At 37.3% G+C, this 115,361-nt stretch overlaps 1 protein-coding gene across 9 annotated transcripts; it reads right to left on the reverse strand.

The window, feature by feature from the left end:
* Positions 1-23,657: 23,657 nt before the first annotated feature.
* Positions 23,658-114,999, reverse strand: AHI1 (Abelson helper integration site 1). Of its 9 annotated transcripts, none has more exons than XM_065057071.1 (26): positions 114,822-114,999; positions 114,079-114,198; positions 109,348-109,419; positions 108,361-108,482; positions 100,909-101,519; positions 100,190-100,347; positions 98,883-99,096; positions 98,072-98,264; positions 97,293-97,388; positions 95,575-95,760; positions 93,567-93,719; positions 91,278-91,410; positions 90,202-90,325; positions 87,547-87,776; positions 86,039-86,142; positions 85,326-85,444; positions 82,149-82,279; positions 80,721-80,861; positions 78,584-78,786; positions 71,008-71,125; positions 47,588-47,646; positions 43,126-43,191; positions 40,862-41,024; positions 39,270-39,367; positions 29,302-29,381; positions 23,658-24,847 (listed from the first exon to the last, which is right to left on the reverse strand). In XM_065057071.1, exons 3-26 carry the CDS (start codon positions 109,355-109,357, stop codon positions 24,616-24,618), a joined length of 3,744 nt encoding a protein of 1,247 aa, XP_064913143.1. In that variant the 5' UTR covers positions 109,358-109,419; positions 114,079-114,198; positions 114,822-114,999; the 3' UTR covers positions 23,658-24,615. The 9 variants fall into 9 exon arrangements, with proteins under 9 accessions (XP_064913143.1, XP_064913140.1, XP_064913141.1 ...); XM_065057068.1 differs by having other exon boundaries at positions 39,270-39,370; XM_065057069.1 differs by having other exon boundaries at positions 39,270-39,370; positions 114,079-114,163; positions 114,822-114,988.
* Positions 115,000-115,361: the final 362 nt, after the last annotated feature.

Below are 115,361 nucleotides of genomic sequence, written 5' to 3' on the forward strand. Positions count from 1 at the left end.
CCTGCAATATACAATTGTATTTCTACCTCAGCCCTGAGACAGGGTTGATGGCAGAGGACAGAGAAAACCCTTGTTCATAGAAATGTATTTTTTAAAAAAACACACAAAAATGGAAAACAGCATATTAAAAAACAGTTCAGGAAAGAATGATTTTGAGGCATTGATCTGCATCTTGCTTGCTTCCTTGTTCACTAGCATGGGTGGATTCAGCCCAGATGTTGCTCAGGAGCAATGATGGTATTTTGCTTCTGTGGCCAAGGAAAGACACTGGCCACATCTTCCAATCACAGGCTAATGGGCTAATGCCTTAATTCAAACAGAAGTTGTGTTTCCTGGCCAAATACACTTGTTCCCTTTGTTTGCCTTTTATTTTTTTTTAACTTGACTTCAATGTCTCAGCAGTTTCCACTGAAGACCATGGTACCAGCATAAACTTGTTTGTGATTTTTTTTGCTCTCAGTGACTGATACAGGTAAGAAAGTGAAAACAGACCATAGAGGTCCAAATTCTGCCTTCAGCCATGCTTGCAAGCTGGCACTGGTTATGCAGCTCATTGTAAAGGGCTGTAAAATGTATTAACTCTGCCATTATTTTTCCATAAACTATTTGTTATCAGGTTTTTTTGTTTTTTTGTTTTTTTTTTTTACGATGGCTCATGATACATGACATTTCTACAAGGCATTTTTCCAATCCATTTGAGTATCAGAACAATTACTGATTTTTTTTAATGAGTCCCTGCTTCTCAGCATACATCCACATTTACAAGCTCTCTTGACTTACACCTGAGGAAATTTCATTTCATGGGGGAACAACTTTTACTACTTGATTAAATCAAGTAGCTCATGGCTACAGCTCCAAGATGCGCTCTGCACACACATCTGCCAGACAAGCTCTCGCAAACAGCGGAGAAGAAAGTTTCAGGAAGCTCTCCCCAAACAGGTTTCTAGACTAACCATTGAGACCACCTCTGCACCTCCCTGTTCCTGCCGGCCCAGCTGTGGCCCTCCCGATAAAGTCAGCACCCGGAGACTCTTAAAAGGGCGCCTGCAGGTGTGCTTTCCTGCCCGCGTCTATCGCTCCCCACTGCCTCCAGTGCTTCATGAACTCTCTCATCAGCATACATCAGCACAGGGTTTATCTGAAGGGGAAGGGAGGCCATGACTATTTAAGCGATGGGTTTTCGGTATCTGTGTTCCTACCGGCTCAAAGCGGAGACCTCAGAGGCGCCGGTTCAGCCTTCCTGTGCAGATAAAGGTGCCGCTAACCTGCGCTGCTGCCAGGGAAATGGAAAGCTGCACGGGGCTTTGGCTCCTACCTGCCCAAGCCAAGTCTTGCTGCACCTAAGAATAAAGCAGAGAAACAGCCGTGGTTTGCTGCAGCCAAAGGCCTAAAATATCTTCCAGTGAACTAATAAAGACAATACTTAGCTTTTCAGCTCTCCTCATCCTCCTGCCCGCCCCCGCTCTGTCCCCATAGCTGTTTCTGGCTGTTCAGCTCCGTTTCACCAGTGCACACACACCTGATTGGGTCTGACCCAAACCCTGCTGAAAATTGATTGAAAAAAGTCGGTGGGCTCCATGACCTCAGCATGCTCAAGCCCACACTTTGTGAGGATCATTTTCCTGCTCAGGGCTAATGGGCCTCTGCCACTCTAAGTCAGGAGAGGGGCCCCGTGCACTCATGATGGTGCTCCTCTTAAGCCCAGGTTCAGCAATCTGCTTCACTAAAAAGCAAACTTAGATTATATCTCAAGTACCATGCTCTGGTCAGGCTCCATCTGTGCACAAAAGCCTTTCACTGGGGATGATTTTCCCACCAGGAACAGGCAGGATGGGGCACATTATGCTCAGCTTTGGCATCTTCTGAGCAGATTCCCACCTGCCCAGGTCAGGGACAAGTTCTCCTGATTCTCCATGAAGGTCCTGTGGTGGCAACCCAGGAGCAGCAACTCATGGCAAGGTCTCTTGAGCTAATGCCAGCTCAGGGGCACCCTTAGCTTTCTCTAATCAGAGAGGTTAAAGTAATCCTTTCCTTGCCAACCTCTGATTTGTGGCCACATCCTCTAACAGAAAACCCATAACAAATATAAATGCAGTTCGTACAGTGATAAGCTACAGAGCTGATGTGATAGTCACCTCTCCATCACCGCTTTAAAGCACATCACTTCCTAGCCAAGACTTGCATTGCATCCCGTTAGCAAAGCTGTTGTTTGGGTCTCACAAAAAAGCCCCACTGCCACAAGAGAGGAGTCAACCCGACACACACCTGCCCTGTGACTTTGCCACGGGCATCACAAAGCAGTGAAGTGGATTACATGATGATCAAAACAAGTTGCTGGATTTTTTTTTTTCACCCTCCATTATTAAGATGTCACTTTTGAGGTTTGCTATACTGTCTGTCTGACATCCAAAAAAATATCTGTTACCATCCTCTCTGGCAGCTGATCAATGGAGCAACTAGGTTTTTATATGACAATTTGAAAAGATTGAATGTGAAAATTTAAATGATACTTTCCTAACTGTTAGAGTGGTACAAGCTCTTCTTCCTTCCTCTTTATCACCCATAACCGACTTTTTTTCAAAGGATTTCCAGTAACAGAAACCTGCATTTGTCTAGAGCACAGGAAGTTGTCCAGAAGGCTCAATGTCCCAAACATGCTCCTGTACTCTCTTGAAGCTGATGCTGAGGGTGCTACAGCTTCAGCCTTGCTATGACAAAGCGGGTTTTCATACCCTAATTTAAACTTCCCAGTAGAACCAGGCTTTGTGAAAGAAAGAGAGCCCAACTTCTCCAAAGGTAGGTTTGGACTTACCAGATTTCTATTGACTCTTCACACGGGCTGGCAAAGGTCACCCTACTTCTGGAGTAACATTCAGTTATTACAGTGATGAGAGTGTTATGAGAAATTGCATGTAGAATAACACAACCAAGCAGCACAGTGTGCTGCATTTGCAGTTTCCAAGACCTTGAATCTCCAGAGGAAGTTCTAATTCATCAGAGAGATACTGCAAGTCAGCAAACGAGAAACATTGTCTTCCTTGGGAGGTGGTGATTTTCCTTTATATTTACTAATGTTAAATAAGTGCATGCAAATATATCCATGTATCTCTCTCTATATGCATTTGCATGCCTCTATATATACACTTACTTACACTATTAAAATTAAAGGAAGGATATGTTACTGAGGAGGCCCAAATTTCAGCCAGCAATCTGAATTTATCACAGGCTGTATATTGTGTGCTTGGGTCTTTTGGCCACTTTTGGCCACCAAAACATAAATTGTAAAGGAGAGAATTCAGACAAACATCAGACTCCACACTCAGAAAAAGAGAAAACGATCCAAACAAGAGGTTGCTGTGAGAACGTCTTCTGTGATGAGAACTGAAACTGCAAGTCACTGCTTTTCATTGAAAGCAATACAACCAAGAGTCTGAAATCAGTCATGTCCTCCAACTGATGAGTCGTCTGAAATCTGTCACCTTCCAGAACACATGGATCCTGAGATCTCTCAGCTTCCTCATTTTTGATCACAGATTTCTGTAAAAGAGTATTTCATGATTAAAATGAAATTACTACTACTAATAATAAAGACACCAGAGAGAAAAACACACACTGAAGTTGTCTGAGGCATTTTCTTTTCCCCAGTGAACAACGGATCGGTCTTTAAATGTGTGTTGCAAGTGATTTCACACAAAGCCATTTATCTTACAAATTAAGATGTCAGAGGTTTGTCCAGATACACTACAGTTTAGAGTGGACTGGACTTAATTTCACATCCATGTTTTAACCTAGTTCTTCCGTGCCTCATGCAAGAGTTTCCAGCCAAGTCAATGGGAGTAATCATGTGAATAACACATGCAGGTTTCAGCCTGAAAATCCCTACCACCCTCATTTGTGGGTCAAGGTTGGTCTGTTCAGGGAAAAGCACAATGCAGTGCCAACAGTGAATGGCCTTTACATGGTCCATTTCCGAGAGATACAATGATACCACCAAGCCACCAGGACTGTGTGCACGTAATGAAAAGTGACAATGCAGTCATTTGTGAAGGATATAAGACAGCCACGGTAGTTAGGGCAACATTTGCATAATCACATTAACTTTAAGGACCTACTTCAAAATTGACCTAACAATGGCTGTCATTGTTTAAGGCCACAGCTGTCCATGCTGATCAGACAACATGCTTGGTCAACTTGTGTCACAGCCACCCCATCTTCTTCAGGAGGATTTAGAAAGTTTGACTGAAAAAATCATGGGCTCCAGGATACCCTGTGAATGTTTGGCTTCCCATCGTGGTTCAGGTATCTGCAAATCTACAGTTTTCAGGGCTGCACAACAGTTGTATTTTCACTGGGACTGATGAAATTTATCCCACAGTTTTATTTCTCAGAATTGTTCATCAAGGTTGTGTGAAAAAGCACACACAGATTACTTATTAGCTGTTAAGAATATTATGAAACACAGATAATCTGAGCCTTGTTTATTTTAGGCTTGTGCGAGTTACTGCTAAGATTTGAAAAAAAAAATCAGAACTTGTACCCCAGACATGACACTTCAGCCATATGTTCCTTCTAAACGCAGGGAAGAGTGGACCACTACCGTTTTCATCTTCATAGGTGCCTTGCACAATCATCCGCTGCTGCAAAATTGCTGATATTCAGCCAAAAATGTACCTGGCAAATGCTCTTCAGTGGAAAAAATATTTACTTAAATTATCAACACATTTCAGGGTTGTAGACCATATGCAAAGTTCTGATGAAAACCTAGACTCTTCTTAGCTAAGGTTTCTTTTTCTCGTTCTCATTTGGTTTAGAATGGCAGCCTTGTCCACCTAGAAAAACATGTTTATTTTAAGTATTTTCAGGATCCTCAGTCAAGCAAGGTGGTACTGGATCAGCTGCAGGGAACTCAAAGTTTCAGTTAGAGTGTGTCTTCTTTGAATAATACTAACCACAGGTAGGAGAATGACTAGAGCACACACTCTAGATTGGAAAACAAAGAAAGAGAAATATCGAAGAAAAAAAAAGTTGTAGCACAAACGGTTCAGCCCTTTCTGAGAATGAGGTTGAGGAAAACTAGTTTCTCCTTGCCCTGGTAGGCCTAGTTAGCATAGCTGCTAGCATGAGTCCGTGAACTTTAACTGACTTTTTGTTTTGCATTGCATATGCCTGTGATTAAAAATCCATTTAGGCTTCCCGCTATTATTTATTCTTAAACCATGATACCCAGTTAAAATATTTTTACATTACTTCCAATTAAGAAACTCTCCTGCCACCATGCTGCAGATGATGGACTTGAAATTTTATGCAAGAATGTCAAGTGTGACTCTTATTCCTATGAAAAGCCATATAGATTTGACCAAGTCATGCTCTCTAAGCATCCCATTTGGCACAAGAGCACCGGAGGCTCAGTCTGGTTTGGGCTCATTTCCACTCCTTGCTCCCGCTCTGAGAGGACACACCACCCATTTGTGGCTTGGGGGCTGCAGCTGGCCATCGGTGACCTTGCTCATCGCTGCTGGGGCCGGTGCGATGTCACACAGGGTCTGAGCTCAGCTGCTACCCTCCCTAAGGGGGTTCCACTGCCCCTCGCTGAGCCAACATGGGAAGAAGGAGGTTACCTCACATGAATGTGGAGGGTTGCTGAGCAAGGCAAGTGTAAAGGCAAGTTGCATGCAATGAGAACTGCTGGCTAGGAGCCAGATGTAAATGTGTGTGTTAGTGTATGCACACACGTAAATACGTGTAATTAAGATTAGCATTATAATGCATACACAGAAAAGTGGGGAGTAAGAGGAGGGTGAATTAATTGCATGGAGAACCTCAATTCTGACTCCCCTAACTTTGAAGTTCTGTACTCCCAGGCTTTAATGATCTTTTAATTTATACTTTAAATGATAATTTGCCTTTGATTATTCAAAAGATGGGCAACATTTTACACCAACACTTTACATTCAAGTAAAGTAATTGAAAAGATGCAAATGCCTTTAATGAACAGATATGCAGAACATCCTTCTGAGTATAAGCATAGGTAAAGAGAACAAGCATATTAATATAGGCAAAGCTTCAGTAACCACATTGCTATTTATATTTTAGGCACTTAGTTCATCATGAGGATCAGCATTCTTTCCTCATACTCATATCTGAACATATTAAGGCTAATGGAATAGTTCAATAGCATTACAAGAGAACTGTAGATAAAACAAAGATGGGGAGGAGATCTGTGAAACTTCTTCAGAAATGTCTGTGCTGTTTCAGCACAATACTTCAGAAACCCCTATACTTTGGGACTGAAAGAAAATACAGCTTCATATCGCTTAGACTCACATACATTTCCCACACCAAGGAAAGCCTCAGAGGTGAATACTATTGAAAGAAAAAAAAATGCAATGATTGTGCGGTACTGTCTTCTGACAGTCAAAATCAACCTTTGGCAGGGAAAATGTTATAACACCTTCATTTGATCTTATTCTAGGTATCCTAAGAACTATTACTACTACTACTACTACTACTACTACTACTCATACTCTCCAATGTATTTGGCTATTACTGCACATAGTTTTGTTGCAATAAGTTAACTAGATGTTTCATACAAAAAGTCTTGCATAGGATTGAATGGACATTTTTCGGTATGGCAAGGATGACACCAGTACTCCTGCGATTTATCTCTAGAAAAATTCTTAATATTTCACAGGAGAGAGCAAAACACATAGAACACAGAGGTATGAACTAGGGAACCCATTAACAAGCTGAGTACCAAACCCCTGCACACCATCAAACATGTCTGGCACCATCTATCTATCAAGAACATTTCTGCATTCCCACTACAAAACACACACCATTGGGTGTTCTTCCCAGCGTGCCCTCACATACAGGCCCATTCAAAACAGGCTAAATGCAAAGCTTTATCAAGCGAAAGGCTAACAGCTAAACACCATAGCATTTAAGTAAACTGGCCCATCCAGACTCCACACATCTAAAAAAGGAAGTTCTCTTCAGAAAATCACACTTGCCTTTCAGGTTCGGTCCTTTTAAGGAAAAAACCATTTATATAAGTGATCAGCGTTCTCTTTCCTCACTATTTAGTGACAGAGTGTTGCAGTTTTCAGATCCACTGTATTACATAGACTACACCACACATGACTACGTGTGTGTGTGCATTTGGAAAACAATTTGAGATTATGTCAAATATGAGTTCACAACAACATAAAATTGCATATTTACTTACAGCACCTATGATAAAATGTACAGACTGTAAACATTATGTTAAAATCAACCTGCTTGTAAGACAATAATTAGCTATTACTAATACATCTGGATGCAAAATGAGACATAAGAACAGCATTGTAACTGTTTCATGCAACTCTCCAAAACAAAGAGAAATAATGAGTCATTTACTTAATGTGTCAATACTCTGCCAAACATAATATAAAACTTCAGAGTGTGGATAGAAACTGCAGAAATCCATTCAAGCACCATGCAACGTGCAAGTTCTCGTCAGCTATAATGAAAAGTGACTCATTTACAACAGAGTAAGACAAGGTTTATAGGGAGAGCAACACTTTTATTAGACCACCTAAAGCAGCTTACTAGACCAATGGTTGAACTAAGGCAAAAATATAACAGACTTTTATTTTTCTCCATAGCAGCAACAGAATCCCACTTGCACCCTTAAGCAATCACAGCTACAAGAGCATTCATTAATTACATGACACACACGGGACAAAGTGGTGTCCCATGACTACATATGAAACAAGTGGTGCAAAATGAGTCACAACAAGACCTTCCTACACAAACCTAAACGTGGCCTTAACAACACACTTCAGAAAGCCAAAATAGCACAGAATTGTAAGAACACGAAGTCTTGCATAGTATATATAGTAAACCAGGTAAGATCCTTGGACAAAATATTATCCTATTTCACCTTACACAGCAGATGGTGGTACCTGATGCTATAGAGACCTATTTGCAAGCCAGCAAAGTATTTTTGGCAGTGGTGGAGAAGAGGGAAAGCCATTCTTTTGAGGGTATAGAGCGTCCTGATGTAAGATTTTGTTCAGCTTTCTTAATATCAAATGTCATTTCATAGCCAGCTACCCATGTTTTGCACATAAACACACACTGCTTCAAGACAGGTTAGCATTAGAAGGTCATAGGCAGCTCAAAATAAAATTGAAAAAACCCAAATCCAACCCAGCTATCTCTTCCAAAGCCCCCACATACCTCATTGCAATATGCATGGAGGTTATTTTCAGCTGCTGTAACTGGCTGATCTCCATTTAGCAACTTCTGTATTTTTTCCTCTTTTATGGCACTTCGAAGGCGTGGGTTTGTAGAGCAGTGATGTAAAACAAGAATCTGAGAAAATAACCTAAATTAAGCATCTGTTCATTTCATTGAAAAAAAAAGAGGGAAAAAAATCTTTTGCCTCTGACAGTATTTTCAAAGCCCACACAAAGAGTGTAGAGCTCTTCAACATTTCTGTTGGATATTTTGTTTTTTTCCCCCTGCTAAAGGCCCTTTCATGGAGACTGCCATCCCACAAGTTTTATGTTCCACTGACATTTAAATATCTCACTTCTGAATACTGCTATCAAACAATTGCTTATTTCTGTCACAACAGCAGTCAAAAATGCCAAAAATGCCTTAGTGTATGACACAGTGTAACACAATCCCAGAAAGTTCCCATTGTGTCAAGCAGAATTTGCTGTTATGAGATTTATTTAATAGTATTGTATTGTCATGAGAAGAGATCTTGCCCCTTCAAAGAGTCGATGTGCTACCTGCTGCTCCACTATGGGCAATGAAGGTACCTTCCTGGGCAGGTGGGACTATTTATTTGCATTGTACACCAGCACATTATGGCATTATGTTGATAAGGACTCTGAAAGAACTTCTTTGTGAACACATGTTAAGCCATACAGCTTGTGCTCTCAAGCAATCTTTTGCCTTGCATTGGGTTATTGGAAGAGCTACAACAGCTCCGCTGTCGAGGAACTGCACTAATGATATTGCATGGTATGTGTTATATAGTGGTGGCTTGTCTCTTCTGCATATGTTTGCTCAGTTTGGGATCCCTTCCATGCATTCATTGTGTGTTAAAAAAAAAAAAAGAAAGAGGAAAGAAAGAAAGAAGGAATGGAGGGAGGGAGGGGAGAATCTCAAGCTATTTCTTTCGAGTCGAGACCTCCACGTGGTGTATAGGCACACACAGCCTGTTGCCTGTTTTGTGCTCTGCCATGTTATGTGGTAATGCAATAACTTTGATCCCCAGGGAGGTGAGGCAGAAGTTGGTCTTCACCATTATATTTTTTTATAGATAGCAAAGTCCATCCTCCCACCTGCATCCAAAGCACAGAGGCAGCTGGCAGAACAAAGCGCTAGAGGAAAATACTTGACCAGAATCTATCTGAAATTGCCAACATACAGGTGCAGTCTTGTTTTTCATCTCAGTCACAGCAGTCCCTAGTGACTGTCAATGTTTTACTGAGACTAATTAACCCTTTTTTGCCTAGGATAGACCAGAGGAAAAAAAAAAAAGACAAAAAAAAACCCCACCAACCTGCCACCCAAGCTTAAAATGACACGAGTAGAGAAATGAAATAATCATGACTAGTCCTGAACTGTGCCACAAATAAAAAGGTTGCTGCAAAAGTAAAAAACAAACAGCAAAAGTATGAGGAAACTTTGCATCTTGGGATCACTGAGACTGTTCCAAGGTTAGTGTGTTATTTCTAACACCTGAATGAGGTGGTAAAGATAAACAGAGAAATCACCTACTGCTGAAGCACCGCCAACTCCTGAGCGTAAAGGAGCAGTTGTTAAACAAGGAATAGTAAAACTGAACAATAAACTTGGATAAGCACTGTAGACAGGAAGTCAGGAAATATAAACAACTGAAATTAAAGATAAGAATTCGAGGATAGATAAGAATTCCCAAAGCTGCAGTTCATCTGAGCCGTCAACATGAAACATTCCTTTGGATCCTCAAGGAGAAGTGGTGGCCAAGAAGACTTATGACTTCTAACTTTTTTCCTCAAAGAAGCTGGGGGAAATCCAAATGGTGCATGCAAAATGCAGGACTGTTCCCTCTGTCTGGTTGTTCAAGTCCTGAACTACAGGCTTCCATTATTCCCCTGGGGAAACGATCTCACAATCCCAATCTTACGATTTTTCCATTTACATGTAGCCTAAGTTTTGCTTCTCATTTTCATCTCATTCCTACTATTTATACAATGAAAATGTTCATTGTTATTATTTGTGTGTTTCAAACATTTACCTATTTTTCACACCCTCTCTAGCTAAATGGCTGTCATTAACCAGGGTATATTTAGTACTCTGACAGCTTCCATGGAAACCACCAGTGATGGCAGAGCTGTTCCGAATCCCTCCAGCCCTCCAGGGTCAGGCCCACCACAGCCAGAGAGGGAAAGGTCCTTAACTCTTGACACAGTCACCTGATACCCGAACATGGTCCTCTCAAATCACACTGGTCTCTTTTTCCTCCTCCAACCACATGATGAGCACATGTCTAACTTTGCTAGCAGAGTTTCTTCCCTTGTGGAAAGTATGTTTGGTCAAGGTTATTTTTTTCCGCCACCATCAGTTTTTCCATAGCAACTTGAATTAGACCTGCCAACACGTCTAATTTGCCATAAAAAGTAATATATTGACAGCTTCCTATCCACCAACAAAAGCCAAGTAATGGCAGGACAAAAGGGCCAAAGAGGCAGTCAACATCTGGGCTTGTTTCCACCCTCATTCTTTGGTGTGACTAGGTTAGGAGGAGAGACAGAAGTACAAATCAAAAATAAGGGAGATGCTCACTGCCTTGCTCTGCTTTTCTGCCAAGCTTTCCGCTTTCATGATTTCAGTGCCTCAGTTTCCAGGGTGAAGAGTTTGAAAGGACACTTTGTGGCTGCTCTCTGGTTGTGACAAAACCAAACTCAGATCTGCCAGAGCCTCAGTAGCTGTAAATAAGGCAGTTTTGGTAAACAGTGAATAATGCATAGGTCTGGGATGAAAAGGACAAAGCAGGCTGCAAGAGGGGGAAATGCTCAGTCGTATTGGTACAGCAGGAGTTCAACTCTGATGCTGAGCCCTACCTGATTCACTTCAAACAAGATAGTTCAAAAGACCTCACCAGCCTGGAGATGGGGATTCCTGAGCTGCAGTTGCATTCCTGGACCTCAGTGAAACCGCCCACTCCGCTGCTTGGGAGCAGTGTCAAGGAAAGCAATGCCTCCAGACCCAAGAGGTGGAAGCCTGCCATGGGGCTGGAGCTGCTGGAACACTGGGACGTGATGCAATGCTTTGGCAATCATCGGCCGTGCTGCAGTTAGGCTTGCAAGGCTGTGCCAGTTGTGCCTTCCACATCCTTTGCTTTGAAGGATGCCACGCACAGACTCGGTGAAAGGGAAAACATTTCCCTTGCCAAGACATCTCAACAGCAAGCCTTGGACAATTAGTGGCCATAAAAAAAGAAAATACAGTTGGAAGGCATCTCAAGAGGTCATCATTTCCTTTTGCTTTCAGGCAGCATAAAGCCTAAGACACATTCCTGCAACAGATTTGTTTAACTTCTTCTTGAATGTCTTCATTGGTGGAGACGCCCAGTTCCTTCAGGCCTCTCTGTTCTTAACGTGATGCTTTCTCAAAGTCTTACCTGTCTTCCTTACTGCAACACTAGCCCAATCCTTCTCTTTCAATCAGCAAAACACATGGAGAATATTTTGTTATTTTACCTCTTTATAGCAGTGTTAATAGTGTTAATAAACAATCATCCTCTGATGAAATGGAATAAGATTTAGAAATATCAGTCATTAGGAACCTTCAGCTAAAAGGCAATAACTGGATTCACAGTGTTAAATTGCAATTCCATGGCAAATGGAATTCTAGGCTTGCAAAACTACTCTCTCCCATTCATAAATCATATCACTTTGCATATATTTGAATGGTCAAACATCTATTTAGTCCCTGGAATGATTTGTTCTTTCATTAATGGAGACTAGATGAAAGCCACAGATAACAGCTCATAGTGATTGAACATAAAGTAAAACTCCTTTATTGTACAGGATCTGCAGCCTGAGCACCATGGCAATAATCTAATGATGCCAAAACTTGGATGCCCTTCAAATGCTTCAGAACAATAGGTGCTGTCAACATGACCTACACGAGGTACCAGCAACTGAGAAGCCAGAGTCTGAAGCTGCACTTTCCCTCTGCAGCACCTTCCCGTGGGCAGCACCTTAGGGCAGCACCTCGGGGGCAGCCAGGAAATGCTGTGCATGCAGAAAGCTGGACAAGGGGCCAGCGCCACTCAGGCCCAGACGATTTGTGCTCCTCTTTCCTATCCTGACCCTCTAAATTCCAGCTGCTACCAGAGCCACTGCTAAAACTCTCCTAGAGGTGAACCAGGGACCTTTTTAGGGTATACGAGAGCAGTTAAGCCCAGCAGCTCGCACTGACCAGCGGGACTTGCCCAGCAATGAAACATGCAGATATTTATGCCTGCAGGACTTCCACATTTTAAAGTTAACAGGGCCTCAGCCTGTGTAAGGAGTGTGGGGTGGAAGTTATCCCCAAAGCTGCTCCAGCACTTGGGAGCAGACAGTAGAGGAAGGAGCCTTCTTAGGGCCAAGTGTGCATCACACTGTGGACAATAAAATGTGTTGATTGAGTGCATTCAGTTGTACATCAGCAGCCCGTTCAGAAGAAATGTCCAGCTTCCATTGTTTGCCACCAAAATCCAAATTATTTTAACGGCTGGTGAGATTATTCAATTTATATGCCATATAATTCATAGATTATATGTGTAGCATATATTATTTATATTATCTGTGTATATATATATTATATATATGTTATCTGTGTAGCATAAAACTAAATGTGGCTGGAGTTAACACCTTTTACATGCAGGCAAAAAGGGATTCTCAGACTAATACTTCAAGCAGACCTGGTGCTTTCAGAGGGATGTGGGAATGGGAAAGGGTGTGGAAAATAACCCAACCAAAATATGATGTAGTTACTTCCTCACTATTTCCTTCCTCTGCACCAAATGGTTACATTTGCTGACTACATTATTGCCTGAACAGAAATTGTATTAATTCTGAGTTGTGGAGAAAGATTCCTGCATTTAGAAAAAATGAGATCATTACAAACCATTCACCGAGATCACAAAAGAAGAAAAATGGACATGAGAAAAGACCAAGTTCTTCAACAATAAGACATTTCCAATCGGACAGTGGCATTTATTTTAGTTTAGACATATTGCTCAGTGAATTAATGAACTGAAGGTGCATAGGTCAGGACCCACCAGGAAAACTCTCCTCTCCTATCACAGTATTGGGCTGCATATTTTTCAAAAGCCTGAGTGGTTACAGCCTTTATTAGTCCTGTTTCAATCGAAAGATACTTCCACTCCTTAATGAGGGTGTGCTTACAATTGAGATGAACACTGGAATTGCAGCATGACCCCCTGATCTCTTGATATGGCATTATTATCTCATGCACTGTAAAATAAGCATGGTCTCCTCAGCTACTGCTTAACACATTTCTGTTTTGTTGTCAAATCAGCACACCACCCAATCTGCCAGGCAGGCATTCCTGCCTGTGGAGGACAGCAACTTGAGTCCTTTCCTTGCCAACTTATCCTGCATTTATCTTCTCTCTCTGTTTTGATGGTAATTATCACTTATGAATGCAAGAAACCTGAGGGAAAAAAGTAAGCTCTTTTTTCCTTGCCATGGAACATACTTCAAGGCTTCAAGTTTTTCTGGCTAGACTCCCATCCCAGAGTTTTTGAGCTCCAGTGGGTCTTGCTCTACAGCCTATTATAGCTGCCAGGGGAGAGTGTGTTGTAATAAGTAAGTTACACTCTTCAACTACAGCTGCATAATAACAAAGTCCTCCTTCAGTCTCATGTCTGATACTGCCAGCCCAAAAAGACAATCAAAACTGCTTAGCTAAGCCATAAGACTGGAAAACATGAGTTTACAAAAGTATATTAAAAAAAAACAAAACAAACAACAACTCAAAACTTAGTCCCATCATAAATATGGATTGTTTGCTGACCACTTACTGAGACATATAGGTACATGACAGCTGAACTTTAAAGCTTCTGTTAGACAGGGGCTTGAGGACTGCACATTGTCAGGGCAGTCTTACACAGATTAGCTCTCAGGATGTCCGCAGGAGAAATATTAGTATCTCCAGCTAAAGACAGAGAAATGGAGGTGGGGGTTCAGTTTACCCAAGGCCATGCCATAAATCATCAGAAGAGCACCATTAAAACTGAATAGCCTCAGGCTCATGAGTTCTGGAGAAAGATTCAGGGTCAGGATTTTTGCTCAAGTTAGAGATTTATTACAGGGAGATAATGAATAAAACACTTCTTTCACTGTCATTTTTTTTCTCAAAGAACAGTTGTTAAGCACCAACACTCATCTAGTCCATCTTACAGATGCTATTTTAGAGGAAGAAAAAGGCAACTAATAATAGTACATATAACACAGAGAAAGAAAATACACGGCCATCTAACTTACAAGGCCTCAGAAATACTTCTTTTTGCTGTCATACTGCTGTCAGATAAAACTGAGCTTGTTCACAAGAGAGAAAAAAAAAGTATACATGCTTCGTAATGAAATCACACGAACATAGTTCATACCAAACAGGGCTGTCTCACCTGTTGCTTTCTGTAAAACCCTACACACAGCTAAGCACTCCTATTGTGTCTCTCATCCCTTACCTTCTTTCTGCTCTAACAAATCCAATTCCTTGAACATCTCTCATAGGTTTCTTGTCACCCCTACTGCTGTTCCTCAGACCCTCTTCAGTTTGCCTGCAGGCTTTAGTACATGGTGCCCAAAACTAGTGCAAAGTATTCCTGCGGAAGCTTCACCAGCACACCTTGGAAAGAAAGAGTCATATTTTGATCTTACAAATTTCATTCCTGCTTATATCAACCCTCAGATGACATTTTTTTCAAACAGACATAATGTGTTGTTGATTGATTTAGTCTGCATTTGAACCTATCACCTTTAACATTTTTCTGCAATAAAACTGAAAAGGCATTTTGTATTTTTGCCTTTGGTTCCTTCTTTCTCTACTTAACACAAATTGTACTGGCTGCTCTTTTACTGATTTCCACCATGACTTCCATTTTCAAAAATAATTTTTAATTCTGATCACATCCTGCAAAGAGGCTGCAAACTCCTGGTGTCACAGACAAGTTTCATAAATACTACTACATCGGCCAACTCATCAATGGAAACAGTGAATAGAAGTGTCAGAGAAGTGACCTCAGGGACTTCACTTGCAATATCTCCCTGGTATGATAACTAAACTTGGGTAACTTTTATTTTTCTTTAACACAGTTTTTCTTTTTAAATTAGTTATGCATCAGCTCCTTATGATAGTTTCATATAAGCCATATTTCCCTCCTTTGTTTATAAAAAATATCATACAGCATCAAAAGTCTTACTGAAATAAAAATATGTCACACATTATGCAGCCTTATTCACACAGACCAGTTACACTGCCAAAGAAGCAAATTCATTAGAGTATTCAACATCAGTGTTTTTCATATAAAGATTGTCCTAAAAATCGGTCTTTAAAGAAGCACAGAAGTTTGATGTGAAAAACTGTTAACATTGTCAACATTTCCTGTGACAATGTAATTTATATGTTTTTCAAAATGATTGTAAATTCACTGCTTATATTTTTTAGCAAATATAGATAAAACACAACAGGCTACTGAATTAAGTCATGGAGTATTTAGACAACAGTTTCAGATTAAAGTTAATTGATCTGATTTCAGTAAAAGTCACAAAATCAGCTGTAAATTAAACCCAACAAAATGGAAACAAATAATAATTTCAACATATTTTCACAAATCGCTTTCTTGGTTTTCAGACAGTCCTAAGATTCCAGATCAGAGTTTTAAATTTAATTTCCCAAAGCATTTCCAAATGCTTTTCATCCCAGAGCGGATACTTTAGCACCCTAGGACAGAAGCAGCAAAAAACAGTTCTACTCACACCTTCCTAGTAAAAGAAAGTGACAATGATAGTAGTGGCAAATAACCAGCCAACCAACCTAAAGAAAAAAGCAACCTTCAAAAGGGCCGGTAGAAAAGCAGGCAGCTATATCAATATTTGCACAAATTTGTCCAGGAGTGAATAAGTTCTTTGAGTTACAGGAGGCACGAGTGCATGGAGAAGTGAGTCATGCAGGGATGGATGGCAGGGTGTCCGTCAGAGAGATAAGCGATGTTTGATGGCCGGGCATCTGGCACGCTGCCACCCATCCCATCACTCCATTTCAGTTTTATAGAGGAAGGTGGAGGTCAGGGGGGAACAGAGGGCAGCTGAGAGGGAGAACAAGGGTGGCACCACAAATTGCGTGTCCTTCCAAGAGTCCTTAATCTTGTGTGACATTTGCCATGGTTTACAAATCTGTGTACAGCAGGGCCTGTTTTCCATGCTGCTGCCCCATGCAGTGACGAGGTTACCAGTGAGCTGCTCTTGAGCTTCTCCAGTGATTTTCCACAGGTTCAAACGACAAGTAAATTCTCTTTTTCTTTTTCTTTCTCATTAAACTCCTACTCAACTCACAGGATTCAACCTGACCCTGCAAGATGTAGTCATGCCAAGAAACTCCAAGTTGCAAAGGAAGTCTGCAAGTCAGGTTAACCACTGTTCAGCTACAGTTTCAGGCACAAATACATGCACCTTCAAATTTGGAAGCTGTGCTGATCCATGTCAGGTCCTAAAAACCAGGTATCTAAACTTTGCAGATTCCAGCTCTAGGAAAAGATGGCAGCGTTCCAGAAAAAGATACCAACAGTTCAAATGAATTAGGAACCGGTTTCTTCAATGATACAGAGATAAGTTTCCAATAGGTATTACCACAAATTCAAAAAAGGAACAAAACCAGAAAAAAATATATATATACCCCAAAACATTCACAGATGTTACAGCGCTGCTCTGAGCGTGGGAAACTGGTGGAGTTCAAATGATTCAGTGAAGCGACCTCAGCCTACAAAAAGACCAACGCTTGTCAGTGTTTGACCGGTGTGCCAACCCCAATGTGCTAAACTAGTCACTCTTTCCTCTCCATACAAAACTCGTTCTTCGAATAGGCAACCTGAGGTAAACATTAGGTTTATCCTCTTTGATGACAGATCTGGTCAGTACATTTAGGCTGAAAGGGATTTGAGTCTTACAGCTTTCTTCTAGTTTTTTGTGGCTCAGGAGAAATCGTTGTTGGTAGTGGTATGATCTGATTGTCAGCATTACTAGTCCTGTATTGCCTTCTGTTTCACTGGCATGAAAAAATAGCAGTGAAAAATAAGTTTTGTCAAAAATATTAGCCCTCCTGATGCAGCAAACTGAATCAAGCTGTTGCTAGATGATAGCACAAACCAATCAGGAAATTGTACCTTAGACCATGTCTACAAGAGTCTCTGTCCTTCCACACAGAACCTGACCAACAACCAGCACCTGGGAATTATCAGACATCTTTTTTCCCTATGAATTCAGGCTACTTAGTGACCTTAACTGGAGGCAGCCAAGTCTGTACCCCTTGACCTATGAACTTGATGTCAAAAGTGTTGCCTCAAGTCTCAGCAAGACCCACATGTCCAAGTTTCCAAATATGACTTGAAAACTTATACCATTTTGTTTTCCAAGAGTTTAAAGGGCAAAATGCCAGAGATGTTGAACTCAAAGGGCTGCCATTGGGGTTTCTTCCGCTTTCAAAGAGAAAACCTAACCCTGACTGAAAGAACAGCAAGCAAAAAGCAGTTGTAGCCACTGCTTCAACCAAGCGTGCGGAAAATAGCTTTGTCTAGAGCTTCCAGCCTCCTTCCCTGTGCTGGCTGGGTGCTCCTCCTCTTAGATGTGAGCGCATTCTGCTACCTACTGACCTTCCCCTGGGGCAGCCCACCTGGGTCACACCCAAGCATTTGGATTTCGGCAACAAATTAGGAGCTTCAGGGTCTAAATCAGGAGTCCTGACTCCAGGACGTTTCCTTGGGTGAACAGGACCTGCAAGACCATACCCTTCATTGGGCAGCAGACCAGCAGAAGGCCATGTGTTGCCCCACACATTCTAGCCGCCTGCACAGGTCCATGCTGCATTACTGAGGAAATCCATCCTGAGGTATTTATTGTGCTATAGCATTCTACCTTGGTTAAGAGAAAAGTCACTTTCAGTCACCCCCAGTTGTAACTCGCACCCAATCAGCTCCGGTCATGCTGCTGGTGAAGCAGGAGGGATGGCAGGAGCCCTCGGCCACACTGTGGAGCACATTTATTGCCTCTTCTGCCCTTTCCCTGATGCCACTTTCTCATTATGACATTATACCAAATCACAGTGGGGATTAACCGCCCCCGTATAAGCTTATTATAGGCTTATGCAGGCTGCTAGAGCTTGGCTTTAGATGACATTTATTTTAATGAGCCTGGGGCTGATGTCACTACTATGCTCATGACTCTATAACCCCATTAAGCGCCAAAATTAATGCCAAACATAAAATGAAGTTGCTTTACACAGCGTCTATACAAAGGTGTAAAAATCCTGATGACATACATCGAAAAAAATGGCTGATGATGCAAGTGCAAAATAAAAATGTCAAAGTGGAACTAAGGAGACAATTACAGTCCACAATAATAAACCACTGGCAAGTGAGTAACACTTGGTGATGATATGATAACTACTTGCATTTACTCTGCACCACTCACCTGCAGCAATGGATACACAAAGGCTTAATTGTGCACGTTAAAAGATGCAGTGCAAGAAAGGAAGCAAACCAACCTATCCTACTTATCAAAATTTTTGAGGGAAAAAAGAGGATTTTTCTTCAAATTATACAGTTGTCCAGTGTCGAATTGGCTATATTTAGCTCTGCATTAATAGCAGAGTATTCAAGATGGAAGCTATCCCCAGAAGAAGACGAAATCTGGTATTTCTACATTTTAACTGAGAGCCGAGGCAATGAATTTAGGATAAGGAGTTGAATGCAGGGAGGACCTGTTCTAGTCACCTTTGTAAGAACTAAACAGTAAGAGATGCTAAAAAATTGTTTTGCAAGAAATTTGTGTTAATTCCCTTTAAAACTCACAGACAATTTGATTGAGACTCTCTCACTACTGTTAAACAAAACCAAGTGTCTTTAACATGGGCAGAGAAACAAAAATATGGACTGATCAAGAAGAAAGTTAAACTGGCACTAAGTGTCTCAGCTCCACTTATTAATTTCATCACCAAGACACATGGCCGGGGGCCTGCACTGACTCACAAAATGTGTGAAAAGAGGTTCCTCAGTTTAACATGTCCATGGAACTTCATTAACTCTCCTTCTGACTCTCAGAAGAGTAGGAGCTAAGCCAACAGATTCTGCAGCAATTTCCTTTCCAGCCAGTACCTCTGCCTGCACTGACTTTGCCATGGACACTGCATGATGTTGGTGAATGTGAGTCTGGGAAAAATTTAGACATTCAGAGAAATAATGGTAATACTGGGCTCTCTGTCTTTTGTTGTTGTTGTTGTTCTTCCCTTTTTCCCTGTTCCAGCTATACCTGCATTTTATTTGACTGGAGTTTTCAAACAGCTATATCACAACAGTCTGTCGCAAGTGTATTGGGTGTTTCAGTTTGCCAGACCTGTCATAATAAATTAATTACAGGATGTTGCAGAAATGGCTGAGTTCCAGCAGCATCTTGCACAGTTTAATATAGCCCTATTTCCCCATTTCGATGTATTTGTGGTTAGATAAATCCTCAGAAAATTTACAGCTGCTACACACTAGTTTATTATACTCCTTGTCTGTGCGGGCGATATGAGTGCAACAAAAATTTGATGTCTGCTCAGAGCATAGATTTTACTGATATTGCTTTACCGGTGTGGAAACATTTTTCCGCTAAAAGTGGCATCTGCAGTTTTTGCCGAGTATTTGCATCTGAGCATTAGATGAGGCTTGTAAACTTGCTTGCCACAGCCAAACATAGAGCAAACTCATTTGGCCTGACACAGTCCTCCCAAAAAATCAGGTGGCTGGAGTTTTAGATGAAACGCAGAGCTATCATTTTCATTTAGGAGTGCAAGCTAGAAAACATTTTTCCAGTCTTCAGAGTTAGTGTACACTAATGTAAAAACTACAGCCATGGTGTTGCTACTGAAAGCCTAACTCTTGCTGACTGCTGGTGCTTTGAACAGCTGGCGGGACCGGGACCCTTGGTACACACGCCACTGCTGGACAACAGACGCTTCTGAAGGGGAAGGCAGCAAGCAACCGGCATACACAGACTGAACAAAGGACAAAACTCTCGCCAAAAGCACCGTGAGTAGAACAGATCTGCATGCAAGAAAAGGATCACACAATATTTAATGTTCAAAACAGCAGCTAGATGCCTGGTGTGAAATTCTCATCTCTACTCCAGCTGTTTGGTGCCAGATGAAGAGGTTGGACTGGACTGAATCAAGGCAGAGGTGCAAATTACAACAGACAACCACTGTAAAGGTGCCCTCTGAAGACCTGTGCCAGAAATTATGGAACTAAAGCTTCACCCAGCCCACCAGCACTGCAAGCCATTGACGATACGAACCTTTCTGGACTGTAGCTGAGTTAGGACAGTGCTGAGTTATGAGTTAGTGGAGAGACACAGGAGAATATTCCTTGCGGTTTCTAAGAGTTCATTCAAAAAAAGCTCCTGTAAATTGCACAAAACTTAAAAGTATTAAAAACTGAAGTGGTTAAATATCTTCATTTCTAAAGTCTAAAAAACAAGACTGAAGCCACCAAAGCTCTGCTATAACACGCCTTCTGTCTATCTTCTGTTCCTTCTTCTTCAGTTCCAATTTCTAATTGCCACATTCTTGCACATCTCCCCTAGACAGTAGTTTTCTTCTCAAGTTGCTTATTTCCCTCTCTCAGACCTCCTCTTGTTTCTATTCCTTACATGCAGCAGTTTTGTTCCTAATGCACATATTTTACACTTCAAGCGTTAAAACTCCTTGAACTAACATAATATACTTTTAGAAGTGCAGGTGTACCTCCATAAATTAATTTGTCCAAAACATTCTGGACAGTCACTGGACAGAATGCTAAGGGAAAAACCCCACAGTACAAACTTGTACATGAATCTTGCCAGCCTTCCTTCACTACTCAGAAAACAGGCCTATCCCCTCCCAGTTTCCACATCCATAAAATAGGTTGCACTGCGTACATACTAATGTCATATGTGCTAGAAAACGATCATTAAAAAACCCCACCGCTCTTTGTGTTTACCAAACAAGTGTTTTTGCTCTAGTCTGTTCCCGCCTTAAATGAAGTATTTCCTATTCACCTTAGTAATTAGAGCAGAAGGATGTAGTGAATGAAGTGCCTCATTATCAAGTTTGTATCCACGGTCTCTGCAGAATGGCTACCATGTCGTCTATTTTTCATAGCTGTCTGCTTCTGCTTGTAATGGGCCATTGTCAACCCTAAATGATCCTGACATTCAATTCTCCACCAGACAATCGGGTCCAGCCGGCAGATTTAGTTCACTAGTCAACAGAGACTTTCAGTTGTCATGTTCCTCTGTGTTCTCATTACCCAGTGTTTGACTGTGATCCATCCCCTACTGCCTTCTGAATTAAGTGATGCTACAAATACTCTTATTGTATTTTATGATGTCTGTTCCTCTAACTATTTTAAGGAAAAAACTAAATGCAATCTGATGGCTATTGGGAAACACAGGAAAAATGTGCCATCCATTCTTTTCTGTTTTGTCGATTTACGCACTGTTCTTGATGTCTCTGCCACATCATAAAAATGTAATAGGAACTGTGTGTTGCAACCATACACACAAAAAGCTAAAAACACCAGAACAATGAAAGACCTACTATGCTGTTATCACTGGGCAGTTATAAATATATTTATCCTTTTTTAAACAAGGTTTTATCTACTTTGTTCCACCAATGAACTTGTATCACCCTTTAAAAACTTCTCAAATAGACTTTTATAACTCTTGTATTTTAATTCATGGCTCAGAGACTAATTTTGCAGAGCACTCATGTTAGGAGAGAGAAAATTTTCAGTAGGCAACCTGAATCCTTTCCAGAATCATTTTCTTCCACTGGAATTTAAGTGCTTTAAATAGTTGGACAATTTTCAGCAAATACAAACAACAATCATTTTAAAGGGATTTTCAGATATATGTGGGCTGCATTAACACAGAAACAAGCAGCATTAAGTTTAATTTTAAAACTTCTTTTTTAAACAGTTACTCTCATTCAAGCTGTTTAAAAGTTTTATCCTTTCATCTAAGTTTAAAATCCCAACAGCAACGTCTGAAGAATCTACTAACACTGAAGAGAAAAGCAGTTTTTTCTTAAAATGAATGTATATCAGCCATGTTTCTGAACAAAAGATAAAAAGTGTCTTTGCCATTACGCCATGTTGATAATTTGTTAAAGATTTTAGACTTAAGGTTCTAGTTTTAATACTGAAAGATCACATAGGCTTCTTTTTTAAGTTTAGATCTTTTTGTTCATTTTCTGTTAAGTGAATGCAGAAAGCTCTAGTACCACAGTGACATGGTATAAAGGAATAGAAGCCTCTAACCAACCGTGTGGTAGGGAGGAAAAAAAATGTAAAAACAAACCAAGAGCTACTGCAATTACAAGAAAACATTATGAAAAGTTTATTTTCAACTCCCTGCATTTTCATGTTTGGCTCTTATCTGATTCCTTCTGCTTAATTGTTATTTGGAACTGTGCCTTGGAAGACACTACTGCTGCCTCTCCTCTCAATTTGGAAAGTGTGGCAAAGCAGCTCTATTCAGCTTCAGAGCAGTGAACATAATTGGAGCCCTAGTTCGCAAGCATGAAAGGAGGTGCTGTGCCTTTGATTAGAACCACCATCTCTCTCTGGTGTTTATCTGAAGTGTTATTTCTGTCTTCAGTGTCCACAATGCCAAATTAACATTTCACAATGCTTTCCAATGAGCTCCCAGATCTTGGCTACTGCTCAGCTCTCCCTGACGTGAAGCCTGATGTCACGCTCTGCCCTTGTTTTAAATGTCATCCAGGACATTTTGAAAAACGTTAAGATGTTGATATTTTTCTCTTTCATGAGATCTTTAAATCCCACACGTCACACAGAATGATGAGTTACAATATATTTTAGGAGCCTCACTAGAATCAGGCAGCCGGAGGACCAAGATGATTTCACACCACCTCTGACAGGGGAAAGAGACATTTATAAGTTTACAGAACACAAATGTCCCACTTAGGGGAGAACTCCACAAATACTCTAGGCAAAGCAAAGCTGGAACTGCTAGCAAAGAACAATTACCAGTGTGGCCAAAGAAGAGTATTTGTTGCCATGCTTTACTCAAAAGAAACAAGTTTACAGATTTCTCTGGTTTTAAAACGTGCAGGAAAGACACTACAATATATAGCAACTAGTTCTCTGCATCTGGGTGCATTTCACACATCAGTGCCCAACATTGTTATTCTCACTTCTTTTTTTAATGGAATCAAGTGCCCTGTCTACTAAATAAGGGCTTTCTAATTTTATGTTATTTATTGCTTCACAGGGGGAGGAGGAAGAATTTCCTAGCAGAGTAAAAATAAACTGGACATCATCAGCCAGAAAAAATACCAACACTAACTGATAGAAAGTGTTTCCTTTAATATAAAACATAAATTATTTAGCACTGTAGATTAATTAGTGAAGTCATTAGTTAAAGTTCACAAGATAATACTTATGTATAAAATAGATTAATAACACAAGTGCATAAGGACTACAAGTAAAAGAAACAGCACAGCTGGATATAAAATATTTAATTCAGACAAAAGAAAGTATATTTGGCAAGACCGCTGCCAAAGCAGCCAGGAGCTCTGACAAAACCTTTATTATGCACAGAAAGCCTCATGTGAAAAATATAACTGCTTGGAATTTGCAGCACTTATTTATGTTGGTAAGCATGAGAAGTCCCACTGAAGACAGTGCAGTTGCATAGGTAGTTACTCAACAATTCACTTCAGAGCTGCAACGTGCGGTCCAGGTGAACATTTAATGTCAAGAAAATATTTTCAAAAGCTTGTGTTTTCAGGTACGCTGTAATGTCAGCGTCCCTTTGGAATTTTATCAGTCTTAACACTCTTCTATTTTACTCATAACACATTTCAAAAGGCTAATTAAATAACGTATGTAGTGATTTGGCTTGTTTTGGTCTAGATCACACTTTGTAACTTGATTCTTTGATCCTAATGGATTGATCTACAGTCTACAAAAACACCTGTTTAGCCCAAGTTAAGGTGTATTCAGATATGAAATTGGTGAACATTGTATTTGTCAGTGGGCTTCTCATGAAATATGAAAGTTGATTTCAGATTTTAGCAGTCCAGTGAGGAGCTGAACATTCAAGTTCTGTTGATTTCATGGAACACAGGGCAAAAGTCTTCTAAAACAAGTTTAAATCACTAGTAACTCACAACTGGCAACTTTTTTTGCATATTTAAGCATCTTAACCTCTTTGTTTCTTGTTAATCCTTGTAGTAAGATCATAATTCCAGCCTTCAACGTGCATACTGAACATCACACCAGTATTCAGAATTAAATTGTGACTATACATCATAGCATTCAGGCTCAAAGGCAATATTTGTCTTTCCATTTGTGCTTAATTTTGAGACTCTCACTGCTGCCTTCTTCTTCTTCTTAAATTCCACACCATGGGCTGTAGGTTCATTTTCAACACCATTAGCTGTTATTGATGATACAGGAGTATTGAGACCCACTAAGTTGTGCTGATTTTCTATCTCATTCTTCTGTATGCTTTTCTTCTTTTTCTTTGCACCTCTGGAGCAAGGTGGATATAAAAAGAGTAAAAGAAACACAAAGTTAGCTCAAATTTAGAGCTTTTTCCATCTACAGTTGATGTATTAGAGCAATTGTCTGCCTGTCCCCCTTGAGTACAATGCTGAAACAGCTACAAAAACTACTGTTCCACAGCAGAACAAAGACCAAAAAAAACATGAAGACAAAATAGGAGGCCACTCTACTAGTCTACTTTTCAATGTATCATAGCATTGCTTTGAAAAAACTGCTCATGATCTTAAAAATCAGCTAGTCTTAATCAACAGATGTAATTAGAAAATATAAATTACCAGTCTCTTCCTCTCATAGAAGCCATTGCACATTTTTTTTCTTTCCTAAGCTTAAACACCAAAATGTTTGCAATTAAAAGAGAGAATCCTGGTTTATTTATTCAAAAAGAACAAGACAGGCAGGCAAAGTGCCTAAGATTAGTTTTTTCCATTTTAATTTACCTGAACTATGACAGATTTATAGAATCAGAAATCACTTCAATATCTACTCATGCTTATCAGACTTTACACAACGCCAAAAGCATCAGTCCAGCTTCTGTATCTTTCCCAGTTTGTGCCTTTAACAGGGAATTACTTACAGATGATCCCAGGGATTACACAGATGTTACGCCACTTCTACCATGAATTCCCACTCTTGACAGAAATTGTAACTTAATTTCACTATAAATACATAGTAATACTTTGACTGTAGCCTTTCAAGGGCAGGTACTGTCTTTGTTCAAGATTTGTATTGTGCCTAGCAAAAAGAGGTCTTGGTTTGCAACCAGAACTGTTACGCTGAATGCTGCTGAAACACATAAGCAAGTGGAAGAATCAAGATTAAGGAATCTAATGAGATGTGTGCAGTGTCCCCAAAGAAGGTGCTACAAGAGCACTACTGTTTGTGATATTGTCCTAATGTAATCATATTTTATGGATGAAAATGTTTACACACCAGCCATGCTAATGGACTGATATCTGCCTATAGCTCCATTTTTTTAAGCTAAATTGTGCATTCATGAACATGTGAATTGCTGCAGCTCTAATACTGGAACATCCTGAAGGAAAACACGTTGTGGGTTAAGACCCTCTGTGCTAGAATTCCTGGAGCAATTTGAGAAGTACTGCTGTATGAGGAAACCAGGGTACAAAATCACAATTAATCAGTAATATAAGAAACAATCTACTACACTGAGTGTTCAGCTGGGTCTGATGCATAATCACTTGTAAATTTATGCAGAGAGCACTACCTAGTGTAGCTCAACAAAACTGTACAATGGGAACATATCTTAGGAGATAATGTCTGTACTGACAAACAATATCTAACCATAAATAGTCAAAAGGTGAGGCTACTATGCAGATTTTAGCATAAAGCTACTCCAATTTAGAGAATTAATTTTCATATATCTATTATTTGAAAATCAGATGTGATGATGTATCAAATCTTTGAGATACTTAAAAACCTTACTTCAATCAGCATCTATTTTGTGACATTTCTCTATTTCTTCTACAGACTGCAGAAGATAGGTTAACTACTTGGCTAAGATAAAATCTACTAACACCTTGGATAAAATGTGTTTTCCTATTGCAAAACCATATTATCCATTCACAGTTTCTGAAAGACAGACATGTCATAAGGGCTTGCTATTCTCTTTCTTTTACAGAAGGTTTTGTGGCCATAACGAATACTGTTCTAATAGGCAAAACAGCAAAAATTCATTTGGAGGCTCAAAGAAAGGTGTAGTGAGTTGTACAGGTGCTAACAGTCTCACTTCTGCATAGTGGAAGTATGTACTTGGCAATCACATCTCACTTGATTTTTATGAAGTTTATTCACTGTATAATTCCTAATATATATTAGCACGGATAATAAATGTACTTTCACAGAAAATGGGAAGATAACAAATGTTTTAGGTGGATTAACTATTTAAGTACAGGTTGGACTGGACCTGAAGTCATCTTGGTATTGAATTTAGATGCTGAAATAGAAAACTTTTCCAGTTAAGATCACAACACTTATAGGCATGACATTCTTAAGGTCATTTCAAGACACAACAACTGCAGTGAACAAGAAAACTACAGCTCTGCCACAGCCCCTGCAGGTCGTGATCTCAGGTACAAAGAAGTGGGAGCTTTCATGAAAAATATGCAGCTGCATTTCTGAGATGGTTTATTATCTAATCTGTACTATATAGATAATATAATCTAGTTTTACCTCCCTTGCCATGGGCAGGGACTCCTTCCATTAGACCAGGTTGCTCAAAGCCCCATCCAAACTGACCCTGAACACTTCCAGGGATGGGGCATCCACAGCTTCTCTGGGCAGCCTGTTCCAGTGTCTCACCACCCTCATGGTGAAGAATTTCTTCCTCACATCTAATCTAAATCTACCCTCTTTCAGTTTAAAGCCCTTACCCCTTGTTCTACATGCCCTTATAAAAAGTCTGTCTCCAGCTTTCTTGGAACCTCCTTTAGGTCCTGGAAGGCTGCTATAAGGTCTCCCTGGAGCCCTCTCTTCTCCAAGCTGAACAACTCCAACTCCCTCAGCCTGTCTTCGGAGGAGAGGTGCTCCAGCCCTCTGATCATCTTCATGGCTCTCCTCTGGACCCACTCCAACAGTTCCATGTCCTTCTTATGCTGGGGGCCCTAGAGCTGAACACAGCACTCCAGATGAAGTCTCACCAGAGTGGAGTAGAGGGAGTGACTCACTTCCCTTGACCTGCTGATCACGCTTCTTTTGATCCAGCCCAGGATACGGTTCACTTTCTGGGCTGCAAGTGCACATTGTCAAGTCATGTCGAGCTTCTCATCAACCAACACCCCCAAAGTCCTTCTCCTCAGGGCTGCTCTCAATCCATTCTCTGCCCAGCCCGTATTTGTGCTTGGGATTAGCCTGACCCATGTGCAGGACCTTGCACTTGGCCTTCCTGAACTTCATGAGGTTCACACAGTCCCACCTCTCCAGCCTGTCAAGGTCCTTCTGGATGGCATCCCTTCCATCCAGAGTGTTGACAGCACCACACAGCTTGGTGTTGTCAGCAAACTTGCTGAGGGTGCACTCAGTCCCACTGTCCATGTCACTGACAATGATATTAAACAGCACCAGTTCCAATACTGAACCCCGAGGAACACCACTCATCTACCGGGCTTCACTTGGACATCACACGGTTGACCACAACTCTTTGCATGTGACCATCCAACCAATTGCTTATCGACCGAGCGGTCCATCTACCAAACCCATGTCTCTCCAGTTCAGAGACAACGATGTTCATTATGTTTTAGTTCGTGGAAGAACTTGCAAAGTACATACTTTCAGATTCACTTCAACGTGACCTCTTCTCAGTACAGCCTTAGTTTCCATTAAAAAGAGTATTTCCTATTTGGTAAGACTCAAAATTCTTGAATTCGATTAGATAATTTGTGATTCCACGTTTTAAATCAGTGGTCCCACACTCTCCAGTGGACATCCTGGCAAGGTCACTCAAAATAATTGTTTCCCGAAGTTCTACTAATGAAGTTGAGTCATACCAAATTTTTCATACTGGCTTCTAACAGACTGTATCAACCGTCGCAGTAACTGTGCTTTTAAGGCATTTCCTTCCTTAATGTACATCCTATCAGAATAGTTATGGCCAAAATTCAACACTGAATTCTGTCAGTGTGTAGTTATCTCACCATACAAGAGGGTTAAACTTTCCACTCACAATTTATTTTAAAATCTAGACAGGGCTGGAGATAGAAAATTAAGATTTAAAGATAAGTTAAAATTAGATAAGTTTCTGTATCTACACTGTATATGCACAGATTACTTATACAGGGAGGGAACCGGTCTGAAAAACAATGAGTGAAATAACTTTGCTTAGATGACAAACACCTGTAATGGCAAACACAGGAGGTATTTTCAGATGTATTTTTTTAAATATAAATGGTTGCAATAGCTGAAGATATTGTGGAATTTCTTGTTCAAAATGTTGAGACCTTATCTGCTTACAGCTTTCACAAAACAAACATACAGTTTTCAAAAATTCAAGTGTCACAATCAAAGATGCTGGCTTGCATCTTCCTAGTATGTGACAACCTTTTGCAATTTATATTAATTATATTTAGAAGGTGCAAAAACAGTTTGGAGTTTGTAGCAATAAAGCCTAATACATAATTAACAGATGCCACAGGGCAATCCCAAAGCCCTGAGTTTTGATTCTCATGTACATTATAGTCCTTGCTTTTTTGGAGGGAGAGAGTGTGTCTGTATATATGTACACACACACATATGCATAAACTGTTAATTCCTTCACATTTTAGGTGTGAAGCACATTTTGAACAATTATCCTAAAGCAAACTTCTTGTTTTGCTTGCTAAAAAAACATAAACCTCCCAATATTTCTCACAGTTTTCTAACAGCAGTTGTAGAAATAACACTTCAAGTTGTAAGTATTTCTTGCTTACTGTGTTGCAGGTGAGTCTCTATCTGTGACACGCTCTGAGCTAAATTTTAGGTCCCCTGACTTACTGATGACTGGTGACATCTGTAAAAGAAAAAAAAAAAAAAAGCAGGAAGGTAAAACGAAGACAGACAAAGGGGCCAACACATGTACATAGAAAACCCACCAGTTTCCTGAATAAGGAGAGAATATACCTCGTTTGAAAAAGAATGTCTATCAGCCATAAAATGTTAACTTCTATGTGGTTACAAACAAGGAAACAGTATCCTGCTTTAAAAAAAAAGGCTACTTGCAAATAAAAAACAGTTTTCAGGTATGTGTAGAAACAAGAGGTTATGAATCTGCTCAAAGTAAGCTTAAAATACACAGTCTGTAAAGAACTAAGTTATTTCTGCTAGTGCATAAGTAAAGAGAGAATGCTAAAAAGCCATCTTATTGCATACTTTTGACAAGAGAAACTTGTCTATTTTTTAACCCTGCAAAACCAGTTCAAATCACTCCAGGTTACTTCATAATTCAGGGGTAAAACAAATCAACCAAACCTGGAAGAGTTTAAGTTCCTTAATTTCCAATGTAATTAGTGGGTATCTATGCAACTCACTCTGTGTATAAACAAACCTCTTCTAACAAGTCTCCATACTTACTGCAAGAATTCCTGTAAGGAAATGTGAGTGCCCTTCTTGAGTTTACTATTTTCGGGGACAGATTATTTTCTCTACCTGTTCACAAACACCTGGAAGCCAGCACAACTGATAGGCCTTATGTCTCACTCGAAATTTGCTCGTCTGGAACCAGGTATACACTACACATCCAGCCAGGAACCTCAGGCCTCCAGAGCACCACAGCCAAGGAGAAAAGCTGTGGAAAGGAGGGCAGCACATTGTAGGTTCAGGCCTGGTATTGCAATGCTGTCAGTGAAAAGCTGTTGTGGATCTGTAGTTCAGGTTGATGGGACAGCTATGTTCTGTGTCTGTTCGTTACGGCATGCATGAAAGAAAAAGAGAAGTTATATCCTGGCACATGTTGTGAATTTGAGGACCAATTCCTATGAAGGCCTTGAAAAGCTGGAGAAAAAGTACATTTCAGGATACCGGAGCCCTAGGCCAGAGAAAGGAGGGAGAGATTAGATCTGGTACTTTCCAAAAAACTACGTGGTTTTTTTTTTTTTTTTTTCGGGGAGTAAAGAGAAGAATGGGCTTGAAACTAACTCAACCCTCAAAACTTGGCCCCCGTTTACAGCTTTTTTAAGACTGTTGGTTGCATTTAGGATTCACAGCCAGCCTAAATTAAAACCTACTACATTGTTTCTGAATTTCTCAAATATCCTTGGTATTAAAAAGAACAGCCCACATAGTTCTGCCAAGCACAGAGGTACTCATCTGCTTGTAAATAAGACGTTTAATGTTCTGCTATCAGCCTGAATAGCTCCATAAACAGCTAGTTACTGACATTACTGGCTCTAAAATCCCAGTTAAAAATGTGCAATATTAGGGAGGGAGTATCTATCATTCAACAGCTCGGGTGTGCCTAACAACAATACAACATCTAAAATTGTAATCGCAAAGCCAACAAGAGCTTTCTGGAAGCAACAGAGAATAAAAACATTACAGTTCTTGACCCTCTAGTCTGCCAATTGTTCATTGCATTTTGTGTGACCTCACAGGCAAGGTGTGCCAACGCTTCCTCCATATTTCCCTTATATACAGAGAACAGAAGGTTGCTTCACAGCAGCTCTTTTTATCGCTTCAGCATTAGTTTCAGTATTTAAAAATGGAATTAAAATACTTTGTTTCCAGACACTAAACTTAGTGATCTCAGATTTCAAAGCCCCAATGAATTAAAACTAACATTCCCCTGTCAAGTACTATTGTCCAGTTTTAATTTAGGGTAAAGTGAAGCACAGATGGAAATTTTCTTGGCACACACACAAATGAAGACCATATTGGAACTAGAACCTGCTCGTCCCAAACCTGAGTTTTAGGTCTTGAACAGTTTAATTACTTTCTTAATCTCTAAATGGGATTAATTAGAAAACATTTAGTCAGTATTAGTAGTAGAATGAAATTTGAACATTTTTGTCTGCATCTCGCTCCCTAGTATTATTTTATTTGTTGAATATCATTCTTCTGCTGACTTAGAAGAAACAGAATCAAGTTTCCATTGATTTACTGAATTCATCCACACACACTGCCCAAAACAACCATGTTCAAACATTGGTCATTAGGATTTGTCTGCTGAAATAACACAGATTGCTGGATTAGTTTAGACAAAAGTCAGTCTATTAGAATATACTAATGTAGTATTGGCAGGGCTAGGAAGAAAAAATCATCTGCTTCACAGTGAAGACAAAATACTTGTTAATACAGTAATAAACTTGAGACTATGTCAATGGTAAAAGTAAACACAAAAAAAGGAAATATAATGCCACTGAGATGAAAATACAAGGGTGTGTTGTAAAGGGAATGACTCTAAGTAGTTAATACTTCCTTCAGCATTCAGCATTGCGGTTCCTTGACATATACAATCATGAATTTGCTTGCAGTCAAAACAAAACCTTTTTCTGAAAATCCTAAGTGAATTATGTTAAATTAGGTTTTTTTTTACTCTCCTTTTTGAGTAAACGTAACAGAATCTTGACATTGCACTAATACGATAATCAAATATGGACTTTTCCCAAACACAGTTTGGTAGAATTCCTTTAAGTGCCACTACTGAAAACTGACTTGTCTTATAAAAAACAGACTAAGTTTTTGAATCCCTACAGATATCAAAACACATGAAATTATCCTGGTTTTACAGTTGGAAGATTAAAGTATCCATTAAATTATGCTGCCTAACTGAAGGTTCTTATGATCTGTATTAAAAAAATCACTTATCACATAGGCTTTCATATATTCAAGCACAGCATTTCAGTACGAGTACCAAGGAAAGAAAAGCACACAATCAGAGACTATCTTGGAATAGCTGAGTTCACCTGAACACAGTACAAAATATGAGCTCCTTTGTATAGCGCCACTAATAGTGGCATATTCAATCTTGTTGCCATATTCTAGTTATCTACCCTTTGAAAGATATAGCCCACCAAAAGGAGAGGAGAACATCAGTTCATATCAACTGCAGAAGCTTAGATTATCTGAAGATTCTTTTGCTTTGTTTACTATTATAAAAGTAAAAAGAAAAAAAAAGTAAGAAAAAAAAAAGTCTAAAAGTCTTGCTTGCTTTATAGCTCATTTGGTCTCAATTTTCAGATACTTAATATTGTCTCAGTGTTGCCAGATAAGAAGCAACCGAGGCAAAACAATTAAAGGGTAAATACACAAAAGCATTTCAGTTCCTGACCCCTGCTATAGCATCCACAATAGTGAGTCAAGCACTAAGCAATCCCTGTGCAACTTGTGGAAACAATCATACCTATCAGAACACACTTAAAAGCAAAACCTGAAGCAGAGGGTGTCTGAGGGAAATACCAGGGCCAAAGTCAAATCCCAAATCTACATCTTTGGTAGTGCTTTCCTCTAGGCTGTGCAGGGATGTTTCTAAGACTGATGGTTTGCAGAAGTACTCCGATAGACTAGGGTAGATGGACAGAATGGAGTGTTCAGACAAACTATATATGTGACTCAAGCCATGAAAGCAAATTCATTTGCTCTATAATCTACTCTGCACAGGGGAGCTCTCCCACAGAAGCTGTTTCTACAGAACTTGATTTAATTAAAGATTTGCTGGATCACAGATGGCAAGAACAAACATGTCTCTGTGTCTTTTCAGACCAGCCCTTAGGAAGTTAAACTCAGGATTACACATTTGTATTTTGTTTTCTACTACACAGTCCATGGATAAAAGATGTCTAGCAATGTACTTAACTCCCCAGAATCACGTTGATGTCTCCTGTCAAAACTGTTCTAATGAGGCAAGTTTGAAGAAATGCTGATACCACACCCCACACATCACTGTCTTTCATGTTATTCTGTACCCCTCCACACATTTCCCCATTAAATGAATAACTAGCAGGGAGCTTTGCTAGTGGAAGTGCATATATTTCTGTTGCCATGACCTTCCTATTTAAAACTACATCAATGTATAATTGCTCTTTTCCCCTCTATTGTGTTTAAGTTTAAAGAACAAACTTATCTAAATAAGATTTACCATATTGTAACCCTTATGTCTATCAGTATTAGCTGTGAGAATGTAGCAGAATCATGGCTCTCTATACAACAGAGACATTGGCACAAATTTTTGTCTTTCCCGTTGAAAAACAGCTAAACCACTGTACTGTTTAGGACTAAGCCAACACTCACTATTTTCTCCACAATGCATGACAAAGCCACAGGCAGAGAGGACTCTGCCTTGTCTAGTCTGAAACTGCAAAATCCTGGGCCTGTCCAGGGATAGGAGAGACTGGCAGAAAACCTGGTGAGCCTTAGTCATGGCTCAACACTAACAAATACAACGTCTCAGAAGTCAAATCAACTAGATGACTATTTGAGGGGCAGCAAAAGAAAGAGGAGCAGCGCAGACAAGGTACTTCAGACTGAAGCGCTATGGTTTACAACAGCTGTTTTCAGTCTTGAAGTCTTCGCCTCTGGGAAGTTATGTGTGGTTACACCTTTGCATTAAAATTTGCATAAAAATAGTTCAATCCGGTTCAGAAAGAGGCTATGAGGACCCAAGGAGAAAACAATGGGGACAGAGAAGTTAACTTGCTTCTGAGAGCTATCTTAATCTAGATGTCCCTCAATAGCGTTTTTGGTTCTGATAGACCAGTTCAGGGCTCAGCCTGATTCTTCCTATCTTTAAACAGACTAATCACTCACAGCAAATTACTATGGATGTCACTTAATCTTTTTTCCCAATAGATATTTATTTGCTCGTAAACCAGATACTTTTTCTTTCAGTGACTCAAATACTACTACAGACACAGGTGCCAACATTTTTTGAGACAGAACACATTAGGAACCACAGAGGTGGTTTTGGAGTTGAAAAAGAATTGCTGCCAGCTTGCAAATAAAACAGCACCACACATGCTTAAGAGAGCAATTAAACTTGAACAGTACGAACTGCATTTTGAAGGGAAAACAGAATATCTAAAAACAGGAAACTACAGAACTAAAAAAGGTGAAATATGTTAATGTTGGGTAATATTTAAGGAAAATGGTGTATTCTTCATAGATGATACTATAGTAAAATTGCCTTCAGAAGAAGGATTTATTCAAGAACAGAGTAATTACTATTTCAAAAGTAGGATTTGCAAAGATGTCTATTTTATAATGCCTACTCACTCACTGAGCTGTTCTCCAGTAACCTGAAAAAGGCACCATTTAAGGAGATGATAGAAACAGCACAAACCAGAAAATGAAAGTTGATGAAACTAATAGAAACATTTCTAGCCAGTATTTTTGGAAATATTTTTGAGCAAGTTTTCCATGGGTTTTAAATTTTTAGATTTAATAAATAAATTTTGAATCCACAAAAACACTGACATCGAAAGAGCTCAAGCCCAGGGGAAAAGCATCAATTGCTTGGCAGGTTAGTTTCAGACACACTAGAATAAGTACTCAGAAAGTCTGGCAACAGCCTATTCTAGGAGAAGAAGAGCGAGAACATTAATTATATATGTGAACAGTGATAATCCCAAATTTTGTTTAAATATACACAGAATCAAGTTTTGATGATCTCTGTGCTGATTATCCAAATTGTGCAATAATACTGTAGTTCTTTTCATGCTTATGACCATTATTTTACATCTTCACATCATTTTTCAAAGATAAATATACTAGAAAGAATATTTTCTTACTCTTTCAATGGACATTTTAAAGATTGTTTTGTTTTTGTCTGTCACTACTTCTCACTAGTTCCTACAAAATGTAGAATTGAGCACTTAACATTCTGTATCCAATCCCATTAGATGAATTTTATATAGAGAGCGGTAGGCCATCTTAAATGATAAAACATATTTAGAAGATTTTACAGACTGTAGAACATTTCTGGCCAAAAAAACCAACCAAACAACACAACAGACACTACTGACTTTGAAATGTCTCTGATTTGCCAAAATGTTGCAAAACCCAAATTCTGGTTTCTAACAGAATCCTATCTGAATTCCTGTCTTTTCTGCCTTCGGCTTAAGGAACCTGAAAACAGCACATTCGCTGGAGCAGCCAGTTGACCAGTCCATCTCTATTTCTTGGGATTCTTCATCAGTGCAGTGAGAACTTCACTCCATGAAATTTCTATTGGCCGTTTACATGTATGTTGTAATTAAAGATGATTATGACTTAATTTTGTGGCTCAGGAGTTAAGTAACTCTTAAGGCAGGAAAACAAGGTTTGCATAAAATTATTATGTTATGAATGCAAAGCTGATGGGAGAAAGAATTTTGAAAGCAGGTTCTTTGAAGTACAATTTTTTTGTATTATTTGCAAAGATTAATATCGGATCTTGAATATTACACCCTCTTCTAATGTTAATGTGTCCATTTTATCATCAGAAAATCCTGATGATTAGCTAGATATGCATATATAACATCTGCAGTTGGAAAACTTTTTAATCTGGTGTTCTCAATAATGAAAACAATAGTAGTATTCTACATTTTAAGTGGCCTATTTAGTCTGATATGGCAGCAAAATCTCACAAATAGCTGCTATTATGATTTTCACATTAACTGGTGTTTTTGCAGTTTTAACAGTGCTAAATAATTAAGTATTCCCCCCAAAAAAACCCAGAAAGAACAGATTATACAGTAAACCTGGATATAACGACATATTTGGGAAAACATGCTTGTGGCCAAAAACCAAACACAACCAAAAAATTCAGTTCTATTTTCCTGTTTGTGGTATCAGCTTAAGCAACAACTTAATTAATTATTCAACAAATATTTTTGGATTTTTTTTTTAATAAGTCATTTTCTGTCAAAGCAAAAGAAAAATCCAAGGGCATTATAAAATAATGATTTTTCATATTTCCCATGTAAAATAAATTGGCATTTGCTTTCATCAGCTCTAATACTAGAAAAAAATGAATGGAATAGGTAGAAAAGTTGCTGTGTCACTGCTGCAACACAGGAACTGCCATAACCGATCAGCCCCCTCAGTGGTCGTCTTAGCAATTTTGTCTCAGAAGTGTCTGGCATTGCCCAAAGCCAAAGTGCTGTAGAACTTTCCTTCATTATGACAAACAGCTGAATGACAGTTTTTTTTCTTCTATGCAGCACTCTGCAGCTTTTGTACAACCATTACACTTCAAGGAATTGCAAGTCTTACACAGAGATTTGATTAATCTTACGATCTTCTTGGTGATTTATACAGTGTTTATGCAACTAGAAATTAGGGAAAAAAAAAAAAAGTCAGCCATGTTTTTATTTTCCAGTCATTGAGCTGCTTTGAGAATCTCAGCCATTACCTCAGCCTAAAATGTGTTATTAAAAAAAAAATCCCTGAGTGTATAAGTTTAATGTGTCTTGTAACAGTTTGGTTCACTAGGATAACTAAGCATGGAATAAGCATAGATTTCCTTCTACCAGTATTGGATATGTTCCATTCTAGCTTAACGTTCCCTCATCTTGTTTAACAGCAGAAGGGAAAGAAAAAAAAAAAAACAAATAAGAAGAAAAAACAGTGCATCCAATTAATCTCTCTACATCATATACTATTCTATACACTCCCTTCACTGGCCATTCTTTGCATTATGTCTTTTGAATATTGGTATGTACTACATAGACTACTACAAAATTATTAAATATGTAGTCAATTTAATTCAAAATACCAGTAGAATAAAAGTAAACAATATTTTGATGAAATATTACTAAAACTGTGTTACTAAAAAGTGCTACTAGTAATACAAAAATTATAGTTAGAAAAAATACGTCAACCATAGACACTTCAGAAAGTATAAGCAGTCAAAACTGATCAAATGCTGCTTCTCACAAAGCTGAATAGTAAGTACTGGTTGTAAATGTTAGTAACATTAGTCAGTGCACATAGAAGTATTTTGATCTAGTAAATCAACTGGATTCCTTCTAGATTAACACAGAAAAAAAAAATATGGATAAAAATGACCAAGTCTATAATGACAATAAATATCTCAGCACTTCTTCCTCTTCTGGTCTGGGTATAAGTAAAAACTGAGTGAATACAGCAACATATTCCCTCTGGGATACTTTCCTTTTCTCCAGTAATGCAGACATGCTTTCCAGTTGTAATTTTTGTTGTTGTAATGTAATGTTGTAATTTTTCCTATATATGTCCCAGTCTGCCTGGAAGCAATGTACCCTTGTCATTCTTGGACAATTGTGTGGCTATGAGTTTCTCAGCCACAAAGATGTAGAAGGTGTTTCAGATTAATTATTACTGCTAGGTGTAGTGATTAATTCTGTTTTTAAAGTATAGTTAGAAACAAAACACTTAGTAATTCAATGTATAGTGGTTGGCTTCAACAAGACAGCTGGCTTCAACAAGACTGCCAAATGAGTAATCTGTACTCAATTATTTATTTAATGCTACCTATCTCTATTCACCTATTCAAAACAAAAGCTAAACAAAAACATTAATAGAAGTAGCTTTGAGTGTTTTAACCTCGAACATTGCCATATATATATTATGCAAAGACTAGATAACTAATGTGAAATAAAAAAACTCATAACTAAGAAACAGCATACATTTTGAGTCTTGCAAATCAGACACAAAATATTAGATTCAAAGATTCAATTCTAGAAAAGTATATGGAAAAGTCAAGTCATTTGAAAGAAATCTGAACAAAAGTCATTTTTAAAGTAGTTATGTTACTACCATTTGACTAAATGAATAGCTGTGGAAAGCACACTTAAGAAGGATACAGACATTTTGGAATAAAAAAAGATCTTAAATTCTAAGAGCTATTGAACTCATTTCTATTACTTTTTTGCTTTAAAAGTATCCCATGTTTTAAGACAATCATCAGTTGTACTTCACAGAAGGGGAACATAAGCTACACAAAGTTTCTAATCTCTGTTTGTCTGGAGAAGTGAGAGTCATTTGTCCTGCTTTGCACATAGCAGGATCTCTAAAAATCGAGGCGGGGGGTGGGGGGGAAAATCAAACCCCTGTTTTTTTCCTTTGACTAAAAACTGGCTGCTCTTTCTTTGGTCTTCTGTACATACTGTATTCTGACTGCTAACTAAAATCACAGGAGTGCTTCTGCATATGATATACTATGTGATATGTAAACAACAGCACAATGCCATATGCATTTGGAACCCAATATAAGTGTACTGTGAGAGTGGAGAGATATTATAGTCAAGACAAAGGCCTTTCTATCCTTTGCTCCTCCAAACTATGAAGTCTCTGTAGTCCATCCTCCTGAGCAATTTAAAGGATGGCAACAGTCATTCACATCAGGGAACCATCAGCAGCTTTTAAAACAGAAACATACATTAACAAGTAAGCATGTTTAGATGCAGCATGTCCTAGTCTGGTAATAAGGCTTTATGATCACACAGTATACCTTTAGTTAGGGTACTATTACAACAGATCAAAAAACTCTCGAGAGAAAAGCATTACAGTTTTTTTCCTAAGCAGGCAGATAGTGAACTTTCATGGCAAAAATTGTGAAGAATGTGTGGGCAGTGCGTATTCCAAGAATGACAGTCAAGTGATGGAAAGAATGTCAGGTTTTGGCAAATCCATGTAGTGTTTTCAACCACTATTTACATCAGGTGTTGGTGAGAGATACTTCTGTCAACCTTGGAGTCAAAGGGAGATTTGCCACTCATTGCAATGATGCAAGTTTAGGCAGAATATTTAATTGGCATGTGTTAGAACAGCTGGTTCCACATGAGACAAATGTTAGACATCTGCTGAAAATCTACCTGCTTGCCTAGAATGAGGTCTACACATAAAAATTTTTTCTAAAAAGAATTGAAAATTAATACAGTCTACCTGGTCCACAAAGGACATACTCCACCATGACTTACAGAATCCTTCCTTCTCAAATTATTACCTTAGGTAGTGTTGGAGAACCTTCTTCTGCTTCTCTTAGTCCTTCAGGTAGGAGAGGAGCAGCATCTGGTACTAATCCTGAAGGTTGTTCTTCATATTCTTCTGAAAACAGGATCAATCATTCACCATTTTGAGAGCCATGAAAGAATTATGAAAGTATCTATTTTACGTGAACAACTATGACATTACTATCTAGCCAACAACAGGATGTGAACTGAAAGAGGTGAAAAATGTTAGAAGCCAAACTTTGTGTGAGAATTTATCAAAATTTGCCCATTTACTTTTATTTGTATCAGTAAGCTTACACTTAAATGTAATTTATATAGGTAATTATATAAAAGAAAAACAATCAAACATTTACATAACTAAGAACAAAGTCCATACTAACACCAATACAGCTGATACTTAACATATGTATCATATGCATTTCTTTTGATTAATTAATAAGAGGGTCATTAACTCAAATAACAAATTATATACCAGCATGTTGGTTTTTTTGGTTTTGCTTTTTTTTTTTTTTCCCCTCACACTTGTACAACATCTCCCCCATTTTTTTATTATTATTTTTTTTTAAGAACAACAGGCCATCACTGAAAACTCTTCCTGCAGACTGCTCTCTGGCTTATTTTGCAAGGAAGAAACGAAGGGGAAAATGCACAGGATGTGCAAGGGGAGTACAAACAGGCTGTGCAGTAGTTAAGCTGACTTTAATGACCATCATCAGGTTAGGACAGTGTTATGTCCAAGTATTTTTAGGAAATAGGCATAAATACTAGGCTTCACTTGAAAGACAGAGGGAGGAACTAGAAAATGGGGGAAAACATCTTGAGAAACACTGGGTTAAAAGATTTCTAAACACCGGTATAACTGATAGAATGATAGTTCAGGAAGGCAAATGAATTTCTTGTAGCATGCGCCCACACACTATATCCATGAGCTGAATACTAACAACTGTCAGGACACTGAGCATCTTTAGACCAGTTGAGTCAGGAGACTTTGTTCAGATTATTTGTTCAGATTAATTTGTTCAGATTAATTTAGGTTTGTCTGTATTAGTTTAAGCAAAACTGCTTTAACAACAAGGACCTGGTAGCAAGTTCAATGCCCAGATATGAGATTTAACCATTACTGTTCTTTTAAAACTTCATACTGAAATCCACTTATTTGGGAACTAGCATTGTCCATTAGAGTACAGGGAAATTCAAGCATTTTTACAAAAGTAACTGGTTAGATCTCACAGAGATCTATCTGTGAAATGCTTTAATGTGTCTTAAAACACTGTCAAGGTACGGCATGAACAAGGTGACTATATGCAAGAAGAGATGAGGAATCAATCCAGTTTACTGATATTTAAGCCAGTACTATATAAGCTGGAATGTTTAACTAAATGCCAACACCTTCCTAACTCATATATGTCAGCTTGCTACGTGGTTAGCTAACTTCATAATTTCTGCATCACAATAACTCATCATTATGCCATCTGTGTGCTACATAAATTCCTATCTTCAGAGCAATAAGCAGAACAGCATGGTAAAATCTTGGTCCATCAGTTAAAGCCACACCGGTATACCAGGAAGACAGCAGTAAACTTACTTTCACCAGCCACATAATTAGCTGGAAAATAACCTTGCTGTCCATTTGCTAGGCTGCCAAACCACCAGTTATCATTATCTTTGTATAACACTTGGATAATGTCACTGCGATGGATGGTTAGCTCATCTGATCGATGCGCTGTGTAGTCATAAAGAGCCACTACCTAAAAGAGAGATAAGAGCACCACAGCTTTATCACAACCATGCCACAGAGAAAAAAGCGCAACATTCACTTCCTCTTGCAGAAAAGCAGCTGAAACCAAAGCTGCACTTTGGTAAAAGCTGAGGCCGTCTCAAGTTTTGCTAATGGGATCAGGGGTGGTGGGAAAGCAGCAGGAGAGGCAAGATAAAGGACTGTGGGATTGTAGAAATGGTTAAGAACATTCAATTCTCTAAGATTAGCTTCAAAACAGCAGCTGTTAGTTTTATAAGCAATTTACTTGTGAAGCAAAAGGAAAAAAAAAGCCACTTCATACATTCTCTTTCTCAGAATTGTTACACCACCTTCAGATCCCATTCTGTGTGTGCTCATGAAGCATATGTGTTCGAATAAATACTTCAACAGTATGACAGTTTTACTGAAGGAAAAATTTAGTTCAAAAATGTCACTGCAAAGTTTTGCTTTGATCACTTCACTCTTTTTTTTTTTTTTTTTAGAAATAAGGATTTGCATATACAATTTTATAAATATCGGCCAAAAATATGTTTATATTCCATTTCATATAATAAATCTCTTGCCTAGGAAATACGGTGCATCTATACTTTTCTAGAAAAAAATACTAATAGTGGTCAGCATGACATTTACTACATGAAGCCTGCTTTCTACCCCGAATATGAAAATATCGAGTATAATTTTTTACCTTTTTCACATGCCCTGTGAACAAAAATCTGTCCTGATTAATTCAGAACAGAAAAGACTGAAAAGAAAATGAGTGAAATGAAAGAATAAGGGAATTGCTCATTTCCCTCTTAAGTGAAAGGCAAAATTATGACCTATTTTACACAAAGAACACTCTTTCCTTCCATATAATCTTCACTTCAGATTCCTCCACAATACTGAAAGTAAAGAGGTCAGAAACGGGGTATAATAGAAGTGATATGAGGTTATAGGAGACTGAAGGAGAGAGCAAAGTTACTATGAAGATAAGGATTTGGAGAAAACACTTTGTTTTATTACCCATGCATGCCTTTAAATCCCAAAACTGCTGAACAGTGCTTTTTATATTTGTATTTCTATTTTGAGTAAGATAACCTATGAGTTATGCATGTAAAAATATAGCCAAGGTAGCTTGTATTTTCATACTTCTATGTCATCAATTAAACAGATTAAATCAGTTATGAATGTGAAAAGATGGAAATGAGTCTACCATTGCAAATCCAATGTGGTATAGACAGAAAATTTATATAAATATGCATTCAGTAAACCTAAAGTATCAACCTTTATCATAACTCTCCTCTCTGCATTAGTAAAGCTAGTACAGTAATTACAGGTGATGCTGACACTACAGAAGTATGAACTTCAGAATAGAATAGAACCAACTAAAACTAAAGAGCACCATAGATAAACAGTAGAGAAGAGGAAGCTTGCATGATCATGGCCAGTAAGGGGTGTTCTAGCAGTGCTCACTTCAGTTAAATGGCAATGGTTTCCTAAGAGATAGCACTATGGAAAAAAAAATTAAAAAAAAAAAAATAAAAAGAAAGTAATGTAGCTACTTGCTTGGCAGCATGAAGAACAATGAAAGGCAATGTCTTTTGTAAAGATAGTTCTAGAGTAAATGTTTTGGGTTTGGAAAAAATTACAAAAATTTAGTAACATGGAAACAGTCAACAAACAGTTCAAACCAATCAAGTAAGTTCCACTGTCTGTCACTCAGAAATTAAAAAATTGAAATACCAATGTGTCCTGCAATACAAATGCACCTCAGGACCAAAGAAGAATGTAAACCACTCACAATTATGCCAAAAGCAATGGAGTTTCTTCTGGTGAGACATTCAGACATGAGTTAAAATTCTGTCTGGGTCCAAGTTCAAGGAAAAAAAAAAATCTCTATTTCTCAAAATTCTAAAAAAGATTTTTCAAGAGTGATATAAAACCAGGTGTAACGTGGTTATGGTGTTTATGAACATGTTTGCAAGAATTCCAAAATCTAGGGTAGCAAAAAAAAAATCCTTAGGATCATGCTAAAACATAATGTGCTTTCAAAAGCACAGATACAGTGTAACAGGTATACAAGATACTGCAAAACATTATGTAATACTTACTGTCTCTTGCCCGACTGGAAAACTGCTTCCTCCTTTCACTCCCAGTGCAGTCAGGCAGTCATCACTCTAAAAAAATAAATTATTTTAAAACCTTTACACAAAGTACTTTGATAAACTGTAATTTTGAGTATTTTCATGTCTACTGTAAAACAGTAAGAATCATCTGTAATAAAATACTTTTTTAAAAATTAAAAAGCAGAAGTGATGTTAAGCAACGCTGGGTAACACTGGCTATGTAGGCAAAGAGATATTAAGTTTTTCAAGTATGTACACTACACTAAAGATAACATGGGGGAAGACAGAGGATTGATGACTAAGCAGTCTTAAGCCTGTTTGCATTGCAAACACTACAGTAGATGTTGAAGAAGCTGTTGCGGTGAAGTTTACCTCTGAGCCATTACACAAAAGATGCCACTTGCATATAATGGAGAATTTCATGTTGGTCTTAATGACCAATACTTTCCATTTAATTCTAATTGTTCTATCTGTTCTTCAGACTTCCAACAAAGTCAGAGGACTAGCAGGTATATAATGCAATAATTATGATGTGCCTGTACCTACAAAATTTGATTTTTCTCAAACAACAGAATGCTATGGTTGAAAGAAGATTTTAAACAGAAAAAATATGAAAATTAGCACAGCAGCAACAAATTAGAACAAAGGAGGAGATGGAAGTCCTTTACTGGTGTTACTTAATTTTTTTCAATGGCCTGTTTTCACAAAGGGGAAAACCAATTTCCCCTAGATTTTGTGTGCATCAAAGGATACAAACTACAATGCAGAATAGAAATATTGCACAGGAATTAAAATACAAGAGTCAAATGCGAGCTTTGTGAGGTAAACAACATTTCCACTCATAACAGACTGTACCACATTATAAACAAAATTTAAATTTGAGAATTTCTATCCAACATATGTCACCTTTTTTGTATTTCACAGCCTCTCTTTTAACTGTCTTTCGCGTAAACTTCTTTCTTTCTTTTGCTTTTTTAGAACACATATTTAAGATGTATTGCTCCTCTTATTTTCTAGTTTTTTTGTTTGTTTGTTTGTTTGTTTTTTTATTAGGGTGATCCAAGGAGTATCATTACTGCAATCCTCAGCAGAATGAATGGCATTCTCTAGAACAGAGACTTTTACCCTTAACGTTGTTTCCCTAACTTGGCTAGGCTTATCCCGTATGAGAAAAAAAAAAATCACTGACTGTCCTGAACACAGAGGTTCCATCCTGTCCCCAGATTGTTTTGGCATTGCTAAAGTAGTTAGAGACACACGTAGCAGATAGAGATGAATACAGCATGAAAGAGAACAGTTGCACTCAGTTCCTATCACCTACCACAACTTCTAAGCCTACCACCTAAAAAGTTCTGAGTAATTATGTACATACATAGAGGGAGGGGAAAAAAAAAGTAACTGTCTGATTTGATAAACAAATTTTGAACAAAGACTGGCGGAGCAGCAGTTCAGGGTGCGTGGCTTGTTCAGTGGTCTATTGGTAGTTTGCACAGCCTTACAGGTTTCAGCTAATTCTCATTTTCTATTCTCAAGGTTAAGAGAACTGTGCAGGCAATGTGCTTAGCCTGTGGGATGGGAGTGCCTCCTGTTGCTCAAAAATGATTCATCAGAATTATTAGCCATATTATGTAGATATCTAGTTCAAGGACTCATGTTGCTCCATTATTGTGTCTCAATCTGTCTCTCTCTCTTTTTAATAAAGTATTTATGTGCTCTCAAACACTCAACGTAAGAAGAGCCTGAAGAGGGTGAGCGGTTTGGAAATAACAAGCTAAAATCCATGAATCATGCTAAGACCATGTTGAATGTTCTCAGATGCTGCACAATCCAAAGAGTTTCCTCTTAAAGAGATACTCCGAGTACACCCGAGGCTGCGTTACGCACACCAGACCTCCGGCAGGACAGAGGAACCACTAGGGCTACCCACCTACCACAAGTGCAGCTACTACAAGGCAGCAGAGCTGCCCCTGGGGTCCCATGCCATGTCTTGAGTAGTGCAAACTGCCAGGTGTCCTGCAGGTAACACCCGGCAAAAACTACTGGCCTTTCAGTTTAGACACATCATTTTTTTATATCATGTCACAAGATTAAGTCACATTTTCAGGACTCCATAAAAGTGATAAACATCTTGAAGCATATGAATACATCATTCTTAATACAATATTCATGTCTCCTTTTTTTAATGGTAACTAGTTAATCCTTTTCTTGTGTTGGAATAGACATGAGGCTATAGTTATGTTGTAAGAAGTTGGTCTTTTAGGGAGGCAGTCCATCTGTGAGAAACAGGAGGAAAACGCTTGCTGGGAAAGTGTGCCGTGTCACACTGACTGTAGTTGAACAACGCTGGTAGGAGCTTTCACCATAAGGAACATTCTCAGACAAAGATAAATAGATCCAGCAGTTGATGCAGAGTTCTAGACACTGGCTATCCACAGCTAACCCACTTAGACAGCCTTGATATTTCTACCACAAGAGCAAACAAAGAATGTTTTAAGATGCTAACACAGAAGAGAGCACTGCAGGTAAGAGTGAACTGATAAATAAGGTGCTGTATGTATGAAGTGTCACCAATTCCTGATACCAGCAGTAACTAAAAACTTTATGGCTTCTTTCTAATTGAGCAGTTTCAGTGATTAATGGAGTGTTAATGGAGTTTTTACTCTTATTCATGCAGATCTGTAACAGCCAAAAGGATCTGGGCATTAGATAGCATTCTTTCCCTTAGGAGAAGCAGCAGTGTGTAAGAACAAGGGATATGTTATTACTGCCTTTTCCATAAAAATTTCAGCATTTCATTTCTACTACTGAACAAATATATTTCAAATACCACAATATCAAAAATTAAAGAAAAAAAATGGAAAAATGTAAAGTCTACCGCTGTTTTTATATGCTTCTTCCTTATATGCAAACACATTTTTCATTGTAACAGAATAAACATGCAGATTAAGTGTCACTTTCAATTAGTCATCAACTCTTAATAACTACACATGGAAAATAAGATTTTTCTAAGACTGATTTTAGGTAGACACTACACACGCTGAGGTGAACCCCAACATGTGTGCATCCAGGGCCAAAGCCACCCTCCCTTTTTTTTCCATTAGAATGACAGACTGACGCGAAGAAGGACAAACATCTATTTCCGGGATGCTGCCCAGTGCCACTGCTTCTCTCCACACCACCTCCCTATACCTGCCTTCTGCCAGAGGGAAGAAAAATTGTGGGCGTTTCTTGTGCAAATCCTCCAGTAAAACACAGGGAATGAGTGTTAAAACTTCTCTTGTCTGCTCAGTGAATCTGTGCCTTAGTTTGCAACTGAGATCATCACCTTTTTTTGTTTAAAGGAGACAAAATAAGAAATTAACTTAGAGTGCTCAAAAAAGCATGACTGGCTTAGAAGTGAGATAGTATTTAAAACATTTAAAAATTTCACAGAATCAATCTGAGCTTTTACAGTTGCTCCATTGTTTTCCTTTTTCCTTACAAACCCAAGGGTTAGAAATTTACTTTATGCTCTTCTTCCCTAAGAATGTCATGCAATCTATTTACCCCAGTAACTGAAGTTTTAAATGAAACACTAAATAAACTGAGATGTAATATAAACTAATTAAATATTGTTAGCAATGTCGTATTTCTGTTCTTGTTCTCTGGTCCAATTAATTGTCACCACACTCATAGCTCAGGACACATAACTGTACAAATTTAGTCTATGGGAAACAGAGGATAAACAGCTAAATTAAAATGATTCTAAAAGTATTAATTGCTAAGAATAATGTACTCTTCTTTCATCTTAATTAAACTGTCTGTAGACACTGTAAAGTTACTTCCTCAGGCTTCAGATGACTACAATCCTTATTTGATTACAGTTCTTCAATATTTAATGAGCATGGGAATCTATAATCTGCCTAGAGGAAAAAACCAAAACTGTGCCAGGCTGCACTTTATTGAAACCTACGATGTACAAACAGAAAACACAAATGCAAACACAGCTGCTGCAGTAAAGCCTACACGGATAAAAAAGAAACAAAAAAAGGGAAAAAAGATCAATTCAGAAGCATGTGAAATATACCCGCTCCTGAAATTATTCAAAACCTCTTCAACTATTTTGTCATTTGTAAATATGCTACTTTCTTGATATAACTTACTCAGTTTACCCGCACTTACAACATATATATTACTGCATTTATAAACAGAAAAAAAAAACCCAAAACCTTCAGATAGCTGATATTTGGTGTTTTTCAAAACAATTGAACCTGTAAATATTTATAGAGCTTGCTGTGATGGAGAACATTAAAATCCTGATTGAACAATTTATACTTCATTTGAAGACACCTCTTTTGTGAATAAAGACAGGATTAAAAGAAACTGTCTCTACAATGAGAACTTGTGAATAATGACATTTTATATTTAAACATCAATTTAAAAAAAATGCAAAGACAGAAATCCTTACCGTCTCTAGTCTACCCAATAGTGTTCGGCTAAGAGGATTTCCTACTGGGCTGAAACACCCTGTGAAAAGAAAAGGCTGTGAATTTTCTGCTTGTTATCCTTTTCCATCGAATAAACCATTTTATTTTAAAATCATTATGTTAGCAGGATGTTTGACAAAATTCTAATGAAAAGCAGCAGCATCTTTCAGTCACAACTATGCATCCTTCAGTCAGGAACAGTTGGAGGGTTTATTTAACTAACAGACCTGACACAAGGTTAACTAATCCAATATTTCCATTCAAATGATTTGGAGAAATAGCTCGAGCTATGTCCACATGCCACCTCGTGCTCAAAGCTGACACTATTATCTAGGCTGTATTGCTTTTCTCTTCATTGAATTTCTGAGTAATGCATACAAAGTTTTCCAACAGACATGATCACAAAAACTCTCAAAGGAATTACTTCCTTATTTTATCTGAAAGAATAACTATGCCTATTCAGTAGTTCCCTTTGATCATCTGAGTTCCTATCACAACACATCTTGCTGTTTATTTTATTCACTCTCTACATAGTGCATTTGAACAAGTACTTGTAAATTCTTTTCTTTTCAATCTATTATGTTAACTACTAAGCTTGGGAAAATCCTTTCATCATCTATGGATTTATCTTTTTGTTACTGGTCTCCTCAGCTGTACACTTAAGAAAACATCTTAAACAAGAAAAGATTCAAAAATCTGAAAACTGTTGAACACGACAGTGAAAAATGCTCCTGCTTCGTTGAAGAACGGCTTCTTAAGTCTAGAGATGCCAGACAACACCAAGTTAAGCTCACTGGATTTTCTCTGTGAGACACTAGATTTGAAATAAGTTTTGTTTTCAAAAGGGAATAAGTTCTGAAAACTCATTTTCATTTGCCACTCCAAAAGCCTACTCTTGAGGAGTCCAGTATCTGAATAAAGAGGACTATTCAGATTCAGATCCCCATGTACTGGCACAGCTCCACAAGGAAGCTTGCACAATTCCACCTACAGGATACCTTCTAAAGCTTAGTGGTTTAGACTTTCACAGGAGATTTACTCATAAATGTTTAATCACTAAGATATTTAGATATTCATAAATATAAGTAAAAGAGCAAGCTCAAACAATCACACTTAAACCATGTTCCTGTAGATGTGCATGTGAATAATTTTATGTTTGTGAGAAATCTTAAAGAAGTGCAATGACTGATTTCTCAGTTTTGTGTACGAATTAAAACTTTTGTGATCTTGATAATTGCAAAAAAGCTTGTAAAATTCTGAAATACTTCATTTTGAAAGGCTTACTTTGATTTTTATTACTTTTTCCATCTATTTCCGAAGAGGAAAGAGATGAGACTAGAAACCATTTCCTGAATTCAACCCATACTCAAAGATGGTAGACCTGTAGTTTACCTTTCATTAAAATAAGGTATTTGCTAAAACATTTGTTCAGCACTAACACTAAAAGTCAGTGTGGATATTATTCCTATTAATGTTATCTAATTACTCATACCATCATAAAATGAGCTGCTACATGTATGATACTACATATGGATACGTTAATGCATACAAGCGTCATATCAACTCTGAATAAAAAAAATCCAAACTCAAAACCAATAAAATTATTAAAAAAAATTTTCTTTAGACAGTTAAGTACACTACTGCAGCATCTTCAATTTGAGCATTGCAGTGTTGTGCCAGTTCACACAAACCCCTAAGATAAAAGCTGTACAAATTACATGGTTAAAACAATCGCTTGTTTGGAAAAATCTTCAAACTTTAATTAAAAAAAAAAATAAAAAAAAATCCACCTGTACTTTTATCAGTACTATCATTGACTTCCTTGTTCCCCTAAGGAAAAGATTACCTTCGAGTACTTTTGGACTGTGTGTTTACGCACACAGTTTACGTCCCAGTGCAATCTCTATATTCAACTGGTGACAAGAAGAAAACTTTATGGTTAGACTGATATCCCCAAAGAAGCCTTAATAAAGGACAGTGCAGACCTGTTCTGCTACAAGTACAGCAAAAAGGCAGATGTGTCACTCAAAGATACAGGGAGTGCTGTACTGAATTCCAGCAGCCGACACTGGTTTGTGACTTCGTGATTTCTGTGATTAGAGCCTTCTTCCAAAACAACCAGGACATTCTTATGACTTTGCTTGAGGTGTAAACACTAAAAAGACCACAGCACACTCGGGTCCAAATATTCTACTTGCCACAGAACCAAAGCTATTTGTTCATGTTGATCATGCCTATGGGTTAGACCAAACTATAACAGTAGTGTTACCCATTAGTTGCTTTCTGTTATCAAGCACACTAAAAAGAAAATTAAAAAAGAAACTGTTCAAATCTTCCTCATTCACAAAACAAGGTCCAGTCAGCATGAAAGGGTATATCCATCCCTTCTTTCTCAAATGATGCAGCAGATTTTTAAAGCAATTTTATACAGCTACTGGCTTGACATGGTTTCATGCTTGATGAAGCACATAAATGATACCAAGTAGGCGTGACGAACAGCCTCAGCAGCGCTTGCTTTGGTTATCTCTGATCCAGGCCATACAAACTTTCCAGCTGTTATAGTGAGGTATTGAAACCAAGGTCAGGATTGCAGAAGGACATCTCCACTTCATGCAAAAAATGAAGCTTACAGGACAGCATAACCTGTTGGGACTCTCAATTAGCCTGAGCTTATATAAAGGTCATTAAATCCCTTGTAAGGTCAAACCTGAAAAAAACCCGCAATGCCTAGGTTAATCTAGACTGTCTTATCTCAAGGATGGTTCAGAATCAGTAAAGGAGAAGCATTTTTTACCGATTCAGAGGGTCTACTTGAACTCTTCAACAATCTTCTTCCACAAGAGCACTTGCTGTCTTCATCTTCAAAACTCTGTATGTCATGAGAAGCTTATCTTCCCTATGAAAGCATGAACATTTGGAACTACTGTATCCCTGTTACTCTGCATTGATTCTTCGGTAATCTCCTCTATATGGAATTTCACATTAAAAGAATAAGTTGTTTCTAGAAGAACCTACTGCGAATGTCTAAATGTGATGTCTCAAACCGAGAGATTTTATTGTTTCTTTTCAAATTATCAGAATTTTCACATGGACACAATTTAACAGCAGGACAACTCTTCTTTTTGGCCCACATTATCCTCTTGCTATGATTGTTTTGTGAATCCAAGTATATGTTGATTTAGGTAAATGCCTGCCAAATAAGTGGTACCTTCTGAAAATCAGTGTAGTTGTCTGCCTTGAGTGGGAGCCTGAAACTGTATTAGTTTCCTGAACCATTTGAACAATGAACTCAAAGTCTGTCCTTCACTCCCCTGAGTCACTTCTGGCAATATATTCTCTGCCAGCATAATTGCAACTAAAGAGAAAAGAAGACAGAAACAAAGTGGTTGTCCTCCTGTCCAAACGCATGTCTGTACTACCAAGTCCCAGTTTTATTGCGTGCTCTCCCTGAAAAACTACCCTCTGTTAGGCACACTAATGTGAATTGATCAAAACCTAAATAGTTGGGCTGAAACACACAGGAAGCACATGATTTCACTTCCAAACAGATTAGACTTATACAGAAATTTGTATGAGAATGGCAATAATGCCCCAATAGCACTTGTAATAACCAGGAACATTTCCTATTAAATAACAGCATCTTTAGCTATTATATTTGTTTTAAATTAATAGCAAAAGAGCCAGAACAGGATAAAAAGTCATTCTAGGGAGTCACATAATTCCACTATTATCCTACTGGGGTGCCTATAATCACCTAATATTAAATGTTTGTGTGACAATTCTATTAATAGAGACTGAGTGAACACTTGTTACAGAATTTATGTTTTAATTAACTTCTCAAAAAGAAGGATTTTCTCCCTTTGTTGAATGCTCTTGAAAGTTCTTTGTTTCTCTAAGATGTTTGATTCTCTAAGAATTCCAGTCTCATGGACTTTACAGTTAATGAAATAAACCAAAAGTTTATCCTGGAAAATCCTCAGAAAATCACAGAACACCAACAAAAAGAAAAATAAGAAAATTGGAAAAAAGTTAATATTCAGACATTTCTGTGATGAGCCCCTCTAAAGCATACAGAGAAAAACAAAACAAACCAAAAAACAAATGAAAACATACAAAAAACCAAAACCGAACCAATCAACAACAAAAAACGCCCAAAAACCAACCAAACAAACCAAACACAAAAAAACAACTAACCTATTCCAGTCCACATTATTATATTTTAAATTGAGTTTTACTTTGAGTTTATACTAATTATCAATGTCTAAAAAAACCCCACAAACAAATCTGGAAAGACACGAAAATAAACTATACCTCTAGGAAATGGTATTTATTGCAGACCTTCTTATAATTTGTATTGTGGCCTCTTGCAACATGGCCTAGTTAAAACACACCCAAATAAACAACACACACTGAGAAAAAAAAGTCAATGCTGATATGAGAAGAATATGTGTATATCAGGCTCAGTCCTTTTCCTACTCATTTTCTGTGGCTTTAAAACTGTTTCCAGCAAACAGAGTTATGTTTTCAGCACAGTCACCTATTCAAAAGTATGACCTTTGTGACCAAAAGATGTTTTAGCATGCAGTATAATAAATACTTTAGGCTTCAAAGGGAGGTTTTGAGTTTGTTTTTTTTTAACAAAAAGCTTTCAGAGCAGTATTGCTGAATTCTTTCTGTAATTTTATTTTTCAAGCTAGGAATAGTGTAAATGAAAGAAGACAATTTTGTAATGATCTAAATATATATTAATCTTCCCTCAAAGGCTTTATCCTCTCAACAATTATTCTCTAATAGATCAAACAGAATCCATTAAATAAAGAGATTGTTTATATATTGGATAAGAACCTGCTTTCCTTTACTTGAACACAGGATCACAAATACTTTCAAAACCCACCACAAACTTTTTCAGATACAGTTCACAAAATTAAAGGAATGGATGCACCCACTAACACATCTCTGCCTTTTTGTTTTACCAACATCCAATGCTGTTGGCGAAAACACACTTCAAATTCTCCTCTACATAACTTAGTCTAGCACCTATGATTTTGAATGTATTCTAAACTGAACAAGAGAATGGATAGGACCTAAGTGAGTCAAAAACTGTCTCACGTTTAATTTGTACCATAGTTTCTAAAACTACTTTGGAACATATTTGGCTGAAGGTAGGGCAAGAAAACAACATTCAAAAGAAGTTCAAAGCAAGACACAGAACAGAGCATTTTTAGTATTCTTTCTAAAATACCATTCTTTTTGTAACTAATACAATGCCAAAGGAAATGGTTTATTCTCTTGAGACCCCACATCTTGGGAGCCACTTAAAATGTATATTCTCAAAATGGATGGTTCTCACATGCCATGTTTAAGTTTATATACAAAAGTGCCACGATGGCATCACTAGGCAATGCAAAGGACTTCTACAAACACCCAGAAGATTGTTGCAGTGTTTTCTGCACTGATAAAAGCCTACTCAACACCCGGTGAGCCCATGCTGTTACTAACCCACTCCTTGTCTTTTCCTCACTTTTTTTTTTTTTTTTCCTTTTATCAGAGCATCTGGGAAAGACTGAACTGTCTTCTCTATGTCTTTTTCATTTTCTAAGTGGGGTTCCAATTTGTCAGTCTAACCTATCCACATAAAACCAAACCACAAAATTTCTAGGACAAATAAAATCCCTCTCTGTTTACTGTCCTACTTTTTCTAAGTTATATAGAGAAACTTTTGTTGATTTATTTTACCACTTGGACATGAGAGCTGTTTTCATGCTATATACACTGAAAAAAATGAGAGGGAGAGAAGCCTTAGCTCTACTGCTGCCCGATGTCACTCCTCCAGTTAGTGGAAAGATCAATCTAGATAGCAGTTACAAAAACACTTAAAACACTCTCATCCCCACCTCCTTTCCCCCTTTCCTCTCAATTAAGCCAAACCAGAGCTAAGTTGATAGGTGGAAAAGCATAACTACTTTTTGTTTCCCTTCCACATCCCCATTAATACAATGAAATCTTGCAAATAAACAGAATTAAAAAAACTTGGGGACTTATGTCAACACATCAGGCTGTGGTTGCTGTTCAAAATACTATACTATACAGAAAAATCTGCACAGTCGGACAAGTTTTTAATAAAGTATGCAATTTCTACCTTTTAAACCAATTGTTTACTAAATGGTGATACTAAAACCAGTTACCTAGAAAAGTAACTCTAGGGAGTTACAAAATTCCATACCACACAGTTCCACACATATTGCTGCAGCTTCTTTCACACTGCCATGTGGTTTTCCAGCACCCCAACTCCAGGCGTTAGAAGAACAACTGGTCTACATGTGCTTAATCACAGGAACTTCCTTATCCAAGGACTGGTGCAGTTACCTCTAGGTGCTGCATCTGGTTCTCCCTGATTCCCCAGCCCAAATGATCACGTACACCCTTTACAGCAAAGCTAAGCGAACACTGGAGCAAGGCTTGAGTTCACACCTGTAGATCCACAAGGAGATACTTTCACTGTAACATCAACTAATTCCAATTCTTACATAAGAGACCTCAGAATGAGATGGCACTAACACAAAAAACCCACTATGCTTCTGGCAGTGCCATATCCCACAACCCAGTTATATCAACCATCAGAATGCACAGAGATATTTATTCAGGGTAAGGCATCAATTTGATTCTTGGTTCAAGGTGTACAAGGGCACAAATGTATTTGCTCTGAGTCTTAGAAGAGTCCTCCAGGAGGACCTATGGAAATAGCCTGCCACTGGTTTGAGGAGAACATTGTTTCATACGAGTGCATTTATCCTGTACTTAGGCACAATGAACAGGCAGAATTTGGCCCCTGTTTACAAAAGGTATAGTGCAGTAAAAACTATTGCATCACAAAAACAATTAAAAAAATCCAACTTTTTAATTAGAGATTAAAATCAAATACATTTAGCAGCGTACACACCCACCTAATTATTTCTGAGTAATCTTATCAAATCATCATCTTACATTTTTCTCGCAAATGTTAAGTTTCTACAGAAGCGTATATAAACAATGCAAGTAGTAGCACGTGTCCCGAGCATTCTTTTGAAGTAAAGAACATTTATTGAATTCATGCTAATCGGGAACGTGCTAATTTATGACAACCTTTAATGTTACATCATAATGGCATTAGATACAACTGAAAATGAGACATGGTTATAGTATCCAGTTGATTCTTTCTACAATTCAGAGAACACGAAGTCACTCTACAGCAAACATCACTAAGCTTGCACAGATATCATCAGAATTCTGAAATCAGATTGGCAATATTATTTACAAGTTTGACATAGCAGATAAAAACAGATGTAAGGAAAATACAGACTATGACGCATACTTTGTATTAATAAGTTATTCTTCTTCTAGTGCAGCAGATATCCTGAGAAAGTCATTATTAGTTTTGCTAAGCTCGCCAGGACTACTTAAAAGCGAACAAATGAAACTGAATTTGAAAATGAACTTGTTTTGTATTATGTTCAACAAACTTTGTGGTGTTGCCCTATTGAAAAACTGAAAGAGCTGTGGGTGCCCAACACTGATGCAACAACCTTTGCTTTTGGGTTTGGTAATATTTTTGCTTCTGCATTAACTTATGTGTAACACAATAAAATAATTTAACTCTGTAACTCAAAATAAAGTATCTACTAACCTCAGGAGGTCTAGTCACATCTTAAAAAAACATATTTGACTAGGGATAAAAGACAAAGAATGAGACTTATGCAAGGAAGGAAAACAAAGTAATTTTCTTTGCATAGTTCCTCCCACATTAAGCAATGGCTAGTTACCCACAGTGACTTAAACCAAATTAGCCTGTTGCTTTATAAATGGAAAGCTGTAAATAAGAAAATATGCTTACAATACCACACTTTCCAAAATCAGCCATTAACATTTTTGCAATGCAAAGTATTTTCAGCTAAGGAAAAAATAGCTAGTTACTGCATGAACTATTGAGTTTCTATATTACTCAGCAACTTCACAATTTCAAATCAAATCTTGACCAAAAAAAAAAAAATCTTGTAACTCTTTGAAAAACATATGTAGCATTTTCTTAACATCTGCATTGAAGGAAAAATAGTATCAGTAGCATCGTATTTACTATATTGAAAAAAATATGCCAGCTTCATATTTCATGTCTTTATCATGACCAGAATAGCCACTAGTTTGTACCCAGCCTACTTTTTAAATCTAATTAGCAGTTTCAGCCAGTACTGAATACTAATTTTGAGAAAATTTTACCAGATAATTCCATGACATTGCCATACAATTCATATTTTATTAAACCTGGGATGTTTGGAATGATGGTGTTTGTCTTCCCAAGTAACCATTACACATGATGGAGCCCGGCTTGCCTGGAGATGCTGAACACCTGCCTGCCAATGGGAAGTGGTCAATGAATGCTTTGTTTTGCTTTGCTTGTGTGTGCAGCTTTCGCTTTACCTGTGAAACTGTCTATCCCAAGTCACAATTTTTTTCACTTTTACTCTTCCAGTTCTCTCTGGCTGCATGGTGCTTAGTTACTGGCTGGGGTTAAACCATGACAGTATCTTATTTGTACAGGAATTTAACAAACAAGAATATTTGCACAACAAGTCTAAAGATGCAAACAAAAATATTAATGCAAATTAAATTCAGAATGAATACAGAAATACTATTTGACTAAGTATTTTCTATAGTACCATGAAATACAATTTGATTCAGTACATAATACAACAAGAGATTTTTTAATATCACACAGGTATGGCCAAACTGATAAAAACTGCTATTTTTTAACATATAAGCTTAATTACATCGCCCATCCTCTCTGGTTTAACTAAGAGCAGCAGCTAAAACCACTACTGACTATGCCCATATGACATGTCGAATAATCCAAAATCCATACGAAAGCAGCAACTGCAAACTTTTCATACTCATCAGTACGAGAAAGGCATTATTGAGGTCTGAATATTCAAGGACAGGAAATTCTTCTCCATAGCTTATTATGAAAGTAACCCATTTTTATACAGCATGCATTGTGAAAGATACCCGCATTTAAAATGGACGGCTACACAAACATTTGTTTCTTCAGAAGGAACAAACAACATTACAAAACACAGAAAACTGTCTAGAAACACTCCATAAATTTAGAACTCTCAAAGGGCACTCCTTACCAGCCTTGTTCACATGAAAGCACACACTTTTAAAATATTCCTAGATGGTTTTTGCACATTTGCATGATCAAAATTATTAACTCAAGAACTGGTGATACAGACAACCCTGAACACACCTTGTTCTCTTTGCAGGATTCCTGGAACTTACCCTGAAAATTATTTGTTTTGGTAAAAAAAGCTGGCTTGCAGGAAGATTTTTAATTCAAACCAGAAATTCAATTGCTGAAGATCCTTCACACATATGAATAGACCAAAAAAGATGGAAATGCCCTTTATGCTCTTTAGCACATGGAATAAAACTTTTCAATAAATTACTGTTATCAAGGTATGCATGATGTGGTATATTATAGATGCTATTAGGTGGGCACTGCACTCCAAATTTTCCCCATAGCAGTAGCACAATTATCTTTCTTCTCCTGCTGGTTCTGCTTTTTATACAAAAGTATCCAAATCTGAAGCAAATATAATTGGGCTGAACATATTGTTAAGTTGAACTACTGGACATAAAAGGTGAAAAGTTACCACTAATTAATAATATATAATTCAAACCACAAGTTCTGAATATACTTCTAAAATGAAAAACTCCAAGAGTGTGACTCTGAGTCCTTAAAGGAGGTAAATACCAACTCAGTTTTAGCTTGTACCTGGTTTATAAGAGAGAAGTTCCTGAACTAGCAACGTGCACCACACAGAAGTTATCAAGAGCTCTGTTACAACACATTCTCCTGAACCAATAGAGGAGTTCACAGACCTCACTGATACCACTGATATCTCTGAATTGAGACAGCTTAAAAAAAACTTCAAGGGTAAGCCCATCCTTTTTTAATAGTGAGGTGAAGTCTCTTTAAATATGGTTATCCATAAACGAAACTTCAAGGGTGCACGGAGTAGGAAAACAGAGCCTATTTATGATCTTCACCTGAAAATAGTAGAAAATAGTAGAAAATACTATACTTACGAAGTGAATCTTAGCAGCTACAGTCCTTGCTAGAAAAAAAAAAAAAGGCTAGGGAAATAGTTTATGCTCTGCTAGTGGATAGTGACAACCAGAAGTTTGGTGAAAGAATTCTCAAATCATTTTTGGCTACTAGGCAATTTATCACACCAATAGATGCTCTTCGTACATTATTAATTAAGCTCCAATTTTTAATGTGTTAGTCTTTATCATATTAGCCGTTACAGTCTGCTTCCTTTGACCAGTCAGGCCCTGAATGGATTCTAGAAAGACTTTTATCAATGTATGTCACTGCAACACCATTCAACTAATCTGGAAAAAAAACAACCGATGAGGCACCAGAAGCTAGAGCAGACAGCCAAAGTGGAGACAGCGACCCTCTATTCAGAACAGAAGATATTGACAGGATAGAAAAAGAGGATGTGATATCTATAAGTATATGGGGATGTGATATGCTGGAATCAATCTTCAGATGAGATACAGAGTTTCAAATACTATTGGTTATACAGTCTGAGTAAGAATCTTCTGCAGAAGGAATACCCAGCACACCAGAGCAAAGCCTGGGGTCAAGTGAGCAGGAAAGACTGAAGAGTTTTTTTGAATTTTCTTGTGCCATTCAGATCTTTTTTCTCTCACTGAGAAAGTAAAAACTGAAGAAACTGAGCCCTAACGGTGAGGGGAAAAATGAGGATGGAACCTCTGTAATCTGTTCCTTCACTGGAGTGTGCCATAAGGTCACAGAAACCACCCAAATGCAGGTTTCCAGTAGTAGAGTTTTAAGGCAATTCTACCATCCCATTTGAAGCTGACGAGCAATGCGTTACTGTTGCTTACAACCTTCAGTGAGCAAGAAAGCAAGCTAATAGTGAGGAGGCAGGCTCCAGTGAATCTCTTATTTCATCTGGATCAAAGCAGCACATCAACACACACTGGAGGTGGGATAGGTCAGAGCCACGTGGAAGAGCTCAATTTTGCTCCATTAAGGGCTGTTTGGAGCTGCTCTTGATACAGATCCATAAAGAAAATCCCCTTGGGGATGGGTGATTGAGCCACAACTGCTGCAGGATGGGCTCAAGTCCTGGGAGAGGATCTGTGCCCTTACAGCCGAGAAGGCCAATGGTGTCCTGGGGTGCATGAGGAAGAATGTGACCAGCAGGTCGAGGGAGGTTATCCTCCTCCTCTGCTCTGAATACGAGGAGAAACAACTTAACTTTGAGGGTGCCAGAGCCCTGGAACAGGCTGCCCAGAGAGGTTGTGGAGTTTGCTTCTCTGGAGACATTCAAAACCCACCTGGACACATTCCTTTGCGATCTGCTCTGGTGAACCTGCTTTAGCAGGTGGGTTGGACTAGATAATCTCCAGAGGTCCTTTCCAACCCCAACCATTCTGTAATTCTGCATGTAATTGAGGCCAACTCTGTAAATAACACCGAGTCACTAGGCTGTGTGACAATAGCAACCTGTAAGTTGAGACCTCCATTTCTCTGTATGTGCCTTCTGCTTGCTTAATCCTTTCCTAAGCCACCATCCTCTACCATTAGTTTCTACAGGACCAACATGATCAGTATCAAGCTACATTGGTACCACAGACTATGGCGGTGCATAATATGGATCAAAAATCAACTTAAAAGGTGGTGTATTAGTAGAATGAATCATGTGAGGGAAGCTTGCTCTTACTGAACTTGGTTCTTCAGCAATGAGGGTAACAAGAGTTGCATATCAATCTATGAAAGTTTGGTTAATTCATACAGATAAAAATCTATCTACAAAATTAGCAAAGGCATTTTAATATAGTTGAAAAAATATGTATGTATACCAAAAGAGGATGGATAATTTATCTTAAAAGTACGGACTTTTTTTCTTTTTCTTTTTCTTTTTTTTTTTTTTTTAATGTACCCTGGTTTTGCTGACTTGTCAAAACCAGGAATAAAGTCAAAGGACCTGGGTCTCCTCTTGGGAGAGGAAGAGGAAGATGCCTCCCTCCTGTGCACCATGGCTGCTACTGGGTCTTCAGCACAGCCCTCCCAGCTCCTCTGGAAATGACAGGAACAGAAGTATTGGAGCAGTACAAGGAGGGAGCAACTTCCTCATTTTATTCACTCACACTTATTGCTGCACAGGAACCACCCTTGTCGACCTGAACTTTCTGCTGGACAGTGAATCGATATTTGACTGCACAGCCCATGGGCAGAACTCTTTCCACCTCTGAAACCAGCTAGAACTGCATTTAAGCAGCATGTTGTCAACACTTGCTGCCTTGTGGCTCAATTGCTCTAAAATTACAGACAAGCTCCATTTGAAAGTAAAGACAAGCTCAGACTGAAAACAGTTAACAGGACCTCTCTACTTAGGAATTAATTAGACTTGGTTGTTTTAGGATCCACATAATTGAGAAAGTAAGGGCACACTCAGGCCAAATCACTTTTGGCAGAGTCTTTCCACAGTACTACGTCACACCCTGATTTTGCAATCTATATCCACTCCTGCCAAACAGAGTAATGCTTCATTTAATCCCCACCCTTGTATAATTTGGCTGAGAGTACTTCCTTTAGCCTGAAGGCACAGCAGTAATTACCCTACCATACACCAATTTCACGTAAATATAAATGGTGTTCTTTTGATAAAGTTTTTGGAATCTTCAAAGATTGCTGTTATTGTGTTCTGTATCTAGTGTAATTTTTAGTGAAATATTTTAATTAACTTGCCTAGAAGAAACATGAAAAAGGACATATAATAAAGGAACATATGTATCTTTGATCTCAGTATAAACAATTCTAGCAAGTTTAACTAGAAAATGCAAACTCTTCTGACATTTATAACATCTTATCAATCAGATAGAGGAAGCTGGATAACCAACCTTTTAAAACAGAAGAACTAGATTGTCATTAATGTTAATGGTTTTGTCTCCATGTCTTTACTATATTGTTGGAACATTTTTGTGGTTAGACGAATCTATTTATGCACTTTTTGTTTTCAAACTAAAAAATAATTTTTACTATGCATTTTATAAATAAACACTCAGGTCTTCTACCTTAAAAGAAGGTCCTGTATTTGTGCCTTGAGCCAAAATTTTGACATTGGCAACAGATGCTGATGGCACAGTAGGGCACAGAGCTCTAAGGAAGTTCTTTCCCCTGCAGAATCGCCTGAGCTGCCTGTGGGCTACAGTGAGGGCATGGCTGTGTCCTGATACTCTCAACTTTTATTTACTGCCAAAGTCAGCTGCAAGGTGGAACATGCCAGAGATGGCTCTAGTGATGGAGCAGAAGGAATAGAGTCAGGGAAGTACATGCAAAGGTTGGCTGCTGGTGACAACCAAGCCTTCATAAACTATTTGCACTGAGGAAACTGAGACACAGTTTCTTCAAAATGTAAATGCTATAGCAAAATAGCGTATAAAAGAACCAGAAAGGCATGAAAAAAAAATCTTGTGATGGATGTTTCTATTGTTCTAAAAGAAAACTGTGAGAAAAATATTTAAAGTTGTATTTTTCAGTTCTCCCATTCTGCTATGAGCAAATAATAATACCACTAGTAATAAAAGTTTTATTTTCTTTCTTCCTCCTCTCTTACACTTTTTCCCTAAGTAAAAGTGAAAGATACAAATATCTTAAAATGAATGATCATTTTCCCCAGGGGAGTTCCCAATCAAATCAGCACACAGACATATATAAAAAGCATTTTAGATCTAATGTTCTTCTGCTTTAGTAAAAATATTTTAACCTAATTTTAGTGCAGTTAAGTCAGTTCACACTTGCTGAAGATCTGATCTGTTTTGTTTAGCTGGTACTTTACTCAGTTCCTTTTCCCTCTTCTGAAAAGTAAGGAGAAAAATCTAGTAATTGGATCTAAAACTTAATCTGTTATAATAATTTCTCTGTGATTATGCAGTGTTTTATAGTTAAAGCAAAGCCTTGTAATGAATGTAAACATATTATCTTTGGTTAATAGGAAAAAACCCCACACAGTATGACATACTCAAAAACTAGGGACTAAAATAAGCCAAGTTTGTCCATTTTAAAAGTGCTATTTTTCTGTACTTTCTCATAAAAGTTTTCAAGCGTTATTGTTATCCAAACTGCAGTGTGTGGGGATGTTTAAGTAATTCAGTTTCCAAAAGAAGGAAAACTGATCCAATCAAAGAGTTGTAATAGAAGCAATTGAGTTCTACAAGTAACAGCAAAATGTGAGAATTCTTCAAAGTTGCAATTAGAGACTTGTTATAATGACAAAAAGCAATTCATATGTCTACATTTAGGAATGCAAAAGAAAACTATAGGCAAAATTCTCCGTTCTTTTGGAAAACTGTCCCATTAGAATTAAATGAAAAGGCCACATTTCAAAAAAATTCCATGCCCATAAAATTGTTAGAAGAATTCTCTTGAAAGTTTTTAAAAGCTTATATTTCTGAAAAATGTGACAGGAAGGATCAATTCTTCAAATACATGACAGAGCAGGAAAACAGCAGATTGTATTAAAACACAAAAACATAACTGAGAAGTGAGAGGCAACTACTGGGCACATATTTTTTTCATCTTAATGCACATTCACCCTTTTCAAACACATGACATAATCTACTACGAGCAGACTTTAGCTTGCAGGAAGCTAACCATTCTGCAAACATTTCTTCTTATGTATTCTTAGACCACTTTCTATTTTGGCAGCACCTCTACAGGACATACTAATAGTGTTCTGTATTTCTATACATTTTAAGACTTGAAGACAACTAGTGGCACACTACTAATCAAAGATATTTGCTCCACTGGACTGTCTGATCACATTGAGGCCATTAAGACCATCCTGTGGTGAACAGGAAACTTGCATTTCTCCCTCTGCAGTAGTAAGGATAAACAGGGAAAGATAAACATATTGGACCACCAGGGGGAAAAAAAATACCAAAAGCCTTTTGTGCAGGCCTCAATGTCACTTCATTATTTTCTTAATCAATATCACAGAAAAAAGCCCAGTAGAGTCACTGATACTAATGATAATGACAGACCATCTTTGTGAGATTATTAACCATTCCTACTTCCCTTTTGTATGCATTTTCTTATATAAAAGTAATGAAAATTAGCTTTCGTCATCACCTATTCCTCCAAGCAGCTTGCATTACACTCTAACTACTTTCAACTAATGGCCTGGATACTGGACCACTTTTAGGTGTGTATTTGGTACTCTTCACCACAATATGCCCCTGCTCCAGTTTTAAGATGTGAGGCTAAAAAGAAGTATCTCAAAATGACTTAGATATTATGGCAAATTGCTACACCATTTCCATAGCTCTGATCTGTGCAGCCCTGCAGGCTTAATTGCTTTCCCCATCACAGCAAATCTAAATGAAGCTGTTGGGTGAGCTAATGAGGCAACACACATTACAGTTGAATAGGGGATGGAATCTTCAAATACCCAGATCCTTTCAAGACAAAATCGAGAGTTCTGTTCTTACGTTTATATTCTCCACAAGAAGTCTCTGACACACACTTGAGCTATTTCTCTTTAAAAAAATGAATAGGAAGAAATTTCACTCCCACTTTAAAATCTGATAAAATACAGTATTTACAGCAATATGTTAGGATAAAAAAAAAAAAAAGGAAAAAGGTACGTATTCAGTGATCTGTGTGCAATTCAATTTGCCTGCATGGATTGGATCCCAGTAAACAGATTTCTACAACTGGCGCTCCTACTGGCACTCCCACTAAACAAAAATGGTCCCCTAAGGTCAGCATTATCTAACTTCAGCACAGCAGCGTGGGAAAGCCAGCAGTGCTGCTGGCTGTACCACTTGCTTTCTCTTAGTCATCTTCTGTCTGTCAATCCATATTCTCAGTCCTCTTTGAAAATGCCACCAAACTGTATCCAAACATGGCCAGAGATATACTACAAATGTTGTATTTAACATTACACTTGGGCTACGTAGTACACAAACATGCAATTTTGAATTAATATAGACTTTGCCAACTTTTTAAATATCTCTTCAGGATATCTGGTTACTGTTTATTCTCAAATTTGAAAACTAACCTATTCTAATAGGAAAATGTAATTCCATTTTTCATGTGATACATTTTCAATGGTAGTTTGCATGAGTTTTTCCTCCCCTAACAATTTCTTAGTAAGAGATGAAAAGGCCACATTGAACTCCTTCTACACACATTCTTTCTTGAGTGGCACAAAATTATGTCAGAAGCAAGACAAATACCCCCCCAGACAAACAGATAAAAACATTAAAGTCCTCCAGGACTGTGGTATTACTGAAGACAGATATTAGACAGTTGGGGAGAAAATATGAAATACTGAAAAAAAATTTATCAGTGATACCCATGTACATATGAGGGTGTAACTTTTGACAGTGTTTCTGCAGTATTCTCTGCAAAAATGTGAATTTTGCTGCTTGATGTACCTCCTTTTTCAGCTTCTAAAAAAAAACAAGAATCAAAATAGTATTTTAAGAGCATTTAGCAGATATATAAATATTTTTCATGTCTTTGATGTAGTAACCTATTTCACTGTTTGCTTAAGACTGAAAAAAGAAGTTTTAAATAGCTATCAAATATAACAGAGGACTTAAATGTAAAATCAATTTTGTTAATATCTTCAGAGAGCAAGGAAAAAGTGCTTTGAAGCTTTCCCTTTAGACAGATAGGTGGAAAACACCTTTGACTGTCAGTTGTGTTAATGGAGAGAAAATTTCTAATTGTTCTCAACCCTGCCAAAGCGTTGTGTGTTTTGTTTTTGAGATTTTTTTTTAAAGATACAAGAACCATCACGTTTCTAGCACATACGTAATTAATTTTCAAGAGCAAGTTTAATTATAATAACTGGTCTTATTGAAGTCAAAATTTTAGTGGAAAGATCTGTGCAGTATTTACAGCCGAGCTTCAATTTCCCACATAGTTAACAATTAGGGTCACTGCTAATTACAATTACTTGAAACCTAAAACTTATTTTAGAAAACATGCCCTGAACACAGTGGGAGTTACTGAAGAGTCACTGTTGAACAGAGCCTAAAAAAGCAGACTGTTCCTTTTATGGAATGCCACGGATCTGCAAAACAGTGTCTGAGAGTATAAAAAGGTGATTTCACTGTCCAAAGATGTTCACAATCTTAAGGAGGGAAGGCAGAAAAAACCAGAGTGGATTTCAGTGTCTCAGGGAATGGGTAACTGAAAGCTGGAGCTTTTGCTACTTCCTTACTTGTTTAAAAAATAACAACTAGGAAATGGGTTATCCTGGAAGAAAGTACGAAGATGAGAACACAACAAGGAAAAGCTAGGAATGTCTAAGACAAGGTCCTGGATGATGCTACAGTGCAGTGCTGCAGAACAGCACTGCAGAATGGGTATGAAAAAACTAGCACTGAAATATAAGCACAAGCAGAGCTATACAGCACAAGGAAGGTCAATCCTCAATTCTGACTATCAAAGGCAGGTCCTAGACAAATTTTCTTGTTACAAAAATAATAAAAAAAGTTCAGCAAGCTTAAACATCACATACTTTTTTAGAGACAGATTTCCTAAAGTGTACTTGGTACATTTAGTACAACAACCAAGTAAGAATAATCTGTTATATATACAACATGGCAAAATTTGAGTAGAGTGAAAAATAGGGCCAGCTGTAAGACTTCATGAATCTAAGTTACAAATGTAAAACTCAAAGTAGTTGACTTTCTCTAAAGACACACATCTAGAAAACCTTCCAAATGATTGAAATAGTTCTCTGCACAAATGCAGCTTTACTGAGGCAGACATAAAAAACCCCTGATTTGGCAGCATGAGTAACATGCTTAATGAAAAATTCTGACTGACAGCTTATCAGGATGAACACTAAGAAAATCTAAATTCTGTGCCTTCCTCTCAAATTTGACACAATCTTTGTGAGAAGGTAGACAAGACATTTTCTTAAATTTAAATTAATTTTGTTAAATTTTAAGAAATCTTGCTAATGACGTGTTTTGTACTTAAAGTGTAAGAAACAAGTTCATACATGTTCTTGTATCTGCTTTGTGGTACCTACTTCGTTAATTACTATTTGTCAAAACTCATTACTTTTTCCTAGTAATCCTAACCATACTCTTGACAAAACTTCAGATGTCTCTCTCACACAGCATTCTATAGCATTAATGGAAAAGCAGTAGATGTTGTTAACCTTGAATTTAGCAAGACTTTCAACACTGCCTCCCAAAAGATTCTCATAGACAACCTGATGGAGTATGGACTGTGCAGGCGGGCAGCGCAGCAGACTGAAAACTGGCTGAGATGCAGGGATCGAAGGTTTGTAACCATTTGCATGGAATCTAACTGGAGACCAGTCACTAGTGGTGCACTTCAGGGGTCGACACTGGGGTCCATACTGTTTAACGTCTCCATTAATGACCTGGATGACGGGACTGAGTGTACCCTCAGCAAGCTTGCAGGTGATGAAAAACTGGGAGCAGTGGCTGACACACCAGAGGGATGTGCTGCCATTCAGAGGGATCTTGACAGGCTGCAGAAATGGGTCACCAAGAACCTCACAAAGTTCAACTAAAAGGACATGCAAAGTCCTGCATTTGGGAGGAATAATCTCACACACCAATGCAGACTGAAATACACAAAATACCATTTAAACGTAAGAAAAAACCCCCTTTACTGTGAAAATGGTTAAACATTGTGATGCACCGTCCAGGGATGTTGTGGAGCCTCCACCCTTCCAGATACTCAAAACCCAACTGGACGTGGTCCTGAGCACCCTGCTCTAGGTGAACCTGCTTTGAGCAGGAGGGTTGGGCTATATGGTTTCCAGAGGTGCCTTCCCATGACAATGATACCGTGATATTGACTTTACTCATCTCACATAAAGAACATTCTGTGCTTGTGAACGGCACTGAAGCCTTCTATTTGATGATTAAACAACAAATTATTTGATTTAGAACAAAGTTAAGATATCTAAGCATCACATGTAAAACTCAAGATCACAGACAAAAAAACCCAAAACTGAGCAAAATCTTTAAGGAAACAAGGAAGGATCTGATATTAGTTTACAATTAGAAGTTGCAGCAGCTGAGCATGCAGAAAACCAATCTCTAGCAGATTGTTTAACTCTATGTGGAGTCACTTCATAAAGATAACAGTTCAGCTTTTTAAAAAATTAATTAAATAGTCAGAAAGAGGTGCTCAGTCAAGACTCTAAAACATTATAGAACAAAGAGAAGACTGAAATAAGAAGCATCTTTGCTATCACACTATGAAAATTCAGGGACATATGAACTCAAATGGTTTCCAAGTAACTCAAGTTAGCTTTCACAAAATAGTGTTGCTGAGGGAAGTGGCTATATTAGAATGATAAATGGCAATGAAACATGTTTTCAGTGTTTCATGAATTTTTCCTTCAAATGGAATATTTATATGTGTATGTTTCTTACTGTTTGACTGGAGTGTTGTGAGAACCTGTGGACACAGGCTCTTTAGGAAGGACTGATAGAAAAGACAAGAATGGAGAGTGCTGTAGCGAAGGGAGAAGAGGCTCAAATGTGTAGAGCTATGGAGCAGGTGACAAGTTCTTCAAGAGCCTATGGGTCAGAATTGGAAGAGATGTCAAAAATATGGGCATTATGGGGGGCACCTGCTAAAGTCTGCCTGATCAAGAAGAGGAAGTGGATAAAGCCTTCTTTAAACAGAGTGAGAAGTCTCACCATCACAGATCCTGAATCTCATGGAGGTTTTTATTCACCTCAATATCTGCTAGAAAGACAAAAACACAGGCTACAAGCCATTCAGACTTCTAGAATGCACTGGGGACAACTTTTTGATACAGATGCTGGACAGGCTGACTAATGGGGCTGCACCCCTGAGCATGCTAATAATGAATAAGGCAAGACTGGTTGAAGACAAAGGCAGCCCTGCCTCAGTGACCATGAGATAAGTGATCTTGAGGGAAGTGAGGAAGGTAAATAGCAGAATATGGACTGGGGCTTCATGAAAGCCTACATACATGTGAAAGTATGTACTTGAAGAAAAGCCAAAACATGTTATGTTTGTGAGTATACTGCTAAAATCAACAGGCATGTTTAAAATGCATAGTAGTGAATATTACTTTTTTTTTTTTTTTAAGTATTACAAAATTACTTTGAGCTATTTCTGCAAACATATCTGGATACAAGAAGATCTAAAAGTTTGAAAGGATCTGCAGTATTACTGCAGATAGCTACTGCCCATAAATTACAAACAGGGACAACCCATTTTTCTACAGTTTCTACCTAAATAATTAAATCATCTTGTTAAAAGGAGAAAGTGCTACATGTATCCAGCCTACTAGACTGTCCATATCACAAGACATCATCTACAACCTTATCAAGTTAATACAGCACACACATACACCAGTTACATAGTTAAAAAGATTGCTAACAGAGCTTTACACATGCTGCCTGTAGCGACTGTAATGGATTTTGTAATGCATTTTGTTTTAAGAAGCATTAAATACACGGCAAAATGTGACAGGAAAGTGTGAAATTGAGAAGACTGAATAACTAACAACATAACCCTCAAGAATATGTAACCATCTGCTGGACAAAAATGAAGTATTACAGACAGTTGTTAACAATGCAACATCCCAATAACATAAGTACAGAAAAACATATATATTGTGTATATGAAACCAACACAGAAAAGAAAGGTTTTGTGCTTCCAGCACAATCCATAAAACAACAGATCTGTTTAAGTACAGATTTTCTATTACTCAAAAGTAAAATTAAACTGGCAGTTAGGAGCTATGAAGACAAGTACCTATCTTCACACTTTAAAAGCAATGGGTGAAGTTGAAATAACTGAGTAAATCTTTCTCACTCTATCACAGCAGAACAATTTGGAGGCCCTCAAAATGACAAATATAATTTAGGATTTTAAAATATTTTCTTACAGGCAAACCTATTTCAGTTGTGGTCCACTAGTATTTTTATGGTCTTTTTCCCCTAAAGTTCTTTTTTTTCATTGCTTTCATTGACTGTTGAAAGACCATTAAAATGTATCTCTTTTCTACTATGCTTCCCTTGCATAAATAACATCCCCTACCTGTAGGCTGCCTTCAAATATTAGTTTTGGACACAGCTACATTGGGAGCACACACAAACAGCTACAACATATTTTATGTTTGTTCATACTATTCAAGAAGTCTCCATCAACATACTTATCTGTGCTTCCGCATGAAGTAAAACTCAAGGCAACAAAATGTGCTTGTTTGAGCACTCTTAAGTATAGACACTAAAAAAAAAAACTTACAGTATGTATTCATGTTCTTTAAAGGGTTAGTCCACTTATTTTAAATATCCACAATATGTAAGACAGCAAATATATTCTGCTGTTTCTGTAAGATTTACACACTATGGAAACAATACGCATCTGTTGTGCAATAGATTAATATCGTTACGGCTCTGAGCTCTTTTGTTAAGGTAGAAAATGGAAATGCAGAAGTTAATTGGTGTATGGCCATCTGCATTGTGAATTAGTAACTAAGAGTGATTCTGAGACTAGTGGTCAATCTTTTAATCCATGCTAAGGAACTTTTCCACTGCTGCTCAGAAAAAGTAATCATAACTTGATTTGTGAAGAAAATTGTCTGCCTTTAGGAGATAATTCTATATAATTATAAAGACTATTCCTATCTTTATTATCTTCATTTTAAATCTCTATTCCCTGTTTTTAGTTCCAACATATATTCCACCCTCCTCTGGACTTATTTTTACTCTTGTCAAAGACAGAAAACAAAACCACTTCAAAACTAAGGTTCCAATTTTCTTTCTTATTTTACAGGTACCCAAAAAAAAAAAAAAAAAAAAAAAGGCTGTGAAATTATCAATTTTATTATTAAATATTGTGATTATCAATGCAACATATTTTTAGCAAAGTAAGTATCACAAAAATGCATCATTTCATTGCTTACCTTCTTATCAATACCATAGAATAGTTGTGGTTGGAAAAAACCTTTAAGATTATCAAGCTCAACCATTAACCTAACACTGCCAAGTATGACTAAACTATGCCCCCACTATGCACCACATCTATGCGTCTTTTAAACACCTCCAGAGATTTTGACTCCACCACCTCCCTGGGCAGCCTGTTCCAATGCCTGACAACCCTTTCCATGAAGAGATGTTTCCTAATATCCAATCTAAACCTCCCTTGGTGCAACTTGAGGCCATTTTGTCTTGTCCTATCACTTGTTATCTGGGAGAAGAGACCAACACCCTCCTTGCTACAACCTCCTGTCAGGTAGTTGCAGAGAGCGATAAGGTCTCCCCTTGGCCTCTTTTTCTCCAGGCTAAACAGCCCCAGTTCCCTCAACTGCTCCTCATAAGACTTCTTCCCCAGACCACTCACCAGCCTCATTGTCTTCCTCCACACTCTCTCCAGCACCTCAGTGTCTTTCTTGTAGTCAGTGGTTCAACACTGAACATAGTATTAAAGGTAGGGCCTCACCAGTGCTGAGTACAGTGGGACAATCACTGCCCTGGTCCTGCTGGCCACACTATTCCTGATAGAAGCCAGGATGCTGTTGGCCTTTTTGGCCACCTGGGCACACTGCTGCCTCATGTTCAGCTGGCTGCTGACCAGCACCCCCAGGTCCTTTTCCTCTGGGCAGCTTTCCAGTCACTCTTCCCAAGCCTGTAGCGTTGCCTGCAGTTGTTGTGACCCAAGTGCAAGACTTGGCACTTGGCCTGGTTGAACCTCATACAATTGCCCTTGGCCCATCAATCCAGGTGGTCCATAACCCTCTGTAGAGCCTTCCTATGCTTAAGCAGATCAACACTCCGACTTGCTGTCACCTGCAAACTTACTGAGTGTGCACTCAATCCCTTCATCCAGATCACTGATAAAGAGATTAAAGAGGACTGGCCCCAATACTGAGCACTGGGAAACACCACTTGTGACCAACAATGAACTGGATTTAATTCCATTCACAACAGCTCTCTGAGCCTGGCCATACAGCCAGTTTTTTGCCCATCAAAGAGTACACCTGTCCAATTCCATACTGTTCTAGGAACTTACAGCACTAATAAATCATAGAATCATTTTGGTTGGAAGAGACTCTTAAGATAATCAAGTCCAATCATAAGGGTACAGCTTAAAGAGAAAATGTATGATGGAGGAATATATATCAGTATTGTACTGTATCACACTGAATGATATGAACAATACCACATTTAACAGCCAGGACACTCTCTGAAAGAGTTGCACAGCAAAACTTAAAAAGGCAGGAAAAAATCCTCACGGAAGTTATTACCTACAGAGAGAGAAGAAATTAAGAAAGAAACTTACCACTTTTAGTAGCGAAAGAATACAGAGGATTTAGTGGACTGCTCAGAGTGCCTGTAAGACTTAGCTTGGAGTGTGGTGGCAGCGATGATGGTGCAGGAAGTGAGAGATTTGAGCTTGCCTGTAATAGGAAAGACAAATCAGAAAGTGAAGTGTAATTTCCTGGGTTACTTACTGATGCAACAGCTAGAAAAGAAATATTTACTTATTGTAAATAAGTATCAAAATCCAGGAGAAAAATAGGATCCAAGTCAATGATAAATAACAATTGAAATGATGGAGTTCTTTTGTATGTTTGTTTTTTAGAATATTTGGAGATAACAGACTTGGAAAAATTATTGACACACCGAATAAAATGAATTGCATGTTTACATGTGGACAAAAACTCTCAAGCAGTACTGTATCAACTGGCATTTCATTGCATCATCATGTATTAAAAAAAAAAAAAAAAAAAAAAGAAAAAGAAGACATTTATATATGGTTATAAACTTGTAAATGGAAAATAAGTTCCCATTTTTGAGTACTCAAACTACATATACAAAGATTACTCAATATTAGAATGAGAGTGAGGGAAAAAAAAGAAAGGTAAACCAGTCCTAACAAGAAACCCCTTTCTGCACATCAGTAAGGCATACTTAGACTAAAAGAACAGGCACTTGCTTTAGGTAAACTACACAGTTTACCTAAACTGCAGTCCCAATTTGCATAGAAACAAAGATAATGTAGTTAAAATTTGGTTTGCTATGGAGTTTCTTCACATACATGCAGCTATCACAAAGCAAAAACCTTTCCCAAACTTTACTCATTATCTATACATTATTCAATATGGCCTATATAAGAATATATATTTTAAGAATCTTACGCTTTTAATGTGAGCCAGTTGAGAATTTTACTGTTTCTTAAACATATTTTCACTGGCTGACTTGATAACACAGCCAAAGAGGAAAGAAAATAGGCCTTAAATAAAATATTTGTAACTTTCTTCAACAAAATAGATTCATATGCTAAAATTTTTGAGAGTTATTTACATTAAATCCCCATAATTATTGACCCTATCAAAAGTAAAGCCTATTTCACAATATAGAATGAATGAATATGGTCACTGAATCCAACTAAAAGCCCACACCCTGTGGATCACTCCCTTTGGCCTCTGTAAACTCTACATCAGACCTTTAAACTTTAGTCGTGGTTCAAAACAGAACAATGACAATTTTTAAATTTTCTATTAATAACTACTACCTTGTATATTCAGTTTAAAGAAAGGAGGCAGCTAAAACGAAGTGAATCAGTGGCTTATTTCCAGAAGTGATATAAATTATAACACTACCATTTCTGTCATTTAATTAATAACAAATAGTTGAACAGCTTTCACTAATGCAGAATATTTGGGCATTGTCAGGTGTACTGGGATGCAGGTAATACAGCACTAAAAATGTGTGTTGAGTAATCTGACTGGGCCATAGAGGATATCTGCTGTCATCTCTGTGTTGCTATACTAGAGCTTCATCTCAATGTATCTGGTTTTTCTGTAGCAATACAGATTTCATTCTATTGAAATAAGTTTATAATAAAAATTGTCTTTTACTAGTTAAGCACTCCCTCAGCAACTGCACGCAATTGTAAAGACTGTACTCCAAAACTGACCAGAAAGACGAGCAAGATAGAAAATCATATCAACCACTGAATATGATAGAAAAGCATTAAACCAACTAGATTTTACTGCAGTGCATAAATTTAACAGAACGTTAGCAAACAGTGGTTCTGAAATATACACAGAATGAACAGGCCTGTTTTTCTGAGCAACAGCGAAAACAATCTGCTTTTCTTGCATTTACATACACAAGTAAGTTTTATCAATATAGTTTTCTCCGACACACACAAATACCATGGAAAGCCATTAGCTTATGTGTTTACATGAGCACAGAAAAACACGCTGTTCTGCAAACATGTTGAGATCACCTTCCCAGTGTTCAATCTCCTTTTCTCCTTTTTCTGCAGTAACACAACTGGGAAGATCTCCCGCTGTATTAGTTTCTTGCTGAGTGCACACTACACCATCAGCGATACAAAGGTATGTTTTCCAGCCAAGTATTGATATGAAACTTTCTGGACTTCTCTTTCAAAAAGCTGTTTTCAGATACTACCAGGGAATTAAGACAGGTTGGATGGATCCGCCTTTGGAAATCAAACTAAACACAGCAAAGCAAACCACTCAAAACTAGCACTTAAAAGACCTATTGTGGTTCATCCTGGGGGGAAAATATCAGGAGAAACTTGCATTGGTTGTGGTACTTTAATGAATTATAGAAGAGATATGGAACTCTGTATGTAAATTATTTCTGTACAGCATTTAATTCAGTTCTTTATTTTCCTGCTCTATTACCCAAATACTCTCATTATAAATGCCAAATAGCATACTTTGAAATCATATGCAATCAACACATACATTAGAAGACTGAAAATACACTCCTGAAGATTTTTAAAAATCAGCCTTTTAAAAATCCAAAATAAGTTCTATCTGACAACTACTCCTTCCTCTTCAAGTCCAAGATAAAAAACATTTTTATAAAAGTGATACAAAAAAGAAAGTTTTAAATTTAAGCAGTCTTATAGGAGGGATTGATTCCTGCCCTTAATGGCAATGAAACTCAGCACAGGTGAGGCATAAAAGACAGGCCATCCAAAGTAAATGCAAAAAATCAGTGGGTTTATGACTTTTCTGCCACTAGCTCTTAAGGATTATTTAAATCTCTAAAAGGCCTAAAGAGAAAAAAAACCCACAACATTGAAGCAGAAGAAGGAACCACTCAGCTAATAAATGTGGACTAATGATTCAGCAGAACTATTTCCAGGTGAACTGCATTGTGCTATGAAGAATAATTAACTTTCCTAACACAGACAGACATAAGACTACCTATAGAACAGAGTGAAGCAATCAGGTTTTTTTGAAATGCACGCTGTGGGAAGACATTGCTTAATGCCTTTACAACAACGAGTAAAGTTGGCTAAGATAGCCAACCATCAATCTACTTATTTTTCACAACAGGCTCCGCTTGCTTCATGCACAAACCACAGCTTTATCAAAGACTAAGTTTACTATTATCCTGAATTGAGTAAAACTGAGTTGTAACATTCATGTAGTCTTTATAATGAAAAAGGGCACCTACATATTTTCCCTCAAGTTTAAATAAAGCTGATTTGCATTTTTTTGTGTGTTAGGGTAGCTTTATGCAAATTATGCAAATACACAATTTCAGTGGAACTAGTTTTCACGTTAAAAGTGAATCGCATGAGACAAAAACCAGAATACTGCAAGGCTTGACAAGCTGACAATAACAATTTATCTTTTTTTCCTGAGAATGCAACTTTATGACCTTTGTAACCAATATAATTGACATTTCCATATATACTTGCAAGTCCAATTGAGTTGGCCAGCTCTACCCTACCTCTTATTTTTTTTAGTTTTAGGTTTCCCTTTTGAAACTTTAGTCTCTAGGACACTGTTTTTAAAGATGGTTTAAACAGGTTATTACACCATGATTCCTAAGAATGTAAAAATTGACAACTGAATTAGAAATAAAACCAATACATAAATACTGCTATTTTCCTCAGTGGAAGAAAATATATCGGCAATAATGCTTAAAGTAGGAGTACAGGAGTACAGTACCACAGCTTTAAAATTTGCAATGTCAGTTTCAATCAAGTTTAGTGTTAGAAGGGCTCAAGCAAAGGCTTGACAGTCCATAGACAAAATTTTGTATTGCAGACACAATCAAGTAAAAAAGCTATTCCAGCCTGCAGAGACATTGCAGCATCACCTTGTTGTTGGCTGTAAACATTCAAAGAATTGGTAATGTTTTAACAAGAACCTTCAGTGTTTTATATATAATGAAGATTTCATCTTCAGGTAGAAGTTGTAGTAAGTTATTAGAGAATTCTTTTCTTCCAGAGCTGCCCTAAAACCCAGAAGCCAAGAATAGTATTTCGGAATCTGCCAAAACCAAGATTATCTGGAGGACAGATTCCTACAAGACTGACAATGATAGCATAAAAAATACACACTGCTCTGGCATCCAGTTCTGCTGCTAGGTCTTTGTTGAAGACAAAACGAGAAGGTTCCAGCTTCTTCCACTTCATGGTTTAGATAGTATTGTCTATGCGTTCACTAAAAAGGCTGGATTTTTTTTTTTTTTTTTTTTTTGAAAAGCAGTGGCTTTAAATTCTATTCTGTTTTCACACAACAAGATATATTTTGAATCTCAACTAAATTCTGAAAGGAGATCTTCTGGAAGGACTAGACAGTATAGTATTTGATGTATACTATACCAAACATCATATATGAACATACTTTATAGTCATACAGCTTAATGATGGAAGTTGAGTACATTTGATGCAATCCAAGGTATAAGGTGCTGGATTCTCTCACAGTACCTGCTCCCTTAAAGAATTCAGGCATATTAGTTAATGCACTCACAGGACAAAAAGATTTCAAGCAGTTTTAAGTAGTTCTGTACATGGGAAAAAATACTTTTACATTCTATTTGTCTAATACTGAACTTAAAACCCTCTGAGTATCAGAAGTTTGGTGACCACTTTGATAGCCTTTTAATAACATTCTTCAGATATACATTCCAAAGTAAAGACTGGAAAAGCCAAACATCCTTTTAATTAATTTAGACGTATTCGCATATTAAGCAATGAAGCAGCCAACATATAATTGACTCCAGGACTAGTATGACAGAGTACATATAGATGCTATCCTTAAGCACTACAAAGGTTTCTTCTCGTCCTTCAAATTACAGCATGAAAATTTTGACATCTAAAAATCACGATTTCAGAGCTAGGATGTTATACCTGTAAAAGAAGCCCTTCTCCCTATATCTGCATAATCACATAATCTACATATATCACCCTCCTGTTAGGCAAAGTTATAAACAGGTATTTTAATTGCTGAATGGAAGAGAAGTTTTAAATAAAAAAAAAGTAACAGTGAATGAAAAGCACTTATGACTTCTTTCAGTGAGTAGAGACAGGTTAAGTGTTTTCCTATCAAAAACTTCCGTGAATAGAAACATAACATTAGCATTAGTTCCTTGAGGCAGAGATAATTGCTGCCAAGGCTCACTATACTCTAATTGCCTGGTAAAGTAGCCAATTCTGCATTCTGGTTTCATAGAGAAATTAATATTTACCTTTTGTAACAAAATGTCTGAGCTTTTCCTGCTAAAGCTTTAGCCCAGTAGTCTACTCTTGGTTCTAATTACACATTTTCTGGGCTAACAAGAATGGTAAAGTTGCAGAGGAGAAGAAAAGAAACTTCCTCTATCATTCACTGAGGTTCCTGTTTAAGTAGCAAAGAAGAAAAAAAAAAAAAAGAAAAGTAAAAAAGAAAAAACATTGGTTCTAAAGTGACCTGATAAGGAAGCACTGGCCACAACACAAAAATCCAAGCTCATACAACATCAGAATATTCTCTCTCTACCTTAAATCAAGTTTTAATGTATTCTTATTACGTTTTCAAACCATATATCTAATTCGTAGACCTCAAAACTTTGCATTTATGAGTTAATTTTATATCCATTAATTACCACTGTTAAGTTCACACACACTGAACCCAGAGACCCCATGTTGGCAGATCTGCTGTTCAGAGGTTCCAGCACTTTTGTCTCATAAAATATGGCCACAGGCATGACCTCAGGCCAGGTTTACTGTCTACAAGGTATGCTGCCAACATGCTCGTCCCAACATGGTAATCCCTACATGTCTGTGACAAGGCATTGACATGCAAACCTGACCCAAAGACCAATTAACAGCCTACGTAGTTTCCAGTTCCCTTTTATTTTTTCCCGTCAGATGAATACATACAAGATAACACCTGCCTTCTCATTTGGAATGTCATATTCCAAACCTATCACAGGGCAGCCTGCCACCCTGTGTGTGGCTTAATAAAGACTCCTTTCTCTGTTTTCACTTCTCTGTACTCAGACATATTAGCACATTCTCACATATGCGGTTGAGTAACAACCTCTATGAGGCTTACTTTGACAAACACTTTAGCAAAGCATTTATGAGAGTATGCATTATAACAAGCCCTCCAATAAAGCCTGCACCTACATATCTACAGCATTTTTTCACATGAAAAATGGATTTGTGTGCATCCAAAACTGCATTTCCCAATTACAATTTAGTAGAAATTTTAAGTTTTAGTGTTGATATATCGTAGTCTGAGGCTGTCCAGAATCTCTGATAATGCAGGTAGGCAATACTGTACCCATTTGCAAGGAACGACCCTATCTCTGCTTGCAAAGGAGATATCACCATATCATGATATCCTGACTCTCATGCTGGATCACTGAAAAGACAAATATCAAGAGTCTTTTCAATGAAAAGAAATCTATTCCAAATGTCTCAGTGGTTCATAAAGTCCTACAAGGTAACACTCTCCGTTTTTTATAATCATCACTGTCTGTGACAGACATCAGACTGCATGGGCTCTTTCAAACACCATACTGTACTGTTTGGAAATGCCCACAGTCAGAAGACCCAGATGATGTCTCAACTTTGCTTCAGACATCTCTCTCTTCTCCTTCTTAGTTCCCAGTCTCCTTGCTTTTGCCATTGTTACACTCAGTCCCTTTGGTAAGGTGATGGGCAGTGCAGGACAGCAAGATTAGTGTGGAGTGGTGAGCTCTTTTTGCTTCTCTTTGTTTCTTACCCCTTTCAACTGCTTTAGTGCATGTCTTCACCAGCCAAAATCCCCTCAGGGATCACACCTGTCCAGCGTGGGTTCCTCATGGGTTTCAGTCCTTTCAGAGATATACTTCTTCCTGTGTTTTCTTCAGCATGTCCTCAGACATCTCCTCCAGTCTCTCCCTTCAGGCCTACTCCATTTTCTCTCCCTGTACCTCCATTTGTGCATCACTGTCTTCTGAATCACCTTTGTGCCTCCTTATGTCTTCTCTTCTTTCATGCCTCATCACATCCCTCCTCCTGTATTCTCCTGTATTGTGCCTCCTGACATGTTTTCCTTTGGCTTTCCTCCTCTGCCCTGGTGTCTCTCGTCCCTAGTAGCTACCAACATTTCTTAAATATGTTTTCACAGAGGATCTATATGCTCTTCAGTTTTGGTTCCAATTTCAGTTGTGCACTTGCTCAATATTGTTCTCTGTGGAACTTGCTGGAAATGGCTGTGCCCAGCACAGGGCAGCCCATGATGATCTCCCATACAGGTAAGCCCTGTAGCCTTCCCCTGCCCTTTATGCCACAAACAATTCTAAAGGTGAATAGAGAAGAAGGAAAAAAAAAAAATGCTCAGCCATAATGATCTATGGAGTAGATCATATGAATGGCAATGAGCATTGACAGAAAACATCCTTTGTTATAAATACATGATTTTATGCAATTAATCTCTTTTAAAGAGCTACTTATAGGTGCATTAATATTTGTGAGAGCTATACTAATTTCTGAGGAACAAATCCCAAGGCTACATATATACCTTTTGTTACACATACCAGCCCCAGAATATGAACTTTGACTGCGGAGACCATATACTTCTAGAAATCAATTAAATTTGACTTACCATAACAGAATCAAGTTTTTGTTTCACCTTCTGCATTCTCATTGATGCTCTTGCAACGTTGACAAACTGATCTGCTGGAGACATCAGTGCACTTTGTTGTATAGGAATTTCAGAAAAACTACTACAGAGCTGTGGCCCTCTTGGTGCAGCTGTGGAAAGTGATGAACTGAGATCTTTTACGAGTTCAGCTTCCTGTTGTGCAACTGTAGAAATAACAAATATTAATGTGTCAGGTGAAGCCTCACTTTGCCACAGAGAAAAAGTAATTGGTCACTGTCATTTCATCAGACATGTCTTCAGTGAAACACCATCAGAATCTGTACTAATAGTGCTACAGGGAAAACTTGAAAATGCCACGAAATTTTCCCCGAACTACCCCACTTCCCCCTAACTCTTACTGATCATGTCTCCCTTCTGTTACCTGTGCTTGGTAACCTCTCACACAGAACTGGTATTTTTGTATTTCTTACAAACAGTAGTGTCCTCCATAAAGAAATATTAGGAGGGTGAGGGGGAAGAGAAAGGAATGTTTCCAAAGGCAAAGAAAGTTATATAGCTTGCACCGAGTTCAAGTCAGCTATTTTATTAATACTAGGTATATTTCACATTTTTTCCAGCCTAGTTCAAGTAAAATTTCTGAAGTTGCTAGACACAGGCACAGGAGGCATTCTAAGGAGGTAGCCTGCTCTAGAATAGAATACTTTTGATTAAAGTTGCGCTGTCACTTAAAAAAAATGTTTGACCTTTGCAATTTTTTGTACTGTGGTCTCAAGCAAACAAAGGCTAAAGGAATTCTTCATGAAAGTTTTGTCTAGGGTACTCATAAAACTGTGAGTGTATGTAAAATATGTACTGTTGGGGTTTTAAAAACTGTGTCAGTGACTAAAATTAGTATTACTATATGATTAACTCTTTCAGCACTACGGCAGTAAGACTATCTTCTGAAAGCCAAGTGGGGGTGTTCAACCAAAAAAGGAACAAAAAGTCAGTAACACACAATGTAGAAAAGACAACAACCCATGCAAAATGTTATAATCACCAGTGACTTAGTTAAGCACACAGATGATAAAAATAACTACCAGTGTGATATCTGTGTGATGTCCAAATACACACGTTTATGTTAAACTATCCTATTAGCTGCTGAATAGTGAAAAAAATTTCCATTGCTCTCTAGAATGAGAAATTGAAGTTTAGCACTGAATATTGATTGTGAAGTCATTCCACTTTATTTTCCTGTAAAAGTCAACAAGTTCAACAAATAAATAACCTAAACTGTGAGATTTGATATGAGTACCCTCGTTAGTACGTTACTTAAAAAGCAAATGTCTGAAGACAGGATTAGCTTTATAAATCTATATTCACTGCAAATGTAATTCAAACAAAAATCTGTTACAGATATGTATAATTCATATTATCTAATGTCTAGATCCAACATGACACCTGAAACTTTGTCTTTAAGTGAAACAACGGCACTGCTGAAGCTAACCACAAAAACACAACATCAGAAAAGCCTGCAAAAGACGGTCAAAATTGTATTTTGTAAATTAAAAATGCAAAGCTGGCATTTATCACTATATTCTCTTTAGTATAACATGGGGAATAAACGTATATCTTCCATAATCATACTACAGACATAACACCTGTTTATTAAAACAATTATTCTCTTTCATATTAATTAATTTCTATATAGCTCCTTAATACGATTTCATAACATAGTCAGCACAAAATAATGAGATTTATATTAAGCTATTCATTAATTTTCAGAACAGTAATATTTTCTGACTCTATAATCCAACTTGCTACTGAAAAAATGGCTTTTAATATTTATATGACACTGTCTATGCATGATAAAGTGCTGTAAGAATCACACAGGATGACGTACAATAGCACATTTAAACTCGAGGTCGCAAGGGTCCTTTGGTGATTGGTGAGGCCAAAGACGCTGTTCAAAGCAGGGTCACCTAGAGCAGGTTGCTCAGGGTCATGTCCAGTTGGGTTTTGGTATCTCCCAGGGTAAAGATGTGTATTATCATCAAATGACTGCTTTCTTTTTCCCTTAAAAGAAGTACAACTACTAGCAAATAATTTATAAATATAAATTATTTAGAGGTGTGTATTAAGAAAATCTGTACTGTACCTTTATAATCATAAATGTATACAAGTATTGGCTGGTTTTGTCCAAAGGCACAAAATGACACCATGTGTTCATGTGGATGAAAGGCAACATCACGAAGTGCAGATGTGAAGGACAGTTCAGAATATATGGCCACCTGATCCCCTACAGAAGTGAAATACATTCATTAATACCATGGAAATATATTTGATACAGCAAAATAACAATTGGTTGAAGATTGTATTACTACAGTGCAGTGACTGCCACTGTAAATAAATACTTTTCAATACGGAAATTGATTGAAAAATAATATTTGGTGTAAGACAAAAAGATATTCCGTGCTTTTGAGTTATTGAATAAGTCAGAAAAGTTAGGGCTGTTGCAACAGCTGCAGGAAACCCCAGAGAATGCATCAGGTCAGCTGAGTTCTCTTGTTCCGATAATCAAGTTCTGGAATGGTGGCGTTCCACAGTATTATATAATACTGACAACAGGAGTGAAGGGTGAGCACAAAATTATAAAAAAAAAAAATAAAATCAGCTCTTCAGCTGACGGCATTATGAATGCAAGTGCAGTGTGTAAGAAAGAGCCAAAGCCCAATTAAAACATACTACTATTAAAAGTAACATTTCTCCTTCCTTTTATTCTTGTTTCAAGTTTTCAGAAAAATTATGTAGTGGCAAAGATGTAAGCTAATATAGGTGGAAACATAGAAAGAAACTCAAAACAGAACTGTTGGTTAGCTGCCTGTTTAAAAATATTCACATTTTCCTTTTCAGAAATTATTTAGATCATAATTTAATGCAGAACATAACGTCACCAAAACCAAAAAGTGTATTCTGCTGCATTCTGCTGTTATTTTTATCCCTGTTACCGTACTGTACAATGAAGATGACAAACTCTTTATCTTATATTTGCTTAACACTTTTCCATGTTTGGTTGGTTAGTTGGTTGGTTTTTGTTGGGTTTGGGGTTTTTTATGTTTGTTGGTTTGGTTTTGGGTTTTTTGTTTGTTTGTGGGGTTTTTTTGACAGCTACTTTGAAACTACTCGGTTTTGGGAATAATTCACAAAGAAACCTTATATTCCAAAGTCCAAAAATATTCAGAGGCTCTGATCACAAAACAACAGATCTGACTGAAAACATTTTTGTGCATTCCATTTTAAGACCCTCATCCACATGTGAAGAATTGTAGTACAGAAAATGCTGAACTTAAGGTGCTCTATTCCTGCTGGTTATTACAAATGCTACCTCTGCCTATTAATTTCCTCTAAAGAATTAAATCTTACAGATTAATAATAGCTATTTAAAAGATGGAGCTAAGGTTTCAGGATTTATTATAAGAACATCTTAGTGAAGTTTCATTCTGTATCAAAAGTGTTTCAATATAGTTTACAAAACCATTTCCCCCTCAGTCTTGACAAGCTGGCTTAACACCATAATATCAGTTACCTGTTTCTGGATTCCAAACATAAGCCTTTCCATCTTCACTTCCAGAAAATAGGAAAGTACCACATGGTGTTAAGGTGCTGTGAATCTTTTCTCTGTAATTCGTGGCACCTATGTATTTCTTTGTAGCTAAGCTAAAGATAAAGAATAGTTTACAAATGTAGCAGATACTTTCAGAACAGACAACCATTCAGCAACCTTTGAAATTTTTATGTGTCAGTCCCCCTCTCTGTTCCTCAGAAAAATCACTACACCTTGCATCCCAAATAGATATGCAAACATTCACCTTTTGAAGAGTGCAGTTTTTACCCTTTCTTTTCCCTGGCTTTCATGATGCACCTGAAATTACAGATGAAAATGTACATCTTTGCCTTTCAGTAGAAAATTGAAATACTCAGATCTAGAGAATGGATATAGATGTAGTAATTTATGTTTTCTTGATCCTGGACTTTGGAAAAAAAAAAAAAAAAAAAAAGGCATTATTGCTCCAAGCTCTGACAAAGTTTTTCAATACACTTCCTGAGCTTGATTACATTCCAGTAGTGCTTAAATTTATCCAGCTCCCTTTAGCTCTCCAGACATATGCCTCCTTGGCCAGAAAACCAGCAGTAGAACCAATAAATTTCAGACACCAATGTTGATTTACTGTTAACATTAAAATTTTTAATATTATTGTGCTACTGATTATTTTTTCTGATTATTTTACTGATTATTTTTGCAATGAAACTTTACTGGTCAGAATAGTAAAAATGGCCTACTAATAAACTACTGTCAGGCATCAAGTAAGAGATAACCTGCAACAGGATTCAAAGAAGCAAAAGCCAGCTTCTAAGTGGCTATGTCAAACATGAGGTACAACTTAGAAAGATATGAAAGTTCAAAATGGAGACTAATACAGCAGTAATACTATGATGCAGGATTTAGGGCAAGAAGAATGGCAATAGGCCACGACAGCTCTCAAAGACAGTAATTTTTAAAACGTGTTACTGCAGAAACAATGGAATTATGCTGGGAGAAGTACAATGCAGTTAATATGACAGGAAAACTATTTTTTAAAACATTCTGAATAAATATACCTTACGTGCAATTCTACTCGGCTTTAGTGATTACAGTGCAAGGCCATATTAGCGCAAATAGAAGTTTTAGTTGTGTGAATAAGAAAGATAGTATCTCTGAGATGTCATGTGGAAGAGCTCTGCAAGATGTAAAACTGACCTGTATATGAAACCCTAAGGAGAGCTCTGAACCAAACTCAAATCTCTGATCACATACCTGAGTGACAGGACAACAGCATTATCCAAAAAGATCAAAAAAGCAAGTTGAAAGAGGAAAGTTAAGAACAACTATCTGTCAGTCAAAGTGAATTGTGTTGATCTGTGACCTCCACCCCCTCTTTTCTCATGTAAGGAATGAACAGCTAATGCTGACGTGCAAAATTATCACTGCAGGGTATCTGACCCTGTGGTTTATTGATAGGCTTAAGCCCATGTAACTGTGGGCTGCACTCAAAGCAGTAGTCCCTGCTGCTGTCCCCTCCACCCTTATTTTCCCAGGCTCTCCCTCATTTCTTTAGTGTTTGGGCAGCTATCAGATGAGTTAGATCAGATAGCTGATTAAAATGAAAATTAATCATTTGTATTTGTAGGTTGATTTTAGTTGGATCAGTTCACTGATCTGACTTACCCTGCATTGAAAGATCTCTAGAGCTGATAAAAAGGAAATGCTAGGAATACATGGCCAAAGGTGTGGGGGATAGGAGGAGATGGTGTGTCCTATGGATAAACTGGCTTAATAAATGTGAAACCGCACACCATATTAACCCTTTCTTAGACATTAATATGCATGCCCATTTTTCTCTCTTAAACTAAAACTCTGCACTTTTTAGGAATGCTAGTGATGGAAGGTCACTATATGCTTCCCTACAGGTTTCCTCTATCAATCCATCAATTTCATGCTTCGATTGACTGGAGAGTTTAGTCTTCTAGCACAATCATTATAATTTATCATTTACAGTAAAAGACGAAGAGCGCACTATAAAACTAGAAAGTCTTTAGTTCAAATAGCCAACCCAATTTATTATTTAAGAATAAGATTTCCTGAGAGTGTGCATATATATCTATACATATATCTATATATATATATGTACAAAATACGTAGTAGTTTCTCATACTATGAGAGCATAAAGGTATTTCTCCCAGGTAATTTCATGTAGAACACCAGGGACCTTTGATTTTCTGCATGGCAAGGTAAGAAAAGGAACCCATGAAATTAAGGAAAAATCATTTAGACGTGCCTTCCTAGAAGAGAATATTCAGGTGCATCTTATTGAAACTGACAGGAATAAGACTCTTCTCAGTTTCACCAGTGAAAGGACAAGAGGGAATGGGCACAAATTGAAATATAGGAAAATCTGTCTAAAATTAAGAAAAAAAATTTCGTTTACTTTGAGAGTGAATCAACTTTTGAACATGTTGCTCACAGAAGTTGTAGACTCTCCATCCTTTGAGGTTTTCAAAACCCAACTGGACAAAGTCCTGAGTAACATGCTGTCCTGCTTTGATTATTGGGGTTGGACTAGACTCTCTTCAGCCTCAATGACTCAAGTGATTCTGTGATCCCCTTATTTTTTGTTGTAGTTTATTATTAAAGAATCATGTTCACGACTATTGAAAATGAGAAAATCATCAAAAACTAAGTTATAAACATCTCACTGCCAGCTTAATATACCATAATAGGTACATTATTGCATATTTCAGTATTTATAGTGACAATCTTCATTCCATTTTATCATCAAAATACTTCTCCCAAGGTTTTAAAAACAAGAAAGTAACACACAAAGGAATGTTACAAGTTCAAAGCTATTTTCAAGTCCAGATTGCATTTTTAAAAGTGAATGCAATATTTAGGGGATAAGCGTCTCTCTCCTTCATGCCACCTTAAGCTCCCAAGTATTCTAGTGAATTTTGGATATTCTAAAAGACTTACTCAATATCACACAAAAGGTCTGCAATATAGCAGTGTTTTGAAACCATTTCCTAACTCTAATATTGCTATCCTTGATTATTAGGACATCTTTCTTCTCCACAACTATACATTTGATAGTTTTATAGAACTCTATTTCCCCAAGTAAACTTTAAAACAAAAAGGAAACACACACCTGGCACCAAAAAATCTACTTACATTCTGAGATCCATGATTCTGAGGTTACTGTCTTTGGCATGGATTAATAAACGCCTTCCATTTGGATGCACCTCCAAATGATTTATTGGTATTCCATTAATATCATTTTCTTTTATTTCCTACAAAAAGAAAGAAAACAAAGTAAAAAAAAATATAACTTTGTATTTTAAAATTCATGTTTTTATGTATTATTATTCATTTTTCTCTTGCATTACTCTTTTTCCACCCACTTCATTCTATGCTATTAAGGGAAAAGTATGTTCCTATATTAAGGCATTACATCCTAGGCAATCAGCTTTTCACAACCACAGGGCAGATTCTACTGTGAGTCTGAACTTCTGAAACACAGTTGATGACAGAAATGCTGACTGAACATTAGGCCTCTGAGGTATGAACAAAGGTGATTTGTAAAGCCTGTGCTCTATCTTATTGTTGTCTCTAGAGAACAAAACTAATGCATTAACATTTATCTGTTAATAAAATGCTATTAAACCTCAAGTATTTTCATGTTTTATATACAAAAAAATGAAGCTGCAAAACAATTCAAAAATTTTAAATCAGCAAATTACAGTATTTTCTATCAGCTCTTTTGTGCTGTTATTTAAAGAAAATACACCTTTTCAGTTAAACAAAAGTTGATATATAAAAAAAATGAACTAGGTTTGGAACAGTTCACACAGAAATTACAATGCTAGTTTAAGGAACCTGTGTACCTTATTAATCCTCCAGTGTTGAAACAGGTGTTGAGAACTTCCTTTGACAGATGTATCCCAAACTATTATCAGTCCTGAACTATCCCCTGAGAACATGTGGAGCCCTGTGAAATAATATCTTATAAGCAGAAGAAAACCACACAAAACAACAAATACAGAAAAGGATGTATGAACAAGATGCAACTTTTTTCTCTTATTTTTGTAAATAGATGAACACCAATTCTTTCCTCTCTTTTGCTACGATATACTCATTGCAAATACATCTTGCTCATACTGCATGACATAAGTTGATACCATAAATTCAGATTCAGCACAAAAGTCAGATACTGGGGTGCTGAATTTTTTTTTTTTTTCCATTTACTCATATTCTAGAACCTGCAAAAAATGAGCATTTATAGCTCAATTAGTTTCACATGAAATCCTAATGCTTACCTACCTATACATTCTCTGAGAGCACCTTCAACAAGGAACAAATACTGTTTTCCAACAGTTCTTAAATTAAGCACAAATACTTACTCTTTATAAAAATGCAACTCTTACCTCTTTGTAGTACCTACTCCAGTGAGTACCTCCAAATAATTACTAATGATGTCACTAATACCAGAAAAAGTCGAACACTTCCAAGTATTTTATTCACCCATCTTTAACTCTTCCTACCTTCCACTAGTACATCTCAGTACATCTCTCACTCTCAGCTGTTAATCTATCAGCTACCATAACTCACAATGGTCAAATCTCTGTCCTTTTCTCCCAGTTTTCCATATGCTCTGTCAATGTTGAAAAGTTCATCACCTTCCCGCTACTTCAGTCTAGCATTAAAATTCTCACAATCTAACTACTGCTACCTTGTTTTCTTTATCTTCATAATGGGTTGATAACTTTGAATGACAACATGGTGGAGCTGGTTTTGCTACTGTTCTGAGCATGCAATCTCCTGTTCTTAAGTTCTGTTCTGGGAGTTCTCTAGAAGTTTGTTTCAGATTTCCTGCTTCTGGTTTCCAGTTAATACAGAATTTTCCCACCTCAAAGAATTCTAGCCAAACCTGCCTTATTTCCACCTTACCTCTCTACACTAAACACTAGGCTTTCCATCTGCATCTTAATGCATTTGTCTCTTCTGAACAGTAGCATCTGGGCTTTATGTTCTGCTAATTTTTGCTGCAATATGTGCAAAATATTAGCTAGCTAATAAATGCTAGTTATAGGGACAATGAAAACTAAAATGTGACCAAAATCTGCCCAGTCATCATTGCCTGATCACTACACACTTGTTTGCCTGCCCTTTCTACACTTAGCTTTTCTGATTACTCTCAATTTTTACCAGGGACTATGTGTCCCTTTGTGTTTATCCAAACAAGGCATCATACTAACATTCATTACAAACACAGCTACAACTATTCTATCATAGCATTTCCCACTGCTTCTATGAAGTGGAGCAAACTAGTAACACTCAAGTTGGTTTTCAACTGAACAGAGGACTATTTGAAAAGGTAATTCTAAGTACATACCTTCTTCATCAAAACAAAGTGTGTTGATGAAACTTTTGTGACCATCAAGTTCCTGCAGCAGTTGCCCATGGATTTCTTTCACATTTGCATTCCAGATTCTAATCACTGAGTCATAACATCCTGTCACAACCAAGGAGTCAGCAATTGGGTGGTACTTTGCAGTATAAACAAATGAAGGATGAGGAAAAACTCTCACTGCAGATGCCGCCTGCATTTCTATTTTCCACATTCTAAAAGGAAAGGATGTTAGGATATCTACCATGTAAAGCAATCACATACACAGGTATAACTGATGCAATATTTTGTGCCAGTGGGTTCTGGAGGCAAATGCTTGCAAATCTTAACACCACCTGTTTATGCTACCAGTTTATTCTACCTGTATTTAACACTTTAATATGGTACTTTCTAAAAAGAAATAAAATGCATTTACTACTTCACATAGCACTCTGTCTTCAAAGTAAATCCATGAGTACTTACTCATTCAGTGGATATTTTGCACAGTTTAAAATACATTTAATGAATTCCATGGAATGGATCGGTTTCTGTCTTTCAGGAGTTATAAACAAATACTTAAGACCTTCTGGGGTATCACTTTCTTAAAAAAACAGAACAGAAAACCCACAAAGGACCATTTAAATAAATAAATAAAGCCCCAAAAAGTTTTAGAAGAGCAATTACCTACCACACAGTGATTGTGATCTCAAGGATGCTTTCTTCACATAATTTCAGTTCTTACTATTCATCTATTTCCTATCCTTCACCACCCATAGCTGTAAGATCATATTTTTCTTAGGAAGTGTTTTTTGTTTGATGCTATACATTTTATTATTGAGTCCATAAAGAAGGAAATAGTACCTGGATCATGAAATACAGGTGGGTCGCACAGTTCAGAGTGCTCAGTTTAGTTGTTTGAATGCCACCCTTCCAGGTGGGATGGCTAATTCTGGTGGCTGCTGAAGAATTCTAAGCTTACTCTTAGGTGAGTTCATTACAAACTTGCAATCCCTTAGAGCAGGGATGTCAAACTCATTTTCACCAGGGGCCACATCAACCTTGTGGTTGCCTTCAAAGGGCTGTAATTTTAGGACTGTATAAATGTAGGAGTAGTTAAAAAAAGAAAAAAAAAGCAAAAGAGTTCGACACCCTTGCCTTAGAGTACAGCAATTAACTTGCAACTTAATGTGAACAGGTCACAAGGAGTCTACCTCTCATAATTTTATAATTGTTTTGCTCTAACCACATAAAAGTTACTTCATTCCTTACAAATAATGTGGGACTAAAGCTTGGGAAGGCTCAAGAGTAACGTATAAAAATATACATATAAAGAAGGATTCACATAATTTCTCTTCCTGTTGCCTTAGAACTCAGTCTGAGAGACAATCCGGGTAATCAGCTGATCGTGTCTTTAAAGCAATGGGGTGCCTTTTAGTTCTCATCCTCCAATTCTACCATGTTTCAATGGCAAAATGCTCCCAATATGAAAGGGGAAAAGAAGAAATTCCTTGCATAAACTGAGACTTTTTAAGGAACTTAAGGCAAGGGTTAATAAATACAGGAACTTACAATTCCTGCAGTGACTACACACAGTACACAGAAAAGGAGGCAGGCCACTACAGTTTCAGCTTGCTGCCACAAACTCAAGAATTGAGGAACAGCTGGGCCTTCTTATAGCTAACATAAATTAGTGAAATTACTTCTATATATCTATAAGAAAAAAAAAATCTTATTTAATCTGCTTCCAGATAAAAAAAAAATAATCACATAGGGTAAGCTCTCAAAATACTTTTTTTATACCTACATACAAGGAGGAAAAAAAAAAAAAAAAAGTAAAACAGTTCCACACGTACAATATATCATGTAACAATACCTCTGGCATTTTAATTATGCAAGTGCCTGTAGCACTACTGGGTTGCATAACAGAAACAACAGATAGGGATCTGAAGAGCTAAAAAAAAATAAAAAAAGCTTTATGAAAACCTATGAAGTTGCTTACAATAAAATTGTGCAGTGTCACAGTCACATTTTCATGTTTTTCTACAGTTTTAAGGGTTTTGTTTTTAAACATTGAACAGAGCAGTATTTTAACATTGTGCTGAAGGACACTTTTTAGTTGTAGGGGAAAATGTGTACACATTTGGTCTTGAAAATAATATTACTAAATTTCATTTACAACAACTTGAGTTGAATTATTTAATTAAGTTTCCAAAACCTAAAAAAATTACACATATACGTGCAGTGTGGCCAATTTATACACATAACTTGAACCTTAAATTTTCAATTTTCTGCCTCATGCTCAAATTTGCAAGTTTAACACTGCATTCATAATAAGACAATTTCTCCAAGGACATAATATTCCAACTGTCTCTGTGACTTCTTGAAATGGTAAGCCTTTTGGGCTTTTGCTGCACTATAGATTTAGACGCTACAGTTTTTGGAAAAGTCTTGGTCTCAAATACACATGTAAGAAGCCAATATAGAAAATATGGAATAAGCGATTAGCTCCATCAGAATTTTTATAATATTATATAGTAAGTCACACTGCAATCAAATCTTTAATAAAAAAAATTATAGCACTGTTTGTAGTAAAACATGAAATTGGACCACTTTCTTTCGTGCTTCTGATGCTATCTGCTAGAAAATCATCATCATACTGACCTGACAGTGCCATCAGATGATGCAGTAAGAAGGTATTGATTGTCTCTTGACCAACAAAGATCATACACTATATTAAGGTGACCATAAAACTTTCTCAGGAACCGTCCAGAAGGAATTTCATACACTAGTGAAGTTTAAATAGAAAAATAAAAACTTTGTAAGTATTTACAATCAACTCTATGCAGCTACTAGTGCAAAGTTTAGTCTAATCTTAGGCTGAGTTTCTGCTAGTGTAAGTCAACTCATTTTCTTTATCTTCCCAGTTTCAGAGAACAAGATAAAACCATTGATAAATCTGCATGGACAGCATGCATATACTTCCATCTAGTGGTTCATGGATGTCACAAATATCTTAACCCTTAAGAAACAGCCTACTTGCTTTAAATTATGATAACTAGGTTAGGACTTCTTTTTTGGACAGCTATCTGACCAATCTTTGAAGTAGATTAACACAGAGATAATTTTCTGGGACCCTGTAATAAGGAAATCCACACTTACTGTTCCTTGCATTTAAATATTTATTTTGTGTACACTTAAAATACTGTTCTCTTGAAACCTCAAAATTCTTATGCAGGGCTTAAGAACTATGCAGTTGAGCCTACTGTGAGGAAGCAGCCCCAGCTCTGCATAATAAGGAATATTTGTAGTTCCAGCTGAACTGGACCATGAAAGACAGCTGCCTTCAGCAGTCTGTTTGGACTTGGCTGTATTCAAGGTATCTAACTTTCAGGACAGGTTAGGAGGCTAGAAAAGTTATTTGACTTAAAAACTTATTTTCAGAAAATATGTTCCTTCTGCAAACTGATTTGGTATATCCATTAGACCTCTGCGCAGAAATACTGTGATTTCATACTACTAAATTGTTTATACATTACCATGTATGACAAGCCAGTTCCAGCCCTATTAACACAGAAATACCATCTTCCTCAATGCTCTTTAACGCACAGAACAAGTTACAAAACACAGTTACAAAACAAACCCTCTAATAAACCACAATTTATAAATACATCTTTTGCCCTTTAACTGCAAACTATATGAGTCAGAAGAAAAAAACCTGAAACATATTTTAAACTTACAAACAATGGGATAGTCGTTTCTTCCTGCACATGCTGCTGCCAGTGTTTTCCCATCATGAGAGAAACGAATACAGAAACAGCCCAGATCTCCACCTCGCAGTGAAAACAGATGCTTGTTGGGTATGCGGCAAGCCTAGCTTTTCAGGTAAAAATTGGGATTACACAGTTATGAATATTAACTACCCAGTGCTTAAAAAAAATTCTTAGTTCTTGTCACGCATAAATTTTAAAAAGCTATTAACATCTTAAGGGAATTTAAAATAAAAATTCAGGCTTATAAACAGACATTCCTGCTGCATAACTTAGGCCACATCTAGTTTGTGTATTTTATGTCTCATTATTACAGACAACTAGAAAGTTTCAAAAACTGAAGAAAATTTAAAACTGAAATAATTTCTTTAATCTTAAGAAGTGCTTAATCATGACCTCCATCAATAATATAAGCTGTAGAGTTGGACTGCAAGTCAAGCTTGTTTAAGGAGTTTAAGCACAACTTTTAGTACCTTAATGATTGCAGTGTGAACTCAGAAGTCTAGCTACAGGTACTCAAACATTTGGTCTACCAAATCACCTTAAGCATTCCTCCCCTGTGTTTCAAAGTCCTGATTTTTTTTAAACATAACTGGAGATATGATATTTCAAAAAATTGCACAAGCATTATAGTCCCCTCCTTCTCCAAAAGTATTTCTTCTTTTTCACCCAAGGGCTTTTTCTCCAGAACTAAATTCCAAGTTTAAGGGGAATTAAAATATCCAGGTAGTTATTTGATTATTTAACCTAACCCTGATTTACCTTTATGAACAAAAAATGAGTATGAACAGATTCATATGCATTTAAAAGTATATAGATTTACTTATGAAATAACTGAATATAGACTGTTCAGAATACAGTTAAAGACATCTTGTTAGAAACTATATATGGAATTAAGCCTTCTTACGCTTTTTAACCTCCCTGAAATAAAACATTAAAATGTTGAATCAATAATTCAACTCAAAACAAACTTATTTTATTCACAGGTCAAGTAGCTACAATTCACATATAAAACTAATTTCATATTTAATTCATATATAAAATAATTCAAAATTCTATAGAACATTTTTGAAAAATAACATTATCTATCTATATTGATAGAGACAGATACAAATATATTGTGATTCTTTAAAAATATAATTCAGCTTGAAAGGTAAAACAATATTTGAATGTATAAAAAGGAAATAATAATTTTGAGCAATTATTAATTTTCAAACAAGCATATCTGGTTTAATATTCTTTGGCCAACAGATATGCCACATCATGCTAACCTCACTGAAACTTTTTTCACAAAACAGCACATCACAAAATACATCATTGTTGCTACTAAAGCTCTTCAATATGTACATGGACTAGTCCAAGAATAAATGAGCGGCCAAATTTTATTTGTATGATGGCATGCAAATATTCTTAAGATCATATTCCTCTTGGTTTTGACTACACACTTATTTTCAGAATGGCAACTTTCTGAAAAGTAACAAACATTAACATACCAAAAATGGCAGGATACCTAAAAGGTGTATGTAAGAAAATTTCCATTGTAAAAACAGATTCATATGTTCTTTACTGTTCTATTACTATTAGCAAAAATTACTGGGACATAAAATAAGTCCACGTATATTTAAGTGTTCTTTTTGAATGTATCAGTGCAAGGATTACAGTATGTAATCAAAATTAAAAGCAACATTCTTTGTTAACAGATCTTATGTTATTTAAATTTTTATAGAACCATGAACTCATGCTAATGCCATTCTACAGAAAAACATGAAATTGCATGGACATTCTAGATATACTCGCAAAAATATTCCCTTTTTATGATTGTTAATTTCCATTAGCTACAGGGATCTAGGAGCTAGGATGAAGTCCGCAAGAACCTTCTTAATAAGGTTCTTGAATGAAAAAGTTCCTTCAGTTCTGTTATACAGTAAAAACAACTTTAACTAAGGAAAATAAAAACAAACAAAACACAAAACAACAGCAAAAAAAAAGAATCAAGATAAATCTGAGAACATGTTTGTTTAGTGTCTTACTTCCACTAGCTGAATAGCCCTAACTTTTTCAAATTCCTGGAGAATTCTGGAGATAAACTACCCAACTGTTCTGGGAAAAAATGGTTAAATCAACCATATTTGGTAAGACACTAAGCATCTTCTACTATTTCTTAGATTTCCTTATGTTTTGTATTTAGTTTAATGGGTTTTTTTTAAACTTTCTCTAATGAACGATTTACTTCCTAATACTTATTATAAAATACTTCACCTGTCCGGGCAATCTTGTCCATTTAAATGGCTCCTTTTTCTCCTCTGGAAGAAGTTCGCAAGATTTTTTAGATTCTTCTCTCTCGAGCTCACCCAGTGTTGCACTACCTTGTTCCTGCTGAACAGCTATCATGGAGCGGAAAGAAGGAGCAACCTTAAGGGAAAACAAAACTAAGCATCAGGAAAAATATTTTAAAAATCAAAATCAATATTTTTAAAGATCAAAAAGCACTTTTAACTTCAAAGGCTTTGCATTTTTACATCTGAAAAATAAAGAGATTTGAAAAAGTTTAATACAAGAAAACTGACTAGCAAAAATTGCTTTTAAATTAACCAGCGAGACAGAAAATAAGCTGAGTTTCCAAAGTTGTATCATTTGGATGGTATGAAAGATTCTTCAAATAATCAATACTTCTCTATTCTTATTAACTACCCAGGTCACTGAAAATGAGTATCACTCTACTACCTGGTAAAAGTGTTGCACTAACAAAAAATCATTTCAGCGTGTTTCAGTGACATAAACCTACCATCTTCAAATCAAGATACTGCTTCAGCAATGAAATCCATTCATAATACCAAAATATATTATCAGTGTTGTGTATTGAATATACTATGTTCAAGAGTTGCAAAGGAAAAAGGAGGACTGATCACATTTGTGACTTTAATTGTAAGTAAAGCATATATAATTTCTAAACTTCTGTTTTCTTCCAGGCTGACAGTCACCAGGTATCCATTTCAGGGTCATTAACTCTCTAGGTTCCTCCAACTAAAAAAATGGAGGTTGGACAACTACTATGCAAGTAGAAACCATTTAAGAGCTTAAATCAGTCGCTCACATGTAGATGCCTACTTCCATGCAAGATGCTCTGTTTTATCTGAGACATCCACTTGCATAACTACCAGTTCATGTAGGAGGTATGGGAGATGTGGGCCCTTTTGCAGAAGACTAGGCAGGATCTGTAACACATCTTAAAGAGAAGCAGAAGTACACGCACAGAAAACTGTATCATGCCATGGCTCATATCAGGAGTTCAATCCCAGCTTTGAAAAATCTGGTATTTATCAGAACTTGAATGAAATAATATCAGTAGCTAATGGATCCAAGTCAAGCATAGCTCTGAAAGCCTGAACAAATTCATCACATCACTTGAGCTTCATAGAGGCCTGTAAAGTAGGGACAGATGCCACAAAAACATTCAAACCATGGAGAAGATGGCCCTGGAACCTTTCCAGAAAGATGAAGCACAGCCACTCAAGCAAAGCATGCAGAATTCCTAACCACCTCAGCAGCTGCCTGAGCAAGAGATGCCATTCCTCTGCAGATGTCATTCCAGTATACAGATTTTTAAAAATGTCCCAAAAACATATGAAATAATCCCACCAATTAGCTTTGTTTTAGACCACATCTCACCAGGCTTCCACAGATCACCCTTGATCGTATCAACAGTGATCAGAAGACTTATGACAATTGTAAATACATACGGAAAGCTATGTAGTGGAACAATATCGTACTCGCACTGTAGAACAATAAAAACTGTATTTATCTTGAATGCACATCTCAGCACCTACCACTGTACGCCTGGCTTTAAAAGTTTTCATCTGAGAAAAAAATACAGGTCATCATAGCTTGAGGGTGCAGGGAATCAGAGTTCCATCTTCTCTCACTTACAGAATTTATACACCTGCATGAGCCCCGTGACTTAAAATGGTATTTCTCCCAATGAGAAGGAATATCAATATTCAATAAAATTTTCTGACTCTCAGTGGCAAAATATGCAGTTGAATATGGGAAATTACACCTATTTTCACAGATATTAAGGGTTGAGTTTGGAACACATACCTTAAGATGCAAAGTTCTTTATTGTAGCTAGTTATATACTAGCTATTTCATATACTGCATATAAGTATAGCTTTTATATACACACATACAAACACACACACTTTAGCTAGTTACTAGTTCTTACAGAAAAGTCTGTATATTTGTACATACATTTATATATCGAACTTACATGATCTGGTAGTTTTATGCCTCTTACAGTTACATATAAAGTTGATGGGTAACGATTTCTAGGACATTTTGCCCACCAGTCATAAATCTCAACAGTATTTGACTGTGACTTGGTCCTTGGAGGTGGGTAATATAATTGCAGACGGAGTTTTCCATCAACATTTAGAACTCCATTTGCACCTACAAGCTGGAAGGGTGATTAAAAACAAGAAAAAATATCTTATGTTAACACAAAAGTAATAAAAATCATTGATGTTTTCTAGTATCTTAAAAAACTACAGCATAAACTCTGAAGTGCCTTTCCCATTGGGTAAACATACTATCCCTAGAAGTGGTAATGAAGTAAGCATGTAATAAACACCTCCAGGAATTAATCACTAAGATTAAAGCTTAGATGGCAGCTTAGTTTTGAATCATGCTTCATAAACACAACAGTAATATCCCGTATGCGGGAAGACCTCTGCAGTACCACCTTTTAAAAAATTATTATTATTATTATTACTACTACTACTTCTTCTTCTTGCTGGATTCGCCCAAATCTCAAAGGACTGTCAGTCCTCTTCCAAATATGCCCCCTTTAAATGCTGCAGCAAAGGGTGTTGGTAAGGTTTTGACACAGAAGATACAGCAAAGCAACAACCTTTTCAATTTCAAGGCGAAACAAAGTTCTTTCTATTGAGCTAAAAAACAAGGTAGAAATTAGTGCTTGTATTTTTCATTCTGTGTGTACCTACTGCCATTAATATTTACCACTGTTTATTTGGACATTTCTACTTTGACTGATACAGACGAAAGGATAATGCAGACAGATGCAGCAGGAATGAAGAACAGGCCACAATTTTATTTGCATATATGAGCTGGAAAGTCACCCTTCCTTTGTTCAGGAATAGGCTGTGCTGAATGCCTGGATGCACAGCTCATGCCAGCTATACACCAGACATGGGACAGCAGACGTCCCATTCCTGTAGATTAATCTTGGGAAGAGCTGAAAAGAAACTTAGCATGGAATCATATGAAGGTCCCTCTCCCTTCCCCCAAACTTGCAGTCCATTATTCTCTCCTGTATTTCTCACGTTGTGGACTGATCAATGGCTGTCAAGATGTAATATCCACAGCAGTAGGTGTATACGAACAATGCTCAGGCAAATTAAAACATGTAATACCTTGTCAGCTCTCAAAGGCCAAATTGGCACATTCAAGTCTCTCCTTAAAGGGTAAAAAGGCACATGACATGCTGGCTAAATTACCTGTATCTCATTGGTGAAGCATTTCAAACTCTGCAACTAAAAATGACAGGCATGTTATAATTAGGCTGGAGGTCTTTTCAAAGACCAAAAATGCCACTAGAATACAGAAGAGCTGAGGTACAGAACTTAGTGGATTTTTCATTTTCTTTGCAGAAACAATATAATGAACATATAAAACCCTCAAAGAAAATCTCCTTTCATAACTATGAACAAAAGAAGTTCTTACACATTGTATACCTTCACAAAAACCACATGTTCTTTAATGCAAGTTTGTTACTGTGAATTTTATGGGGCAAAGGAAGAGGGAAAGGAGAGAACAGTCAAGCAAGCAAGGATTTGCTTTTTCTGTATCTGTTGCTTGAAAACATTAAAAAATGTTTTCCTGCTTTTCAGAATTGGGGGTTTTAAAATAACCAAATAAAAAGATTTTTAAATTTTGTTTCTTCATTTTAATATTTAATATTTACAATACCTTTAGAAATGCCCAACAGATTTTTCGGAAACCACGTTCCTGAACCTGTACATCAGAGTTGGCTTTCACTTCATCCATACTTAGAAAATCAAGGATCTGAAAGTATTGGTAGGAATATAAATACATCTCTAATGGAATATGAGAAAATACGCTAGATGTGATTTGCTAAGTTAATGCTACAGAATCTTTCTTCACAGATATTGAATACTTAAGCTCAAAATCATGTTGAATGCGTATCTTACAATTTTTTCTTTAAACAAAATTGTATTGGAGGACAAACATAATTACTTCGTGAAGAATGGGAGAAGCAGATGTCTAAAATGTTAATGGAAAACAATGTAATAGCTTGATCACTGGTACAAGCAAAAAGAAGTGTTGCTGCAAGCAGGAAAAGCCAATCTTTGAGTTTCTGATACTTATTTCCAGATTTCAAGAATGTGGAAAAGGAAAAAGTTATATTTTTTATACATGGTACAATCTCTCCTGATCTGCAATGGTCTTATCAGCCTTTCCCAGAAGTTTGATAGTTGATTTAACAAGAAAGCTTTGTACTCCTTACTATGATCAAAACATGGGATTTTTGATATAATAATGTTTACTAGTACTAGCAATCATCAATGCCACTTTTTGGTATCTCCACTTAATTCTGTATCTTAAGGCTAGGCAATTAATCAAATATAACTGAAATAAAACACCTGAATCAGTCAAATATATAAGGTTGAAGAAACAAACAGAAATTCATAACATTAATAAATTTTATGCAAAATATTTAACCTTACCTCAAAAAACAGGATTACCCGAGGGCTTTCTTCAGTATTTTCAATAAAATAGCTAAAGCGCTCATTAAATATGACTTGCTCCTCCCACTCTGGAACTGTTGATTTAGACAGTCTGAAGTCATATGGTTGTGTCATAATAGGAAGAATGTGCTCTATTTGTTCTTGCTCATAATAAGATGAAACTTTCCTCTCACTGAAAATTTCCAAATGGTTAAAATTGTTATAGTGCCTTAAATACACCTCAAACAAAACAGTATTTTCAATTACTGAAAGCAAATCCTAACGATCAAAGTATAATAATGATCATGGTAGAGTCTACTGATGAAACACTTAAAATTTGATTTTCGGGAAAATTATGCATAATGACAGTGGAAACAACTAACTGAAGTGATTAGAAATATGAAAACCTAAACTTCATTTTTGGATTTTAAAAGGTTTGGGTTTTTTTATAAAAAAGGCAGATGCTATTTATGCCGCAAGAGTTTTGCTTACTTATTCTAATCTTGGCTTTTACATATTTTTGAGAGTTAGGAACTTTTTTCTCTGCAAAGAATACAGAATGAACTGTGCTGTAAATACGGTGGCCTCAAAACAATACAGCAGTGCAAAGTGTTTAAAAGTGCCAAAAAGAAAAGCAAAATACCACCATAGTTGACTACAGGTGTATACACGCATTATGATAGATGTACTGATGTGTAACCTCACAAGCTTAAAATTCAGCATTATTTTCATTTTCAGATTAAATTTTCTAGGGAAGAATCTATGTGTTTATTGTAATCACTGAGAAAAGAAACAATTTATCAAAAGTCACCTATGATCCTTCTTGACATACAAGCCAGTTATCTGATCAACAACATGGATTTTAACCATGGGATGAGATACCAGGAGATCAGTTTTAAGTCGATCAGACCGATGGATATAAACTCCCAACACAAGATCATCCTCAAAACCAAATTTAGACTGAGTGAAAATTTCCGAATTCTTCATTTCCTCATCATTTTCTGCAGCAACTTCAGTGTTTTCTTCTGGAAATGGGAATAAAATAAACAGAGGTTACTATGTTCCACTAGTGACAATTTAAAGCAGTAAAAATGCTCAGTATTTTCTTAGTAATCAATAGTAAAGTGATAATACTTAATGTGTTGTGTAAGTAATAGGTTAAAATAATAAAATTTGAAGCATTTTAAACATGTATGAACATACATATAGATATATATCAATATAACCTATTCATCTTAACAAATATTTTTATTTAAAATCAGAGTTCTTCCTCTTGATTGACATAGGTCCTTCTGTGCCACAATGGCATAAAATCCATTACAGTTCAATATCCTCATCTACAGCCTATAGTAGCTTTTGTTTGGTTGTTTTTTTAAGGAAAGTGTAAAAAACAAGATAAGAAGAAACTGATGCTTTCTCCATATGCATTTTCTCTGAATGTACTGAACATTGTTTTCAGAACTTTACAAGTTACAGTGAGACCACCATACTTGATATCAAAAGACATACTCTTCCGCAATTTGTGTGACCTCCATTTCTAAATTAATTTCTTATTTTGGCCTCCAAATAATTATCTGCTTTGACTATGGATTGCATGAAAAACTATTCCTTATGTTTGAATTCAGCATGAGGCTAAAACAGTGACGATACTTCATTGATAGCATAAAATAAATAAAAATTATAAAATTATAAAAAATACAATTATGTATCTAAGTAATACACTGTAAAGGTGGTATATATAATATTGTTCTATCGTGCTTTAAAAAACCCACTTTTAAACTATTTCTCAATTCTGAAACTATTTACACTAAATGAATTCTCAAGATTTTACAGGGTGTTTCAAAAGGTGGACACAACTTCCACTACGACACAATTACACCTTTTGAAATACCCTGTAGATTGATACATCAAATTAACTTCCTTACAAATAAGTGTCAGAATTGGAAAATAGCATTAAGTAACTAAAATGTAAGTTACTTCAGCTCAATAATTTCTGTGTTACTACTATGGACAAATATTGCTATAGCAGCACAAAAAAAAACCAAACCCAAAACAAAACAAAACAAACTTGGATAAGGCATCAAAGCAGCATGCAATTCTAACATTTTGTTGGCAGACCTTTTCTGGTTTTCTTTTTAACCTTCTTTGCTTTAGGTTTCCGTTTTTCCACACTTTCCTCCAGTTTCTGTCCTTCTGATGTAAATACTCTTTCCAATGACTGATTTTCATTGCCACCCTCTGCTGGATGATGCTGTAGCTCAGAAAGGGACATTGCACTGCAAGGTAATGGATTATCATCAGCAATTGCATTCTACTGCATATCTGGATGCAATTGCTCATTACCATTACTAATCCACTTGAAATTGCCTCTTTAGTTCTGCAGTTCATCATGTGTGCATCTAGAAAATGCAACACACCCCTCCAGCATTAGTGTCTTGTCTTTATTATTCCTCTCCCTTTCTCTTACTCCTAATTTCCAGCTGATTGAATAACCATTCATATGAATAGGGCTAAGCTAATACTGTTCTGCTGGATTGGGTCCATTAGTCATCATTAATATAACATGCACAAAATTATCTTAATTAAGTTCCACAGAAAATAAATATCTGCTAGTAACAGGATTTTTTTTTAAAAAAAGTTAAACAGAATCTGTGAGTTAAATATTAATTGCGACAGCATTTTGAAAAGAGTATTTAGTAATATTTTTTCATAACAGAGTCACCCAGTTCACCACTTAGAAAATATGAACAGTTTATCAGAAAGCTTCTACGTATCTTAAAAGAAAATGAAACATTTTGCTTAAGATTGACAGACGCACAGTATGTTTACCATGGTACCTTGTTTCAGCTTCATTTAAAACTGTTATTTCTTTCTTCTTTTTCTTCTTTTTGCCCACTTCATTGTTCAGTACAACTTCATGGCTTTGAACACTGGAAGTAAATTCAGACATCTGTTCTTTAAGTTTTGTTCTTATTTTCTTTTTAATTGCATTTGCCTCATCCTCAGCCACATGCAACTGATAGGCTCGAATTAGCTCTTCTTCCTCTTCTAATTCAGTCACATTTCTCGCTTCAGTCAAGGAATTTTTCATCTTTCTGTCACCTTCTTGATGAAGTACATCTGTTTCTGATTTACTTTTTGTTTTCTTCTTCGGAAAATCATTAATTTTTTTCTCAAAACTCTCCAATTTAGCCTCATGTAAATTTTCCTCCTCATTAAATTGTTCTTGTAAAAATGATTGCTTTTTCTTCTTGTTAGACTTTGGTTGCTTGTTCTCCTCTCCACTAACAATATCATTGTTTATTTTTTCTGCAATTGAGGCTTTCTCTCTCACTTTATTTTTTGTAAATCGGGGACTCTCTTCTTCAGGATTATATGTGTTGTTTATAATGGCTTCATCATTCACACTTTCTTTAGCTAGATCAATATTACTTCTAAAGGTGTCAAGCTATAAATGAAAAAAACATAAAACATACTTGTACTAAAAATTACGTTCTAAGGATACACATAGCACTTCATGTTATTTCTTCAGCAACATCACACGAAATAAAACTAAATCAAAGATCTAGTTATTTTCTTGTTTAAAATTAAGAAGTGACAGACTGAAAGGCAATAGAACATTCACACTGAAAAAAAAACTCAAACCACTTTGTGTTTGGGCACTTCATCTCCAATTTTGTTTCAGTATTTTTTAAATGACTTTTATGTGTGTCTGGTAAAAAAAGAAAACAGCAAATCTACTCCACAAGCAGATGCCAATTGCTGTAGACTATGGAAGACTTGAAGATTATATGCAGCACAAAACTGAATATTTTCATCCATTTTAAATGCAAGTTAGAGACAGGCTTCAGGCTCAGTTGTTAGCAGTCTCTTTTACTGAAAGTTGTTTGCCAAAGTTCGACAATTAAATTATATTAAAAAGTGCTAAAACTGAAAAACAGATTTCCATTAAGACTTTTTTTTAATAGAAAATTGAACAAACAAACAAACCAACCAAACCCAACACATTATTCTTAGTGGAATGACAAGAGCTGATCTAAAGACCAGTCTAGTAAAAACAGCTAAGATAAATTTCAGCTAATGCTTTTGTCTGTGCACTCCTCCTGCCAATTTTTGGTGGTTTTAGAAAACATATTGTAAACTTCCCTCCCTCCTTCAGGTTTCTATTCCTGGTTACTAAAAGTTACAATGCCCCATCCCTGCAAACATTCAAGGCCAGGCTGGACAGGGCTCTGAGCAGCCTGATCTAGCTGAAGATGTCCCTGCTCATTGCAGGGGATTGGACTAGATTACCTTTGAAGGTTCCTTCCAACTCAAACCATTCTATGATTCTGTCATAACTCCAAACAACACTGCATGTAACTAAGGCCTAATTCTGTAACAAGCTCAACACACAGATCTCTGTTTCTTTAGCTTAGAGGAGGCTGAGGGGTGTCATCATGAATGTTTACAAATATATAAAGGGTGAGTGTCACAAGGATGGAGCCAGGCTCTTCTCGGTGACAACCAACAGTAGGACAAGGGACAATGGGTTCAAACTGGAGCACAAGAGGTTCCACTTAAATTTGAGAAGAAATTTCTTCTCGGTAAGGGTAACGGAACACTGGAATAGGCTGCCCAGGGGGCTGCAGAGTCTCCTACTCTGGAGACATTCAAAACCTGCCTGGACACCTTCCTGTGTAACCTCATCTAGGTGTTCCTGCTCCAGCAAGGAGACTGGACTTGATGATCTTTCGAGGTCCCTTCCAATCCCTAACATTCTGTGATTCTGTAATGGAACTTCTATAAATTCTCTGAGGTTCATTTACTCTGTTGTCTCACATAAAACCTTCTGGAGTCTCCACATGAATCATTAGAAAGTATGTTAAACACAAAGAAAGCAAATAAAAATAAGTTGGAAAAAATATAAGTATCTGCATACAACCTTTATTTTGCCGAGACCATTGTCCTCCCTCAATAAATACAGTTATCATCCTTTCTAGCTCAGACACTTCTCCCAGTTACAGAATCATGTTTGCCTCAAATGTACAAGCCCATTAGAACTAAAAATCAGAGAATGAAGTTGCAATGGCAAGCATGCTTTGGAGGATGGATCCTGACTTAAAAATGCCCACCTGCAAGAATAATATTCCATGACTAGAAAGAAGAGGGGGAGGAGGGGGGCAGAAATCAAGATATTTTATTATTTTACAAGAAAACTGTCAAATAAAAGCAGTGTGACAAGAAGAATACACAAAGTTTAACACAGAAATAAAAGCTGATGCCTGAAACTAGAGACAAAGCTTCAAATGCACTGACTGACTAATGCTACATATTCAATAACACTGTCCTAATAATGTATGAGTTTAAAAAGAAAGCATCTAGAATTTCATGCAAGTATACTTATCTAATACATCAGAGAAATCTGAAACCATTCATGTATTTTTCCAGTAGAAATCTTTATTTTTAGCATTCTGTGCCTAAAAATAGTTTAAACTATCTCAAAATCAAATAATGAAGAAACCTGTCCTTGTACCTTCATCTTTTACTTGCTTAAATAGATATCCTCTTTATTCATAATTCAATGTTTTAAGAGAATGTGGAAGAATTCATATAAATAACTTGAATTACAGAACAGAGTAAGTGGAATAAAAAAATAAAGCAACAAGCTTTGTATAAACTAATAATAATAATAATAATAATAACGATAATAATAATAATGCTTTCTAATGTATTGTCCACTTCCTTATCTGCATTTCTGTGAATAGGTTTAACTGCAGAGTGTAATGAATGGAGGCTAAAACACACTTGCAATTAAGAACTGACAGTGATCAATAGTGACCAATCAATAAGTCATACTGATTTTTGCCTTTGATAGAACATTAATCTATTAAGCCCAAGAAGTAGAATAATTTGAGAAATCCTAAACAAAAAGCCCTCATCTTTCACTTGTTCAAGAGTTCCTAAAATAACCCTGATATTCAAGAATCATTTCCTAAAAGAAACCCAGCTGTTGCAAAACCATACTTGAAATATTTACTAGAAGCTGTTATTTGTTATGCCCACAAACAAAAACACACATCCGTAAATACATGCCATGAATATTAGCAGCACACAGTCACTTAACTATAGCAAATTTACTCGGAAGAAAAAAAAAATACAGAATATCCTCAAAATGAAAAAAAAACACAATCTCAAACTACAGCAAATTCCGAGAACATTAGTAGATACTTCAGGAAGCATAAAGCTGCTTCAGCAGTTCAAACACAAATTCCTCAGATATATAGCCTGTATGATCTTAATTCAAGACACTTTTTCCACATGTTGTAGTTACACGGTGTCATTAAACAGACAGGAAAGATAAAGCAAAAGCCAAGAGGTTCATAAAAGCCATCCGATTAGTTCTCAGGCAGAGGCAGGGATACCGGTATAGATTCTCTGTCTGAAATACAGGACTGAGAGAGATCAACTAAGGGCAATCGTCTCTATATAAACACACTTGAACTCAGGTAGAAAAAGCAGTTAGGCTGGAAAAGCAGCTCAGAGGATAGGCTTGTCCCTGGAGCAACTCCAGAGGGTTACTGACCTGAACCTGACCTCCTCAGCTTAAAGCACTGAACAACTGAGGCAGCTTTTTTCCAGAATAGCTCTGCTGCCACATTGTGACACCAGGGCAGAGGAAGAACTTCCCTAAGAACAGACCCACTTGCATCACTGGCTTGACAGGAGCAAGAGATGGGCAGCAGCCAAGATGTACGCAAGTGGGCTAACACAAGGCTCATACCACAACAAGCCAACCCCAGGGCACATCACTTGCCATTTATGTTCCAGAGCTGACAGCAGGGACAACGCCTCATCATCTTACACCTTTTGAAAAAGGCTTCTCAAATATGCATGAGTGGAACCTGGAAACACATGGAGTGATTTTGCTCAGGGTATCTGGCAACTCAGATAACCAGCTTTACAGAGGCACCTGAGCTTCCTCCCATACTACAGACACACCTTGAAAAATAAAGAATGCACATTGCCAGCATACCGAAGAGCTGATACGCACTGGCTGTAAAAGACCATTTACTTACAACTGAATTGGTAATGAACATACTTGTGATGGTGGCTAGTTGGGTGGGACATTTAGGAAAATGTTAAAGCACTAGGGAACCAATTTTACCACCATTGGTCATATAAAACTGCAAAATGTAAATGCTCAAACCCAGAAGAACTTTATTAACAGACAGCATGGGCTTGGAGAAGTTTCACCAAATTTTAACAGAAAACATTGAGAAAATGTGTAGGTCAAGTATAAAATCAACTATTAACAGTTCTGCTATTATAAATGTAAGAAACAAAGGGCTAAAAAACAGTGGAAATCTCAACAATAATTCAGTGCCTGTCAGCTTATGGGAAAAAAATAGGCTATGAAAAAGAGCCTGGGAAAATTCTACAACCTAAAAGCTCCACAGGTTGTGTTTTACATCTACAACAGAAGCTGAAGTACTGAATTAGTCAGAAAAAAACTGTAAAACATCCATCTTACCCAAAAGAATACGAGAATTTTGAAGCCTGGAGAGAGACTCCTATTACCTGCACCCTCACAAAACTGTGGACTCCAACCTATCTTCCAGGGCCTTATGAAGAAATAGAAGGAACAGACTCAGTGAAGTAGGAAGTAAAAAGCCTCAAATGGATAAATCTGTTGCAGTCCTACCTTGAATACAAAACCTTAGTTACCAACACGTGCCCATCCCAATATCACAAGCTGGTCGGACTACAGTCTAGGGAAGAGATTCTTGCCTCCATAAAGGTACCTTGCTCTTCCACTGACGTTTTCTTAAGTTACTCATCCTCTTTTCTACCATGAAATTTAGATTGAACCAAACAAACTCAATCATTTTCATGCTGACTTTAGACAGATCAATCTACATGGGAAAAATAATCTAGACATCACCAGGTCTGAGACTTGCATTATTCTAGCAACTTATAATAGGAGGCACAACTGATAAAAAACAACAACAACAAATAGTGAGTGTTAGCCCTGGAAGTGGTATTAGCAAATTCACTGTGTTCCAATTGCTTGTTTTTTATAGCCATGCCTACAGGCCTCATACCCACTGCACCTGTGGCTATTGAACAACAAAGCAGACCTTTCACTGGCCATAGCTGACATATATCTCCATCTCCATTGCAAGCCCCTCATTCCTGTCAGGTGTGACTTCAAACTCATCCTGCCCTAGTGCCATCATCAGCCTTTCCCCACTTAGGCTGCTTCCCTTTTCTCCAAGTAGACAGGCATCTCCTTCTGTCATTTAAAAACACAGCAACCTCCTGCAGCTGCAGAACTCAGGTTTCAAAGAAACGGTGGACTACGATGGAAAAGCTTTTATTAAACTAAGAAAGACTAGATTCAGTAAAGACACAAGAAAGAAGCAGAGTGGAAAATTTCCAGTGGACATATGCCCTCAACCATGATCTGTTTCTGATCAAACCTGGGAGAACATCCAGGGCAAATGCATGACACAAACACAACATCACTGATAAATTTCACATTATTTCAAAATACGTGAAACTCTGTACAGTTAAATTATATAAAGTGAAGAAAACTGGAACAAAACCAGGTGCCCTCCTCAATCTATCACCTCTTCCCCTCCCACACACTTTCATTTCTTATGAAGAAATAACTGGTTATTTGCTGAAGCTTTTACAGAAATTCCTACTTGAATGCAACCAGCATGGAAAATACCAACCTGAGCTTTGGCAGCTTTGCCACGCTTTAAGGAAATATTCAAAATGGTCAATATTAGGTTTCAATACACGTTATCCTCAAGTTCTTATTTTTTTAGTGCTTTGATTGATAAAAACCTATTGCTCCAACAAAACCACAGAGTTAGGCTTCCACACTGATCCTAAAAATGCTATTTAATTTGTGTGTATACCACTGACTTTGGATTCAGTTCACTGTGATTTTAAGTGTTTCTAGGTAACTCCAAAACACTAGTGGTTTACATCAGAGACTTCTGGAATGGAAATAAATTTTAAAATCAAAATAAGCTTAAAATATTCATGACTCGTATGTAGTTCATACGAACATACAATTATGTGCTCAAAATACTTATACTTACAAAGTACAGTTTTAAAAACTCATATTTCATCAAAAAGTAAAACTAACCAAGGCAGAATCTAGTCTTGTATTTACACATATGGCAACAAAAAAAAAGGCAAACAAACATCCTCTAACTCTCTATGCTGTATTTTAGACATCACGCTGATTCTTTGTACAGACTATTAACTCAGGAATTCAAGGAAGAAAAAAAAAAAAAGAAAAAAATTACACAAAAATAAATTTCAAATTGTCAATCTAAAGACAAAATTATGTTTCAGCAATACGAAGTGTAATATAACTATTGCAAATATACTTATATTTAATAATATAAGTATATATAATATAATATTTTATATTTAATAAACACAAGTAAAATTCTGATACTATATAAAATGCCACTCCTTTGTCTTAAATTAGTATTAAAGAATGAACATTCATCTCCAGTATCTGGTATGGATGAAATTGTAAGAAAAAAGACTGGAAATATAAAACCTAACAGGAAGAAAATAAAAAAAACCAGAACATTTGTCTATTAAACAAATTGCTTTCTTTTGAAATTCCAAACATTATAAGTCAATAATCAGTATAAATAGGACTTATATATCCTTCTGCTCAGGAAAAAAGCTACAATATGAAGTTATGGCTCAGGGGAATCTCTGAGGATCTTTTCATGAGATATGCCACAAACAAAAATGTCATCTAACAATATCTGGGTGACAGAATCATTCCTAATCTGCAAGTCACAAGCTAAGGCCAAAATTATTATCTCTAATATTATTATAAATTCTCAGCAGTTCTCAGTTCACAGATGTATTACACAGATGTAGTACTCTCAAAATTAAATACTTGTGCAGCCATAATTCTACTATTCTGTCACTGAAACTCCCACTGAAGTCAATAATGAATTTTAAAATATTAAAACTTTTCTGAAAAATGTGAATGGAAAAAAAAAAAAAAAAAGAACCTGCAAGTACTACTTTCTTTTGCAAGTATTATATTCTACATAATTTTGGTATACCTCCAAATTACAAGGATGCATTGCTGGTACACAAACAACAAATTAAAGCCACATCAAAAACAAAGGATATGTGCAGAAATATACATTACACTTTATTTTTTTTAATGCTTACATCTCCTTTCTACAATACATTTTCCTGATCTTTTTTCCATTAAGGAAGGCAACCGACCAAAGCTTGCATATGTTCAAACTCACCACAATATTCTCTTGAGAGTGGAACTTCTTTTTCTTTGATTTCTTTGTGTCTGTTAGGCCAGCATGACGTCTGAAGATTTCCTCAAAGCGGACTCTGGTTTTTGCCTTTGCCTCACTTTCAACTGCAAAAAGAAATCTAGAGTATGATTCATTAGCTCAATAATCACCTTTGCTAAAAAAAGTGCATAATCATTCTTTAAAATTGCAAAGGACAAGAATTATTCTATCAGGGAAAGTTTACCAAGAAACTCAGTTACTATTCAGTTTGGAATTTCCACTGACAACACAAGCCACACAAGGATAACTCAGCAACATTGTACAAACACACCAGGCTATTACTTGCTGCTGAAGTTGGCACCATCTACTCTGTTCTCTGAAGAAAGCACATTTTGAAGAGCACACCCATCAGGATCAGCACAAGACTGGGGCTGGCCCAAGCAGAGGACAGATTACTGTCCTCACTGTTTATGAACAGCAGCACACTGATAATAGAGGTGACACACTGTCTCCAGGAGAAGCAGTAGCTCTGGGTTCTCACCGGGTCTGGAACCATGAGACAGATCTGTAAGAGGCAGTAGCATGCACGGATCTGAAATCAGCTGGAGCTGAAAGCCCCTGCCTTTCTGTGAATCACGATACTGCCCTCAGCAGGATTTCAACACTTGAAGCAGTAGTTGTTCTAGCCTCCCTGAGGTAATGCTTAATTTGTAGCTAAAGAACTAAAAATGCAATCTGGCTAACCACTGAAAAAGTCTGTTGAATTCTCAGTGACAACATATTTCCCATTGTAATTACAATTTTTCAAAAGCCCCCAAATTTAAAATACAAAAAATTAAAAACCTCACACTTTGAAAATCAGCTATAAACATGGACTCAAAGTGAAGCCAATACAGTATTAAAAATGTATAGACAGAAGTAGCTCCTACCATTTGCATCTAGTTCTGACTATAAAATCTGTATTGGAAATCAAACACAAAGTATTCTTACCTGCTGGCATTTTCAGCCCTCAGTTAGAAATGGCTCAACAAACCAGCTGCTTCTTCCTCAGAATTCACCATTCTATTTAAAGTAATTAACAACTTTCATTAACATAGCTGGTCTGTAGGTTTTAAGCTAACAATTCAATGCATGCTAGTTATTATAAAAGATGAGTATAGGTATTTTAGGAAATATTTATTTCTAGACTATTTGGCTAAATCAGAAGTTCACTGCCATCAAATCTCAGCATCTGATACTTGTTATTTGAAAGAAAATAAAAACCAGCACTACTGCAGTTTAATTAACTGTATGTCTGGGCAACAGCCAAATACTTCAAGTACTGTAGCCCTCCAGTCTTCTAAAAAACCCTACACTTTATTTAAATAATAATGACCCACAAAACCCTTTATATTGAAGCCTTTCTAATCAGGTTCCTATCCTGACAGCATCATCCCACGTAGTAAGTGACAGGACAAGAGGAAATGGCCTCACGTTGTGCCAGGGAAGGTTTAGATGGGATATTAGGAAAAAATATTTACGGAAAGCGTTGTCAGGCATTGGGACAGTCTGCCCAGGGAACTGGTGGAGTCACCATTCCTGGAGGTGTTTAAAAGGCATTTAGACGAGGTTCTTAGGGACATGGTTTAGTGTCAGAGTGAGGTTATGGTTGGAGTCAATGATCCTGAGGGTCTCTTCCAACTGAAACGATTCTATGATTCTGTGGAAATCATATTGTAGCCAGCTGATAGCTTTCAATACAAAGTTAATAATCTGCCAGCAAATTTAACTTAATTACAAATCTCTCAATATTTATATTTACATAAAGCATTTGTACTTTACATAAAGCAGACAAGAAATTACATGAAACTCATTTCTCTAAAGAAAACATGTTATGCCCTCCTGGTTGTAGAGCAAAGCCTACAAATGCAGTGCAAACAAAGCTTGAAGGCAAATAAAAATATCACACAGCTTTATCTTTTCATCAAGAAAATTAAGAATGTTCTACAAAAAACTCTAATAAAAAAGCTGTTTTGTAAACAGTGGAACTTATGAAATGCAGCTTTTTATGAATGTGTTCTGTTCCCTTAGACTTTTATGCAATAAACTACCGTACCTATCTCCACCATAGCCCACAGATGACAGCTCCAGATTCTCCCCAGATAACACCTTCTGTCAGACACCATTTACTCACATTCACTGGACACCCAGACTACATCTATCCTAATAAATTAAGACATAGCATTAAATACTGACAAGCTATATGGTTGCATCTGCCTCAGCATCATTTTGGTCCAAATCACCTAACACTTACCCAAGCAATTCCTGGGTATGGTTTAGGAATTAGTATGGTTTATTATTAATACGTAGTTTGCATGCAGCCGCTCTGATTTGATGCTACAACAGTCTAACAGCATCAAAGTGGGCCAAACCTACCACTTGGCCTCAACACTAAAAATCACTCCTGGGCATACATATCTTACCAGCATAGAAAAGACCTGAGGCTACATTTAGATCCCCAAGCACCTGCACTACCATAGTCTCAGATCCCTCCCACCTTTCTTTGACAGTGTTACTTGCTCTTTCCTTGTCCCCAACAGGCTACATACTTTCAGGTCATTTCACATTTGTTACTTACAGTAATTTGGTTAGCTGGCTAGCCAAAACAAACCCAATTGAGAGGAAAAAAAAAAAAAAAAAAGAAAAGAAAAAAAGGCAAAATGTTAGGGTTGTTTGGGAATTATAGAAATGTTGATTTGTAAGTTGCCAGGTGTCCTTAGTTTATTTCATGTTTTAAGCAAAGTATTTATATTAAGTATCCAACACGGTAAGGATGTTTGAAATGAGCAAGGATGACCAGGGGAGACTTCATAGGAAAAAAAAAAAAAGTTTTTTTTTCTGTAATGTCCTTCATCATGTCACTGACAAAGCAGCAATATTTTCTCTAACTAGAACATGTTGTGACTCATAAAACAAAGCTTTGCTGTCCCTACTTAAACAGTAACAGTTAAAACCAACGCTTCTTACAAGATATAAAACCAGAAAATAATACTGAAAAATAAATCTGCTTTTGCAATTTATACTTGGTTATACCAAAAGGCTGTTTAAAAAGTACTACAGTTATTAAATGCTGCTTTTCAAGTAGTGAATTCACAATTGGCTAGAAAATACTTAGAATTTGAGAGTAGAAAACTAAATACAGTTATAAACTATAGCAAATTCTATTTTAATTATTCACTAAGGATTGCAAGAACACAGGAAAGTCTCATGATTAGTTGAGTGATTTCAAACACCCCTCAGAACAACTACTTACAAATAAACAAAATGTTGAAGTGCTCTTAAAACAAAAATCTGAGAGACAACACAGAACAAAACAACAGCAAAATAAGTGCATACCTGTTCCAAGTATGGAAATAATTTTATGGTCAAAGGTTAAATAAATCACATCACAAAAAGAAATATAAGTAAATTAATCTTGCAGATACTTTTGCTTACAATGGAACAAATACCTTTCCAAAGTGTAGGCTCACCTTATGTCTACCAGCACTCTTCGTAAAAACGCGTACATTTGCCCAATTTACCAGTTAGCACATTATTTGCTATTTACTTCTATTTATTCAGCACAAGTATATCCTCTTGTGGCAACAAAACTAAGAGATGAAGTCCCCTAATGATACTGCTGTTATGTTACACACATTTCCAATTTAGAACTATATGACCTTTGACATGGTGTATTAAAGCAACTATTAGACTGGTCTAAATACAGATCATTAATCAACAAGGGTAAGAACAAGGCTGTTTACTCAGTATAATCTCACCTTAAAATAGGAGAGATTTAATCACGTATCAAAGTTCAGCAACCACAGTGCCCCAACTTGAATAAACTCAATTATCACTAACATTAATCTCGTAAAATTCATTTTTGCATGATCAGATTTGATCTCTTCCATTTCAGTTAATACAGGATAATCCAGCAATGACAAAAATACATACCTGAAACAGTGCTACATTCCAGCCATCAGAGATAATTAGGAAAGCAAAACATGAAACCCAAACTTCCAAGAATTACCACATACTTTCCTGAAAATAATCTAATCTGCTTTCCTCTACTATTCCATCTGTATTTATAAATACGATTCTACACTACATTAAATTCTCTTTTCACATTAATGCTCATTAAGTTGCAACATTCTGCATCCATAATATAGGAATTTTCTATGCAAAAAAATGCCACAAAGCCCACTAGTAACTAAAAATACCTTTTACTGATCACTAAATTAAAAAAAAAACAAAAACAAAAACACCACAAAAAACAACCTACCCTATAATGTAGGAGAACACACAGAACCTGTACTACACAATGGGAAGCAACACATCTACTACTTAATTAGGACCATTTAGGAAAATGAGCTGACAAAATAAAATTACACATGTCAGGATTTTCATGCACTAAATCCCTTTTTTTTTTTTTTTTTTTTTTTTTAATCACACAAAGTGAATGTAATCTTCAGCAGCTGAAAACAAGTAGAACATTGGGCTTTGTTTACGCCTCATCTTTTAGATGAGATCAATCATAGTGGGAAATCCTGGGATTTACTAGTAAGTTTCCAATTCAGCTATCTGCAGGTGACATTAAAAAAAAAGCAAGTCAGTTTTATTCATTAAAATTAAGTATTAAAGTCCAGAAAACTGGCAGCCTTATTATTACCATATAAATGCCTATGTACTTACATATCAAATAAACACTACTAAAAGTACAGTAGATTTCTACCAGTTTAGATGTTGCCTGTAAAAATCTTGTGTTTACACTAATTTAAAAGGATGTTTAAAAAACTGGTGCTATCCACCTCCATGTTCTACTAGTAACATATCACAAAGTTTAGCTTCAGAGTAACTGCCATTTTTTTTTCCCAGATTGGGAACCTTTCATTGGTCAGGTTGAAAACAGTTTCTGTCTGTCCTGAGAGCAAAACTATGGACTTCAGTTCTGTATAAGGAAATACAGCTGACTTTGTTTACTACATTTCAAGTCTCTGACTTATCTTAGGTCAAGAGAGGTTCTACTCCCCCTCTACTCTGCCCCGGTGAGACCACACCTGGAATATTGTGTCATTCTGGGCCCTTCAGTTCAAGAAGGACAGGGAACTGCTGGAGAGGGTCCAGCACAGAGCCACAAAGATGATTAAGGGAGTGGAGCAGATCCTACATGAGGAAAGGCTGAGGGAGCTGGGTCTCTTTAGCTTGGAGGAGACTCAGGGGTGACCTCATTAATGTTTATAAATATATAAAGGATGAGTGTCATGAGGATGGAGCCAGGCTCTTCTCAGTGACAAACAACGGTAGGACAAGGGGCAATGGGTACAAAGTGGAACACAGGATGTTCCACTTAAATATGAAAAGAAACTTCTTCTCAGCGAGGGTGCCAGAGCACTGGAACAGGCTGCCCAGGGGGGTTGTGGAGTCTCCTTCTCTGGAGACATTAAAAACCCGACTGGACACATTCCTGTGTAACCTCATCTAAGTGTTCCTGCTCCAGCAGGGGGGTTGGACTAGATGATGTTTCACAGTCCATTCCAATGCCTAACATTCTGTGATTCTGTGATTAGGTCATAATTATGAAAACGGGTTCTCATCAAGAGACCACCCTAACTGTTTTTATTTCAAAAGGGGCAATTCGCTTTGTGTAGAGGAATAACGGTAAACACCAAAGATACAAAAGAGCATTCCCAACGCGTCCCATACCTGGACTAAGCAGTGGGATTAACTGCATTAACGTGCAGATGCACATTCCGCATGCGAGAGAGGCATCACTGCTTTGGGGCTTCACCTGCCACACACGGAGAAGCACTCGATCTTCATGTGCTACGGGGCATAAACGGACCTTGCAGTGTCAACTGAGTAACGTACAGAGCTTGCGCCAAGAGAGGAAAAGTTTTAAAAAAATACTAATCCAGGGATAACGGCTGCAGGCGGCACTGCCTCACGCCCCCGCGCTGCACCGACACCAGCAGCCAGCAGCCCCACTGGGCTCCAGGCCGCAGGTTCCGCTCGCCCCTAGCGCAGCCCCCCAGGTTACCCTGAGCAACCACGCCAGGCGCGGGTCTCAGCTCCCGCAGCTCCCCGCGTACCCCGGGCAGGACAGAAAACGCCGCCGGCCGCCCCGGCCCGCTCCCCGGGCGCCTCGCGCCGCCAGCGCCAACGGCCGCGCCACAGCGCGCTCGGCAACGGTTGCCAAGCCCCCGGCCGGCGGCGGGAGAGGGGAGCGCCGGCAAACTGGAAAGGGGAGGCAAGGGAGGGAACAGCGGCGGGGAGGCGTGCCTCAGCGTACCCGCCTCTGGAACCGCGCACTAGGACGAGCGGCGGCAAAGCCCGGCGGGACCTCGGCTGCAGGCGGCCTCCCTGCCCGCGACGCGGGCCCTGCCCAATGCGGCCCCGCTCCCCACACGCCGCCCGCCGCGCCTCAGCAGCGCGGGGGCATCACTCACGTCGAGCCCGTCCGCTTCCGTGGCGGTGCCGCGGGCAGCCAGCGGGTGCCCTGCCTCCCCCCGCCAGTGGTCTCTCCCTCACGCCTCGCTCCCCCTCCCCAGCTCCGCGTAGGTGGTTTTGCCGAAAACAATCGCAGCTGCCAAGGAAACAGCGCACGTGGCGCATGCGCGCAGGAGAGCGGGGCAGGAGGGGCGGAACGACGGACCCGAAAGGGCAGCGCGTCATGCCGGGGCGGTTTAGCCAGCACACCCTCGAGCATTTTCCCGCCGGAAAGCCGCGGGCTGCAGGGGTGTGCGGTGGCGCTGTATGGCCTGAGGGAGCGCGCCTGCGCAGTAGGGGCACTGGCTGTCGAGACAAGACAGGCGTGTGAGGCCAGGCAGTTGGTGTGCGCATGCGCGGAATGGCGCTCCGCACGATTGTGTTCTGCTCTAGCGAGGCTGGGCAGTGGCGCTTTTCCGCCCTGCCGCCCTGAGGTGGCGGGACAGGGGCTGGGCCTGGCGATAGGAGGAAAGAAGGCGGCTGCGAGCGTCCCGGGCCGT

The sequence above is a fragment of the Columba livia genome, chromosome 3, assembly GCF_036013475.1.
Source record: "Columba livia isolate bColLiv1 breed racing homer chromosome 3, bColLiv1.pat.W.v2, whole genome shotgun sequence".
Lineage (NCBI taxonomy): Eukaryota > Metazoa > Chordata > Aves > Columbiformes > Columbidae > Columba > Columba livia.

Bases quoted from the DNA above. Each gene is read 5' to 3' on its own strand.
- AHI1 (XM_065057068.1), bottom strand. The intron at 98,265-98,882 runs GTGACTTTTGAT...GGAAATTTTCAG, and splicing joins TATGTCAAGAAGGATCATAG to TGAGAGGAAAGTTTCATCTT. The intron at 71,126-78,583 runs GTAAGTCAAATT...TTCCTATTACAG, and splicing joins AAAAACTTGATTCTGTTATG to GCAAGCTCAAATCTCTCACT.